At 31.2% G+C, this 109,815-nt stretch overlaps 9 protein-coding genes across 15 annotated transcripts; 4 read left to right on the forward strand and 5 right to left on the reverse strand.

The window, feature by feature from the left end:
• Positions 1–32,685: 32,685 nt before the first annotated feature.
• Positions 32,686–34,766, reverse strand: LOC105800347 (9-cis-epoxycarotenoid dioxygenase NCED6, chloroplastic). Its single transcript, XM_012631419.2, has one exon. It carries the CDS (start codon positions 34,700–34,702, stop codon positions 32,894–32,896), a length of 1,809 nt encoding a protein of 602 aa, XP_012486873.1. The 5' UTR covers positions 34,703–34,766; the 3' UTR covers positions 32,686–32,893.
• Positions 34,767–37,352: 2,586 nt separating this feature from the next.
• On the reverse strand, positions 37,353–46,221 carry LOC105800348 (uncharacterized). 3 transcript variants are annotated; one of them, XM_052620955.1, is made up of 11 exons: positions 45,996–46,221; positions 43,898–44,892; positions 42,949–43,609; positions 42,766–42,852; positions 40,793–40,864; positions 40,509–40,706; positions 40,334–40,428; positions 39,076–39,175; positions 38,640–38,738; positions 38,452–38,516; positions 37,353–37,958 (listed from the first exon to the last, which is right to left on the reverse strand). In XM_052620955.1, exons 2-10 carry the CDS (start codon positions 44,887–44,889, stop codon positions 38,454–38,456), a joined length of 2,367 nt encoding a protein of 788 aa, XP_052476915.1. In that variant the 5' UTR covers positions 44,890–44,892; positions 45,996–46,221; the 3' UTR covers positions 37,353–37,958; positions 38,452–38,453. The 3 variants fall into 3 exon arrangements, with proteins under 3 accessions (XP_052476915.1, XP_052476914.1, XP_012486878.2); XM_052620954.1 differs by having other exon boundaries at positions 37,353–37,961; XM_012631424.2 differs by lacking the exon at positions 37,353–37,958 and having other exon boundaries at positions 38,199–38,516; positions 45,996–46,220.
• A 3,026-nt stretch (positions 46,222–49,247) lies between these two features.
• Positions 49,248–53,790, forward strand: LOC105800349 (uncharacterized). Of its 2 annotated transcripts, none has more exons than XM_012631426.2 (3): positions 49,248–49,741; positions 49,963–51,687; positions 53,202–53,790. In XM_012631426.2, the coding sequence occupies exons 2-3, from the start codon at positions 50,077–50,079 to the stop codon at positions 53,541–53,543; spliced, it is 1,953 nt and encodes a 650-aa protein (XP_012486880.1). In that variant the 5' UTR covers positions 49,248–49,741; positions 49,963–50,076; the 3' UTR covers positions 53,544–53,790. The 2 variants fall into 2 exon arrangements, with proteins under 2 accessions (XP_012486880.1, XP_012486881.1); XM_012631427.2 differs by having other exon boundaries at positions 49,249–49,415.
• Positions 53,791–55,408: 1,618 nt separating this feature from the next.
• On the reverse strand, positions 55,409–56,706 carry LOC105800351 (uncharacterized). Of its 2 annotated transcripts, none has more exons than XM_012631429.2 (2): positions 55,952–56,706; positions 55,409–55,805 (listed from the first exon to the last, which is right to left on the reverse strand). In XM_012631429.2, exons 1-2 carry the CDS (start codon positions 56,206–56,208, stop codon positions 55,802–55,804), a joined length of 261 nt encoding a protein of 86 aa, XP_012486883.1. In that variant the 5' UTR covers positions 56,209–56,706; the 3' UTR covers positions 55,409–55,801. The 2 variants fall into 2 exon arrangements, with proteins under 2 accessions (XP_012486883.1, XP_012486882.1); XM_012631428.2 differs by having other exon boundaries at positions 55,409–55,813; positions 55,952–56,693.
• A 2,898-nt stretch (positions 56,707–59,604) lies between these two features.
• LOC105800352 (uncharacterized) lies at positions 59,605–63,321 on the forward strand. Of its 2 annotated transcripts, none has more exons than XM_012631430.2 (11): positions 59,605–59,731; positions 59,930–60,005; positions 60,082–60,217; positions 60,421–60,496; positions 60,735–60,878; positions 61,263–61,321; positions 61,503–61,570; positions 61,656–61,707; positions 61,954–62,127; positions 62,258–62,857; positions 62,941–63,321. In XM_012631430.2, exons 2-11 carry the CDS (start codon positions 59,998–60,000, stop codon positions 63,154–63,156), a joined length of 1,533 nt encoding a protein of 510 aa, XP_012486884.1. In that variant the 5' UTR covers positions 59,605–59,731; positions 59,930–59,997; the 3' UTR covers positions 63,157–63,321. The 2 variants fall into 2 exon arrangements, with proteins under 2 accessions (XP_012486884.1, XP_012486886.1); XM_012631432.2 differs by having other exon boundaries at positions 59,635–59,731; positions 60,103–60,217.
• A 729-nt stretch (positions 63,322–64,050) lies between these two features.
• Positions 64,051–70,553, reverse strand: LOC105800353 (uncharacterized). Its single transcript, XM_012631433.2, has 13 exons — positions 70,207–70,553; positions 69,384–69,533; positions 68,922–69,092; positions 68,579–68,722; positions 67,897–68,002; positions 67,609–67,757; positions 67,354–67,479; positions 67,026–67,169; positions 66,206–66,293; positions 65,592–65,965; positions 64,867–65,190; positions 64,415–64,645; positions 64,051–64,289 (listed from the first exon to the last, which is right to left on the reverse strand). The coding sequence occupies exons 1-13, from the start codon at positions 70,438–70,440 to the stop codon at positions 64,155–64,157; spliced, it is 2,376 nt and encodes a 791-aa protein (XP_012486887.1). The 5' UTR covers positions 70,441–70,553; the 3' UTR covers positions 64,051–64,154.
• A 5,752-nt stretch (positions 70,554–76,305) lies between these two features.
• Positions 76,306–79,212, reverse strand: LOC105800354 (vesicle-associated membrane protein 721). The gene is made up of 5 exons (XM_012631435.2): positions 78,885–79,212; positions 77,391–77,532; positions 77,188–77,308; positions 76,938–77,000; positions 76,306–76,737 (listed from the first exon to the last, which is right to left on the reverse strand). Exons 1-5 carry the CDS (start codon positions 79,072–79,074, stop codon positions 76,594–76,596), a joined length of 660 nt encoding a protein of 219 aa, XP_012486889.1. The 5' UTR covers positions 79,075–79,212; the 3' UTR covers positions 76,306–76,593.
• A 1,299-nt stretch (positions 79,213–80,511) lies between these two features.
• On the forward strand, positions 80,512–83,894 carry LOC105800355 (cellulose synthase-like protein D1). The gene is made up of 3 exons (XM_012631436.2): positions 80,512–81,833; positions 81,917–82,292; positions 82,435–83,894. The coding sequence occupies exons 1-3, from the start codon at positions 80,541–80,543 to the stop codon at positions 83,784–83,786; spliced, it is 3,021 nt and encodes a 1,006-aa protein (XP_012486890.1). The 5' UTR covers positions 80,512–80,540; the 3' UTR covers positions 83,787–83,894.
• Positions 83,895–105,623: 21,729 nt separating this feature from the next.
• LOC128031842 (putative F-box protein PP2-B12) lies at positions 105,624–107,058 on the forward strand. 2 transcript variants are annotated; one of them, XM_052621391.1, is made up of 3 exons: positions 105,624–106,101; positions 106,206–106,324; positions 106,399–107,058. In XM_052621391.1, exons 1-3 carry the CDS (start codon positions 105,838–105,840, stop codon positions 106,904–106,906), a joined length of 891 nt encoding a protein of 296 aa, XP_052477351.1. In that variant the 5' UTR covers positions 105,624–105,837; the 3' UTR covers positions 106,907–107,058. The 2 variants fall into 2 exon arrangements, with proteins under 2 accessions (XP_052477351.1, XP_012486896.1); XM_012631442.2 differs by having other exon boundaries at positions 105,632–106,101; positions 106,498–107,058.
• Positions 107,059–109,815: the final 2,757 nt, after the last annotated feature.

Below are 109,815 nucleotides of genomic sequence, written 5' to 3' on the forward strand. Positions count from 1 at the left end.
TATAGTATTATGATTATATTTCAATTACAATTCTGCTCGTAAAAACATTCACATTTAGGTATAACAATAAAAGTGGAGTGAGGTTGGGTATTGCAAATATTTCGTGTCGAGCCCTCACCCCTTCTGTTTTCATGGACATAGGTACATTCATGGCATGTATGTGTGAGTACTAATACAGCCATTTATCCTTATTGGTAAAAAAAGTAATTAAATTCTTCTTCAGTCATAGAATTGAGGCCAAACAGATTACGGATCGGAATAGGAATGTCTAGCTATAATTATATTAATATGTGATTACATTTTAAGTTGCCATGCAAAATGGGGAAATAAAAAGCTTTATCGATGATGCCAGGAACTTGCATCATTCCAGGAAGGGAAATTACTCGCAGCAGCGAAACTGCTAAAAGAATATTATTTATATAAAACACATAAAATTTAATTAACATTAAATTTGATGCCATGAATCGAAATAAATAATAAAAATCAAAACATGAAATAAATAACATTATTTTAAATTTAACTCAATCTTTGGGGTTCTTTTTTCTACATATCTCTCTTATTTCTAATTATTTCACTTTATTATATATATAAATAATTGGTCAAATTTTGCTATTAATCCCTTAAGTGGTGGGTTTAGTCATATTTTAATTTGGATGAATTTTAGTCTTGTATTTTTTCAAAATTTAAAATTTCAATCTTGACTTGCACGGTTGTCGTTAAACCTGTTTGGTTAAATTCTGTTATTAATATCGTATTATGCGTAAAGTTTTAGATCTAGTTTATATTCTTCAATTTGGTCATTCTCAGCCCCAGTACTCTATTTTTTAAAAAAAAATTTCAGTCTTGATGCAAATGACAACCGTTACAACCATTATTCAACTTTTTTGGAGTAGTGTGTGATAGTCTGTTAGCCGCATAAAATCTTGAAAATGACAGAACTAGATGAATTTAACTGTTGGAACTTAAATTTCAAAATTCGAAAAGTGCATGAATTAAATCTACAACTTACGCATAATAATATAAGAGCTAATAAAAAAGTTTAACTTGAATAATATATTATTTATTAAATTCATTGACATAAATTTAGGGGTGAGCATTCGATCGAATCGAATCGAATCGAATCGAAAATTTTCGAGTTAATCGAGTTTTCGAATCTCATTTTATCATCCTAACTTTATTTGAAGTTTTCTCGAATCGAGTCGAGTGAGATGGAATTTGAATCGAATCGAATCGAATATATTTGTTCGAGTTAAATTTAAAAAAATAATTTTGGGTCCTTGTAACCATTGTCACCCATCGTAATAAAATTTGTCCACATTAATCAAATTTTTTATTAACTTTCATCACTTCATAATTTATTTATTAATTTTTTATATATTGGTTAGCTTCTTTGCTTGCTTAGTTGTTTCAATTATCTTCAGATTCTTGTCACTATGTATTTTAGAATTAAAAAATATATTAAATGTAAAAATATGATTTTTTAATAAAAGTTATTTTAAAAATAAAATGTGAAATTAATACCAATATAAAATTTTAACACGAATATTTTATGGCATAATTAATAATTCAATTTTAATATAAATATTCAATATGACTAAACAATTCAATAATATAAATAATATAAAATGTGAAATTTAATTTAATAATATAAATAGTAGATATAAATAAAATTATTACTATTTACGTTTAGTGATTTTTTGGATAATTTTGATTTTTATTTGAGAGTAAAGGGTGAGAAGTAAAAGTTTAGGGAAAAATAAAAGTTTTGGGGAATAAAAGTTTGAGGGAAAGTAAATAGGGGGAGTAAAATTTTGGAGGGAAAATATTAAAAAAAAATTGGAGGGGGGAGGGTTTGGGATAAATGGGAGGTGGGATGAGAAGGGAATAAAAGTTTTAGGGAAAAAGTGGGAGGGAGTAAAAATTTTGGGGGAAAATAAAAAGTTTTGAGGGTTTTTGGGAGTAAAATTTTGAGAAAAAATAAATGGGAGAGTAAAATTTTGGTGGGAAATGGATTTTGGGTAGATTGAGGGGTTAGGAGGGGAGGGGAGTAAAAGTTTTGGGGGGAAATGGGAAGGAGTAAAAGTTTTGAGGGAAAAGTAAAAAGGTTTGGGAGTTTGGGGTAAAAATGTAAAATATTATAGTTTGATATTCGAATTATTCGAGTTATTCGAATTCGAAAACTCAACTCGATTCGAACTCGAAGTTCGAAAAAAAATTCGAGTTGATTCGAATAACTCGAATAACTCGATTCGTTTAACTCGAAATTCGAATTTTTTTCGATTTTTTCGAGTCGAATCGAATTTTGCTCACCCCTAGACATAATAATGTATATGAAAAAAAAAAGCATTTCACTATTTTTCTTATTTCTAATGATTTTACTATTTATTTTGAAGGTAATTAGAGGAAAATTAGTTTATTTCAGCAATATTCTAATGGGAGTGTGATTTCTTTACGTGAATTTCTGCTACAACTGAAATATCTGAAATTCCACCATATATATGTATATGCGCAATAATTCGCAAATATTAATTACGAATTAATTATTATTTTCAAGTAGCAAATCTAGGTTTAGTTTTGGTCAGACTTAAACAATAGTCAAGTGGATTGGACCAACTGATTTTGATTATATGTTATTTAATCGGTGTTTAGGGATACAGATTAATATAATTAATTATAAACAATCAAAATAAAACGACTTAATAAGTACAAATTTCATTAAATTAAACAATTTTAATGTATGTTATGCAAATGAGTACATTATATTAAGGATCCCAAACCAAAATTAATTAAATGAAAACCAAAGCTTGCAAACATTCCGTGAACATTATTATATTTTCTAAATAAATAAAAAATCATGTCATATTTTCAATTACAATAATAAATCTCTATCCACCAAAATAACAATAATAAAGTTCTATATTTTAATAAAAATCAACTAATTTATTTTTAACAGTGTGTAACTTTAGTGGCGGAGTTAGATTTTTTTTGAAGGACCGAAACTAAATTGTATATTTTTATGATAGTAAAAATACAATTTCACCATTTTAATAGTCTATATCTTTATAATTTTTTAATGATTAAATTTAATTTTAATCATTTTTAGGGGGCCAAAGTGTAATTTTACCATTACTAATTTAAAATTTTGTAAACGATAAAGAGTCTAAATGGAAAATTTTTAATTTTAGGGGGACCTAAGGCCCCTGCCAGCCTCTCTAGCTTCAACATTGTGCATATTATTCCATAGACCATCTGATAGTCATATTGATACTCAAGATCAATCATTGACAGGTAACTTTTTTTTTATCTACATACTAATGGGGCAATGAATGTGAGTACGGGGTTGGCCTCTGTTGGCGGTGTGGTGCGAGACTAGTCCGCAGAGTGGATTGTTGGATTTAACCATGATTTAGGTGATTGCTCAATTTTTGACGTGGAGTTATGGGGCATATGGGACGGTTTACTTTTGTTACAAAAAGGGTGCCTGATAGGGCTTTGACTCAAACAGATTGCTTAGAGGTGGTTAAAGCTATTCAAGAAAGTTATTCCGTGTCCTCAAATTCGGCTTTGCTTCGGCGAATTCAGCAAATGCTACAAATCAGAAATCATTGTGTGATGAGGCATGTTATAGCCAAAATATCTTTTATTGGGAAAGAGGGTATGCATATGGTCTAATATGTGCTTAGGGAGTTAATTGACACTTTTAGGTAAGACGAGGCTTTAGGTGTTTCTGTTCACTTTAATTTGATATAATATTATCATGTTATTATCAAAAAAAAAAAAATATCTTTCACAATAAAAAATAAGTTATAATTTATAATCGTATAATACATTCAACAATCCAAAATTTGAGTCAAATAGGTAATCCAATCTCGTGAATGTTCCAAAATCCAGCCAAATTAGTCATTCTGGTCAAAATGAAAAAATATTTTCGTAAGATTGAATTCTGGGTATGTGTTATTTGTAGCAAAATCTTATTTCAAAATTCATAGTATTAATAATTCTGCTACCAAATTTATAATAAATGGGAAAAAAAGAGTCATAAAGAAATAGCAACTTATATGGACTTATCCAACACAATCAATTTATTAAATTATCAGTGAGAATCATTTCAATTTTGAGAAAATGAATAAAGAAAATTTGCATAATAATTTATTTAGCCCTCTAATTTTATAAAAAATTCATTTTAGTCATTCATTTAAATTTTAGTGTCTTTTAATCCTTAAACTTATCCTATTTCTCAAATCACCCCAAAATGGATAAAAAAAGTTAGTGTTTGTTCATTTTACTGACGTGGCATACATGTGGATTGCCACATGGATGCCGCATCAACAATTATTTTTCTTAAATTTAAGAATTCAAAAAATTATTAGAATTATTAAAAATGTATAAAAATTAAAAGAATTACAAATTAATTAATTGCTAATATAGCATATATGTGGACTGCCACGTTTCTATCTATTTTAGGACTAAAGGAGTTAAAAAATAAATAAAGAATTAAAACAAATTTTTATGAAAATAGAGGACTAAATAAATCATTAAAAATTCTTTAGGGCTTAATCCAGTTAAGTCATACAATTACTAAAGGTCGCATTTAATAAATTTTATATTCGAATTTTAGCATTGTATTTTTTAAACAATAGACTCTAAGATTGTTTCATATTTTATATAATTTTAAACTAATTTGATATTAAAATTTGTCACAATAATAAAATTCTAAATATTAAATACTGTATAGTATATGGTTATGTATCATCATTGCATTATTTTACATACAGATAAACATAACAAATACAGGAATATATTACAATTATATATTGTGACACCAATTCAGTTGGAAAAATATTAAATTTACCCTTATATTTATACTTGTAAATGTATTTTTATATTTTTACATTTTAATTAAAATCAATATAAATTTATATATATTGAGATATGAGCTCATGCCACCAACATTTATAAAATCTTTTCATTATCACTCTAATCAAAGTTTTATTTTAATGTTTTATATATTTCAATGTTGTTATACATATTGTTTTACCCACATTAGTTCTATATATTATATGTTATTTTTAAACCATATGTTCTAAATACGTGATTTTCACATCATACATTTGTAATAAAATTTCTAAAATTTTAATTTAATTTATGTTGAGTCATTTCAAGTTAATAATTCAAGTCATCTCGAGTTTGAGTGATGTTCAAATTCAAGATAATAACTTTTTTCATCGAATGTAAGTAGACAAAACCTATATATAACAATTATGTATGTAGAACTCGAACTTAATTATTTTTTATATCATCTCAAATTTAAATCATTCTCGAATTCAAAATATTAGATTTTTGATAAATCAAACTAGTTAATCTTTGAATTTAAATCCATGCTTTTTTTTTTCTCTTATTTTGTGGGGTGTGCCTCGCATTTATCAAAAAAATTTGCAGGGACAATCAACGAACAACCGAAAAAGGACAAAAAATAGGCTTGGCGTTGTGACTAGCAGGTAGGGCTCTTCGGGACGACACGATGTAAACCCCAGGCAAATGCGGCATCGATGTCAATGTCATGACGAGGAGAGCCGGCACGCCATGATGTGTTCTCCTATTTACCAGCCGCATTTTAGACTTCAAGCAGTACATTTTGGTTTATTTCTCCATATTGTACCATCGTTTGTTTACTTATTTAGTGAAAAATTAATACCTTATTTACCCGTAATTTTTTTCTCTTTGAAAGTTTCTCACGTAAAATATTTGTACATTTGATCTTCTCCACTTTTATTATCTTGTTGTTTACACGAATCTATCCCAATTAATTTTGAAGTTTCAACAAATGGGTCAAAACATTTCCTTTACCTTTACGTCTTTAAATCTTAAACCAAAGAAGATAAAAGTGCTATAGTAAAGTAAGTATTTAAGGTTGGCGGGAAGCGGGTTTAAATTAGATATGTTTAAAATATATTAATATATATTAGAACAAATTAAATAAATTTAAATTACCCCCAAAAATATTGTGTATCGAATCTACGAGCTTCTCTAATTTTATATTTAACAACGAAGTAAAAATAGGAATTTAAATATTAAAAATAAAAATATTATTATCTTAAAATTTCGAGCCACGGCTATAATGTAATTTAGGGCACGATTATGTTTGAATGCAACAACAGAAGTGGCTCCCATGATGACAACCTCCCCACGCTTTGTGGACACACCCCTCACCCTTATTCTATTCACCATTTTACCTTTTATTTTTTGCACAAAAAGGTTAAAACACTTCATCAATCATCATGATTAAATTGATATAATTTGGACCATTGATGGTGTGGACCAATACAACCAATCTCTCATGCGTTAGTTATTTTTGGTTTGACTTTTTTGAGTTTGGAAGTTAAAATTATTATTATTATTGGTTATAGTTTTTTTAAAGAAAAAGAATTCTTATTGGTTAGAGGTAGTAATGAAATCCATGATTTTATAAAATGAGAAATTATCTTTTAATTTTATAAATGAGGATATAAATTTTAAAAATTACGCTATAAAATTTTTTTATATACTTACAATTAAGGGTGTTCAAACAATTGATTCGGTTATTAACCGAATCAATTATTATTAATCGAATTATCCGAAAGGTAAAAATCTTTAACCGTTAACCGAATCAAATTTTTTCCAAATACATTAACCGAAATTTATATGTTTTTGTATTTTAGTTAAAACATATACTAATATTCATATTTTAAAATAGTTCATAAAAAATAGATTATATATAATATATATTATTTATTCCGGTTAATTACTCGATTTCAAAAATCGGCAACCGAAAATTTAAAAAATCATTAATTGACCTCTAATTAAACTAAATTCGGCCACTCATTGATTAACCAAATGAGATCAGTTTAGTCGGTTAATTCGATTTAACAGAATTATGAACACCCAACATTGAAACTTTTGATCTATATAATTAAAATTCCTTAATTTTAAGAGATTGAGTTGGAGGTTAGTAATTTTATTTTATTTTTCAAAATGAGAATGATATTATTCTATTGTACCCTCTCAGTACAAATGTTCAAGTAATTGTTTGGTTGAATTTGGTGCATGAATTTTTTTGTTTGTTGAAGGAAGTACATGAGTTGAGTGAAACAACGAAGTCAATCAAAATTTAAAATAAAATAAAGTTAAAAAATACTGATTTAAATCACTACTGTTATTTAACTTCTCAACAATAAAAAAAAAAAAACATTTTTTTTCCACCGAAAAAATTAATCCAAAAACGTTCCTCATTTATCATCCCATCCATACCATCCTTTCTACAAGTGACTAGGGGAAAGTAGGAGTCTAAAGTTAGTTAACCAAATATCTACCCTACCCTGCCTTTGGGCCTAACTCCCTTACCTTTATTTTTCTTTTTTCTTTTTTAACATTAACCAAAGTGATGCAAAGCAATTTGACTGGCCTCCCTCAAACTGCTGCACCATGACAGGAATTTGACTGCCCATAAAAATAAAAAATAAAAATCAATATAAATGTGTTTATTTATAAGTCGTTATTAAATTATGATTTAAATTTTAAAATATTTGTGTTGCATTAATTAATTCCTTTTTTAAGTTTATCTAAATTAAATATTTGTTTAAGTATAGTGTTAATATATTTATAATACGTGAATTAAATTGTAAACATGCGTGTATTTATTATATAAATGTATCGATTTTAAAGTGATCTTAAAAGATAATTTTAAAAGAAATATATGGTAAGCTAATTTCAAGATTAATTTTGTTAATATCCTAATTGTTGAGAAATGGTGTGGTTGGTGTAATTAATTATAAATGTAACTTACTTTGATGTCAAGTTTTTTAATATATATAAATAAGTTGGTAGGAGATTATAATTTGATGTCAGACTAATAATATTAGGGTGGAGTATAGTTTAAGTCTTTTCCATTCTTTATTACAAAACAATGCCATTATTATTATTATTTTATATTTTAAAAAGTAATAAAATTGAAATTACTTTCTTCATTATTTCAGTTCTTCAACTTTATATTTTATTTGTATTTATATAACTTTTAATATATTTAATCTTTACTTACATTAATTGATTTCATTGAAAAATTAATTAGTAATGATGTTAGATACTTAATATTGTTTCGATTGATTGTTTATGGAATATAAATTTAAATGTGCTGAAATATATTAATTTTTTTGTTTAAAATTGGAAAAAGTTGTAAATAATTTTAAAAGCAAATGAGAAGTGGTACAAGAGACTTAACCTAATATATTTTGCACCCATAATTAAATAGGTCATGCAATTTATGCGTTTTTGTTTTCTTATATATTATAATGGTGTTTAAGATAATACATGTTTATAGAAATTTTGATATAAGACGCCACCAACGCTTGGTTTTTATAGCTAAATTAGATTTATTGGTTATATCGGTTGGATTAAGAATCAATTGAAGTATCAATATAAAAAAGGGCATTCAATCGATTGATTTAAGAATTGGTATGAACCAATTGAACTGGGCAACAAACTCAATTGAATTGGGTTGTTAAACCAAATTTTTATTTTTTAATGATGTATCTAATTTAGTTGGACAAATCGGTTGGACCAAAGAATTGATGGCCAGATTAGTTCGACCATTGATTCGATTCTGAAAACCTTGTTTATAAGTACCATGCTTTAGTTAAAATTTTCATATCACACTAGATTATTACATGCCCACGATATGGGTGAAAAAAGAATTATATAATGATATACGTTTAAAAAAATTAGTGTAATAAATTTGTAAAATTGAGATATTAAAGAATATGATATTTTAAGCTTAAAATCACATAAATTGTACTTTTATAGATTTTATATAAAATATAAAATAACATAAATACCCTATAGTATATTGTTTGCCATTTTATAAAAAAATAATTTTTTATAATTTTTTAACTGAATTAAAATCCGATTAATGAATAACACTAATTCAATCAATTCTTTCATAACAATAACATAATATTTATTTTCCAACTATCAAATTAGAACCCAAAATAAAGTTGAAGAAGTGAGGACTTTAGGAATCTTAGCCACAATTGATGGGATATTACAAGCCAATGTATCCAAAAATTAAGATTCTCACAACTGTCTAGGGAAAGAGTTTATCCTCCATCCCAATTGATTAAGGCTTTTTTGGGTTCCATTCACCTTATCATCAACAACAACTATATAAAGCATAATACAGCAAATGGATTGAACACCCACAAACAACCATTTGTGATATGTATCAATTCAAATAGGTATATGCTATATACATTATGAACATGGGAAACTGTGACTTGACCCCTAATGTTCCCAACCATATGCATTTGTTTAGTGAACATGTAACTTTTCCCTACTCCAAATTTCCTCAATATAAGTCCCAAATTTATGTGTGCTTCATTGGTTGATTGATGTGCATTACGATATTAGATAATGCCGTCCTCTAATTATCAGCAAACGAGTCTATTTTGGTTGCAATTTGGATAGTGACCTAGACCAAGCATGTGTGGTTCCATGTGCTTGGTGGAACCATGGGGTACCCACTTAATACATCATCTCTCACTTTACAAGTTCCATATTATTTATAAATTTCAAGTTTAAACTCTGTCATATCCATGTGTATGTGTAAGCTAACTACAATTTTTCTTTAATATATTTTATAATTATAGGGTAAATTTTACTACAAGTCCTTGCACCATACTAGAAAGTTTATTTTATTTATTTCTTACTATTAAAAGGAACATTTTAAAGGTACCGGAAAAAAAGAACATTAACCTCATTTTTTTTGTTCCTATCATATATGCTCTTTTGATACAATACATCAACTACTATTAAGTAAAGTTATTCCATTAGTAACACATTTAACATACAGGGACTAAAATATCAACTATTCAAATCTTTTTAATAATATAAGGATTAAAATGAAGTTTATGATATAACCATAAATATGACCAACTTTAAATTACTCGTGTATATATATATATATAAACCCATTGAATGTTTAGGAGATGAGAATGACGTTAGACACATTAAAATCAATATCCGAATAATATCCTCCTGTTGTCCTATATTTTAACCTCTACTCATATAATGCGATTGCAGCCCGAATAACTATTTACAAAATAAAAAATATTTCTTTTTTAAATTTTAGGTTAAAATATATTATTGGTCTTTGTATTTAGACAAAATTTGAAATTTAGTCCCTGAACTTAAAAGGTTAAAAATTAAGTCATGTTATTTTTTTGATTTAAAATCTCAATCCAATAATTAACGTTTTAGTATTTTCATCGCAATTTGCTAACTTGGCATGTTGATTAGACTACCTTCATATAACGTTACAGATGATTGATAAAAATAATTATGTTAAGTTTACAAACTTTGATAGTAATTACAAACAATAATAATAATTAAGCTAGAATTTTTAAGTTGAAAAATAAGATAATTAAAATTTTAACTTTAAAGTACAAAAGTTAATTATCAAATTCTAGATAATAAGTACTAAGGACTAATAACATATTTTAACCTAAATACATGTAAATAATAGGACTAATAAAATATATTACAATTAACTTTGCATGTATTTAGGTTAAAATATGTTACATTGTAAGGTTGCCCTGAGTCCAATCTTAGTCAAATAAATTCTCTTCTTCATCGAATTTAATCCGAATCGACTCAATTCGTAAATAATAAATAACAATTTAGGTGTATATTATTCTGGTAGTGACTCGAATCTTTTACAATTAAAAATTAGAGTCAAATATCAACGTCGCAGTGTTTTTGTAAACAAAAACATTGGATAGTATTTTGGTGTGTATGGTTTGAAATGTACCACAAATTGATAGTACTTTGTTGAATTAATCCACGTAAAGGCATTCTATTAATAGCTACTGTGATAGTCAAATAGAATTCTCTTCATAGTCTGAAGGGAAAAAAGGGGACATAATCAACATTTGTGAAAAAAATGTGGAAGTATAACACAAAGGCAAATATGTATCGTAAATTTTTTCAATAATAATTCCGTTTATCTGTTAAGATTTTATTTGTTAATATGTTTATGTCTTAAGAGTATTTTAGAATGAAAAATGATTTTTGGACCCATGTTATCTTAAGTTTTATATAGTTTTTTTTGTTTATTTGCCATTGTTTAATAAATCTTCACTTTTAGAAGTTTTGTCTGCTCTTGTAGCACGTTTTTTAGTCTTACTTATGCATGTGATTTTAGGGATAGTTTTTGTTGTCATCCTCTCTAGTTTGGTGAAGCTCTATTCTCTTGCCGATTTTTGCTCACCATTTTGAATCATCCGATGTTGATTTTCTTATCGTATTAAGTGCTTACAATCACTCTAGATATGTCACTCTTGAGTTGTGACCAAACCAATTGTCAATATACGATAATGTTCTATGAATGCTGAGGTTGAAGTTTTTGTTGTGTTGATTGAGCTTGTCCTTCACCGCTTAGGACGGATGTCTGTTATTTCCCCCCGAATTGTATGGTCCCATTTATGGAATGAATTAATGAATTTCCTTTTGAAAAAAAAGAGAGGAAGAAAGTGAAAATTATATGGAAGAAAAAAGTGAAAATTAAATCAATAAGATTAAAAGACGCAAAGTAGGTGCATTATTATTATTATTATTATTATTATTATTATTATTATTATGCATATTTTATTTTACATTCTTTCACATGATTAATAATGAAGTTCATCAATCTAACAAGTTCAATTAATCAAGTATGAATTATAAAATTAAATTAATTAATTTATCATGAGTTATTAAATTCAAGTAATCAATTTATAAATTTATGATGTTCCAAATTCATAGTAGAATATTTAATTAGAGAACTTAATAGTTTATTGAATTAATATCTTTAATTCTACTCTTTAGAACTTATTTTCATTTAATAAAATATGATTAATAGATTTTTAATTTGAAATTTAAACATTTTATTAAAATGATATTTTAATTAAGATCATTTTATCTAATAAATTATAAGTAATAAACTTGCTTAAATGTAATAGCAATAATTTTACTTAAAATTTTAGGCAATATGCTATTATAGAAAACTAATTTAATAAAAAATGTACTTCATAACTATGGTAATTAAAATAAAACATAAAGAATCAGTTTTATTGGAAACTTTGCTGTTATAACGAATTGTTATAGAGTGGGCTGACTGCATTAGAATTAACCCTTGCAAACTTCTGTAATTGGTTTGTTGGCATTGTTCATCTATAGAACCCACTTAAGTTTGAACCTCCGAAAGAGCAAGTTGTAGGCCTTTATTTAGACAATTTCCCTTGGATGTAGTGTGTGTACGTGTGGGGTGGGTATGTCTCTATGGGGTGTGTGTGTGAGGACTAACCTTCTAATTGTACATTACAAAAAAAAAAAAAAAGGTATATCCCTACTGTAGGTGTGTGAGTATTAACACTCTAATTGTACTTTACTAAAAAAATAACCTATTTTCATACAGGTTTAAAGTTTTTTTATAAAACTTTTAATTAATAATAAAATTAATGAAAATATTATTGAAAATAGAATCTTATTTATATTTTATATTCAAGTTTTAATAATATGGATAATTTATATTTCATTAGTTATTAAAATTAAATTTTAAAAAAATATTATTGAATAATAGAGTTTTATTTGAATTTTGTATTCAAATTGTAATAATATTGATAATTGATATTTCGTTAATTATTAAAATTAAATTCATATTAATTATTTAAGGTCGAAGGAAATCTTAAGTAATACAAGTGAAAATCCAAATAAATCCTTTGAATATATTATTTAAAAAAACCTTGACTTTTAATTATGAAAATGCTAAATCGATCTGTTAACAAATGTACTAACCTAATAATCTAATTTAAAGCAAAATTATTGAATATATATATAATATCTACATGCATATTACAATGCTTTCAAATAAATCATTTAAAAGTAAATTAAAAATTAATAAAATAAATTTACTTATTTTTTTGATGCCACCTGAATACGAATTTTAAATTGACTTATACTAACTAGAGCTGCTCATGGGCCGGGCGGCCCGGCCCGGCCCGACGGCCCGCCCGAAATATGGGAGAGTTTGGGTAAAAATATAGGCCCGAAATATGGGCTTGGGCAAAAAAACGAGGCCCGATTAAAAAACGGGCCGGGCCTCGGGCACCACTTTTTTGGCCTGGGCCCGGCCCGGCCCGAATTTAATAATAAATATTTTATTTTTTTTATTTTTTTAATTTTAAAATACTTTTAAAATACTTTTTTAAATTTTTTAATTTTAAAATATTTTTAAAATACTTTGTAAAATTTTTTTAAAATAAATTTTTTTAATTTTTAAAATAATTTTTGGTATTTATTTAAAAAAACGGGTCGGGCCGGGCCGGGCCCGGGCTTATGAATTTTTCCCGGGCCGGGCCGAATTTTTTTATGGGCCCGGCCCGAACCCGGCCCGGCCCATGAGCACCTCTAATACTAACATGTGGAGTGTGGATTAGAGTTGTTTGTGTCGTGGCTTGATTCTAAAAGATTTTCAAGCCCAATCTCATTTTTCGAGCCAACCCAACCCATCCTACTTGAGACACAATTATTTGTTCAAACTCGACCTATGGACAAATCTAATATGGATCAACTACTCTAATTACATCATTTAATTTTTTTCCTAAATTGGTCACTATGATAATTTATTCAAATGTTTTCTTTTTATATTTTGGTATGTTAAGTAAATGAGATTAGAGTTAAAATGAAATTATATATGATGAAAACCATCTATACCAAGCGATGAAAAAGATTCGAACAAAAAGATAATCAAAGTTTTTTACCATTATCATTGAAGTTTATACAAGCTCCAGGAGTTATAGAAATGTATAGTTGATAAAATTGTAAGGTGCATAATTAAATATTTTAATTATAATAGATATATAATATATAATTGATTTATATTGCACAAGTTAATTTAAATAATATTGTATCATTATGTAAATTATTATTTCAACTTCTTTGATTTATAAAATGTTATTCATTTTGAATATTATTTGCATGAAACATATACACAATATTCCAAAATATACATATAATTAATCTTAAATGTGTGAAAACTAAATATATTTTAAAAAACATGGACATGAGTTACATGTCAAAGTTATACTAAATGTGGGATGAATTGAGATATAACATACACTATTGACTCTTGTGCTCGGTTGGTGAAATGTTTTTCAGGTTTCCAACAGTTTCTTCTCAATCCCTGCCTAGCTCAGGCGCTTTCTATATGGGAGGTTGTAACCATGGCCTATGAATAATATTATTGTCGAATCGGATTTTTTAGTAGTGGTGAATGCTTTTCTTGATTCCTGTGTTGATGACTCTGGGTTTGGTATGTTGAGGTGCTAATGAGGTGGCTCATTTTCTTGTTAGAGTCGCCTTATTATATGCAAACCACACGGAGTGAGTTGTTACTCCCATTCCTTCATTGTTAGATTTGTTTCTTTGTAATTCTGTGAGTTCTTCCAATGAGTTTGGGTACTAGAACTCAAGTGTATGGGGTGAACTTGTTGGCTCGACTTGTAGCGGTCCTCCTCTCATTGGTTATTTCGTGTTTGTTGTTCTTTACTATTTCCTTTCAAATAAAAATAAAATAAGTTATCTTAGCAAAATTAATACAAACTCTCTTTGCATTTTGTTTCTTTTTCTTAATCATCTTGAAATACCTTCATTGCCGCTCTTGAAATCTGTAATGACATTGTTAATTTGGCTAAAAATTAGCCCTTTTCATTGTTGAATTAAGCTATCCCATGCATTAATTGGGATAATTTTTATATATAGTTAGATATATTACTAGTTTGTATTCTCATGTACAATTTGGTTGTGTATATAAAATTTATTATACTTTTTATAAATTAGTTTTATTTAAAATTTTATTAAATTTCTTCAAAAGTTAAAAATAGTTAATAAATTTAAAAGTAATGTAATTAAAAGTATTTTTAAAATGTTTAATTAATTTGGAATCAATTATATTATTTTATTTAATTTTAAAATTATTTAATATTAAAATAATATAAAACCATCATGATTTAATATATTATAATATTATTGATAATTTCTTACAGGTTATTTATTTTATATTGTTAAATTAAATTTTTTAATGTCAAAATTGTTAATATTTGATTTTATATTTATCTTTGCTCTACTTTAGTCAATGATTAATGTAATTAACTCTTATTTTATTTTAAGCTTAACAATTTAATATTCATTAATTTTAATATGATAACATTAAAAGTTAATTCAATTAAGCAAAATATTAAAATAAAGAGATAATTTATTTAAAATTAATTTTATATTTAATGTATAAAAATTATAAAAAATTAAACAAAAGGCATGAAATACTTCAAAAATTAAAAGGCAAAGAATAAAAGAGTAATTAACTCAATTTGTAAATAAGTGCTTCAAATGGAGAGTAACATATGTCCAAAATTATAATATCAACATGACTTTTTTAAAACCTTATATTATTATAGTGTATGTATATAGATAATATGATTTTAGGTTTATACAATTTCTTAATATTTCCAAGTTGTAAAATCAAATTCATCTGTTGGACTAACACAATTGTAAGTCCCAAGTATAAATCATAATAATATATTTATAATCTATTATTAATTTAATATAAAGCCCCATGGATTAATTTAAATTTGAATATATAAAGTTCAAATATGCTGCGATTTTTAGGAAAAAATTCACACACGACATTTGCATATAATAATACTTAAATTTAAACACTCAAAACCCCAAGAAAATTAACTTTTGCCAATACTATCAAAACTTTGTTGGTTGAATGAACACGAAACTTAATTTAATTAGTTCATAAAAGACAATATTTAACTTGGTTCAACTCTTCTAGTTTACTGTCACAATCCTAAAACGACAAAATATCACTACACCGAACTTGTAACTTAACTTTCACAAAAAAAAAAAAGAAGAAAAAGCTTGCTTCTTTTTGTTTTTGTCTAGCGGTGATGTTAGCCTCTTGTTAGCTACTGTTCGCCTTTTTCTCCTTCCCATCAACCCTCTTTTTTTTCTTCTTCTCATTCACTTAATGTATATTCGCTCTTTTCAGTTTACAGATCTATTTTGTGGGTATCTTTGTTGTCTTCACAAGTTGTGATGGACAGATGACGGTGCCTGTCATCGTTGAAACACCACCGACCACCGACAGTTTCTTAATCTGTTTCTGTTTTGAGAGTTTCAGAATAATAAATAATTTTATGAGTCGATTTAGACTAGTGTTATCTTAAGTTTTCTATGTTTTTTTATTTGTTTTTCCACTGTTTAATAAGTCTTCACTTTTAGAAGTTTTTGTCTACTCTTGTAGTATGCTTTTTAGTCTTACTTATGCATGTAGTCTTGCTTTTGCAAGTAAATTTAGGGTTAGTTTTGTCGCCGTCCTCTCTAGTTTAGTGGATGCTTAGTTCTTTTGCCGATTTATGCTCGCCGCTTTGGACCATCTGTGGTTGATTTTATTATTATATTAAATGCTTGCAACCACTCTTGATATGTTGTGATAGAGCCGATTGTCAACGTGCCATAATGTTCTATTGATGCTGAAGCTAAAGCTTTTGTTGTGATGATGAAGCTTGTTCTTTAACGCGTACAATGAGTGTTTGTTATTTTTTCTGCGAATTGCATGGCCTTATTCATTGAATGAATTAATGAATTTTTCTTAAAAAAAAACTTTTTAAAAAAAAAAATACAAACCACCTTACATGAAAATTCCTAGGAAACATCCCTTTTTTAACTTATTAATGCTTCGATTTATTGATTACCAAGAAATCTTATTTACTAATATTTCCAACCTATTAAGAACATTAACTACATTAAATAAACTTACCTTTAAGTACTTTTAGCGAATAAAATTACATTAAGAATTAGGATCCCAATTTAATGATACCAATTAGAATTTGGTGTTAAAAAAAAGCTTGTGAAGTATTTCAATTATGAAGAAAGTACATCAACGATTAATTTTATAATAAGTAGCAAGTGCTAATTAAGAATTAGGTACATGGGAAGAACTACAGAGTTAAGAAAAAGAATGAAGGATTGGTAAACTAATTCAATTAAACAACCCCATAGAATGGGGATGCATTGACAATTTACTTAATTTGGATAGAAATGAAGGTAGATAGTAGTTAAACTGATCACCTAATTGATTGAAAAGGTTTTTCTTTTTAGGCCAAAGCCCTGATAGCAATGTGATTAACGCGACTCAAACTCAAATCACACTTGAGACGGTAAAGACTCTACTATTAGACCAGCACACGGGGTTGCATATTATGTAAATGAAGTATTATTTGAGTTGAACCCAAATTTGAGATGAGAGTAATAGTTTCATTTGTTGAGATATGATTTGTCATCTTTATTAAGTAAATGCTTACTTAAGTTTAGGGTTGCATGCCTATTATTAGTTAAAGGATTAAATCATTCACATCTTTGTACTTGGGTGTTTTTCATGTTAACTTTGTGAGGGTCATCAATATAAATTATAAAATTTTGAAAATTAATTAATTCTATTTTTTAAAAAGCTTAAATTAAATAATTAGTTTTAAAAAGAGAGACCAACAATAACTTTTTATTGATGAAAAACACTAAAAGATTAGAATTGGATTATTAATATTTGAATGGACCAAAATGAAATTACTCATTTAATTAAGAGAGAGCTGAGGCCCCAAACCATCTACCTATTCTTTATTTACATCCTCACATCCTTAAATTGAAGGATAATACACAGATGAGTAGGGGCAAAGTCAGCAAAGTTTTGAGGAAGGGTTGGAATGAAATTGTATTTTTTTATGAGAGTTTATATCTTTCTAATTTTTAAAATAATTATATTAAAATTTTATCATTTTTTAGACAAAGTACAACATATCAACACACTTAAACTCATATCTTCTTAATTATCGTGAAACAGTACCAAATATTTACATTCTTACCAAACACGTTTATATGTTTTTCTCACTTGTGTTTTTCAACGCACCAAACATGTTAAAGACTTAAAAAGTTATACATATTCAAAGTCCATAGTTGACTCACCTGTTGCTAATAATTTCATTATTGAATTTGAAAGCGATTCCTTCAATGCGGTGATTTGGATCGCAAAAAAGCTACATCAACAATCAATCTATCTACAAATATTAAATATTCCTTTAATTACACATCACCTTTATTTTCAGGAGAATTATTTTCTATATCGATAATGAAAATAAAAACAATAATTTACAATATCATCATGCGTAGCGTTAAACGTTTCACAAAAATTAATTTTTTTAGAGTTTATAGTTGCTTTTTTGTATAAGTCTCCATTGTTTATAAGTATAACGTATCTTCTCATTACATCTAATATGTATTAGTCTTTTTTTCTCTTTTTTTTTTTTGTTTCTAAAGGTATCCACTTGAGCAGGCTCAATAACTCTTTTGCGTTCTATATGTCCATTAAGAGGGTAAACACTAGATATAAGTTTTAAAGTTGTTTCATATCAGACTCTCGACAATTGGTTAAGATAAGAAAAACCATTACCATTCACCTATCCCCCGTGTTCTTTTTTATTCTAGTATTAGTGTAGAATAAAATCCTTAATTAAATGTAATTATATACACAATATATTTAATTTCCACACAACACTAACACAATTACAATATTACATTAGTTTGTATTTACTCTAGAACAAAGAAAAACAATTATGTAGAATGAAACTAAAATAAATTTGAAGCTGAATTACATCAAATTAAATTATTGTATAAATCAAAATCCGGGTTTAGCTGGCTATTTTATTCTGTGAGCAACAGTGGCAATAATATATCTATAGGGTATGAAAAGTAATGGAATTAATTGAGGAGGCAGAAAATAAATGAAGGCAGCTGAAACATACATATATAAATCGCCAACCACAACCACCCACCACTCTTCTCTGCTTCCTTGCGCTCATCAAGGATTTCAACTCCCACATATACGACATCTATTCAATTCCCATCCTTCTCTCTCAATCATTAAAACAAAATTCAATTTAAATTTGATTGAAATTCAATAATTCCATTAGATTTTACCTTACTTAAAAAACATCAAATTTCTTATCATTTAATCATTGCCACATTTTCGATTCCATCGCCTTACAACCTTTCTAATGCTAAGATTCTTCTATTTTCTCAATAGTTTTCCACTTTATTATTTTTATTTTATTTTATGTTTATAATCTTTGCTTGCGGAGTGATTGGTGGCGGCACAACCCTTATTTTTTAACACTTTGTTTATTGTTTAAGCATTCAATGTTATAGTAAAAATATTCATTAGTTTAAAAATGTTGGATAAAGGGATAGCGGCATGTGGACATTGTAATTGCATGCTTAAAGTAGCTGTACGGCCAGCTTGCTGCAGCAAGGAATCTTGTTTCTCTAGAACAAATGTCATGTCATGTCATGTCATCAACTATAAAAAAATGGGCTCTTTTTCTTTTACATTAATGGCTATGATGAAGGAGGTAACTGGAGAATCACAATCTTTTGTGTGATTTACGGTGTTAAGACATTACGCATTATGCTAATCATTTTGTCATTTAACACCAAACATCATATTAAAATACGTATTCCGAACAGTAACCCAAATCAGCGAACCTCAAGATTTAAGGTTGAAGTTGTGGTGTCAAAAAATATGTATTCCAACTAATTCATGGGCTTGTCAAAAAATGTTGATGATGAACAATAAGAGTGATGTATGTTTGGATCCAGACGGTACAGCTTCACTAATAGGATAACCCTTTGATGAGGTTTCACGAAAAGAATAAAACTGAGTATATATTTATTATATAATTAACAATTAAAAGTGAACGATTAATTTTCAGTTTGTGATAATTATATTAAGTTTCAAACAACTCGTTTTTCCTATGTACAATATTTGAAATTAAATATTAATCTTTAAATCACCCAACTCAATGTTAAATAAAATCTAAAAACACCTCTGAATTTCCTTTATATATAAAGACATAATACAGGAAGACAAATTTAGAGGTGAACAATCAATCAGTGAAAACAACAGAAAGAAAAAGGAAGGAGTGATTCAACCCTATACGATTGATCATAATTACAGGATAAATATATTGTTTTGACATTTTAATTAATTTTGAGCAGTATCCAGCAATTAACAATGATTATTGCCAAATATCATTAATTCTGCTTTTCACTTTTCTGTAATTTAAAGGTTATACATGAATTTTAATTTAATGTAGGATTGTATATATGAATGCAAAACTCTAATTGTGGTTTAAATCTATTCCTGAAACTTTAATTTTAATTTAATCATACACATTTAAAGAAATAAATACATCGATTTATTTTTATATTGGATAAATATAATTGTTTATGTATAAAATATATAAACATAAAATGATATTATATGAATAATTATGTTAATAATTTACAAGAATTTGGATCAAATTAGAATTTCATGTATAAAATTACACAAAATTAATATTTATATATACAATTGCACATTAAATCATAGTTCATGTATAGTTTTGGTATTTATCCTATTTAAAAAATATGTTACTGATTGGCATAGGCATTGTTCTCAATGCAAAAAGGACGTAGATTCGAGTATGCTGAAACACATTATCCTTCTATTTAAAGATTAGAAAAGAATTATGGATAATTTTAAATATTCTACGAGATTATAAGAAAAAATGTTTATCAAAAAAGTTCAAAAGAAAAAAAAAAGTAGCCAATTGGGATTTACTTTTTACACTGTTGACCCTGACAATTATTAACTTTTAACGTAAACAAAGCCTCAAATATCTTTTTTTTTTTTGACAAAGCCTCAAATAGCCCTTTTAACTTTAATGTGGGACAATCTTTTGTACTTGTATTTCAATTGTTAGTCCAGATACTGATAAAATTTGAAATATAGTTATTGTATTTTATAAGTTTAAAATTTAATCCTTCTTTTTTTTTAATTTAAGAATTTGAGTCTAATCATTATTGTCGTTAGTAATTGTAGGTAAAATTTGCTAACATAATATGTTTACTTCGTGTCAATCATATGCCACATCACATAAGGACAGTATAATCAACATCCAAATTGACAAATTGTGATGTAAAAGACTTACAATTTTAATTATTGGACTGTGATTTTAAATCAAGAAAATAGGGACTTAAATTTTAATTTTTAAGTACAATGATTAAATCTCAAATTTTGTCAAAGTATAGAGATTAACATCAAATTTTGACCATATATATTTTTGAATGGAAATTTTAAGCATATTTTAAATTGCAAAAACCAATGTAATTGCTTTATTACACATAACAATAATTTTTTAGTCCCTCTAATATCCGATATTGGCATTGAACTATGATTAAATTTAGAGTTGAATCAGCTCTTCCATCGTTGTTTTCTCCATTCATAAAACTCAAATTCAAGACTTTATTTAAAAGAACATTAAGCTTCTTATAATTCAAATTAAGAGTAACAACCATTTATTTATGTGTTACTATGCATTTTAGTATCTGAGTTTGGTTTTAACGTTCAATTTGGTATTTGAGTTTGGCTTCAATGTTTTTTTTTTGAACAAACTCATTCGTAGTCCCCCCAACCCATAAATAGGAGGATAATGCGCTTCAACGCATTCGAACCCATGTCTTTCTGCATTGGCAACAACGCCTATGCCAATCGAGCTACGACTCAATCGACGAGTTTGGCTTCAATATTTAGTTTGATTCTTGAGTTTTTTTTTTCACTATTAAATCCCTATGTTTTCTTACTAGAGTACGCGTCAAATATTCATTGAGTCACATGATGTCATTTGGCTGTGGATCAAATTAAATATTGAAACCAAATTCAAGCACCAAATGAGGACAAAAAAGAATTCAAATACTAAATTGAACATTAGAACCAAATTTAGGTCCCAAATAATATATTGACCCTTTGTTTATTGGTCGTGAACATTGTGAATTTGAGCTGTGGCATTCATCCAATAATTTAATTAGCTTCAACAAAATTTATTTATACATAATCTAAGTTAAAGAATCAGAACGTCAGACCAAAAAAAATGAAGAAACAGATATGAGATATGGATATTTTGATAGGGAAATATGGTCAAATTATCAGATTTTCTGCCACTCTGACATCCCATGTTATGGTGCCATTTGCATTGGAATGGATAACTAGGATAACCTTAATTTCTATTATGGATAAACCCAAAAACAATATAAAATTATAAAATTATATAAAGAATTTTTGGATTTAATAATCAGTACCAAACAGGTGTTGGAAGCAGTTTTGTACATCTTTTCTTACATTGCTTACAACTAGAGGTGCTCATGGGCCGGGCCGGGCCGGGCCCAGAAAAAATTTTGGCCCGAGTCCTAGGCTCGGGCCCGGCCCGGCCCAAAATATGGGCCTAGAATTTTGCCCAGGCCCGGCTCGGGAAAAAATTCATAAGCCCGGGCCCGTCCCGGCCCGGCCCGTTTTTTTAAATAAATAATAAAAATTTATTTTAAAAATTAAAATAAAATTTAAAAAAAGTATTTTAAAAATATTTTAAAATTAAAAAAAATTTAAAAAGTATTTTTAAAAAAATTTAAAATTTAAAAAATTTAATAAAAGTATTTTAAAAGTATTTTAAAATTAAAAAAATAAAAAATAATAAAAATATTTATTATATTCGGGCCGGGCCGGGCCCGGGCCAAAAAAGTTGTGCCCGGGGCCCGGCCCGTTTTTTTAATCGGGCCTCATTTTTTTGCCCAAGCCCATATTTCGGGCCTATATTTTTACCCAAACCCTCCCATATTTCGGGCGGGCCGTCGGGCAGGGCCGGGCCGCCCGGCCCATGAGTACCTCTACTTACAACCCTCTGTGAAATTGCGGTGAAACAGTACAAAATTTCAGATTCGGTTCAGGGATGTTAAAAAAAGTTAATAAAATAAAATGAAGGATTATACTAAATCGCACATGAAATTAAAATATATATCTTCTAAAATACACATTGAGTTTTAGAATGATTGACATCGTTACTGTTGTAGCGGGGATATGAGTTTGAATGCATTTGATCAAGTAATATCTTCTATTTTAAGGATTAAGGAGGGTTATGAGTAGTTTAAGAATGGTAGATGTTAAGGTAACCAAGTTATAATTTATATTTAATTTTAAATTTTTTATAATATAAACTACATATTTTACATTTAAATTAGCTAAAGAAACTTTAAAATTTTATAAAGATTTTCAATTTTTTAAAAAAAATTGAAAAATGGAATCGTTAGAAATTTGATTCGATTTGATTAGTTTGATATTCAGTTTGACTCTTGAGCAACCATAACATTTCAAGATAATTATTTTTTTTTTAAATTGATCAAAACCGAACCATTATCGCTTCTAGAGACATCAGGGCAAACAAAGGCTTTAGTTTCCTCCAACATGGTAAAAATGAAAGTTAGTTTACTTCAAAAAATATAAAATTACAAATTAAAATAATGATTGAAATTATATTTTGAAAAGGAAAATTAAAATTTCCCCTTTCTAGCTTCAAACAGTACACGAAATTATGGAGATTGATTAGGTTGTCCAAACAAAACCAGTCCTTGTCTTAATTTATGTCGTTCACTCGAAATCTTGTCCTCGAAGTAAGGTTCTCTAAATGCCAAACCTACATGGTTTTTGTCCTTCAAAGAACATGCCTCATCAACCAAATTTGTTAGCTTAAAATGTTGAGACCATAAAATAAGGGATAACGCACCAACAACTAATTATATTAAAGAATATTTGATTTACCCGATTGAAAATTTTTGGCATTCAATAACTACATCGAATTTTGATTAAATTTGAAGTCGAAATCAATGAATCGAATACTATCTTTTTATTTACAAAACCCAAATCCAAAATCTGCATGAAATGAACTGGAATTGAGCGAAAAGTCTGACAAAATTAACTTTTCTAATATTCTACACAGATAGATAAGCACATGGTTGAGGATCCCTTTATTTAAGGGTTTTTGACATTTATAAATCATGCATGCGACATTTTGCTGAAACTTTCAGCAACCCAATATTTTGGATAACTTTATCATTAATACAATAACATACAACATCAATTATATCATACAAACCCCCATTTGTTTAATCATATCCTTCATCACTTCAATGATTATTATTTCTCCCAAAGAAAAAAACAACAAAAGAAGCTGATTTACATATAAGCTTGCTTCTCCATGTACGCATGCAAGCATGGAATCAATTATTGCCAAAGAGAATAATGTCCATCTCTGCATGTGCATGTATTATCTAAACTTTTATGTTTATTTATTAATAAAACAACACTACGTGATTCATTAATATATAAAATATATATATTGGTTTCGTATTGGATATTGGTTGTTAATATAAGGTCCATAAGTTTGTACCTGTACATAAAAAATACACATACATGGTATGTATAAAAGAGTTGGATTTATAGGGCAGAGGTCCACAAAGGAAGTGGTCACATGGGAGCATGTGCACTCAAAAAAGTTGATAAAAACAAAGCAAAGCTCCCATTGCCATCAGTTGTTTGGCTGACCATTAACATCTATTCTTTGTTTCCTTCTTAACCACTGATTTCTTTTCTTCTTTTTTTTTCAACTGAGAACTATTGCATATAGTTTGGTGCGCAACAATATTGAATTTGGTGGGCTGCATATATATGTATATATATATATATATATATTATAACTAGTTCTAAGTACACCTGTGGGTAAAATAAAAACAAAATAAAATATTGTTTAAATAATAATTTTTTAAAAAATTATTATTGATAATGTAATAAAATGTAAATAATATTGTCAAATTAAGGTGAATTTTGAATCAATTTTGTAAGTATTGGAATGAAGGTTGAACCGGTTGATTTTCAATTTTCAATTCAATCGATTGAATTGTTTGGTTCGATCACTTAAAAATTAAAAGAATAACTTCATAATAATTAAAAATAAAAATTAATTAAAGAATATTAAATTTAAAAGATTGCATTAGCAAAAAATGAAATAAAAGATAAAAATAAACCAACAAATGAAAAAAATCCAAAACAAAATTGTGTTAGAAAAGAAAAATAACAAAGAAAATAAAAGCCCTATGATTAAAAAAATATTGTTAGAATCCAAAATAAGATTATTATTATTGTTTTTGTTATTTTATGTAAAATATTACAACCAAAAGAAAAATAAAGCCCTAACAACTTCAGTACATTGGAAATAAAGCTTAAAAAATACATATAAAAAAAATCTGAATGGCCGATTGAATCTTAATTTGATTGGTATCGACATTGTTACTAGGGCAAAAGGACGTGGGTTTGAGTGTGCTGAAATGTATTATTTTACTATTTAAGGATAATTCTAGATATTGTATAAAAAAACAGATATGATAAGAACGTATATATATCTCTTTTCTTTAAAAAAAAATGGTCCGAAAATGGATGCCAATCAAAATTCTATTTAAATGAAAGGCGTTTGTTGTTGTACCATCGAATCGGTTGACCAAAATGAAGTTGCTTTGAAAAGAAAATCAAAAGTGGAGAAACGTGAGTGAAAAATACGCAATTAGGATGGAGTCTAAGGGCCTGAAACCAGAGGTATATGGCCCATGCTTTAATTTGTGGGAATTAAGAACCCAATTCTTAATGGTTTGGGCTCAAGGGACCCAATCATAAAAGTTTTCTTTTGCAAATATCCAATTAAAACTATTAACTTTTTAATCGTCTCTATCGCGTGGTTTGCTTAGCATCCAATTGCACATATGAAGTTCCTTTTGATCCTCATCATGTCCCCATCAAAAACTAGTAACAACTTCGTCTATTTTATCAGTGATCGATCCAAGTGCTTTAACGCATGACAAGACATCATAAGGGAATGGATGCTCAAGCCCATCTATTAAACAGTAGCTTTTAGTACGTTTTTATTCGCATATAACTCTCCACAAACAATCACTCCTGTGGGGTGATCCGCGGGTGATCTTCCATAAATTTTGTCGGAGTCATTTTAAAGACCACCTGCTACACACTCTCTCATACAACCTTAAGTAATTCCAATAATGAGAATGTCATAGTAGGATTACACAATACATCATGACAACAATTGAACTGTAACAGTTTAGTCATCTGACCAGCACACACAACCTTATAGGACACTATATTGACGGCTATGTGGCACTACAGGACAAGACGTGACCCCCTATATAAGCCTGAGTGCACGAGGGACCAAGAATCGACTCCTACTTTGAAAACCCTACATAGCAACCCGAGCATTCTCCCCTTCTCTTACTCTTCCGCCTCTTCTCTCTCTATACTCTGACTCTTCACCAGTCACAAGTAACCAACACTCCTTTCCATTATTCTCTTCTCTTTATTGATTACTAGCAACAATATTAATAATTTAAAAAATAACTTACTTTATTAATAATGAAATGTCATAATCATAAACCTTCAAAGTTAAATATAAATCCTATAAAAAAAAGTACTCCATTCCATAGGCTACCGCCCTTCAACATCGATCCATCCATGTGTTCACCAAGGTGCTTTTTCACAATAATACAATAGAAATAATAGGCTAAGTTATTGGAATTATTAGCCTAATCTTATCCATAATTAGTAAACCTTCCATTATTAAATTATAGTCCAATTTATATATAATCTATACAAATTTTTTAAGCCCTTTTAAAAAGTACTAATTAAAAATAATTAAAATACTTTCTTTTTTTCAATTGTTATCTTCTTTATCATCATTGCAAGGCATTTACCAATATTTTCTTTCAACACACTAAAAACTAAAATTATATTTTCCAAAGATATGAATATACGGATATGTTAAAGTTTTTATAATTTAAATTATTAAAACTAATTCAATCAAAACATTATACAATAAAATATATAAACATGGCATGAATACATAAATTTTCATTCTATTTAAAAAAACAAAAAAAAAAAGAATTATATTATGCGCAAGAGTTAGAACCGAGTTGACATTTTTTGGGTACATGTTTCACAATTTTAAGCAAACAAAGGGTGAGGTGTTACGGCTAGCTAAACGAGATGCCCATGACAATAGCCTTCTTTGCCCACTCTTTAGCCTCTTTTTACACTTACCTATCCACTACTTCTAATCTCACCACTTAGAAGTGTCTTGATATCAATTAAATGCTAGATTCCTTAAAAAATGTTGGTCCACTTTTTTTTCCTCTTTATTTAACAAATTGCCAAAGTGGTGGATCCCTCATGACCAATTTCTAATATAGTCCAAGCCTTTCTAGTAATGGTGCACTTAGAAATGCATTGAAACTCATGGGAGTTTACTTCACAGAAAATTGTATTAAGGACCTTGAAGTTTGCACTCGTTAATCTTTTTTCATCATTGGTCCAAGTCACTTTAGGTTCAGGAGTTCTCACACCAACTACATTAGTTGTTGGTGGTTCTCGACCAGTCAAAATTTAGCACCAAGCTTTTTCATCTATGAACTAGATAATAGCCATCATCCTTGTATTTTAGTAGGCATAATTCAAGTCATCCAACACAGAGGTCTTGAGATTAATGTTCCACCCACCTTAACAATAAATCAATGATAGGATCTCCAATTATTGAGTTTAGAATTGATACCAATTGTGAATTCGTTAAATTTTCCTTTTAGATTCGTGTTCAGTTGCTACTGGACTAACTTACTAACAATTATAAAATAAAAGATGGATACAAAAGTTTAGGTACGCAATTTGGAAACATTTTACGCTTATTGGACTTTGCCTAAAGGGTAATCCATCATAAATCTCGTTGCACAAGACATGATTACCAAGTTGCAACTTCACTTCTATACTCAATCTAGACCAGTCTCTTACTAAGATTTCCCCCTTAAAAACTTAATTGTAAACTGAACAACAAGAAAAAAATTACTTACAATAGTTTTGCACTGAAATAAGTTCCTCACACAAACAAGATAAATGATCTCCCCTAATCTCTTACGTAAACTATTACAAGTTTTCACTTGAATAGACATTTAATGACTTACAAAAATATAATCAATATGGATCTCTGTCTTCTCAAAAAATAACCTTCAATTATGTCTTCAATATGGAATGAAATCACCTAAATATTCTCATGATAATCTTCCTTGCAAATCAAGCCTCTTTAATTTCGTTGAAATTCTTCATAATGTCTTGACTTGATTTACCCACCTCATATGTTATTACAAGGTCCATTAGTTTTGATTAAAACATTGACGTACCAAATGCATTTTAAATTTATAACTAGAGTTACACGTGGTCTGTAATAACTAGCACTAATATAACCATCAGAAAATAACTAGGAGTACGGGAAGGATTGTTTCCATGTAACAGAACTTCAAATTTCAAGTTGTAATCATGGAAATGGATATTTAGACCTATTTGCCAGGAATTAGTGGGAATTAGTTGACTTTGAAAAAGGGGGGAAAAAAGAAGAAGCATATGCTGTTATTAGAGTGAAATGTTAGTCGGCTCCTAGTGGACGAATTAGGACGATATTAAAAAATATATAAGTTCAATGATTTTTTTGAAATCAGTAAAAGTAAGGTATAAAATGTAAATTAAAAAAAAATTAAAGGGTGTGAGTTATCTAAAACACCTACAACTATATAATTTTTTTTTTGTGAAAAGAAACAAAATAGTTAAATTACATTATATTAAATTGACTAAAAACATCATTTGCTTTATTAGAGTAAAGGGTTACTAGAATCTTCTCAGGAAGATCATCGAACACTTGAGACCGTCTTTCTAGTCCGAAGTCATTTTAACTATACAGTCAGTAGCTTAATTATCCTCCCTTGAGACGTGTCATAAATGTCAGTGCTCAACATGTGTCAAAAGTTGCTGGATACACCTGATCAAAGCCAAACTCGATGCTACCGATGGAGTGTCTTGGAGAACCTTGGTCACCTCCAAGCAATCACTTTGAATCGTCACTCTTTGGTACCCGCAACCTTGAAAAAGAACCAGATCATCTAAAATACTTCATAATTCGACATCAAAAACTGAAAACTAATATTTAATCTATTAATGATGAGAGTTTAGTTTGAGGTATAATGTATACATGGTGATGATTTGTTGCTTTAAAAAGAAATTCATTATTTATAAAAAAAAAGTCTGACGTATTAAGTGTATTAAAAGTTCCGCCGCCGCCATTGTCAATCCATCCATCCACTTGTCTGTTCTTTTGAAATCATCAAAATGTAGTCTCTAGCAAATGCTTGGAAGTTATGCAATATATACATATATATAAAATAAATTCTATCCTCACTCCTCGGTGTCCAACTACTTAATGTCTGCCCATTACATTAACAAAATGCTACATCAAAACCCTAATTTGCATTTGTGCTTATCATGTCTCTATCCTATCTTGTCCCCCAAAATCAATGTGTCATTCGAGTACATGAAAACTTTTAAAATAACCCTTTTACTTTTATAAATACAAATTATATTTATATTTTTGTTGACTTCATATGAATTGAATACAGGATGTATTTTAATTTTAAAAAAAATTTATGATCATATTATCCAAAAACATTTAGTAATAAATAAAGTTGATGCATAATGGGGGTGCAACTCTGTGTGAAAGAAGCAATCCTCTCCAATGGGTAAGGACAAAAAGCTTCAAAGGTATGATACATGTCAAATTGGTGGTCGTCGTTGGTTGTTTCGGTTGCAATTTAAAAGCAAAAACAATGGCATTAGTCAACTCTGCCTTTCTATTAGTCAACCATGCTTTAAAGCCATAACCAAAATTGGTGTCCAAAGTGTCACCTCCACTACCCTTTTTTTGTCCTATGACATGATTAATCTTATTCTTATTAGATAATTACTAACTAAATTTAGTATTAAAGAATCACTTAAGTAGGGGTGGAGGTGTGCATAAATATATAAAATCGGATGGAATCGAAATTTTAAAAAATAATTTATTCGGTGAAGTTTAACATTAATTAAAATATTTAAAAATATTTTTACAAATTACATAAATTTAGTGATACTACTTAAAATATTTCTATTAATTTTTATACTATCTAAAACACCTTAAAGACTCCATTAGGAGTTGATTTTATATAATATATAGATATATTAAAATTAACTACGAAACAATATTATATTCAAATAATAGATTAAATAGTTAACAAAATAAATCAATAAGTAGTTGGGTGCAATGGTAAGACATATTGTACTCTCAAGGGGAGAGCGTAAGTTTGAACCTTGAAAATAACATTATTGAGAGAGATAATTTCCGTAGAACGGACATCCATAATATCAAAATAATAATAATAAAGAAAAGTTGTTAGTATGCCTTGGGACTAAATATAAATTCGATACAATTAATTGAACTTGAAAGTTTTGCTAATTTTATTCATCATTTTTAACGTATTGAATAAGTTTATTAAATTATTTGAAATTAAGGATGAGAGTGAAGAAGAATTCATCCAATACAAGTGCCTCCATCAAGGTAGTTCATTTTCTTTACATGTAGATAAATGTCAAAGTATATTCAACTCGATAATAAATTTGTTAATCACATTCATACGCATGTGTGAGAAATTCATTATGACTTAGTTAATTGCTTCTCACCAACGAGATACTTGTGCTTTGAAATTCATTTCAAGACATATGAATCTTTTATGTACGTATGGCCAAATAAAGACAAAAGACCATTCATATTAATTAGAGGTTTCACCAAAATTAAGTAAGAACTCTTACTCTTTTTCGAGATACGTTGAAATCATATTTTATAACTTTTGACACTATCATATGAACCATCACCAATTTTCATAAATACTTAGCGTATTTATAACTTTACTAATCTAAATGCTACTTTGTTGATCTATAAATTCTCTATATGTTCGAGGGTAGAGGTTAGAGGTTCAAAGCATGCCATGAACACACTATATCTATATAAAACTCCATCATTTCACTCTAGAGTTGCTTCAATAGATACTCATATGCTTTCTTCAAAACTTGAAGATATATTGATTGTTCAACAATATTTAAAAGAAAAATACACTATTTATATGATGTTTCACATCAACAAGATATAAATCTATGTTTGGCACCACGAAAAGTTTTAACTTGATCCCTTATAAAATTGTAGCTTGATATACTAAATATAATAACATTTTTTACTTGAATATTATTCATTATTATCAACTAAAGTTTTATTTATTTATTTATCTTTTCAATAAATTAAAATGAATATATTAATTTTAATTTTTAAATTTGCAATAATTTCAATAAAATCAAATTAGTATAAGCACAAAATTAAATAGTTAACTCACTCTATTTTAATAATTAGTATTTTTTATACAATATATTCATAATTCTTTTTTAATCCTTAAATAGGAGGATAAACGCACTTCAGCACGCTCGAACTGATGCCAACTGAACTAAAACCTAATCAAAATAAATTTGATAAAAAACCCACACATTTACATATGATGAATATAGAAACCCAAAATTCCTAAAAATTCTCAAAACAGTTACCATATTTAACATAAAGTTATAAACATTTAAGTTTGAATTACACTGCATAATTTTATTCTTTTTGGTGATAAGCATAATTTTATTTTCAGTTATACACTATATAAGTGATTAATAGTATCAGAGGGCCCTAAAATCACGTAGTTCATACCGTTTCTATCTTAATATTTTAGTCAAAATTCCGGTGTGTCTCAATCAATACTGTCACATATCAATTAGTACAAAATTTTAATATTTTAAATTAATTTTAATTTTTATATTAAAAACTTTTTATAATTACACCCTAAAACAAAATATAATTATGTAATAAAGTTATTAGATTTAATTAATAATTTTAAAATTTTTATTTAAATGTAAATACACTTATATATATATTCACATATGAAATATTTAAAGAAATGATAGTTTGAAGAAATGTATTTAAATTATTTTTTTCCAGATATTTAAGCCGAATTTAAATTGTCAATAACATTATTAAATATTATTTTAATCCGAACAAAACTAAAATCAGAGAGTAAAAAGAGAGGAGACGAATGGTCAGTCCACAGGAGGAGTATCAAACAAAAAACAAATGGTGCATTCATATGGTACCGACTGTAGTATTTAGCCTAAAACACAAGTTCCGATGTCGCATAAAGCCTCTTGCTCAACCGAAGTTCATCGGTGGACATGTGTTAACACACTTCAACACTAACCTTCACCGCCAACCGCTAACCGACTCCTAAGAATCTTTGTCATTTTGTCTCGCTTTCTCTCTCCTCTAAACCCAAAATTAATAACAAAACCTTTATCAACAATGATTTATGCACACCAAAACTATATTTTCATTTCTTAGTATGTATAAATTGTTGGTAATGCAAAGGGTGGTTGTTAGTGGATTCGTCTCTTGCCTATTCTAGTTCGTGTTTTGACACATACCATGTGTATATCGTCTTCGATAAAAATTTTATTAATTTTTCAGAAAATAGTATTTTTAAACAATTTTATTATTCGGTTTTAGTGTTATGAAATAGTGGAACTGTCCCTGCGTTTTTTACTCTTTTTCTCTTTTTATTTACTCTTTTGCCCACTTTCATTTCAATTTCCTCGCACAGGAACATTCTCTAATCAAATTTCATATTTTTTATTCAGATCGATGTACGAATTCATTTCTAAAACAATAAATTTCCTTTTATTTCTTAATTTCTTATTTATTTTCCAGTGATGCTAACAAATTTGTTTTGGAGTAACTTATTTTCCAACATATATTATATATTAATAGAGACTAAGAAGAAAACCCTACGAGCTTCTATATTTTGACTATGCAATACGCATAATACAGAAATAGAACCAGCCAAAGGCAAGGTATATATATCTTCAGATGACTTGACGACGTAGCTCTTCTTGACTAATAAAGGTGCCATGGAATCCATAAGGAACCCTACTAGGCAACCTTATAGCAGCCACTTGTTCCATGTTCGAACCTTTCACTATCACCATCTCCGACATTTCCTTCTTCTCATCTCTCACCAATCCCATTATATATCCTTCATCTTCATTACCGTTTCTGTTACACGTTTGTTTTTTGTCGGGCACAAAAAATGGTTCACCCCCATAACGCCATGTTCCGTACATGAACTTGGTGACTTTACCTGTCTGCAAATCTACTTTTGCCATGCCCGAACACTTTGGCCATGGATCCGCTATTGCCAAATACACGAACCGGGTCTTTTGACCCAGGTATTGTCCGTTCACTTGACCCGCTTCGAGGTTCATCCCTGATACAATTACCCTTTGTGTTGACTGTCTTGTTCTTAAGTTCATTCGGATTTCGGATAGTTCACTTCGGAACGTGTCTTTCGATTCGTTGAAAATGGAATCGGGCGGGTTCATGCAGGACCCGATTACTACTATGATTTTATCACCGGCGTCGGATATTTCTTCCCATGCATTCCATAAATGGAAACAGAAGCAATTCGGTACGTTGATCCACTGGATCCCCGACCCGACAACATCGTTTTGTTGCAATACACCGAATCGGGATGTCTTGTTTTTGTTGTATACAACGGGTGATCCGCCCCGAATCATTTCGGATAACTTGAATACCATTTGGTGATCCGGGATTACTACGAAATTCTCGGTTATGGCAAAGTCGTGAATCATTGTTGCCTGGTCGATGTCCACGTGCAAGTCACCTGACTTCCTTCCGAATTTATCGAACCTGAAGTATTTCAAGTAAGGTTTCTTTAGAACGTTGTAATTCAGGGTGTGCAAATCACCTGTGACTGGGTCTAGTTTTGGGTGAGCGATCAACGGGCAATCGATTTGATCACTGAAGTTGAACCGTCCAATCGTCTCAAGATCACCCTCGCCGGTGATTTTAACGTGATAAGGAAGATCATCTTCGGACATGGCTAACAGTCTACCATTGAAATAAACAAGCCCTGCATTTGCTACACCCGTGCCGTGTGAACCGTCAACTAAGCCTAAACCGGCTCGAGCCATGTACAGACCGAGTCTAGCTAAACCCAAGTGTCCATGCAGCTCACCAATTGGTTTGGGGAACATGCACCGACCGAACCGGGCTTCTTGAACCAATCGGCTGGTTCGAGTATACCTGCAACTATAACTAGCTTTATTTCCAAGCCCCAAGCTAATGGCATGGATCATCCCATCACCGTCAAACAAATGGTGCCCACCTGAGGGTGCAAACATAGGGTTTGCACCGTTTCGGACGTATACGCCGCGTAAGCAAGCTGGAATCCGACCGACCACTTCCAACCCGTGATGGACCGGACACTCTTCAACCGGTGCAAAGTTCCCTGAAATTTGAACCTCCGGGTCAACCATTTTAGGCAACACATGATTTTTTTCAAGTCGCATGATCACGGAGGTCTCAATTTTGTCCAAAGCCACCGCCGCTAGCTTTTGAAACCGGTTTAAATGAACCGGATAGTTCGGGTGTTGTGGAACCAAGACATTACTACGTTCTCGTTGGACCATAGGTTCAACAACCTCGGGATGAGGAGGTGATCGTGACGGCGCCGGCGGTGATAGCAATGGTAACGGATTTCGAGGAACGGTTTTCTTGGCGGGATTGACGATAAACTTGCATGTAAATAATGGGGATTGGGTTTGAGGGAGAGATTGATGTTTGGGGGTAAAGAAGTGAAGTGAGGGTTGCATGGTGGAACGTGGAAGAGAAGATCATGGAAAAGAAATAGAGTAGTGAGGTTAGTTTAGGTTATATGGGGTGGAGTGGACGGGTAGGGTTTATATAAAGCGAAAAAAGTATAGTGTTTTGACATTAATTTTTCAGCTAAATCTGGGTGATAGTGGGTAGAGGAATAAACACGTCAAAGATGAGTTTTAACTTTGAGGAGAGTGTATTTTTATTTAATTACAAGAGGAGTACATAGTTCTAATAGCAGCACGTTTATTGCGATTTGAGCTCTGGTCATATTTGGGGTGGTGAGCACCTTAATCATCAAGTTAATATACGAGATTTTTATTTTATTTTTTTGCATACTATTCTTATACCATACTATTAATATCTCAATCAACTTTCCAAGCAAAATACATGAATTTAGATTCAATGCCTAATTTGATATATGAATTTTGATTTAGTGTAATTATGTACCTAAAATATGATTTGTGATCCATATATATATATATATAACTTTTATTTTAAATTAATGTACACATTTAAATAAATATATATTTATTTTATATTAAATTTAATATAATAATTTGTGTATATACTATACCAACGTAAAATTGTACTAATTTGATAATGTTATTAATGATTTGTAAAATTGAATAAAATCAATATTTCATATATGAAATCACATAAAATCAAGTTTTTATATAACATTGCATATTGAATTAAATTTCATGTATAATTTTAATATTTATCCCAAGATTATTTTTCATAAAATAAAAGAGTAATATATATTTTGACACTTGAATTCGTTTTCTTATTTTCAATTAGTACTTATAGATTTTCCTTTTACCAATTAACTACTTCAACTTTAATTCTCATATACAAGCTACCTCAAAGTGTCAATTCGTTTTAAATTTTATGATTAGACCACAAGTTGCTGAAAATTTTAAAAAGTTACATTTTGGGTAATTTATATAATAGAGTTAAAGTTGAGTTACTTAAGATGGGTTTGGATGGGTGATTGGGTGTAGTGCGGTGCAATGCGTTTAGTTTACTTTTTGTCTCACACTACAGTATCTAATCTCACCGCCACCGCTGTTTTTACACTAACCGTAGGTAAACACACTGCCCATCCAAACTCACCCTAAATTGGACCAAGAAAATCAAAAGTATTAATTTGAATTAAGAAGTAAAATTGTATTCACCTTAATAAAAAATTATGGTTCATCAATGTGGTTTCGGTAGTATTTGCCAAAAAAAAAAAGAGGTTCTAGGATATTGTTAGAATTACAATGAAAGTATTTATATAAATATAGTTCGTAGCTTGTGAGGTTAAAAGCTATTTTTTATGGTAAAAGTTGATGGGTAAAATACTTTGAATTCTGCTGTTAAAATTATAGTCAAAATTTTGAAAAATAAAAACAATAAAATAATGCTTTTGGCTTTAAAAATGACTTTGGGAGATGTTATATTATCTTTTTATCTCTAAGCTCTTGTTGTTTAAGATTTAGTTTTTCTAATGGGTTATTAAGGTATTCTTAATGCTGATTTTATTAATTATTAAAATTAATTTTGAGATATGTAATTATTCTTTTAATAATATTCAAGACGTACTTTATTATTATACCTAAATTTTAACTATGACTTATAATTTTCACCGCAAGACTAAACTTTTATAAGGTATACTTTAACATAACTTTTATTTGTTCTAAGATATATGATTTAAGTTAATTAATTCACCCATGATTTAAACGAAAACTTGATTAATACAATCAAGGAAGAAGTAAAAGAAAATCAAAGCAAGCTTACAAAAAATGATAATTAGAGACGATAGAAGTGATGGGTTCTTGTATGAATCCTCCCAAATATTGTATTTAGGTCATATTTATTAAACCTCACGTGGATGAATGCACAGAAATGTGAACAAAATGGTGGTGCAATTAAAGCAGTGAAGTGGGTTGGTGGGCCACCTCCAATAAGTTGCCAACACCTACTACCTCCAACATGGCTAACCCACGTGGCCCTTCTTCCTTATTAAACCCAAAAAGAAAAAGAATTCATCACTATTAAACCATTTATTTGTTTTCACTACCAAAAAAAAAAAAAAAGAGAGAGAGAGAGAGAAAGAAATGAATTACTTTGAGTGGTAGAGCTTGTGACATCCCACGTATAAGTAAAAGAAGACACGTGTCTAAATTGAGGTTTGGGTACCCACGTGGATGACAGACCATTGATTTGCCCTGTGTTTGGGTTTCTCCTGTTATAGAGAACATTGGATTTGTTGCCTAATTTCAGGGACATTGGATTTAGACCCCTCATCCCTTCAACTTCCGTTATTACAGTTTTTAGATGGCTTTTGATAATAATATTAAATCCAAAGAGAATTTCTGCTTTAAGTATGAATGATATATTGGGCTTGAGTTTCAACCTTGAAATATTTATACTATAATTTATAAATATCAATGCAAAACGAATTCTAACGATATCAATCCTCCAAACTATTAACCATGTGAATATGTAATCATTATTGATGTGATTAACCTACTTTGATTTTATCATCATATTAAACAAACAATAATATTACTTATATTTAAATACGTCTTCTTAATATTTTAGGTAATTTTATGTGCAATTACTCCAACACACATTTATAATCATTTAGTTAACCCTATATTCATATCCAACATCGAATAACTTATTTATTTAATATAAAATATTTCAACTTTTAAATACATAAAAGGACATCCTCATTAATTCAAACAAAATACCATATTTACTCATAAATAGTTATGTAAACCCTTAAGCTCTCAACATCATTTGTATGAATCACCAACCAACAAAGGGTGTCTCTATGCCCTCCTCAAGACTAATGAAAAATCAACATCCCGAGAATACAATACTCAACCTGTTGAGGATTTGAACCCCTCAACAAGTTTTAATACGTAAAACTAACCGATTCCATAAATATATTCTTTCGGAAATTGGAGGCAAGGGAGCAACATGAATGATTCTAATGCAAATCGCAGTGAACAGACCTCTAAATGAAGCATAGATAAGGGCTTTGACAGGTGAAAAATGTTTTTGATGGGGAGTTCATCATTTTCCAACTAAATAAAATTTAAAAACGTTTCAACAAAAACAACAACGAGCTGCGTGCCAATGCCATGGCCCTATAGCTTTACGCTAAAGATTTCAAAGCCTGTCTGCTGCTCACTTCATTCTCTGTTGCTTAACCGTTCATCAATATCATCTCTTTGCGGACACCAGAACCCGAGGTAACTTCTTCAGCATTCAAATGAAGTTGAGGAATTAACATTAAGGTTTAAATACGAAAAACCTATGTTTGCAAGCTACTTAGATTCGGCTCAAGAAAAAAAAATACATCTAATGTCTCAATCATTGTCGAGTTGAACTTGAACTATTGAACAAGCTTAATCCAAGTACCTTAATGCTTGACTGGAGAAATACATAAAACCTAAACAAAATTTTCTTCTTCTAATTAATATTGAAAAATCTCAATAAGAACTTGAACTTAAGTTTTGAGATTACGCAGAAATAATGAAGTTTAGAGTTGAGCATGAAAATCAAGCTCATTTTTTATCAGATAAACAGACCTAAGTGAACGAGCCTGAGCTTTAAAACTTGACTAAACTAACTAGGCATGATAATGTCCAAGAAGTCTATTAAAAAGATGTTTACCTATCACAGATATATATTTGCTTAAGATTTTTTTTAGTGTCATACAAAACAACTGATCTGCTGGTATGCTCACATTCAATTTATAGATGACTTGCAAACCGGGCATGATGTTTTCCGACTCAGCCATGGATCGATACACTGAAACATGAGAACAAAGAGAAAAAAACATTAAACTCATCAACATTCTCGTGTAAGCAACGTCAATGGAATCAATTGCAGAAAGGAAAAGCGAAGTGGCATCGCCAAGATAAAATGGCTTACATCCTTGTGAAATTTATGTAGACAAGGAAGATGGCGAATGGTTTCTCCATTTGCGGGCGTTTCAAGGCATATGGCACAAACTTCCTCAAAGTTATCAATCTGCATTGACAAAAAAATTCAAAACAATAATTCACAATTAAGATCAGGAGAGTGAAGCAAAAGCAATGGATAGTATATTTGCACTGATGAAGAAACAACTGAACGTCAAACCAGTATAATCTTTGTCATCGGTTTTATACTGGTCAAACTGGTCTTCTGTTTCATTCAATCCTTGTTTCTTGGGATATGCCAGACCAAATGGGTTCATCGTTTCCGATTGAACCAGTCTGACCGACCAGTCCGGCCTGGTTTTTTCAAGACTAATTTGCAAGCATGTATATAAGGGTATAAAAAAAATCTATATGGTGTCTTTTTTTCACATGACCAAGAAATTTACCTGCACTTTGGAGAGTGGTAAACTGTTAATTTGGTGAAGAAATGCACCAGTATGTTGATGATTATTATTATCAAGGGTCAGAAACCTTTCATAATCCCCACTGCAAGAATATCAAAAGGAGACAAGATATAATAACTTCAAGTACCACTTGTAATCCAAAGATAGGAAATTGTAAATAGAACATGAAGACACATAGAAATATGATAAAGCAGAAATAAAAAGGAAAAATTACAGATGGTAAACATTAAATATTTAAGTTAAAAGCTACAGAGATTATTAGTCATTCTCAACCTATACTAGATACTCCTACCAGCACAAATAACATGCCATTCCACAAATTTTCATCATCTTAATTTTTCTTCAATTAAAAACTTTAATATGATAAATATGTGCTAGTTGTGAAATTAGGTGGTCTATCTATGACAATAAAGAAGCTTGGATGAAAAATATAAACAGTAGACTTTGATGTGTTGAAAAACTGATTGAAAAGGATAAATTGGGCATGTTAAAATCACCTTATAGAGAGGTTTGTGAACCATTTTAGGACGCTATAACCTAATTAATTTGTAAAATATACTAGGTTTGCTAATTACCACAAGTTTAGATAATATCAACCCATGATGCATGATAAATAGTTGGGTCTCTCTCAAAAAAAAATATATAAATTAGCCAGGCTGTGACATTATCCAGAGCTGATCTTACCATAGTTGGCACCAATTCTGTTGTTGTGGACGCTGCAGTATTTTTAGTTGTTTCTAGTGGAGGTAGTTTTTGGTATGTGGTAGGATTCTTGGAATAAAAGTTCTCTGTAGGATTTTATTTAGAAAAAATATTTTGGTAGGACTATATTTAGTTTGATATGACTTTCCTTAATGAGTGTACAAACCCTACAAGAGATATGGGACTCTCTCTAACGAATCCTAAGGTTTCATGCTTCCTTTGATGAGTATGAATTATTAACCAAAATAGGTTGTTACAGAAATCGAAAAATAAAGGGAAGAAATTGATCATGAATTCCCTTTAATGAGTCTATAACGTGACTCTATTTGTGTATTAACATCTGTGTATAGTAACTGAACATTTTTGCATAAAGTGCAAACCCTCAAGATTGAAATTGCTTTTCACAGCCCAAGGGCCAAGACACTTGTAATTGCAACCAAAACATGGCCTCATTGTAACCTCTAAATAAATTGTCTATCAAATTGAAAGATGCAATCATATGGCAACACAGATCCAGTTAATAGAAGAAAAATCTTACTCGTTAAAATCATTGTGAACACGGAAGATGTGACCAGCAATGTCATCATCATCATCTCCAATAGCAGCCTCCATGGCTTCCAATATATCAAGTCGCTGTATCAGAAAGCCCTAAATCAGTTTTTGTTGAAAGTAAAGAAATAATGGATAGGACAAAGGGGGGGGGGGAATTTTACCATATCCAAATCCATGTCCAAAGGAAAGTGAAAATTCCTTGTCCTAGATGGCACTGCTCGACGTTGATTCAAAACCTGATTCCTCAACCGTGGCACTCTAGCAGAACTAGAAAAACGAGCCCGTACTCCTCTCCTATTTGAAGAATTCTGAGAAGTCCGCAATGGAGACCGAGTACGAGACTGCCTTGTTGACCCTCTCTGCATAAGCAAAGAATAATGTTACAGGAGGAACTTAAATTCTAAAGGAAAGGGACTCCAGCAGAAGTAGGAGAACAAGCCCATACTCCTCTCCTATTTGAAGAATTCTGAGAAGTCCGCACTGAAGACTGAGTACGGGATTGCCGTGTTGGGCCTCTCTGCATTAGAAGCAAAGAATAATACATGAGGAACTTATACAAATTCAAAAGAAAAGCATCAAATTCATATGGTTAAAGAGAGAATAAATACAATCAAGTACCAAAAAGAAAATTGATCCAAATAGGATTAGCCAATACATTTCTTTTATGTTAGAAAAATTAAAACCTTGATTGGATATAATACTATGTATCATGATAGTACTGTCTGATAAATACAAATATACATCCTACAATTAAAGTCCTTTCCACTGAATCAAATAGCATGAATGAAATATAGTTTCTCCTGTCTTCAGTGAGCAAGATTAGCACCAACCAAACAGTATACTTAAGGTCATTTGACCCAGCAACAACAGGAAAGAGAGTACTCATAAAGTTGGACCTCTACCTTCTTTGATAACAACCAAAACAGTTAAAGCATCTAAATACCAATTCAGTGAGGATGGTTCCTAAAGTTTTATGCAAGCTCTTTCATACTCTTTCAAATGAAATTATTTATTTCACATTAAATAGAGTTTCCATAGAGATATAATAGTCAAAGAAGGGATATTGGCGTCAAAGTAAGTTAAAAACTTCTTGAAATTAAACCAACAACGAACACAGCATCAATATCATTCTGAGATCAGAAAAATATAATTTTCCATATTAAACTTGAAAAAGAAGAGCCTATCAATTGAAAGAAAAAAGAGAAAAAAGATAGAGAGGGATGATGATAAAAACATCCTGTTAGAAATGTCAGGAAACAATAACTTTCAACATTAAACAAGAAACAAAGGGACAAACAACTAAGCAGGAACCAACCAAAATGATTGGCATACACAAGAATAATGTGTTTATACTAAAATAGAAAAGATAGCAAGATTAATTATCGATGTCAAAGAAAGAAATTTAATAATGCCAACAAGTGCTTGAGTCTCCACATGCAAACAATTATTTGTGACACGTAAAAATGAAATTATTTATTTTAAGATAACCCACGGATTATGCATGAAGATTAGGCAGTAAAGGGAGACCAAGTGCAAACCAAATAATAGCATACATGTATCCTGCACATGCCCAAAGCTGAAAAGTATTGGTCACTCTTATAGGTTTACAATATTTGGTACTTGAATGGCCATATAAATAGAGACCTACTTCCTCTAAAGTTTGTCTCACTAATTCCTTCAATTAGTAGTATCTCATCAAAGAGTCTTGATAAAGCTTATTACATAGTCCCTTTTTTTGGGATATGGTAGCATGACACAGCTGTATAAAAGCTAGCTCGTCTAGATTTGCAGGTTGTGGGTTCTCATACCCCTTTTACAAAAACATTAAGGTATTTTTATCAGAGGTGCCAAGACTAAAAGCAAATATAGCACTCAGCTTCGAAACCTTTTTAGGTTCAATGACCAGGCTAGACCAGGCGGGTAGCCCTCCACACTTCCCATTGATGCTCTCTATCCCTCACAATCTCAGGATTTGGTTCCGAGTCTTCAGGTACAACCAAATTTACCGCCTTAGCTAGCCGTACTAGATTTTTGAGACAACTAAAATACATGTGTTCACAAGCTAAAAAAAATTTCAAATCAAGCTCAGATCAGTTACCAATCAAATTCTGAATATACTCTCAATCAAATATGAAAAAAAAAATTAAATAATGAGGAACTACAAAACCCTTTACTTACCTCAAGGTTGTTGTATAACCCTGCTCATTTACCATGTGGAGGGGCAAAATCACTAAAACCAAGTCTCTTCTACTTTTAAGATCAGAGATCCGTGCCCCTTGTATGGCATGTTTCCAGTAGTTTAAACACAAATTTAGCAGCTATCTTATACCATTGTTCATAAAATATCTAATGATGCAGTCATTCATGACACTCTGAGGTAATCATCAACTCAAGAAAAAAAACTTCAAGTTTACTCACCTGCTGAGGCTCATGAATGCTACAATTAGAAGTACTTGGGAATGTATCCTCCTCCTGCTGAAGAGCCCTTGCGATGTTTTCATCAATCTGTAAAAAGATTCGTAAACATTTAAAAGTAGCTAATAGAAATAAACAAGTTATCATTAATTAGGGAGAAAGGTGTTAAATAAAAACAGAGCCAACCTCATTGTTGCCATATATTGAGACCTCATGATATAATTGTTCTTGGAGTTCACGGGCCAATACTTCATCTGCCTCAACTTGTCTTGCCCTAGCCTCTGATTCCTCGTCATTCACACAGTCTCCATGATTGGCATCCACATTTGTCCCTCTCATTTCAGATAACTCATCAAGATCCAAAACATTCAGATGGTGCCCAGTATTAATTCTAGATGACCCTAAACTAGATGATCCCCAAGATGAGCCAAGAAACATAATGTCTGTGTCATTGGGAATGACCCTAGAGCTTTCACCACTATTTCCCGAGGATAACACATGTTTCGTTTGCCTTTTAGACAGCAGATTTTCCGCATGAGAAGGCTCACTTTTTTGGTTGAATTTTGAGAAGATCACAGGAGCTGTTTCAGTTGCATCACAATTTTCCAGACAACCAGATGGAATCCTGTTGCTTCCTCTACTAGCATTGTTTCTTTTTACAACTTTATTTTCATTTTGTTGACTTACGTGGCGTCCAACATTTTTAAATCTGCTGAAACGATGTGAAGCTGCATGCTCTGCATTCTTTGAACGGTTGTGTGCGCTTCTCCAACCACCTTTTTCCTCAAAGCATTCATCTCTAATCGAATCACCATTAGTACCACTAGCTTCTCCATTGTTCACAGCACTGCAGCAGGTAAACCGCATGTTTTATTCATAAAGACCCTTCTAGTTTAGAATTAAGGAATAAACAGAAGTTAGTCTTCCACAATTATCTTGACATAAACATGAAGCTTTAAAAGATGCCATATTGTCCTTTTATCACAGCCTATTCAAAGCTTATGGCAGGAATTGCAGCCATCTCTTTGGCAAACATTTAATACAGGAAATGAAACCAATAAACATAAAAAGAAAGCATCGTACAGACAATAGGCAAAGAAATCTAATTAGTGAAGAACACAACTTAAAATTTTACCTGCCAGATAAACTAATACAATTAATATCCTGATCCATAGATACGAGAGGTTGGGCAACACCTTTTCCTTTCCCATAATTATTATCTCCAGCAATTATCTCACTAATGTCTACAGAAGGATTATTGCTAACCGCATTCCCAGAATTTTGTTCAGATTTAAAGCTGTTTTGGGATTTTTCATTGAATTGTTTAGCCCTGATAGCTATATTCTGGGGAGAGATGCAGCCATTTCGAACCAATCTTCTTTTCACAGTTGCTCTTGGTGAGACAACATTTTGATATCCAGGCAATTGCTTGTCCAATCTAAGAGGGGAACCACAAGAGAGATCCACCCCTTTTGCATGATCAGTAACTGAACCAACACCTTCAAATCCAATGTCATTTATTTTTTCTTTTCCCTTGCAGTTATTTCTGGATGTTGCAGAATTGCTTGAAGAATTATATATGTAAGAACCACCATTTCTTGGTACGTTGCCTTCATTTTTTCCTCCTGCTGAGCAATTTTCTGATCCACCTTGCGGAAATTCCATTTCAGGTTTATGCATATTCCGCCCAGTTAAATTTACCATAGCATGATCTTTTCCAAATCCAGATGATTTAGATGGCAACTTAGAGAAAGGAGCTTTTCCTTTATCCATGTATTGCTCTCTAATGGAATTCCTGCTTCTCTCCATTGTTGTTTTTCGGGATAGAGGAGCATTTTCTCGAGCTTTCTCCAGTGGGGATAAAACAATTGTGTTTTTTCGATGTTCAGTTTCATCAACCCCACCTGAAAGTTTTTGAGGGTGTCTATAACGTTTTCTGTTCTGCCCATTTTCAGCAACCACTCTATCTCTGCCCCTTAGCCTATCCAAAGATGCACTATTAGAACCTCCCACATGATCAGCTGCATATAAATTGCCAACACGATGACCTCCATGCATTCTCCGTGAAGATAGCCTATCAGGAGTGTCGGGTATGTCCACTAATGAATCAATGTCCATGTCCTCCATTTTCTGCGAGAAATTAAACATAGAAATCAGGCCCTTACTTCACATGAAGCTTCAATTACAAAAGTATGATTTTCATGCAAAAAATTTCCTATCCAAAGGTGTTTAGCAACATTATACTCCAAATTAAATTATCAGCACCGGAAAACTCACCCTTTTATGACAATAATTTAAGGCAATGTAACCCCCAACCAAGCAAATTAACACCTTACTTCCCTAAATTTCTCTTTAGACCTTCCTTAGAATATTATTTATCCCCTAAGGAACTGTGTTACTCAAACTCAAATGTCAGTATCCTGTATGAGTATGAGTCCAACACAAGAGTTCTCAATTTTTTCCAAGTTTTTCAATGTAATTGAAGGGTCCTTAGAGAGTCATATCCTCATATCCATATCAAGATATGCACCAGACACAAGTATTGAAAATAAGTAACTAAACGGAAAGGATGATCCCAAACAACATAGAGAGAAAGTAGGACATTAAAATTGTTTCTGTTGACAAATAATGCAACAACAATAAATAAGTAAAGAGTAAATGCTCATAAAATATATTACTAATAGAAGGAAAACTCAACCATTTCCAATACAACTTTGAACACTCTAAACATCCACATACCAAGCAAAACTCACCCATGTGACGTTTATTATAGACGTTTATTATAAACTGAATAAAAAAAAGAGCAAAAAAAAAAAAAAAGAATATCAAACTTGCTGGGTAAAAGATCGCAATGCCTAAAGCAACAACGAATTTCGACCTAGCAAAACGCAAATTCTCAATTATTATATCCAGGCAAAATGTGTCAAATAGTGGCTTTATTATTAGAAAATAAAAAATAAAAAACCTATATCAAATTCTAATCCCAATAATATACACTACTAATTCTCTAGAATTACCAGATACTAATAAAACAAAAAAAAAAATCTATGTACAAACAGATAAAGTAATCATACCAAAAATCAAAATAAAATATGATATATTTGTAGAATTGAGAGTAATAGCTTTTAAGTTTCCATATTCAGCAAATGAATATAATAATAGATGATCAAAACGGCAAAAAGTGAATAAATAAATTAACATTAAAAATACAAAAAATTAAGAAAAATCGTTACCAGATTTTATTTCCGCTTTTGGTGATGATAGGGATCGCGGAAAAGGAACGAAAATTCCAGGAAAAGAAGAAACAACTTTGAATATTTCAAATCCCTAAGGAGGCAATGCCATCAACTCATCTCAGACTCACCTTAAGATTTTACGAATTTGGTTTTGTTTGTCTCTTTCAATTTCTTCAGGGTCGGCAATTCGGATAGCCTGTTCCGGGTCGGATCTAGGTTTTCTCTCAAAAGTTGGGTTTCAAATGGACCGGGTTTAGTTATCAAACTGACCTCACAAACACCATTTATTAAACGAATTTTAATTTATGTATATATTTTTTTGAATAATTAATTGATGTATATTTATTTATATTGCAATAACGATAATTTACTCTTCCATTTTTATATTTTTTTATCAACTTGATTTTTATTTTTGGTTAAATTTCATTATTAAACTTTCAAAAATATTTAAATTGTTTTTAGAGAGGGTTTGGTTCACTGAATCTTATATTAGCTTCCGTAATAATATGATAGGAATGTAGCATTACGGATGGAATGTGAGATTGTTTTATTTGATTTATTTAGCTAGAATGTAAGATTCAGGTGTTTGGTTGGCAGGATATAAGATCACCAAAAAATACATTTTACTCAATTGTTTTAGATTTTTTTTTTCCACAAATTTAGTTCATTTAATATTTTTAGTCTCAAAATTTAAAAATTATGATAAAATTATTACAAATTTTAGTTTTTATTACAATTTGTATATTGATAAATAAATATATAGGGTTGAAATAAATTTATAAATCATAACTATAATAATTTATAAAAAGTAATCGTAACACCAACCATAATTATATTTATAGCTATAATTGATATATTAATAAATAATTTATTAAATAAAATATAATGATTATAATTGTAATGCATGATATCTACTTGTTCACTATTAAGAAATATAATTATTTTTAATAAATCTTAAATTTTATTCAAGAAAAAAAATCTAAATAAAATAGAATAATAAAAACAAATGGTAAATTGTCTAATTTTTAAGATTACGCCCATAATCTAAGATTATTTAAGGAATGGTTCGTGATGAGATTACACTCTATATTACGGGATGACCACAACATGAATTTATAGGATGAACAGAATGTTTAATCCAAGCATCGTAATCTCATTCCAGAATGTAACATTACGGGTCGTAATGTTACATTTGCCGAATCAAACGCCCCTTAAATTTGTAATGATTTTAGCATGGTAATCCACGTATATTTCATACAAACATGAAATTATTTTATCTCATATGTCATGTCAATAAATAATTTTAAAATTATAAAAAAAAAATCCAACTTGAGAAAAGTTATAGCAAATTGATAAAAATTCAAAAAACTAATATGAAGTATAGTAAGACCTTAACTACAACTTCCTTATGCAATTAACTATGTGTACAATTATTTTATTTATAAAATATCATTATTTGTGTTATTTCAACGACTAAATTAATGATATTTTACTGATGAGTCACTTTATAATAGAGATGTTCATGGGTTGGGTCAGGTTCTAACAAAATTTTAGGACTGTTTGATAGGCTCAGGCTTGGCCTGACCTGACCTGAAAAATGTGCTTAAAATTTTGCTCAAGTTTGGACTAGATAAAAATTCTAAAATCTGGGCTCGGCTAGGTCTGCCTCACCTGTATTAAATTTTTATATTATTTTTTATATACTTTTTTTAAAAAATATAATACATCAAAAACACTAAAAACATCAAAATAAATGTTTCTCAATAAATTGAAAATAAATTTAAAAAAATCTTTATACTTAAATAACACAAAGATAAGTGCAACTTAACAAATAAATGCCTCTAAAATAGTAGCAAAATTAACAATGACATAAGAGTTATACAATATCCAAACAATAACAACAAAATAATAGTAACATAATAGTGAAAATGTAGCAAAACAGTGGCAAAACAACCTTTTTAGTTTTGTAAATCCGAACCGAGCTAAGCTTGAGCAAAATATTTATTACCTGAGGCCCGACTCACTTTCTGAATAAGCTTTATTTTTGCCGAAACCCATTTTCGAGCTTATATTTTTACTCAAATCCTCTAATTTTTCAAGTGGCATTCGGGTTGAGTAACCCAACTGATAGATAAATTTACTCTATAATAGTAAGAATTTAATTTTTTTTGCTGGAGAGAAGGACAAATTTATGATATGTGTAAATTATTGGGTGAATTCCTCATCAATTAAATAGATCTCTTTCTATTGATTATTATGTTTGACATTTTCCCTACTATAATTATAAAAGAAAAGAAAATGGAGTTCTTATTTTTGAAAATATATAATTTGGGTTAAATTATAAATTTAAAATCGAAAATGTTTTTGAATGAATTTACTCTAAATGTGAGTTTGGATGGACAGTGTGTTTAACTGCGGTTAGTGTAAAAATAACGGTGACAGTGAGATTAGATACTGTAGAGTGAGACAAAAAGTAGCTAAACGCATCGCACCACATCCAATCGCCTATCCAAACCCACCCTAAATATTTCTATTTTTAATGTTAAATTCAAATATTTTGATTAAAATATCATTTTAATATTTTGATGACTCAATTAATTTTTTTTAAAATTTAAAAACACAAGTAATAATTTATAAATGTCTGATACATAACCTTATATAATAAAAAATTAAGTGAAAATTATAAGTGTTTACGTAATATTAATAAAATCTATATTTATTTAAATTTAACTTGATTTAAAATTTAAAATTTTAATTAATTTTATTCATATTCGTATTAAAATTAAAATTTCGAATCTTAAATCAAAATTTAAACTTGAAGAGAGAGCGTGGAATTGATTGATGTAGTATAAATGAAGATAGGCCGAAAGCGGTGGTACCCTACGCTTGGGGCCGTTGGCACTTGGCAGCAAGGGCCCTCCAATGCAGTTGGGAGGTGGAGGCAATTTGGAAGTATTTGAAAGGCTGTACTTAAAATCATTATTATTTAACCTCCCCTAATTTGGCACTTTCTGAATCAATTAACCCTTTTTAAACAAATAAAATTAATTATTTTCCTGCTAACCAATCATTTAATTCCATCCTTAATTTTATTTATTATAATTTTCGAAACAAGAAATAATAACATACAAATATGGTAACAAGAAAGCAAAGTTCTCCTCATTTCCTGGTTCACATGCAATTTTCCTTTGACTCTTCTTGTTCTTATCCTCCTTAAAAAGGTAAATGTTAATAAAATAAATTTAAAAGACAAACCCTTTAAGAAGCCTAAAATTCCAATCTCTTCCACAAAAATGAAAAATCCCAATTTCAAAACAGCACCTTTTCTTTAACTTCGGGTACTTCTCCTTTTCAGTTATTTTGACTCTTTTGGTTTTTTGGAAAAGCTTCATTTTTGTTGTTGGGTTTTCTTGATAGGTGGGGTTTTGTTTACTTTCTTTTGTAGTTATTCTTTACTTTGATTCTTTGCCCATCATTTTTTTTCCTTTTACCAGATTCACCACCTGTTTTTTTTTAATTATTATTATTTTTTGTTTGAAACACCCGCGTGCATGTTCTTCAGTTTGTCTGATCTGGATTGGATCACAAGGTTCTTTCCTTTTTTTTTTTACTTTGAAGAGTAGTAAGAGAGAAAGAGAAATGGAGGTGTTTTTGATAGGGTTGAGTGCTTGAAAATATCTTCCTTCTTTTTTGGGGAGCATTGTTTGGTTGCTCAGAAAAAAAAGGAAGGAAGAAAGAAGCAGGTGAGAATTTTTTGGATCTCTATTACGTGCCCCCCCCCCCAAATGATTCTTTTTGTTTATCGTAGTTATGATAACTGTCTAACACTGCATTTACGATGGAATTTGATTTGGGTTTGATTGGTTTTTGGCTGAAATTACGATTTACTGCTCGTTCTAGTGAAAAAAAGTTGTGAATTGTTTTTTTACTCTTTTAATTTTTGTGTGAATCTGTTGGTTTGTAGGGTGGATTAGTGTACTTATGTGCTTCCATTGTTAGGGGACTTTGAGTTGAAATTGAGTGTTCTAATGTTGAATGATTGAAATTGGGTATTAATTGGAAGCTTAATCTTGGGGATATGGCGGGTATTGATGTTTCTAAGTATGCACATAGTGCTGTGCACAAGGCTGTTGCTACAAAGGATTATGCTGGTCTTAAGAGGATACTCGCGGCGCTCCCACGTCTTGGGAACCCGACTGAGATTCAAACTGAAGCAGCCTCATTGGCCGAGGAAGAGAAGGCTGATGCAATCTCTGCCGTGATTGATCGGCGCGATGCTCCTAACAGGGATACTCCTCTTCACTTAGCTGTTAAGCTTGGTGATGAAACTGCAACCGAAATGCTTATGGGTGCTGGTGCTGATTGGAGTTTGCAAAATGAACAAGGATGGAGTGCACTCCAAGAAGCGATTTGTAATCGGGAAGAAGCTATTGCTATGATTATTGTTCGGCATTACCCGCCATTGGCATGGGCAAAATGGTGTAGGAGGTTGCCTCGCTTGGTGGGAACTATGCGAAGGATGAGAGACTTTTACATGGAAATCACATTCCATTTCGAGAGTTCCGTGATACCTTTCATTTCCAGGATTGCTCCTTCGGATACATACAAGATTTGGAAGAGGGGTGCAAATCTGAGAGCTGATATGACTTTGGCTGGATTTGACGGATTCAGAATTCAACGTTCAGATCAGAGTATTCTTTTCCTTGGTGATGGTTCCGAGGACGGGAAGGTTCCTCCTGGATCACTATGTATGATCTCTCATAAGGATAGAGAGGTGATAAATGCTTTCGATGGTGCTGGTTCTCTAGCAACTGATGAAGAGGTTCGACAAGAAGTGGCTGCAATGTCTCAAACTAATATATTCAGGCCTGGTATAGATGTGACACAGGCAGTTCTTTTGCCGCAAGTAACATGGAGGCGACAAGAGAAAACTGAAATGGTTGGTGCTTGGAAGGCTAAGGTGTACGATATGCACAATGTTGTTGTTAGCATCAAATCTAGGAGGGTGCCTGGTGCCATGACCGATGATGAGTTCTTTGCAGCTTCCAATGGAAATGAAACAGAAAGTGAGGAGTTTGATGAGATCTTGACAGAAGATGAAAGGAGACAACTTGAAGTTGCTCTTAAGTTGGATTCTTCAGAAATATCCAATGAGAACGGGGATGGCATTATTGGGCATCGCCATAGTTGTTATGAGTCCAGGGAAATCCCTATCGAGGAGACCAATGGTTATAAAAATGTAGAGACTAAGCAGGAGAAGAAAGGATGGTTTGGTGGATGGAGGAAACGGGAGCCGAAGCATGAAGCGCAGAGGAAGATTGTGCCACCTAGAAGTTCTCTTTCTATAGATGAGAAGGTGAGCGACTTGCTTGGAGACTCTCCATCTGGGAATCAGATAAAACCTGGTAGGCATTCTGTGGAGATTGTGGCAAGGGATGATCATCGGAGGACTAGAGATTCACGAACAACTTCCACTAGTTTGGAAAGTGGTAATCGGCGCAAGGATAGTGGTCGGGAGAATGAGTATAAGAAAGGGTTGAGGCCTGTTCTTTGGCTTTCTCCAAACTTCCCGCTGCAAACTGAAGAACTCCTGCCATTGCTAGACATTCTTGCAAATAAAGTCAAGGCAATTCGTCGGTTAAGGGAACTGCTCACTACAAAGCTTCCAGCTGGAACCTTCCCTGTCAAGGTATGTTCCTTTTATGAAACTTTATGTGCCTTTTGCTTTAACATTATTTGCCTTTATTGTTCGGATTTGTGTTCATTGTAATAATGCGCATTTCTTAATGACCGTATATATTTATATGTATTGTTTTCTCTAATGATCGGCTGGTCTCGCTCCTAGATAATCATGGGAAGGCATTTCCATACAGAGAGATGTGGTTTTCAAAATATAGGTTTTTTTTTTAATGTCAGAGTGGTCACCTAGACAATTGTATATGGTTTTCTGCTTGATACTTTGAGGCTTGCTGATTACTCCATTAGATAGAGCTGTTAGTGAGTTGAGATGTTATAAACCATTTAATCTTACACAATTAGAATCAACATTGGGCTTATACTTGATTTTAGTAGAGTTTAAGACTAGGATTTTGGCATCTTTGTGTCTGGTATAAGATCCAGTTCTTCCCTTCATCTATTGATGGAGATATGGATACATTCTTTCGTGTCAATGGTGCCAATGTACCGAACTCATTCCTCGGTTTTGGGGCTCTCTGCAAAAGATAAAAGAGAAAAAATAGGAATGGTGGCTAAGCAAAAAGAATGCTACTCATCGCCATCATTATCCAGTAATGATTTGGAAGTCCAAGAAAATAACCTGTATCAAACAAAAAGGACATGTAGTTGGTTTTGTTTACCTAGCAACATCTCTTAAGGATTTTGAAGCTCCTATTTTTATGTTTTCTTCCAACTAAAAGTTGCATATTATTGAAAGCTTTGACATGTTTTGCAATCTGTTCCAAGTTTGGCATCTAGTGATTGAGGTATAGGAGGGACTCGTCCATATAGGTTTACTGAAATGGAAATCATATGTTCATGGGATTGCCCTTTGCTGTAGGCTCGACATTTGCAGTCCGTTTTTGTCTATGCTGTTATTTTCTATTCCTATACATTTTTCTAGCATTTAAAAGCGGCAGTCTCTTATTTGGTGTTAATTCCAGAAACTTTGTTTTGTCTAGATTTCCTAGTTGTTTCGATTTCAAGTCAAATACTCTTGTCTGATTGATGGTGTGCTTGGTTTCTAACATGATTGTAGCTCATATATATGTGTATGTATTTATATGAATTAGGACACTACAAAGTACTCTTAGAGTAGGAGTTAGACTAGTTTTATGGATAAGTTTTTGATGATTAATTCTGTTTGTGATGTGTAAGGAGTTCTATCTTGTTGCTTGTGGTAGAAAATATTTAATTTGGAATTTGAAAGTTATTTATTGGTATTTTGAAAAGATCATTTGAATTATAAGAGTGGAGTATCCTCAAAACATGTAATCACCTACATTACTCGAACGTGAGGGGTGCGTTTTGAATTTATTCCATATATTTAGAGGGTTATATTCTTGTTCTCATGTTTGAATGTGTGCTGGTGATAGGTGTCAACGTAGTTGCTCAGCCGCCAAACCAAATGCATGAACATGGTTTATGTTGTCTCATCAATTACATTATTTTAGCTTTGTACTAAGAAATGCTCATTGTTGCACTTAGGTTGCAATCCCAGTGGTTCCAACAATCAGGGTATTGGTTTCTTTCACCAAGTTTGAAGAACTACAGCCAGTGGACGAGTTCTCTACACCCCCTTCAAGCCCCGGTGTTGGGCGAGAAAGCCCTGCGGTGACACATGTGACAGGTTCGTCCTGGTTTCAGTGGATAAAGGCACCGTATCATCGGCCGAGCTCATCCAATTATAGCCACAACAAGATAGAAAATCTTCAAGATCCATTTGCAATACCCCAAGATTATACATGGATCACAGCTGAAGCAAAGAAAAAGAAGATGCAAGAGAGGAGCAAATCAAAGAAAGGTAAGAGTCAGAACCATTTGAAGTGAGACTGAGAAGAGCAGATAATTGAATAGGAATTAGTTTTTCATTAAACTTTAAAAAAAAAAAAAGTGTTTCAATTAATGAATGAAAAAGAACAAAAAAAAAAAAAGAGAATGTGATTCTTACATTTTACACACAGCATTTGGTTGGCATTTTGGTGGTGGTCTTTGGATTTACTGATTTACATCATTACTTGTGAAGCGACTTACCTTTTGAATACTGACAGAAATGGCAGCAGAAGTTTATTATATATATTCTGGATATCAGGATTTTATTGATCCTGTAAGTCGTTTTTATTCTTGAAAATCGGGTTTTAGGTTGGGTTTAGTTTTATAAAAGTCAATATAATATTAAAAGATTATAGTAAATTTTGGATTATTTTATAATATATTTATATGAAAATGTAAAATGTAAAAATAATATCATAGGGTTGTGAACATAGAGCATTGGAGATTAAGAAGTACTAAACTATTATTGTTGTAAGTTCAATATTTTTATCAGCGTTATTGTGGGCTTGTTTGTGTTTTTCAATTTTCTTCCTATTAGTCTCTGCGATGGAGCTTGCCAAGATCATCTTAGTATAATTTAAACTTAAGCAAAATAATTTAATTTAATGATAATATATTCTTTAATATAATTTTGAAAAATAAATAAAAATATTCAAAATTAATTTAAAAATAAAAAAAACTTGAACTAACCAAAATGCACCTATATTATCAGTAATAAAATTGAAGAATACATTTTTGATATTATTTTTAATTTAAAATCAATATGTATCACCAGTACAATAACATGGACGAACATGGTTAAATGTCCCTATTTGACTTATATTCTTTTGAGAACTGAGTGGAATCTAAGGCAAAGCAAGGTTCTTTCAAGTCCTAATTATGATGAAAAGCATGGGAATTTTATTATATGCTGTCTTGTGGATAATTTAGCCATCCAAGTGTGTTGTGTGAAAGACATGTTAATTAGTTTAATATTAATTTTCTTTACAAAAAGTAAAGTGAGATAACAAACAATTCAAATCAATTTTAAAGCATCTTAGCCATGATGCTTTTTTCCTTTTGTTGCTGTAGAGGCGTGTGCATTTATGCCATGATTCTGGTAATGACCAAAGTTTTCAATAACTTTGCCTTTTCGGGGTCCTACACGCTTAAAGATCTGCAAACTCCATGATAATGTCAAGTTACCCATTACCACCTTTCTTGGAGTGTCAACAACTTCGAGGTTTTTTTAATTAAAGTTTTGGATTTAAATTTTGTAGATGCAAAATAAGGAGAGCTTATAACTTCCCGTCTAGGAGATTGACTTGGTTTGACTTTAGATTTAGTTAAAGCCCAACATGACTAATAGACATAGGAAAATTTTGAGAAAATTTTAATTTCACATGCATTTGGTCAAGGTCATAAAGAAATTTAATGGTTGGTTGAAAGGATTTATCATTTTTTTTGGTAGGTAGCGATTCTCTCGTTTAATTTTGAACACACTTCATCATTCTGTTCATTACGAAAGCGCATAAAAATTATTTAGTAACACATGTTTTAGAATTAAAAAAATAAATATCGAAAATGAATATAGCATTTCTTTAGAGAATAATATCTCTTACTGAATCCGCATATATGTTAAATAAACTTAAATACAAAAATTTTTAAAAATGAAACATTAAAATGACACAACGTGCACCTAAAAGGAAAAGGAAGAAACATATTCACCAGTTGTGCAACAATTATGACCAATATTTGGTTTTGTTGTGCTTTGAGGGTAGGGCATAAGGGAACACTCAAAATTTAACAACCCCCACAACTAGAGAAGGGGGTGGGGGGACCCTCTTCCTCTTCTCCCCATGCTTCAGATTTATAGACATTGATTGCACAATGAAGACACTTTGTTAATGTGGGCACTAATTAAGCATCAAACATCATTTCTTTCATGCATTCCTTCCTTAATTAACAATTAACAAATCACTTTGGGTCATTGTTAACTCCAATGCATCCTACATACATCTATTATATGAACTAATTGAATTATACATTGAGATGTGGAGAAATTGGACTTCGACTCATTTGGCTAACAATGAATAGGCACTAAACAGTGCAAGATTCATGCATGTAAATCATGTATACAATTTTCTCATCCAACATTATATCAGAAAGATCATTACTAAGATCATGTTGAAGGAGGACTTTTTTTACCTACAAGGGGAATGTTGCTTCATTGAATGACACAAACGCAAGACCTCCTAACCCCTTCCAGCTCCCCATCATCTGACACACTTTCACAATAGAAAACCATGTCAGAAATATATTGAAATTGGTTGATTTACTCATCATATTACAAGCAAAGTGAAATTTATAGTAAACTAGCTTGGGATTCATCAAACACAAGTATCTTAACTAACAAGGCCTTTTACCTTGGCTCGAACTCTCGAACATGAGCAATATCTTTTCCATGAGCATCTGGCCAACTTACTTTCCTCCTTTCAGTCTTCATTAACTCACCCTCTCCATCATTATCATCTGCTGCTGCTGTAGTTGTTTTCTTCAGATTACTCTTCAGAGTTGGGTTTGGTTCAATGTGGGAGCCATTAGTCCCACTGCCATTGCTGATCTTGTCGATGCTTAACTGTAATTCATCATTATTGTTATTATTACCTGCTGCTTCTTCCATGACCCCATCTTTAATGTTCTTTTCCAAACTAGTCCTCTTCTTGATGTTGCTACTGCTGCTGCTTCTATTGCTAATAATCTCTTCTTCTTTGCTACTCGAATTCCTCGACGGCACATAGCAAGAGCAGACTAAAGCAGTGCACCGGTTCTGCGCCGACGCCGCCAGGAGTGCAAGCCCTAATCCCAACAAAGCTTGTGTATATATTTGCTTCTTACTTGTTGGTCACCATGAAAACCCTAAACCCTAAATGTTATCCGGCCCGAGCGAGCTTATACATATACATATGTATTTGCTTCTTTCTTATTGATCATACCATGAGATCATGAAAACCGTGGTTGGTTTCTTATGTCTCTTTGATCTAAGAATACCAAATAAGAATGGTGAAGGAACAACTTAAGCTATAAATATAGAAGGCATACATATGATGTATTAGTGTAACTTTGCTTTACATAGAAGATAGTGGGATAGGAATAACAAGATGTGGCCGATTTTTTTTCTATTTTTAATTTAAGATTTTTTTCTTTGGTAGGTGTAGAGAATGTGATTGTGGAGATTTAAACTCTAGACCTTAATCCGTTAATATAGAGCCTAAACTACTTTGAATTTTGAATGATTATAGAGTTACTGAGTTTTCTTATAAAATATTTTTCACAAAATTATTCATTACTCATTTTTCTTTTACCTTTGAATTTATAAGTAAATTCATTAATCATTCATTCATTTTACACATTCAAAATATATTGATAGTTAAACATAATAATTAAATAATTTTCTATCCATTTAAGTTTTTGATAGGGTTAAATTATAGGGTTTAAATTTAACAATTATTTTCATATTGAGGTCTGAATTTTTTTTTTGTTGAAGTTAACTCTTGCACTTGGAAATTGTTCCCTCACATTGGATTTCAATTTTTTTTGTCCAAGTTGGTTCTTAAACTTGACAATTGTTCCTGCATTAGGGTTTTTTTTTTTCAAGTTGGTCTCTGATATTTCATTGAAAACGTTAAAGCTCCTGCCCCAGTATAGAAACAATTAACAAGTTCAGAACGCAATATAAGAACAATTGCTAAATTAAAAGATAGACCAAAAAATTAAACCCAATGTAATATTTATTACCAAATTTAGATCCTTTAATCCTTTTTGAAATAATCGATTGCACAATTTTATTGAAAGAAAAACAGGTGCAATTATGTTATGATATAACAGCTCTCCCCACTTGTTTTCTTTTGCTTTTTGCCATCAGCACTCATTAGTGAGGCGAAAATGGGGAGAAGAGAAAAAAAGAAGAAAGAAAGACAGGAGTGGTCATCACCCCCACACCCAACCTTTTGACTGTTTGTGTGGGGTGGAATATGTAGTCATTGTTTCGTTGTAGTTTAAGTTTGAGATAGGCATCTAATCTTTCATTCTATATATATATATATATATATATTTGCTTTCTCGTTTTGTTTTTTTGCTTTATTCATGGCACGAGAGCCTGCAATCAATAAGTAGTAAAGAGATAAAATAATTAATAGTTTTAAGAACATTATTATAGGAAGAAAAAAAAAAAAAAAAGAAGCAGCAAGGGCATGGTAATATTAATGGGTTTGTTTACAATCACTCTATTCGTTTCTTCTATAGAGTTTAGGCCTAGGAAATTGCAACACCAAAGCATCGCCCACGGGAAGCAATAGTTTAGTGAGAGATGGTAGGATTAGGAGGTTTGATTGATGTGTTTATAAACTCTTTATCTTTTTAATTAATTTATTTTTATATAAAAAGGTTTGTTTGAATAAATCCACGATGTATAAATTTATGCATTTTTAATAAATCATATTATTAATAAATAATAGTAAGGTGAAATTGATTAGATAATTAGAGTTTTTTTTATTAAAATAAAGTTATATAAATTTTTTATATTTTTCTTAATTTATTTATTATACATAAAAATTTCATCTCCTATACAATTTTCTTAGGTAGGGGTATTCAAGTAAATTTCACCTCTTTCTCCTCAACAAAAGGATTCTTTGGCTAAAGATAGGCAAGATTAGATTATAGAAAACTTTCTTTCCTAAGCCTCCCTCTCTACTCTTCATGCTTCCGACCAACCAATGCCTCTCAGTTCACCAAATGAACCACTTATAACCACTATTTTTCACTTTGTGTATTAATAATTGATGCGGTGAATGTGAATTAAACATGCAATTCTTTAAAATTTGATGACCCTCAAGGATAAATTTCACATAATTTAAAGCATCATGTGATGAACTTTGTTGATAAACGTAATAATAATTAACTTTTCTAAGCATATTATAAACAATTATTAACGTTTTCTCAAGTTCTTCATGAATAAGTTTCGCACGACTTAAAGTATTGTATAATAAACCTTGCCAACAAGTGCTCATGGTAACCACAAACTTTTTCAAACATACCTTGACAAAAGGTATGATTATATTATTAAAAAAATTTGATGTTTCTCCCCGTAGGGATAAACATTGCTTAGCATACTTTGTTGGGAACAACTCACAATTAGTCTTGCTAGTAGTAGTTTACGGTCGGACTTGGTCTTTTTAAGCACACCCTAGCAAAATGTATAATCAATATATTAAAAATTTATCAACATTTTTCTCAAGTTTCATAAGGATAAATATTACACAAATTAATAGCTCTCTAAGTATTGAGCATACACCTTCTCAAGTGTAGCTAAATATTGAGCTTACACCTTCTTAAGTTAACTTTCTAAATTTTGAGTTTACACATCCTCAAGTATAAAAATTTAGGTTTACACCTTATATACAACTTTTACGTTTCAAACTTATACCTTCTCAAGTACAACTCACTAAATTATAAGCTTTCACTATATTTAGTACAAACTACCTTTCCAGACACTTGATGTTTTGAGCTCGCATTTCTTCAAGTACAACTTCCTTATCAAACACTTAGCGCAAAACTCCTCAATCATGCATTGCCTTTTCAGGAACATTGAACCTTCACGAACATAAAACCTCTCTACACCCAAATTTTCATATAAAAACGTTTTAGCTTTTATAAGCAACAAACCTTTTTAGACACATATCACATTCTCATATATTTAGCCACTTTTATGAAATTAAACATCGAAATGTAATGTTAAGTGAAACTCCCTAGCCACCGTACAACTCTCAATCCAATCGAGTGAATCATCTTAAAACATATCTTTATTGGTAGTCAAAAACTCCGAACATCTTTTACAACATAAAAGTTAAATAAATAAATAAATAAAACATTTCACACACAACTCAAGTTCTTAATAAGGTAAAAAGATCACAACTAAAGCTCCTAGACCCGGCCCAGGAAAATCGGAACGGTCGGCCCGTTAGACAGTAACGAATTGTTGGGTCTAGAGGGCTGGCTTTTTAACACTTTCCACATCGTACTTGGGAGAGGGAGATTTGAGCTAAGCAGCGAGTCGGGAGGGAGACAGAGTCGAGTCGACTCGAGTGAAGCTACTCGCTGTTTCAATCAAACTTTCAAATCTTTTGAAGCCAAACCTAATCCATCAGGTCGGTTCTTGAATCATCATTTTCAACTCCGTGTTGATGATTGTGTTTACTTTTTGTTTGATTGCTTAGAAAAGTAAGGAAAATAAATGGAAGAGAAAGGATAAATGAATGACTAATTTTGGTCTTGACTTTGAAAAAAAATACAAAATCTGCAATTTAATTCAGTATAAACACTTTCTTTTCTTGCATGTCCTAAAGGAGAGAGATTTTTGTATCATTTAAGAAAAGAAAAAAGATCTCAACAAGTTCACAGCAGCATTTCAACAATGAACAGGTGCGAATTCCTTTCTGGTACCTTTTCTTTTCGTGAATTAAGATATTTTTCGGTGCTTATTTAGCTTTTAATGAAGGATTATCTGCTGTAATAATAGGATTTTTGCAACAAAAGCTGGCTCAAATGTTTATAGATTGAGAATTCCTTGGAGGCCACTTTCTAATGATGCTGCCCCACTATTATCTAGCCAAAATGCTGGAAACCCTGAAAAAGTATTTTTTTTTTTGTTTAATTATATTTGCTTCCTGTAGTTTCTGGTTTTATTTCATGTTTTACTGTTGTTTTTAATTTAAATATAGCTAATTGTTCTTTTGATGGTTCTTATAGGTTTTTTCCCCTTTTAATTTGTTTTATAATTAGTTATATAAATTGGTGTAAAATATTGGATTAAGTTTTTTTTTTTTTAACATTTTAGGAGAGTGAAGCTAAACAATATGACATTGCAATTGTTGGAGGTGGCATGGTTGGCCTGGCCCTCGCTTGTTCCTTAGGTAGCTAAATTATTTGTATTTGCCCGTCTTCTTATTTTATGCAATTTATATTGTCCTATAGATATGGTTCATCAATTTTGCAAATGTGTAAGCATTCATCCATAGGCATCACGATTGTGATAACACATAGATGCTAGTGACACTTATAAACATGTATAATTAGAACTTGTAATCTTACAGAGCATGTTATTGAGATGATGAAATGTTTTAGTTTTTGTACTATCATGTTAATTTGCAGCTAGTAGACCGCTAACAAGACACTTGAATGTTGCCATCATTGATAGCAATCCGGCTTTGGGGAGAAAACACTTCATTAAGAAAGAAGACCTCCCTGACCCAAGGGTCAGTACAATTACACCTGCGACTATATCTTTCTTTAAAGGTAACTAACAGACTGTATTAGACAACTTTAATCCTTATGTTGTTGTGACCATTTTGGGAAAATCAAGAAATAGTTGTATGCTAGTATCTTCAAAATATTGAAAAATGTAATTTAAAGTGGAAAGTTAGATATTGGTTGTGTTTTAGTAAAAAACTATAAGATTATGATGTTAGCCATGGTTTTTCAAATGAAAGCTGATTGTTTTAGGACTATCACTAGTATCTTTAGACCCTCCATCTGTAAGGTAAGCATGCTAGAAAGGGAAAATGTTTGCCTAATTGATTACTAAGCATTGCTTTGACTAGTTGATATTTTCCCTTGATTTCCCATGCTTGTTTGTCATGTTTATTCTGCTCTCAGTAACAGTGGTAGCATATATTGCAGATATTGGTGCTTGGCAATTTGTTGAGCAGCATCGACATGCCTACTTTGATAAGATGCAGGTGCTGGCTGTTATATTTGCTCTTTTGCAGATGATGTCTTTTTTGTTATGGCCATCTTATTCATTGTCTTTGTTGAAATAAGAACTGTGTCCTAGTTCCTTGGACATTGTTGATTTCAAATGGCACCTAGAATGTATTCAATTAAAAAAAAATGCTAACAGATTCATTATACCTATTATAGGTTTGGGACTATACTGGTTTAAGTTATGCAAAATACAATGCTAGGGATGCAGACAAAGAAGTACTCGGGTAAGTGCCTGCTATAAACCAAAGAGGTAGTTATTATCATCTTTACATGCTAATGCCTATGTGCTGGTTATTGATACAACATTAGGTGCGTTGTGGAAAATAAGGTGCTACTTAGTTCTCTGCTGTCGCGTGTGCAGGTATTGATTTGTCATAAAACCTTTAGCTTAATTATTCTCACTTGAAGTCTTTTTTCTTATCATTTATCCTTTGAACAGTTATTTGGTCCTCATATTTCTGCTTCGAAGACAAAAAATTGTCCACTTTATATTGAATTTTTTTGTAGGACATTCCCACTAGTAATATTGTAAAAATGTGCAGTTTATTTTCTTCTATGGTCATGTTTTACGTTCACAATTGAACCTAGGTAAATTAAATATTTTCAGGAAACAGATTTGCCGAAGAAAATATACCCATCAAGATTGAATTCAATGTCTATACTACCAAATTCTTCATCCTCGGAAGTTGACAGCACATTATCGATGACAGCATTGTTTACTCATGGGCGTTTAGCAAAGTTAGAACTGGAGGATGGCAATAGCCTATACGCGAAGTTGGTGGTAATTGAATTTGCACCTGGATGAGTTATATTGCTCGTTTTGAATATAATAGGCTGTCTTGAAATATTTCAGATGGCATTTTTCATTCATAAATTTTTTATTGGTGCAAGTTACATGAGATTTATCTCAGGTAGGAGCAGATGGGGGCAAATCACGAGTTAGAGAGTTAGCAGGATTCAGAACAACGGGATGGAACTACTCACAGAATGCCATCATATGTACAGTTGAACATGATGTAGAAAACCATTGTGCATGGCAGAGGTTTCTACCTTCTGGTCCGCTTGCTCTTCTGCCTATAGGTGATAAGTTTAGCAATATCGTTTGGACTATGAGCCCGAAAGAGTCATCAGAGTTTAAATCAATAACCGAAGATAACTTTCTGAAAGCTGTAAATCGTGCTCTGGATTATGGTTATGGTCCTCATCCTACACCAAGCATATTGGGTAGTTCAGACTTATTTTCTTGGCTCAAAGGAGGTATCTCCAAGTCTGCTAATGATTGCTTTGAAATCCCACCAAAAGTAATCAAATTGGCCTCTGAAAGAATGGCTTTCCCATTATCCTTGAGGCATGCCAACGACTATGCGTCAAAGCGCGTTGCTCTAATTGGCGATGCAGCTCACACTGTACATCCTTTGGCAGGCCAAGGAGTTAATTTGGGTTTTGGAGATGCATCTACTCTTTCCAGTGTCATTTCTGAGGGCATTGCAGTAGGAGCGGACATCGGGGAGGTACGTATAAAACAAACCATTGCCCTCTTTCTTTCAAGAAAGAATCGTGGATCCTTAAATTGTGGTGTTTTAAACTGTTTCAGGTATCACTACTGAAGAAATACGAAGCAGATCGAAAACCAGCGAATGTGATGATGATGGCAGTACTGGATGGTTTTCAAAAGGCATACTCAGTTGATTTTGGTCCATTAAACATTTTAAGAGCTGCTGCATTTCATGGGGCTCACCATATTTCACCACTTAAAAAGAGCATCATCTCGTATGCGTCGGGGGAGACGAGATTGCCACTATTTGCCTAAAGAAGACCGTCATCAAAATAATCACTGATAAATTAGGTTTAGAGTGTTTTTTTCCTTGTACAGGAGTAAATTGTTTTCAGCAAAGCTTTTACGAATAATATGAGACGAATTGCATTAAACAGCTCGGTTATTGAACAAGTAGAATTCAAATATATTTTGATTTAAGTAGTTTTTGCAAAAATATAAAATTTCATTTGTATTAAAGAATTATAAGATGAACTTGATTTTGTTTGTTAGATAAAAAAAGAATTTAATGGGCCGCTTTCCGTGGTGTTTACCTACTTTATTCTTTGATTATGCTGGTGGTGATTCGATCTATCCCTCCTTGTTCACACATTTGAACAAAATTTTATGACTAGCTATTTACCGGAAAATCAATTATTATTTGATTTGGTCGAGGTAAATTCTTTTGTTTATCTTTAAACATTTTGATCTTCCCTAAAATTAATGGTAAATCTATAATTTACCTCCCGTAAATTAATAAAATTTTAATAAATTAATATAGAATCCTTGAAAATTTTAAAACCATGTGTATTCGTATTCCTTGGTTTAAATAAAATAAACATGTTATCGATTAACAATAACTTGAAACAAAGAAAGATGAATAATTATAGCATAAATAAATGGGATAAAATATAGTCAAATCGCATTTTAAACATTGTATTATAGCTTGCTGGACATTTAAAATATGAAAATAAAAACCTTTTGACAAACAGAAATTATACTGTTCATGAACCATGTCTCATTAGCAGTCTATTGATTAGGATGAAACCAAAAACCCTATAACATGAAACTTGAAGTAGGATTCGTATTTGACATTTAAGGTGAACCAGGGTCTCATACACATATCCATACAACAAAATTTTGGGTATTTATGTTGCTGTATTCCATATCTAAATCTCAAAGACATATAAATTATTATATTCCATTTTATATAATATCAAGATCTGCTATACAAGCATATACACAATTGAAGAGAGCAGTTACGTTAAAAATACTTACAAAAATGTATCCCGGATTAAACGTGCTAACACACGAGACGATAACCGGCTAATCAACTCGGGAAGAACCCTGGCAGATATGCCTGGCAACACTGGAAGCAACTCCTGGATAACCTGAGCAACATTTACACCCTGTCGATGTTTAACAAAATGACAAGCAATTAATGTGACATGAAGAATGTATAATAATCGCTAAAAGAGAGATAAGTTTGTTCGTAAATGGTTTCGATTTGTTAAAACTGCAAACTTTGGAGTACCTGACTTGACGTCGTTGATATTGAACTTCCCGCTGTTAAGAATTCGAGAATTTTTTGGACATTATTCAGTATAACTCTGTCTTCCTCGGTTATTGAAGGCAAAAGTCCTGCTGGTTTGAAGGGTCCAACTGTTGGAACCAAGCTAAACACTGGGGCAGCATTTCTTACTCCCAACACTGACATTATTTGAACCAACTGTTCCCTGCTAAGTGCATCAATGCCCTTCACAATCTGCTTAGTAAACCCAGAAACATTAGTTCAATATTTAAGCCACCTCACACCAAAATGTCATAAAGAATCGATGCTCAAAAGGTAAAGCAATTACATATCCGCAGACCAAAAGAGAAACAAGAAGGAACTAGGTAAAGTAACACAAGCGTGCAACTTTCTCAAAGAAAATGATTATAACCAAACATTTTTTTTTCCCTTCTGAATATAAGATCAGAAATTACCTCATCAAGAAGAAATTCTCGGAAAAAATTTCCCTTCTCAGACAGTAGAAATCCTAAGGCTGCTCTTGTTTGAACAGGTTGCTTTGATTGAGATTCACTTGGTAGAAATCTAGGGAAGGAAATATCTGCTTGCCTTTGTAGAAGACCTAGTTCAGCCATATCCCCATTCAAATTCTCCCCACCTCCACTTTTTGCTGCAGTTATGAAATTCTCAAAGGCTTGCATCACATCAATGAATCTTTCAGCATCAAAAACACCTGATTTCCCGTATATTGTATAACGCAAAGCATTCCTTAGCCGCGGGGATTCATCAGTGAGCAGTCTCTGACAATAGAAAATAATACAAGGAAATGGTAAACGTTATGGTCAGAAAAACATTGACCACTTAGGAAGACAAAGCACAACAGCAATGATACAAATGTTTGTGCACTCTTTCATCTTGATCCTATACTTTGGTGATTGGTAGGCCACATGGATCCTTAGACAACCTTAAGAATTGTACTTAAGACAATAACATTGATTTGTTACATCAAAAGAAACATGGTATCCTAGAAGCACTCTTCGGCTATCATAATTTAATAAAATAAAACTAATGAATCAAGCAGTTGACTATTTAGTCATCAGAAATTCAAAATAACAATAGTCAGTGCATATTTCACATCATCCTTACACTTATAAATCAATTTATTTTCAAAATAGAATTAGCAAAAACAGAATATTCATACCTGTGCAATATAAGGATAGGCCTCATCCACGATAGCAAAATCAGGATTCCCCACTAAAGCTATTCCTTCCAACACCCCAATTGCCCTAATTATAAGAGCAAAATAAGGAGGTATCCTAAATGGATAATCAAATGTTATCTGCGCCAAATCTGATGCCAGGTCCTGAAAGTTGATGTTTTTTGCACCCCCACCCTCAAGTGCTTGATCAAAAACCTTTGCCAGAACGGGCAAGATTGGCTCTAAATTAACCCCCTCAGGAATGAAATCAAGTTTAACAAAATCCTTAACTATTTCTGGATAGTCCCGGTGGATAAGATGAGCAATTGCTTCAATCATTCCATACTTCTGGTCATCAGTTAATTTTGTCACTAAACCTGTTACAACATAAGTAAACTTTAAACTCTATAAAAATAAAGCCTAGATCAACAAGGTATTATCATAGTAAAAATTTAGCATTTGTAACCAAAATCAACATGATATCAATAGTTTGTAAAGAGAAATACTAGATGATTATTGGAGGACAACCACATATCAATCTCTCAACAAAGAAGTAACTCAATCTATGTGATGCCATTAAACATGTTGACAAAAAATCTTTAAGCATAAATTCTTACCAAAGTCGAGTATGGCTAGCTTTCCATCAGGAGTACGGATCAAATTCCCAGGATGTGGGTCAGCATGGAAAAACCCGGTATCAAGCAACTGAAATCAAAATGGGTAAGCCACACAGATTAGATAATAAACTTAGGAGTTTGTCTGATGTAGAACACTGAAATTTATACCACTGTTTAGTAGCAACTATAAGTACACAAACAACTGATAAGTGCAGAAAGGAAGATGAAGACATATTTGAGTAATGGTTATTGATGCTAATGCAGAAACATCGCCAATATTAACATTTATGAAACACAGACAACTACCCTTGCCATTTGATATTCAGCTTCAGGACATTCAAACAGAGAAGGAAAGTTAAAACCAGCCTTCTTTTTCATATATATATATATACACACACACACACACACATGAGAGGTTCCTTCTCTTATCTCAATATAACTTGCTAAACGAAAGTGAATATTAGAACTACAATTAGAGTGCAACAAGTTCCTAAATGCACAGGATAGGATTAAACGTCTAAGGAATTGGCTAGTGTTTTTGAAATTAAAGCAGGAATAAACAACAATACTACCACTCTGAGAAAATGAAACTGTTGCCATCATCTCTCACATTTATCCTCCTTATCATCAATAAGTTGAAGCATCAATGTTTGACTGGCTAAGGCAACAAATACAATTTTAAAGCTAATTAACCAAGAAAAGTGACAAATAAGTAACATAGATGCACCCAGGAAAGACTGACAAGAAAACCAAGTTTCTTACTTGACCCATGTGTCCCCTAGACATAAACTAGGATGACAAGAATAACGTAGTATATTACCTGCTTTAGGTAGCATATCACTCCAACATTGACCAATTCACCAACATCACTTTCTGTACTTTGTGATAGCTTCTCTCCTTCGATCCACTCTGTAGTAAGAACCTTCCTTGATGTGTATTTCTGATAAGTCCTTGGTATAACAACCTGAAAACAAAAATAGTCAGTCTATTGATTTCACTAAATATTCTTAAGAAACTAACTAAAAAGAACAACTTGAAGAAATAACTTCTTTTAGTCAGAATTACATAATCAGACTAGTATCTCCAAAATCAGGACCCACTTCAGCAGACATTAGAAAGTAATGTGTTCAAAAAAATACCATACTAACCTGTGGAAGGTCCTTACGCATCATTTCAGAAAAGAGTTGTCCATTTTCACCCTCATTAACATAATCTAGCTCCTCAAAGAATCGTGCAGCCCATTCATCAACCAATCCAACCACATCTATGGAGATCTGGAATGGTAAGGGAAAGCAAGCAATGCATGGAAAAGTATCAATATTACAGCTACAGAATATAGAGGCCTCTTTATAAGAAGGAAAAAGTTTAGTAAAAAGCTAAACGTAAACAGATACATTATATACCTGAGGAAACTTTCGGAGCACCAAACCCAAGTTTCTTATGATGAACAAATCAACAGTCACTGTCTCAAGAACAAAAGGCCTCTGCACTTTGACAGCAACCAGATCTCCATTCTCTTTCAAGCGTCCTTTATACACTTGTCCAAGAGATGCTGTCCATAGGTATCCACACATTGTTTCAAGTATTTATAGTTGGAATAGCACATAAAAACTAGTAAAATTATCTCTATAAAATAAATAAAGAAGTACGTATATATGTACACATGCAACATATATTCAAGCTGAGATTACCAGCAGCTATTGGCGAAGAGGAAAGTTCAGAGTAGATTTCTTGCCATGGCTGACCAAGTTCCTCTTCAATAAGAGCCATTGCTATGTCATCTGGAAATGAAGGAACCTTTGCATATGAGCAAAGAAAAGTCAGTTATAATAATACTTACCATACCCCCCTTAAAGAAGTAATATACTAATGCTAACTAGCAATATCCAAGTTACGGAAGGTTGTCAGCATTTTTGGAGGAAAAAATAACCTTTCAAATTAAAATCCCTATCATGTGATAATTGAGATACATTTCAATTTCCTAAAATCCATTGGTCTGCAAACTGATATGGTATTGGAACCAAAAACAAACAAACAAACAAACAAATAAATAAATAAATTGCATCTCACATTTGAATTCTATCAAAAAGGGTAGACAATATGGGAACAACAAGTCTGCCATCTAGTAGAGGTATTTCTGAGATTGAAGACTAGAGAGGAGTTCATCCCAAGACAACAATATCTAAAAACAGTCATCAAAACTAAGTGGTGGACTTGTATCACATTATCCATCTCACCTATAATGGTTCTAAATGTAACAACTAAAACTCTCTACTCCTAATAATTTATTTTTTTGGAAAACGTTTGAGCCATAGAAGAAGAAGAAGATAAGAACTGATTCAATATGAAGAAATGCCAAAGTGATAATTCTACCTTATCACAAAGCTTTTGCAGCTCCATCATTGCAACAGGAGAAAGTATATCTGGTCGAATGCTCAATGCTTGCCCAAGCTTTATATATGCAGGGCCCAAAGAGGTAACAATTTCCCTTAATTCAATAGCTCTAGCCACTTCATTCTGTTAATAAAACAGAAACAAATTTGAACATGAAAATTTATGCGTGCATTTAGGCGCTAACAAAGACACACAAACAGCAAGGGAGGCTCAAAAACTTTAACAAAAGGTAGAATCATTTATAAAAATAATGTCACTTAGTAGGATATTTAGAAATTAGAAGCTAACAGGAAAAGAAGGTGATAGAGAATTGTGTGTTCACCTCTTTGACCTTCTTGTTTACCACATCCATAGCCAAGCGTGAGAGGAAACCCCCAGCAACAGATAGTAACTGTATAATACGAGTTGCAACAGCACGAGGTCGTTTCCCCCAGTACGCAGAGATGCTGGCCGGATCATATGCCAAAGGTAAGAACTCACTGCTTTCATCAACCTATGTAACGAGAAAATGATTTATGCTTGACCAGCCAAAAATTTAGGCATAGCAAAATAAAGAAATGGCAGACTAGCTAGAAATTGCAAACCCAGTAAATGGTGTCAGCTATAGCATCAGTACACCAGCCCTAATGGCATTAAACTTTTCAAAAGCTTTCAAAACATTTCACTTTCCGAAAATGAAATGAGTTGTCCCCTGTACTAAAACATCAAGCTGAGAGAATAAAAGTAGATTAGAAGTCTAGAATTCAAACATGACAGATATATGCTACAATAACTGCATTTTTACCTCAACCAACCGAAGCTGAATATTGTCATCAGCAAACTGTGAATCCCGTAAATTTTGGCCACGAAGTCCTCTCATTAGTATAGCCAAATCTTCATTTTCTTCCATTTGTGCTCTCACTCTTTTTATTTCCTGTGAAACGTCTCCCATCCTCTGGTAGCTCAATTATCACCAAAGCAAATAAGTAAAAGAACACCAAAACATTGACCAAAAGCAAAATCAGCAATTCAAGAAATTAAAATTTTTATACTCATTAGTAATTAATATATAACATAAACTCTTCCGTGTGCATAATTCAGTAAAAAACCAAACGAACCGACCGACCAAATTAATTTGAGCTAAATTAATTAATATGGATTATGGTATAAACTTTTAAAAATTTTGGTTATCACTTAATTTGAATAGAAATTTAAGAAAATAACAAAATTGTCCAAAATATATATACAAAACGTTATATTTATAATCTTTATTAGATTTATTAAGTTTTATATGTAGAAGTTTTAACTTATTATGAATGTGCTTTTGTAGAGTTGGATTAATTATCAAAATAATTGTGGTTGACTACCGCTAAACTTTTTATAATTCGGGCGGATTATTCGTAATAGAAAGTAACAATTCAATTAATTCGATTAACTGTGTTTTCCACTGAACCGACCGACCAATAGTTACACAATGGTATTCACAATAAATAAATAATACTTAATTTTTCTTTTCATTTTTCATTGACTGTCTCAGCAACCAGACTAAAGTTGACCACGTCAAATCAAATCTCACCAAAAGAAAACTATTTCCAACAAAAATAAGAATTGATTTTTTTATTTTTTACCGTAGAAACTCCGTTCACGGACTTTTTAGATGAGGAGGACTTGGAGGAGCCGTTGACGTTGTTGTTTGAAGGAGAGGACTGAGACGGAGTCTTACGAGTGGGTTTAGGGTCGGTTGCTACAGCGAGAACCGGTCTGGTTCGAGTACGAATAGACACTCTGTTAGAGCGCGGGGAAGAGAAACGGACGGGATCGATACCGCAGTAGACGAGCCGCGGCGGCGCTGCTGCGTCCATGGCGGAATCGACGATGGAAACTTGTTACTAGAGAGAGAAACACAACGAATTTTAGAGAGAGAGAGGAAGATAGTTCTGATTTCTGAAACTGAGGAATTTCGAGTGGCAACAAGAAAAAGGAGTGCATTTTAACGCTTTTCTTTTTTTTTTTTTGTTTTTGGTGTTTAGGTGGAACGAATGAGGGCCTGGCCGTCGGAGGAACACGTGGCAAAAGCTGGAGCAAGGAAAGGCCATTATTTAATATTTTTTAAAATATTATTATCTCTAAAATATTAACCGTTGGTTTCCCGCGGGCGAGTGTCTAGTGGTAGTGGGGTGGAATGTGTAAATCGTTTTCTCTTTTTATTATTATTTAATGGCATAATAATTTTTTTTTTTGGCCCTCTAACTTTATAAAAAAGTCATTTTAACCTTCTAATTAATTTTTTTTGCCTCTTTTAACCTTTGAATTTGCATTTTTGTCAAATTTACCCAAAATGGATAGAAAAGTTAATATTTGTTAGCTTTGTTGATGTGGCATACATGTGAATTATTGCATGGATGAAATGTCAACATTTAATTATTTTTAAAATTTAAAAATATTAAAATATATATTGTTAATAGTTTTAAAATAATTTTATAATTTTTAAAAAAATTAAGTTTTAAAAATTAATTAAATACTAACTTGTTATCCACATGGCAATGCACGTATACGTTACATCAAGAAAGTAAAAATGTTAACTTTTCCATTCATTTTATGTAATTTAACAAAAAATATAAGTTTAAAACTATAAAAATAAAAAAAATAAATAGAAAACTAAAATTACTATTTTAAAGTTAGAAGCGAAGAAAGGTATTATGTCTTAATTAGCAACATTTATATGCACTTAAATATTTGTACTATTACTAAAAGGGTTAATTGATATATTAATAGAGAGTAATGGTACGCACGTTGTACTATTAATAATAAGAGAATTTGAGTTTAATTTTTGGAGATAATATAATTGGAAGGGTAAATACGAATTTTAAAATAAATAAATTTTAGGACAATACAATAGAAATGGAAGAATTTTATTTTACATCAATTTTATATAAATATAAATATTTTTTGAGGATATGTTATAATTTAATTAATTATTTTTGGATTAAATTTTTAAAGGAAATTGATTAATATTTTAACTAAAATCATTTAATTAAGCGGGTATCCGTAATAAATAAAAATTATTTTGAGAATTTTTTATATTTTAATAAATCTAGAAAATATATTCACACGATAAGAATATTGAAATCTAAAAATTTAAAAAATATTGATCTCTATTATCTAACTGTTGTCATTTTAATCAAAACTGTAATTAATTTTTATCTTAAATTTTAAAAAAATTGTCACACGACATCGTAAGCGTGTCCTAGTGTCATGGGTTGCGCATGGGAGCATGCAACCATGATACACTTGTGCGATCCATCGTATTTGAGGGAGGTCATTTGGCCCAATCAAACTAGTCCGTTGCTTGGAGAGATTAAAAGCCCATCTCCAGAGCTCAATAAATATGGAAGATAATCTTCAAAGATATATGATTCGAGAAGATAAGATTATGTAGTCTTAGAGTTTTGATTGTATACAACTTTTAATTGTAGCCATTGATGTACTTTAATTTACACCGTTGATTTTAGGGAGGCTCAACTATAAATAGAGACCTCTTTACTCATTGTAATTCATTCAGTTATCAATAAGAATTTTGAGAGTATTCACTCAAACCTTTCTCTCAAGTGTTATTGCTTTTCTGTGGCTTTTGTTCATCTTTCAAAGTTCATTCTTACTTTGTTCTTCTGTTGTTCTTCTTGGGTGCCTTGAGGAAATTCTGTTGAATCCTTTATCGTTGCGAGTTAGGCTGACTTAAGCGTTTTTAAAGAAAGAAACTGCCTAACGCCGCACGAATTGCATGGGAAAACTCTAAGTTTGTGAACACTAGTCTACTATAAAAAAATTAGGACAATAGATTAATAACTCTTAAAAAAATAGTAAATTAGCAATGAGGTAAAACCGGTAAATTTAAATTAGTTTTACGTATTTCTTTAATTTCTATATGATTATTAAAAAAAAAAATCATTCATCATTCATACTTTATTTACTTTTTACATGTTAAATGTTGGGAATATTTAAAATGTTTAATTATTTACTTAATGAATAAAACTTTTAATCGTTATATTTAATTATTTAAAATTTTAAAATTTTCAATTTCTTATAAAAAGCCAAGATTAATCAACTTGAATTAAAAAAAATTTAAACTGATGCATTTATCTATTTAAATTTATTTTTATTTGTAATTTTAACTAATTTTTATTTTAATTCCATACCTATTGTATATGTATTGTTATATTATTAATTTCAAACATTACATTTCATTATTATCGTATGTTATTTTTAAATACACACTTGTATTATAAGTACTTGATTTCCACACTCATGCGAGTATGATAGAATTTTTACTAATATTTAAACACTTCATTAAATTAGTGTCACCCTTAACCCGATCACCAACTCAATTATGAAAATTACAAACCCAAAAATTAAACACGTGTTATTTTAGTAAACCCAAAACTACAAAATTTAATATTTATAAACTCAATTTCTTTACATCTTACTTTAATAAAAGAAATAACTAATCTCGAGAGAAGGGTTTACATCATCCCGTCCATGGGAATTAAAAAAAAATTTAAAATAAAAATCATACGTTTTATATGTATTTTTAAATTTATTTATTTTTAATTATTAATCACATTTTCTTTTCAAAATATTATTTAACTTGTTTTTTATAAACACTTTTGAAATTGATGTATGTACATTTTGAGTTAATATTTGATACACTAATAATATGTTATTTTTAATTTTACAGGTAATTTTAGAAAATTGTCATGTTTATTTTTTAAATATTTATTTTTAATATTTTATTTTACCCTTATAAAATAGTACAACACTCATCAATCTATTGATAGTGCACCAAATATTATTCTCTACTTTTTTTTTTTTTAAATTTCCTTTAAGCAATGAAAGTGCTACGTTTGGTATTATTATTGGCTGAAAGGAAATTTGCATAGTTTTATCTCGACCACATATAAAGAAGAGATTTTGTCTTTGTCCTCCCACTGTTTTGGAGTTTAACAATGTCATTAACTTCATCTATTAATTGAATGGTTTCAAAATGAATAATATTTGATTTGAGGTATAAATCTCATACATCATCAATAAACAATAATATATCATTATCAAATTAAACAAAAAATCGGAGGATTTGTAAATAAATATTAATAATTTTATTTAAACATAATTAAATATTAATAGTGACTATTACAAATAAATATTAATAACTTTTAGGGTTTAAAATCTTAGGTTTAAGGATTTAGGGTCTAAGGTTTGGATTTTGATTTCAAAGTTTTAGCATTTACCTGTAATATATTTAATTTTTTAAACATAAATAGTGACTATTATAAATAAACGTTAATAACTTTCGGTTTTAATATTTTAATGTTTAAGGATTTAGGGTTTAAAGTTTAGAGTTTTAGCAGTGATTTATAATAGTCACTATTAATGTTTAATCATGTTTAAATAAAGTTATTAGTATTTATTTATAAACCCTCCACTATTTATTGTTTAATTAATAATGATATATCATGTTATTATTCACTAACAGTACATAATACTTATAAAAGTTGTGCATCAATTTTATAAGACTTATAACTTAGTATTAGTATCTTTTCAAAAAATATAATAATAAATTTGCATGTAAATTGATGTTTTTGTTTTCGAGTACATAAAAGAAGGTAAAAGTTTTTAAGTCTGTTTAAAACTTTAAATGCACAATCGAATAAAAAAAACAACACTTCGTAGATAATTATAGACATTTATATTATTTGTGAACTTCGCTTTTATTTTTATTTTTAATTAAATTTAATTCTTGATTTTTAAGAAAAGTTAAATTTAATCATTAATTTTTAAAAGGTTGAATTGTCATTTTTAATATAAATACTAACTAAAACGTTAAATTAAATTTAAACAAGTAGTTCGCATGGTAATCATATGCACTTTATGCTATGTTTTGAATTTTATGAACTTTTAATTTTTTTGAATTTTTATTTTAATTTTTAAAATATTTTTATAAATTGTAAAATATTTATTTACATAACATATAAGACAAATAGTGATATATCAATATAAATTATTGGACTGCCACGTCAACATTATTAAAAAATTAACGTTTTAATTATTATTTTAATTAAGAAAAGTGGTTTGATTCTTTTGAGATATTAATCATCCAAATTACCACAACTAAATTAATCATTATACAAAAAAAGAAAAAACAACATTATTAGAATTTGTAACATGTTTTAGTCTATGAAGCTGATAAAAGATATTTAATCATTATATTTAAGCTTCCATATTGGTTGTTAGTAGAGATATAATTAAAGTTTTAATTAAGTTTATCATCCGTCTTCCATAGTGCTAATGCTTCCCTAGAATAATGTTCTACCACCCAAATAAAGGTCAATCACAGCTCCCTTGAAGGTTCATAGTGCTAATGCTTCTTTAGAATAATGTTCTAATCACCCAAATAAAAGCCTATCACAGTTCCCCGGAAGGTTTGGATTCAGGTGAGTTTTGTAAGTGAAAAATCTTTAGCCACTAGACCAATTAAGGGAGTTCATCCTTCCATAATGATGCACCCTTGTTTTCATGATCCCTTTATATCCTTATTCTATCCGAAAATATTTTTTAAACTTAAAATTAGACATAGTATAGTTTTACTTTGAATTTAATTGAAAAGAAAATGTATAGTAGATGTCAAGCACGTTTATAAACCAAATTTCATTTGGTACGTTAGGTCTTACTTCTACTTTTTTTTTTCCAAGTATTTATATTTGACATTTGCATCATAGCCATACTTAGATATGAACACAAGGCATATAAAATCTTTAATTACATGAACAAATTTCAAAAACAGAGAGTCAAACCTGGCTAAATTTAGTTGTTGATAAAATGAGCTAAGTGGTCCTGTCAAGCAAAGAGCTAACCAAAAACACTCCAGTTGGGATGATTAAATTTTCTGCTTAATTTTATTTATATATGACCATGCCTCTTTTTTAAGAAGTAATCATATCTTGGACAGAAACTAAGACATTATAAAACCCCTCGCTTGTTTTTCACAAAACTAAATCATATTATTCAAGAGTTTTAGTTGATCACTTCTGGAAATTTCCAAGTATTTGTGATTGAATATGTGTAATACTATATGTATCAAACCACCAAATAGTTGAGAAGGTTCATTCATTGTTCATATGAACAAGTCAAATCTGTTGATTCTTCTGGAAGTTGAATTTCCTTTGTTATTTTATAGCATTAAACTAATTAGTATGGGAATACATACATAAGAGGGCTTGTGCCACATTTTTCCTTTGCTTCTCATCAAATCCTAGTCTAGACAGAAAAACACGGAATTTGACAATGTTTGATTTGAAAAACTAAGAAGAATCTAAATGCTTTCTCATTAGGTTAAACGACCCAACCACCAAATAGAATTCTTCATTTTTATAGTAGAAAAAAAAAAGAAAAAGCTTCTCACCAAACCATACCAATCGTTTCAAAGTGCCTTAAAATCCTTTCCATATCATAATCAGCAATTTAAGTGACCTACTTGTTCCCTAATAAATGATCCTCAAATATGTGACCTATATTTCTTCAACTCCTTCAAGATGATGGATCAAATATAACAAGAACTAAAGAAAGATAGATCAATAACCGGTATAATGTATTTGGAAGATATTTGAAAGATCATATCCTGAATATGCATTGAACATGAATGTCGAACATGGTAAGATCCATAAGAAAAAAAATAACAAGTCAAAACAACCAAGTCAATAACATTTCAAAAGAAAGAGGGGGGGGGGGAACGGATATGCAGGCATCCAAGTATTTCTCCATTACAACATGAGAGAAGAAATCCTTCAATGGAACTATAACCTATACAATCAACCAAGATACAAAGTCTCCCTCTATCCTACTATATGGCAAGCGAAGGGAGAAATATGCGACCTAAAACAACAAAGTAAAACAAACCAATCTATCGAGACTCCAGTCAGCAAGGCAGCAAAAAGCAGAACAAGGGAAATCCAAGACAGATTTTAACAATTGAAGCCATGGCAGACAGACAGCACAATGATAAGAATCAAGGCAATCAGGATACCCAGAACGATCAATTTTATCTTCATATTCTGAAGCCACATCTTTCTTCTCATATTTGTTCCCTGCTGCCTAAAATCTTGGGCCTGTAATTCAATTTTAAATTAAATGCACCTATACATCAGCATATGAGGTATAAAGAAACCATTCCATACAAAATATTTACAATAGAAACTTAGATTGAGAAAAATTATAATAATTTCTAGACTTGATGAGGAAACAACTTCACCAAAGCACAAAGCAGTTGTTTCAGTTACCCAAAAAATGTAGACTGAATAGGACTAACCTGTGAGCGAAGGTTCTCAGTTTTATCCACCAGCAACTCAATCTTCTCACCACGGTCAAGGACCTGGTCAAAGAAAAGCGTTACTAACAAAAAAGAACAACACACCACATGCAATATATCTAAAGTTTCATTCTGTTTTGTATGCCATGCCAGGCAAGTTGCAAGTACGAAAAGCTGGATACACATCTTGCCATGTATTAACCCTCAAAACTACATGTGAACAGTGATAGAGTTAGCAGCAGCCTATTACCTTCTCGATGTTTTCCATCATAACACCCTTGACTTCAGAAACCTGAGCCTTCACTTTAGCAAGTTTGCTGATTTCTTCAGGATGGTCCACACAGTACTGCATATGCTCTTTCAATTTGGACCTATTATGTATAAAGTGCTAAGCATGTTTCCAGAAAATAAAAATAAATAAATCTATGAGAAGATACATAGAGAGCTAGATACCCAAATTCTCTATTCAGACTTTTGGCCGTAGCAGTTGCAGCCTTTCCTCCACCATATCTCTTGTTGAAGTCTTCCTTAACTCTTTCCAGAAATGCAATTGGAACTTGCCTGCCAGCAGATTCAACAGCAACTACACAGTAGGCTGCAGCACCAAAAGCATTTCATAAACTGAGTATATGAAATATGAAATTACAAGTTATTAAAAATTCATCGATGATTCTTTTCCTACTGAAGCCAAGTTCAACAAAATCATACCAGAAGTCGGCATGTAGAACTATAATTAAAACCATTTAGGAAAGGAAAGAATCCCTCCCTTCCTCTGAAATAAGGAAATTGATTATGCATGTAATCAACGGCTTCAAAATTAATATACACACTCTTGTTAGTACATTACCCAAGTAGCAGCTAAAAGAAAGCAGCCAGCTGTAATGTATAAATGAGCACAACATGGATATGCCCCATCGACGGGTATGATTCTTTGATTGAAAAGATGATTATGCCAGCGGACACTAATTTTAAATGTCTTAAAAGGAGTTCCATTTTTTTTCCTTGTTTGTTACCGGTTATCTCTTCGCAAGATCCCTTTGCTTCCCAGCATTTTTCTTTACTTTCTATATATTAAGCATTCATTTAGTACTACCAGCTTAGCACCCAGATGCAGAGCACATGCACATGCATTCATATAGATAAAATTAAACCTACGTCAGACCAGAACGCTTCTTGCAATTTGCAAATTATGCGAACCTATAAATGAGGTTACAATAACCAGATGATGTTTTAGACTCATCTAATTAATGCACCCAGACCACATATTACATTAATTTGCCTATCCCAAAAAAGGAAAATGGAAGACATCACCCTCTAAAGAAGAATATTACAACATCCGTCATTAACATAACAGTTCAGATTCTTAATTATGTTTCATACATCCAAACAAAACATCATTGCGTACCTAAACATTTATATAAGAACACATTATTATCCCCGAGTCACACCAAGAAAACCTTCTCTGTAAGGGTGAATAATGAATACATTTAATGGCTTCAAGTACTCTATCTTTGCTTCGTTTTATTTATTCACACTAGTTACACGAGTATATGCACATGTCAAAATGAGATAAAATCAAGGAAATCAACGTAAGAAGAAGTCGCAAAAATGAATCCATATGTCTTTTTCCATACAATCAACAGCTCAAATTAAGTCCCTTCCCCACTCTCTTCCCCTTGGTAAAGCCAAACAGAACATAGTACAAAACTAAGAAATGAATGCAAAAAGACCTTGCAAGCTAGATCCAACATACGGCAATACCAATCAACACATAGAGAAAAGCCAAATCAAAACTAAACAACAAAACAGATCGCACGCTGATTATCATATTTGAAATCATTAACCAAACAATCCGATTTTTAAAGAACAAAAAAAGTCAACTAACTTCAAAAAAAAAAAAGATCAAGATCGCAAATCGTAACCAAACAAAAAAAATAAGTTTCTTACTGAATCCATCTTCAACGAGGTAATTGAAGGTATGGCCATCGCAGGTATAGGTGAACTTGTTGTTAGAAGCAGGGAGTTTCTGGAGACATTGAGCGGCGATACCGGTGAAATTACCGGTGAACTCGGTGTACTCGGCGAGTATCACAGTTCCACGCGCCACGAAGCTGTAGATCAAAGACTGTTGCCCCATCTCTCAAAACCCTAACCCTCAAGCAAAGATTCAAATCCGCAAAGGTTGAAAAATCAGTGAGAGATGACTTCGGAGGGTCGATGGGATCCGAGAAGATATAGAAAAATGAAGAAATGCTGGATTTTATGCATACATATATATACACACACACACGTAGGAAATTTGTTTGTACGTATTAAATCTAGGAATTTTGAATTTGATTACTGTCACGCGGTTTTTATTTTTTATTTTAATTTTAAAATGGTTAATATACTATTTTGGTACCTATATTTGGCTATAATGTCCAATTTGGTACTTGAATTTTGTGTCTCAATTTGGTACCTGAGTTTGGATTCATTGGTCAATTTGGTACCTGAGTTTTTTCTAATTGATACTTGAGTTGAGTTATTCTTTGTCCCATACAAACAACTTAGTTTGACTTTAATGTTCAATTTGATACTTGAATTATTTTTTATCCTAATTAATTACCTATGTTTAGAGCACACGTGTTAGTCAAATTGAACATTGAAGTCAAACTTAGATACTAAATTAGGACAAAAATTCAAATACCAAATTAAACATTAAAACCAAATATAAGTACCAAATGATATATTAGACTTTTAAATTTCTTCCTCTTCGTTATTTGTTCAAGCAAACAATTGTATAAGGATAATTTACATTTTATGAATAAAATAAAATAAATAGAAATATTTATAAATTTATATAAAATATGATATTAAAAGATTTATATGTCAAAAAAAGCCTTTAAAAATGTAAAAAATCAATTAGGTCTCTATAGCCCTCTGTTGATTAAAATAATCAATTAAATTGGTTTATTAACGAATTTGTGATGCCATGTTTATTGTTAAAATAAATTGACATACCAATCAGATGATGACATGTGACAACTTATGGTTTAATCTAATATTTTCTCATAAAAATATTAAAAATTAGAAAAATTATTATTAAAATCATTAAAATTAAATTTTTTATAAAATTACTATATATTAAAAATATTAAAATTATATGAACTTATAAAATAATTATGAAAATAATAAATACTAATTTATATTATAAAAAATATAAAATTTTAACATCAAAATTATTTTTTCTTTTTAAATGTCTTTTAATTGGTGGTCAATAAATGAAGAATAATTTTGAATTTAAGTAGAAATAAAAAAATAGAAGGCCAAGCTTAAACAAAGGGAGTGAAAATCTCTACACCATTCACTAAATAAAAGGAAATTAACACAAAAACAAAAACCATAGTTTTAAACCATTCAACAAGTCAACGCAGGTTCAACCCATTAATTTCTTCGACCAAGAACTACAAATAAACATGGTTTAAAACGTTAATCCCAATTTTGAATCCAACATTAATAAACTTTTTTATTTAAAAAAAGTGCATTTTGCACATTAGAACACAATAAAAAAATTGCTTTGTTTAGCTGGTTAAAAGCTAACCAAAGCAACTATCAACATCAACAATGGCGACATCCAAACCAAAGAAAACGAATACAGCCCAATCATCATCTCAGGGAGTAAAATTTGCTCGTAGGACAGCGAGTGGCCGGATTGTGAACTTATCCAGGGATGATGATATGGATGTCACCGGCAATCAATCGGGCCAAAATGATTACATCAATTACACTGTGATGATGCCACCTACGCCTGATAACCAACCCTCTACGGACTCTCATGGTGGGGTTGGGTCGAAAGAAGATAAAAGGATGTCGGTAATGAAGTCTGCAAATAATAAGTCAATGTTGTTAAGGAGCCAAACAGGGGATTTTGATCATAGTCGTTGGTTGTATGAGTCCAAAGCCAAGTATGGGATTGGGAATGCGTATTGGCAAGAGGATGATCAATTTGGAGTAGATGGTGGTGTATCAATGTCGGATTTTATGGATAAGCCATGGAAGCCATTGACGAGGAAGGTTCCGGTTAAGTCTGGCATTCTTAGTCCTTACAGGTTCTTGATATTGATACGTTTGGTGGTTCTTTTCTTTTTCCTTGCCTGGCGTTGGAGGAATCCCAACCCGGATGCAATGTGGCTATGGGGTATGTCATGTGTGTGCGAGTCATGGTTTGCGTTTTCTTGGCTATTAGACAGTCTTCCTAAGCTCAACCCTATTAATCGAGCCACTGACCTTGCTGTCCTCAATGAAAAGTTCGAACAGGTTTCTCCGTCAAACCCGACTGGTCGGTCGGACTTGCCGGGTGTAGATGTCTTTGTCTCTACGGCTGACCCTGAAAAGGAACCTCCCCTTGTCACTGCCAACACCATTTTATCCATCATGGCTGCTAATTATCCTGTGGAAAAACTCTCTGCCTATATTTCAGACGATGGTGGTGCCATTCTCACGTTTGAGGCCATGGCTGAGGCAATTCGTTTTGCCGAGGTGTGGGTGCCATTTTGTCGAAAACATGACATTGAGCCTAGGAATCCAGACAGCTATTTCAACTTGAAAACCGATCCAACCAAGAACAAGAAACGGCCTGATTTTGTTAAGGACAGGCGTTGGATCAAAAGGGAGTATGATGAGTTCAAGGTAAGGATCAATGGTCTCCCTGAGACGATACGTAAAAGATGTGATATGTACAACTCTAGGGAGGCAATAAAGGAGAAAAGTCTTGCCAAAGAGAAGAACGGTGGGACACTGCCACCGGATTTCCAAGTGGAGAAGGCCACTTGGATGGCCGACGGCACCCACTGGCCTGGGACATGGCTCAATCCAATTGCTGACCATTCCAAGGGAGACCATGCTGGAATCTTGCAGGTATTTTTCTTTTCGAATTTTTCAATCAAACTAATGGAACCCATTTTGTTTTAAAGATGATTGAATTATGGAATGTGTGGTAGGTGATGAGTAAATTCCCAGAACCTGATCCAGTGATGGGTCAGCCAGATGAGAAAAGGTTAGACTTCACAGGGATTGACATAAGGATACCAATGTTCTCTTATGTTTCAAGGGAGAAACGTCCAGGTTTTGACCATAACAAGAAGGCTGGCGCCATGAATGGAATGGTTAGAGCTTCAGCAATATTGTCCAATGGACCTTTTATACTCAATTTGGATTGTGACCATTACATCTATAATTCTATGGCCATCAAAGAAGGGATGTGCTTCATGATGGACCGTGGCGGTGATCGTATTTGCTATATTCAGTTCCCACAACGGTTTGAAGGGATTGACCCTTCAGATCGATACGCTAATCATAACACTGTCTTCTTTGATGGTATTATTTCAAATATTCAAACATACCGACTCTTACTCCAACTTGAAAACTGAATTCAGTTCACCCCTACTCCTACTAACCCCAATTTATAATTGTAATTAAACCAAGTTCTGACATTGACCATATTTTTGGGTGACAACAGGAAGTATGAGAGCACTTGATGGACTTCAAGGGCCAGTGTATGTAGGAACGGGGTGTATGTTCCGACGTTACGCACTGTATGGGTTCCACCCACCAAGGGCAAACGAGTATACAGGTGTGTTTGGGCAGAATAAGTCACCAGCTGATACTATTCCAGGAAAGCCAGCACTATCAGGAGAAGATGATGCACAGCCCCTAAATGTGCACCCTGACTTGGATCTTCCAAGGAAATTTGGTAATTCAACCATGTTCAATGAAAGCATAGCCGTGGCTGAGTACCAAGGACGTCCCCTTGCAGATCACATGTCGGTGAAGAACGGTCGACCTCCAGGTGCATTACTGATTCCACGCCAACCACTGGATGCACAAATGGTGGCTGAGGCAGTGGCTGTCATTTCCTGTTGGTATGAGGATAACACGGATTGGGGTGACAAAGTAGGTTGGATTTACGGATCCGTGACGGAGGATGTGGTGACGGGATATAGGATGCACAACCGTGGGTGGCGATCGGTGTATTGTGTGACCAAGCGTGATGCATTTAGAGGAACTGCACCAATCAACTTGACGGACAGGCTTCACCAAGTGCTGAGATGGGCCACTGGTTCAGTCGAAATCTTTTACTCTAAAAACAACCCCTTGTTCGCAACTCGACGACTCAAGTTCCTACAACGCATTGCCTATCTCAACGTTGGATTCTACCCATTTACCTCCATTTTCTTGGTGGTTTATTGCTTCCTCCCAGCTCTTTCACTGTTTTCAGGACAGTTCATTGTGCAAGGCCTCAACGTTGCCTTCCTTCTTTATCTCTTTGTCATCACTATAACCCTTTGCTGTATGTCCCTCCTAGAAGTGAAATGGTCCGGGATCGGCCTCGAGGAATGGTGGCGAAATGAACAATTTTGGGTCATTGGTGGCACAAGTGCTCACTTAGTGGCTGTCATCCAAGGTCTCCTAAAAGTAGTAGCCGGAATTGAGATCTCATTCACATTGACCACCAAATCGGCTAGCGAAGATGAAAACGACATATATGCGGATCTTTACCTTGTGAAATGGACCAGTCTGTTCATAATGCCATTAACCATCATAATCGTTACACTATTGGCAGTGGTGATAGGGATATCGAGACAAATCTACAGTGTGATACCACAGTGGACACAGCTGTTCGGAGGAATGTTCTTTGCATTTTGGGTATTGTGTCATATGTACCCATTCGCCAAAGGATTGATGGGAAGACGAGGAAGGGTACCCACCATCATCTATGTTTGGGCTGGGCTTTTGGCAATTTGCATATCTTTGCTTTGGGTCACACTCAATCCACCTGGTGATCAACCTGGTGATGCAGTTGTATTGTAAAAATACCATCAGAAACCAACCTTATGCATTTCTCACTTCTTCATCCCCTTCCAATTTTTTTATTTTTTTTATTATATTCATTATTTGTATTTGTTAATAATGTAACAATAAGGCTCCGATTGAAAATTATTTTCTTTTATTTTGAGAAAGTTCTTTAATTTCCATTTTAAAAACCAAATTTTAATTTTTCAACCCTACATTTTTTAGTATTTTAATTTTGTAAAATGAAAATATTTTTTTAAAACCAATCACACATTTAGTACTTTTCCATGTTATGATTTTAATAAATGTGGTTGTTAGGAAAGCTACTTCACAATCTTTGGTTCACTAATAATAACTTACGAATTTACCTAATAAAATAAAATAAAATATTCATATATTTAAATTTTATCATAAAATTTATTCTTAAAAATATTTAGATTAAATATTTAATATAAAGTTTTAAATTGATATTTTTACATTATTTTTCAAAGCCGTTATGTAACATAATTTACTATGGATATTAAAAAAACATAATTCGCTAATATAATATTTAATTGCTTTGAAATTTGATTGATCATTGTCTCATGTATTCTACTTCTAATTTGATTATTCTTAAAAACCATTCCATTAGAATTCTCAATCATATATAACAAATCATAATTCAAAGGTAAACCATATAAAAGGTTATGATCAAATCAATCTTAGATCTAATCCTAAACTTTAATTTTTTTCTTTCTTTTGCTCATAAAGATTCATAATACTATAATGAAATTGAATTTTAAATTAATATATCGAAAAGAAAAGAAAAAACAATAGAAAATAAATATAATATCAAAGAAAAACTTACTTTCGAAAAATATGTTTAGTAGTAGAGAAAATCAAGTAGGAAGGAGGCAATGCCTTCTTCTTCTTTTTACATTTATTAATAGACTAATATCCTAAACTAATATAAAATAAGGTTAATTTAGTCTTGATATTTTTTAAACTTTTCAATTTACATGTGAAAATAACTTTCTCACATTTTATCATGGAATCACATTGTCATGTTGATGGAAAATAATGGTACATGTTGGGAGCAAAAGCACTTTCGATTATACAGAGAAGTCTTGGATATCTCTACAACAGTCTACGTCTGCTATATATGTATGAAATCATACATATGATTTAAAATGCTTTCCAGCCAAGAATTTAGTTTAAAAAAATGAGTTTGAAATGTGAAAAAGTTATATTTTTAAAATAATAAAAGTTTGATATGTGAATTTAATAAATTCATTTCATCCAAATGTAAATGTTTAAATGTCAAAACAGCGAAAAAGCATGACAAAGTTATTTAGGATATTAATGTTATTGACCAAAACTTTATCTTCCGACTCAAACAATGCAGTATAGACGGAGAACCGTAGGTTTTCATGTTAATGTCGCTTTAAGGAAAGTAGAGATGGTGTCGTTAGATCTTTCAAGAGGTTGAAATGGGCGAGTTTTCGAATCAATGCGGGAGTTTAGTCTTAGGGAGGTTCACTCAAACAAAGCCTTATTATTGAAGGAATTGAGCTTGGGCCTAAACATATTTGTAGGTAGGCTTTTGATTATTGTAGATTGTATTGATATTGGATAAAGTTATTTACACAATTTAACTTAGTGTGCTTTTAGATGAACAGTATAATCTTTTACTTCATAATTAATTTCTGATTATTATTGTTGTTTTTAATCACACCAAAACACACCTTAACTCAAATGAAGTTGAAAAAAATATTGTAAAATTTAACTTACTTTAAACATCATTCCCCTATTTTGGTTTAGAATATACTAGTCAAAGAGATCTTGTCTCTTGTCGGCTAGTTGACAGGCTTAAAATATGGCTTTCTTTTAGCCAATGATGTATTTCATTTCTACAAGCAAATAAGAAAAAAGGCAGATTGAGGCAATATACATAGAGCCTTTAAAAATGGTGTAGATTAATTATGTAATGGCCTAAATTTTCAGTGGTGTCGGAATGGTGATTCGAGATCACTAAATCTGACAAATGAGTAGAAAATATTATTAATTTAGTGAGTATAAATTAAATGTGAAGTTAGGAAAATTTTTGAAATAGTGAATAATGTACTAGGAATAAATATTAAAATAATTAGAATCGAAAATGAGGTATCGAAACCTCAAACTCATAAATCGAGCCATAAATATTTTTAGAAACATTTATAGAGTGTCATTGAGTTGGTATTAAAGTTTCGTTCGAAAATTCTAACGTTTGGGTGGTCAATTAATTAAAAAGAACTAAACTGAAAATAATGTAAAATTTTTTAAAAGTGATTAAATAACTTAAGTGGTAAATAAGGAGGGACTTAAGGCACAAATAAGGTCAAAATTGGAAATTTTGTAAAAATTAACAAATAAAAATCTTAATTAAAAGAGTTTCTAGGCAATTCTTCATATTTCTCAGCAAAAAAATGCCATTGAAGGTCCCTCCAAGCTGGTTTTTCATATATTTGAATCATGTAAGTTTAATTCTTGATTATTTCTTCTAATTTTGTGATTTTAATACTTTTAGAATTAGGTCCAACTAATGATTTCATTAGTTTTTGATTTCATGGCTGATTTTTAGAGTTACCATTGATGAGTGATGAATTTTATGATGAATGAATATGGAATTAAAGCTTTAATTTTATTATATGATGATTTGATTAAGTAATTTTGATAGAAACTGATTTTAGGGACCTAATTGTGAAAAAGTTTGGAATTAGGGTTTGATGTTGCGGTTTTGAATATCAAAGGCTATATAGTAGTCTAAAATAGTTGGAAAAGGTGTTAATTGAGAAAAATTATATCAATTGAGAGGTTAATTGAGTAGGGACCAAATTGTAAAAATTGTAAAATTTGGGGTAAAAGTGTAATTTCAAAAATTAAAGGGGTATAAATTGTGAAATGAACTAGAATTGAACTAGATGCTGATGAATGAATAAATTTGTATTTTAGATCAAGAACCTGAAGATAAACGAGGAAAGGAGAAAATTACTGATTATTCACTAAACTTCCGCAACGTTTCCAAAGTAGTCAGGTAAGTTCATATGGCTGAAATTTAACGATTAAATGTTAATTTCATGAATTATATAGTGTATGATGATATATATTTGTTGATGGATTGAAAATAAAATAACAATGTGAAAACCGAATAAATGATCAAATTGAGCGGAACGTCAGATTTGAGTACTTCTGATCAGTGACAAGTGATAAGTGGTAGTTTTAGTTGCACTTATCTGATCAGTGACAAGTGACAAGTGATAAGTGATAAGTGGTAGCTTTAGCTACACTTATTTGATCAGTGACAAGTGGCAAGTGACAAGTGATAAGTGATAAGTGGTAGCTTAGCTACACTTATATGATCAGTGACAAGAGATAAATGATAAGTGATTCCATGTAAGACCATAGCTGGGCTATGGCATCGGTATGTGTTATGTAATTATGTGTAAGACTATAGTTGGACTATGACATTGAGGAAATGAAGTACTCAATTCCGTAAGACGTTCACTAATTTGATAAAGTCGGTAAGTGTTATATAGACTCATATTCAAGTGGTAGATTTATCGTAGTTGTTGAAATTGAGCTCAATTAAATGATTTCATCTATTGGATATTGTGTATGGCAGGAAGTGTAGTGAATAATAAGCTGTGAATTATTATGATTAGTTCGGTAAGATTTATCTTAAATGCCTATGAACTTACTAAGCTTTCTATAAGCTTACTTGTGTGTGTTTATTGTTTCTTGTAGATTGACATATAAATACGTTCGAAGAATCGGATCTACATCAAGAATCACACTATCCAGATTTACTCCAGTAGATTTTGTTAAACAACTTTTTGATTTATATGGCATGTATAGGGAATTGAAGTAAAAAGTAATAGTATGAATGATTAAGAATGCAAAGTAAATCTGAATGTGATGGTTGTGTTAGACAATGAAATATACATGTTTTTAGCTTGGAATGGTTGATTGGTTGAACTTTATTAGTATTTAAATGAATTAGTTGAAATACTGAAATTGGTTGTAATTTGAAATTTGCAGGGAAGATTAAATAATTATAAAGGGTTATATTGAATTTTTTTTAAAATAATAATAATAATAAAATTTCAATGAAACAGTTTCTAGACAGCAGCATTGTCGTAACTTTGAAAAATCACCAAAAATGGTGGAAATTGAATTAGAAGCTGAGTGAGATATGAAATTAAATTTGAATGAGTCTACTTTCACATGAAAGAAATAGAGTAAGCAGAAGAGTTATATATTTTTAGATATTTGAATTTTAGTGAGACAGGGTAAGAAAGTTTTTTGAAGTCCCCTGTTCTGACTTTAGAAATTCATTAAAAATTTTACAGAATGAATTATGAGTTATAATTTATATTTTTAGATTTCTTAATGAATTTATTTTAAGTAGAAATACGTGGAAGCACCATATGAAGTCTGTACAATGAGATAATTGAATTTTAGTGACGAGAGGTCAAGATAGTCGATCAGTGAAACAGGGGATAATTTAAGTAATAAACTGTACTAATTGGCTGAACCAAAAATTCTGAAAAATTTATGGTAAAAATATATATGAGTCTAGTTTCAGGAAAAGTTGACGGATCTAAATTTCAAGTTTCGTAGCTTGAGTGACTGCTGCGCAGATGGACAGCCTTATTATGAACAGTGAAATAACTTTTAAAAGTAAATTTTTATGCCCCGAACTTTTAAGTTAAGTCAAGTAACGCCTCATGCTCGACTCCGGAAACGGTCTCGGGTAAGGGGTGTTACAAATTAGGTCTCATTTTAAATATTAGAAAAAATAATATTTTCATAATAATAGAAAAATCATTCAAATCTTTCATTTTGACTGAAAAAAAATAAGTTGTGATCTATCAATGGAGTAATTATTTCTTTTAAGAATTTATCTAGGTTGAATTAATTATTGTATCAAAAGAATAATTTATGTTATTCATTTTATAATTGAAGGCGTGTGATGGGTTATTTGGGATTAAATTCATGTTCGATGACATAATAGTTTTGCCTCTTAAGCCAAGAGATAATTCTCAATAATAATATTAGTTGTTGCTTTTAAGTGGATGATATAAACGATTAATCAATACTTGACAATGAATAATAAGATGACAGTTAAAATCGTTATAAATCTTTATACTTTTTACATTTAAAATTTAATTCTACTTTTATTTGAGAATTAAAATTAAAAAAATCCAAAATATTTTACTCTAACAACTTTATGGATTTGAGGTGTTATCATAAATGTTAAATTTTAATAGTTCACTACTTAATTTATACTATTAATTTTAAAATGTTACATCAATAAATTTAACAAAAGAACTTTAATAGTGTTAACAATTAAACCCGAAAATTAAAAAATTGAATTTCATAAAAGAATTCACAGCACAACATATATTAATGTTATTGAGAATTAATTGAGGGTTTAACAATGACTATAAAACCATATTTTGGACCTTGATGACGAAAAATTCAAACTTAATAAGGAAAGATTGAAGCTAATAATATATTTTATTAATGCAGACTAAGACTAAGCTAATAATATATTGTTTCAACATGCTAATAATAGTTATTTAATGTTTTTTATAATAATATATAAGAGCCAATAACATTTATAATTTATTTTTTTCAAAATTTGCAACTGATATAAAATTAAATTAGTAGTAATGTTGACTCAAATATATAAAATTTGAAAATTAATTGAATATGATCGTTTTAGTGTTACAATTGATAAATATTGAACTCATCTAGAATTGAATGTTATTAAATTTATTTGAAATTTTATTTATTTATTTATTTATTTGTTCATTTTATTTTTATGTTAATTTGACTAAAGAAAATCACGTGAAACCAAGCCATGATTTATTACCCTTAAGGTAAACTCGCTTTCTAGTCCCTCTAATTATATTATTATTATTATTATTATTATTATTATTATGTTAATTCTTTTGCCGACTTCTCATGTTGGGATTCGTATTATAATAGGCATAATCACGATTTTCAAAATATTCATATCTATAAAACATTCTTAATTAATTTTTAAAATTACAAGACAATATCTTTAAATTAACTTGGTTAATGATTCTTTTGTCAATTAATCCTGAATTATTTATAAAAGTAATTTTTACTTTTATAATTAATAGGATTGTTTTAAATGGAAGCATAAGATTATTCACATTTAATTTTTACCCATAAGAAATGTAAATTTTTACTTGAAAATTTTGCTTTTATGTATTTATATATTTGATTACTTGAAATGTTTATTATAAGATTTTTATTCTTTGTGGCTGCTGTTGAAGTTGATTATGTTACGGTGACGACAACCATATCTCGTATCATATTTTACAAGATATCCAATCAATTCCCACTCGTGGAAATATTTTGATATGCCATTTTGATCTTGTTTTGAAAAGATAATCTAGAGAGAAATACTTTCAATTATGGCTGATAAAATACTATCACGACCTTCTACTTCTTCAACTTCTTTGTCAATGTCTAGTATTCCCTTAAAGTCACATTCTACAAAGAAAATCTCTTCTTTGTACGAAATAGACTAACTTAAGGAAGATGATAAGGTTCAACCTACAGATCTTCCCACTGTAAATCCTTATTCCACTTATAAAAAGGCTTCTTTTTCTCCTATTAGGTTTATAAAAACTCTGATTCATAGTACTTCTAAACAAGTAAAAGAGTATATTCAAGCCTCTAGATTTGATAGTTATCCTATTTCTGTCTCCGCCTCTGAACAGTTTGTTACTCTTGAAATTCCATCAGAATTTCCTAGAGAATGGATGCAAGCAGGATACTCTCATATCCATTTTGGGGCAATCCGTCTCACACTAAACTACCACGGTTGAGAAGGCAAGCCTGTTGTAGCAAGAATTGCTCTACTAGATTCCAGATATTTGGAATACCAGCATGCCTGCATTGCTACTATTGAAGCCACCTCAAACTTTGGTCTTGTCATGGTTACTCTTTTTCCAAATTTTACTATGGTACTAGCAGATCCAAAACTGCTCACAGCTCTTAAAATTCAAATTCAGATTGTTGGAGCACCTCAAGTGCCATCTGCAATAGTGGCTACATTGCACTATCAAATTGTCTACAGAGTTCAAGACCATGCTTTCAATCTTTCAAGACATAGTACAGAGGACTCTCTTTTAATCACTGTCAACACCAATGATTAACCTCATTGTGTTCATGTTCCTAGACAAATTCCCAAGAATGAATCATTAAACTTCTCCCAAAAAAATGAGTCACTAGTTATGAACAACTTCATGAACATAGTCAACCCATCCAGTCTATTAAAAGTCAGATTATATCCAAGGGAGATGGAACCACGAAAATAAAATTTGACCATAGCCATCTTCACAGCCCCAAAGGCCCTTATATTTTTCCCACACAATTGATGATGCAACCCACAGGAAACCCAACGATGGGTCATGATAATGAAGATCCAGAATGTTACTGTGATCTTTGTGAACTTGGTCCAGAAAGAAATCTAGTACAAAACTTTTCTGCTGATGCAAAACCTTTGTATATCTTTAAAGATGAAAATACTAGACACTGTCCTTGGGCTTTGAATTGTTCATGTGAATTATGTGCTAATGATAGGTTCAGTGCATGGATTGATAATATGGATTATTCAGCTTCAAAACTAGGGAAAAAAATAAGAAAAAATCCACCCACTCAGAATTTCACAGAAGATGGATAGAAGGAGACCCAAATATTAGACCACTTGGTGAAGATAATGGTAAATTTATTTACCTTGTAAATTATTCTGCTAAATTACCATCACCAGTCCAAAAAACTTCGCCTAAGTCTTATAATCCTCCTACTCCACAAAATTTTGCATCTCAAAGGAAACCAAAACCTTTTCCTCGACCATGTTACAAAAAGATCAACAAATGGGTTTAAAAAAACCCTTTACTTGAACCAAAACCAATCCCTGTTGTATGTATGTTACAATCTTCTTCAAAAACATCATATGACAAAAAATTCCCACCTCTTGAGGAATTCACTGAAAAGAATTACACTCATGCACCTAAGATCCCTTCCAAGATCAAAACTGACATCTCCGGTGCACCTGAAAAATAAGCACTGCAGAAGCCACTCTTAACTGACAGACTGAAAATGCTTTGGCCCAGAATAACACCTTGAAAATAATTGATTCAAAGATCTCAGCTGTTGAAGCCAAAGTTGATGATAATAAAAAAATGGTAAAAGACATTATCAGTCTTTTACAAAAAAGATTAGATGCTGTAGCTAAAGAACCAGCTGCCCCAGGACAAGATTTCTTTTCTCATTTAGCGCAAAGAGAAAAAGAAATCCAAAATCTCAAAGAACAGATCAGTGTACTACAAAAAAAAAGGCAAAACTTCAGTATCACCTCCACAATTAGACACAGTGCAGTTGTTTCCCTTGATTTGTCAGAAAAATACTCTTCCAGCTGAAGGGGTGCGTATCACCTTTCCAAAATTTCCAGAACGGACTAAACCCAACACTTATGAAATATTTTTGGAAATCAAAAAACAAGAAGCTGATAAGAAAAGAAGAAAAAAGCTACTGAAGAAACTGAAGTAGTTGAAAAAGAAGAAGCTCATTAAGAAGAAATTAGACTTGGCAAAAGGCTAGTAATAGACAAACCTCCTCCAAAATCACCTCCACCAAAACAAGCTTCTAAGTCCCTGATGATCCAACAGAACCAGAATCAAAATTCTTTGACAAATTTCTTAAAAGATTGTAAAGAATCAATGATCCCAAAGATTTCAGCATTACAGCTCCAGGAGCAACAATCAGACACTGACACTAATTGGTCTAATTCAAGTTAATCATTAGACCCATCATTAGAAAGTCAATCAAATGAAGAAAGCTTTTCAAAAGTTTTACAAACCCAACCAAAGGTAGAACAATCAGATAATGAAGAAATGGCAGAAGCATCAGAATCATCTTCATCACTATATCGTTATACACAGAAAACTTCTATTGATAGAACCACCTCTACTCTTGATGATATTCCACAAGAAAAATGGCCAGAAAGAATTCAAGAATTCCATTCCTGTCTTGAGACTCGCGAGCTTACTGAAGAAAGAAATTACAACATCCTTATGGAGTTTGTATCCAGGTTTACTGGAATGTTTCGAGATTGGTGGAATTCAATTAGCCTACTGTAAACTGAAAAATATATAGGATTTTTCCTATATAATTCATCACCTTTTTACTTAAATTTGTTGTTAAAACCAAGTAATTATTTAATAAATTCATAAAATATGCAAAAATATGAAATTAGGACATAGAAATTATTAAATGTGATTTTATACTTTATTATATAGTTTTCATGCATAAAATGGCTTATTTTATATTAATTTGAGCATATTATATTTTTAAGTTATAAAGTAGGCAATGCATGATTAAATTAAATAATAAAATATAAATTTATATTTAATAATTCATTTTTAATAATTCATTAATTTAATTAAGTAAATTGATTAATTAAAGTGGTTAAATTATATTATGTGGTCCTCTAAACTATCTACTATTTTTGGACAGGTCTGAGAGTTTTCTTCTAATTTCAAAATTGTCCAAATTGGGGACTAGGTCAACCCAATTTTCGGCTGCACATGGATGTCATAAACCATTTTTTGGTTTAATTATACAAAGTCCTTGAAGAGTTAAAGAAATCAGAGATTTTCCCGAAGATTTGCTGATAACCGAGTCTTAGTCCTGAGTTGTTGTGGCACTCAGATTGACCAAAAATCAAGGAAAAATCAGCCACCTTTCCTCAATTCATGGCCGGCCACTCTTGGAGGAAGTTTCAAAGGATGGACACTCCTATTTTTAGCAAACTAGCTTCCTTGCCTTACCTATAAATAAGAGCTCGTTTCTCACTTTTTCAATCATCCCTTATCCCATCATCTCTCACTCATTCATCATTCTCTCAACTCTTTTAGCTATTTTTCCCCCTCATCATCATTGCATAAGGATTTTAGCAATTAAGCCTCTTAAAGAACCCTTGGTCGGCCACCTTGGAGAGCCATCAGCAAAGGAGCAACGCAAAGAAGCGAAGGAGCCTCGTCAGTCAGCGTCTTGGGTGACAACCAATCTGAATTGGGTTTAATCTTTCTTTTCTTTAAATTTAATTTAAAGATGTTTGCTATGTGTTCTTTGTACTTGTTTACAACAATGATAGCTTAATTTTATTTAAGCTAGGATGATTATTTTGATTAAATAATATTTATTTGATTCATGCTTATAATGTTTGTGCCTCAATCGATCATGTTTTTAATTAAAATCAAGTCTGTATTTCGTTCATACGTGATTGAAATGCACCTGAATTAGCTGAGCGATCCTAACCAGAAGATGGCTAATGGACGCATAATTGAACTGTGCATGCTCAATTTAGATCCTAACACGATTAAATTGTAGGTTGCATAACAACTCTAACCAAGCTCTGTTATCTGCATAGTTTTTAGATTTTTGTGATTAAATTGTTTCAAACCTAACACGTCCCTGTTACCTCACACGAATGCTAAGAAACCCTTAGTAAATAAGGATCAGTAAAATGCGTATTTACTAAGTAAAGGATTTCGAAAGGACCTAATATGGTTTCCAAACTCATAAAAGATCGAGTTGTCATGGAATGTTTTTTCGAATGTTATTAAGCATGTTGATAATAAATTGAGTTTAATTAAAATAATTGTCCTAGTTTATTTATGTTATAATTGTTGCAAATTGTGTTTAATTTTACTAAAATCTATTTCAATCATATAGTTTGCATACTTAGGATAATTGGCATTAGGGATCATTGCATTTAGTTTAATATATTTTAATCACCACTTCTCAACTATATTGTGTTTTTATTTACCAAATTGTTAATATAATTTTACAAATTAAGTGACTTAGCACAAGTACAATCCCTGTGGAGACGATAACTCGATACTTACTTATTACTTGATAACGACTGTGTACACTTGCACAAACCTAAGCGTTACACCTATAGAATCAAATGAAATTTTTGGTCCTTCAATACCTTGCCCAGCCAATACGAATCATTCACCATCATTTTATGGGCAATCCAGATGATCTTTTAACTCTCAAAAGACGGGAGTTTTACAAAAAAAAATGTTGCTTATATGGAAAAAGAGATCTAGAAAAGCATTTTAAAATAATGACCAAATTATTTTGTGCTTTAGGTCTCAATTCAAATTTGAAGCCAGTAATTCTTTCATCTCTTTCAGATCATCTTCAAGTTGCAGTCAATCAAGCTCTCTAAAGGCAAAATAGAGATATTCTTCAATTGACTGTTGGAGAAATCCAACAAGAAGTTTTTATTGCCTTAGGAGACATTTGCAATAGGAGAAAAGTATTCAAAGATTATCTCCATAGTGACAAAAGAATTGATCGTGCATGTGATGAATCCTATCTAAAATACAAGTATCCTAAAGACAAGTCTTGTATCTGTCATTCTAAAAAAAATAAACATTTTAGAAAATATTCTTTTTCAAAGAACACAACTTCTTCAAAATGGAAAAGGAAGAAGAAGCCACAATAGAGGTATCTTAGGAGGAAGCGAGAATCAACAAAGTCTGATCGCTATGACATTTACAAGCAAAAGGGGCATTATTCAAAAGACTATCCAAAAAATAAGAAGAGGGAAAAAGAGATTGTACAACTGATTCAACAATCAGGAATAAAGATAAAAAAGAAGATGATATAGAGTCTATTTGTTCCATTGAAGATGAACCCTCAGAAAGGATTATTTGTGCTATTCCTGCATATCCTGATGAAACTCTAGATTCAGAATCAGAATATTCAGATGTTCATATGCTACAAGCTCAAGCTCAAAAGGACCATGGCAACATGATACCAGTTCCCGATATTCCTGTTAAAATCTATTTAGACAAATATAGTAAGCCCATTACTATAATTGCATTTATAGATACTGAAGCAGCTGAAACCATTATGAACCCAGATGTTTTACCTATAGATTGGTGGAAGCCACATGTCAAGTATTTTAATTCTATTGTAGATCATCCTTTTGCTACCCACTTGATTAGTAAGCCCATTACTATTCAGTTCTTTCCAGGTTGTTGTGTTAGACTACAGTATTGGGTTCACAACTCCCAGGAAAAGATATTGTAGTAGGTTTTGACCTCTACACAAAAGCCCAACACTTAAGAATCCTTCCTGATTGAGTATGTTTCAAAAATCTATTTCAACCTTTTGTCTCCATACCCAAACTTTTTCTATCCAGTCAGAAAAAATCCTCCAAATTGTCTGAGAACTAAAAGAAAAATCTTATGCAGACTCTCATTCAGAATTCCTGCTCAAATGTCCAAATCCTTTATGGAAATATTTTGAATTCTTTATTACCCTTCCATTTAAAAAAATGAAGACATAAACCCGACAAAAGCTAGTCACATGGGTATGAATCCAAATAATTTATTATTAGCAGAACAAGAATGCAAAGAGCTTCAACAACAAGATCTGATTGAGCCATCCAATTCTCAATGGGCATGCGAAGCTTTCTATGTAAATAAAATATCTAAGCAAATCAGAGGAAAGTTAAGATTGGTTATTAATTACCAACCTCTTAACCATTTCCTCCAATATGACAAATTTCCATTGCCCAACAAAAATTCTCTTTTTTCCAGTCTGGCTAAAGCAAGAGTATTCTCAAAATTTGACCTTAACGCAGGATATTGGCAATTAGGAATCCACCCGGATGATAGAACTAAAACAGGATTTTGTATTCCAAACAAGCACTTCCAGTGGAAAATCATGCCATTTGGATTAAAAACTGCTTCTTCATTATTTCAAAAGGCGATGATAAAGATTTTCCAACCTCTCATGGAAAATACCTTAGTCTATATTGATGACATCCTACTTTACAGTCTAAGTAAAGAATCTCATTTTTGGCTTCTAGAAAGGTTTAAATTTCTCATTTTCAAACATGGGATAATGCTCTCAGAAAAGAAGATGCAAATCAATAAACCAGAAATTGAATTTCTAGGAATAACGCTGAAAGACGGACAATACTCTCCAGGACCACATATTGCACAAGAACTTCTTAAGTTCCCAGATGAAAACCTGTCTAAAAAACAGGTCCAACAAATCTTAGGGATTGTTAATTATCTTAGAGACTTTATTCTTAAGGTTTCTAAGTATATTAACCCCTTAAGAAAAATGCTTAACATGGAACCTCCAACATGGTCATCCCCTCAAACAAGAGTTGTACAACGCCTGAAAGAGATGTTGTAGAATTTGCCTCCACTCCAAATTCCATCTGATGGAAAACGAATTCTACAGACAGGTGTAAGTGACAAATATTGGAGTGCAATATTATTTGAAGAAAAACAAGGAAAAAGACACCTTTGTAGATTCAAAAGTGGAAGATTTTTTGAAGCTGGAATCTATTACCATTCCACTTTCAAGAAAATTTTGGCAGTTAAAAAAGGTATCTCAAAGTTTGAATTTCATCTTGCAGGGTATCATTTCCTTGTTGAAATGGACATGTATTTTTTCCCTCAAATGCTCAAGTTTAAACAAAATACAGTCGCACACCCTCAGCTCATTAGGTGGATTGAATGGTTTTCCAAATTCTATTTTGATACTAAACATATCAAAGGAAAATACAACATTCTTGCTGATTTCCTTTCCAGGCCAAAGACTGAAATTTTTGCTTTAAAAAAGAACCTTATCTAGTTAGCCCAAGCCTATAATGATGTATAGGCCATTTTTATCATCTTTAACTTTACATACTTCTTACCCAATCACCCCTAACCTCAACCCAGAATTTCCACCAGAAGTCATGAACTTTGTTTATCAAAAAAACCTTCAATCAAAAGGCCAAAGAGATGATGTTTGAATATCAATTTCAAGTCTTTAAGAATTTTGGAGGTCTTATTCTCAAACTTTGGGGTGTACATCCAAAATATCCATTTATACACCCAATAAGGTTTGAATTTGTTGAACAACCAGAAGAACTAAAATGATTTTTATGGTATATCACTCATCTCTACCATATTGCCATTCAGTTCTTTGTTCCTGATCTTCTTTACTATTTGACAAAAGCTGTCCGAGGAAACATTGAATCTGAACATCAGAATTTCTTTACTTTTCTAAGTTGGTTCCATCCTTTACCATAATGGTTGAACATGATAAATCAGCCTTACTATGAAAAATTAAGGTTTTATATGATAATTATCTTTTACAAACCTTAATATTTTATGCAATGTGGAAGATCAACTGAACTGGGGTCTTTTCCTACTGCTTGGATTCACAGAGTTTTCCCTGATGATATCCGAAATTCTGACAGCCATTATTGAAATATTCAGAAACTCCTTTGCCAGCTTAACAAGGTCATTCCGTTTGAAATATGGCCTCCTCCAAATGTCACTGCTCTATGGGATAGGTGGCCAGTTCAGCATAAACCTTATCATGAAGAAATTTTAAAGGCCATCCAAGAATATCATGAGAATATTCCAGATCCAACAAAATGGTCTCAAGATTATCCTTGGTATTGCAGCCAAATCAATCTTGATAAGATAATGATTCAAGATTCTCAGCCACAACATGAAGATAAGGATGAATATTTTGATCCTTATGCACGTTATGATGCTATCCAACTGGAAATCTACCAGAAAAAGCAAGAAAAGTAGGACCGTATCATTGATCTTAATCTCACATCAGATGAGTCCACCGACTATGATTAAAGAAGGAAATCTTACTTTTACTGTTTGCTTTCAATAAAGATGTCTTGTACTATTTGCTTTATGTAAAATATCTATATTATAATCTTGTCTAGAGGTGCTCATGGGCAGGGATGCCCGGCCAGGCCCGACGGCCCGCCCGAAATATGGGAGGGTTTGGGTAAAAATATAGGCCCGAAATATGGGCTTGGGCAAAAAAATGAGGCCCGATTAAAAAATGGGCCGGGCCTCGGGCACCACTTTTTGGCCCGGCCCGGCTCGAATATAATAAATATTTTTTATTTTTTTATTTTTTAAATTTTAAAATACTTTTAAAATACTTTTTTTAAATTTTTTTAATTTTAAAATATTTTTAAAATACTTTTTTAATTTTAAAATACTTTTTTTTAATTTTTGTTTTAATTTTTAAAATAAATTTTTGGTATTTATTTAAAAGCAGGCAGGGCCGGGCTTATGATTTTTCTGGCGGGCACTGGGCAAAATTCTAGGCCCATATTTCAGCAGTAGGGCCAGGCCTAGGACCCGGCCGAATTTTTTCCGGGCCCTACCTACCATGAGCACCTCTAATCTTGTCTGTTTGTATGACTATGAGAGGTCTCTCCATCTATATAAGGAGAGTTATATCCTCTTATGAGGGCAGATCAAGTTAGATCAATAAAATATTAGTGTGTTTTCTATCTATGGCTTTCTAAATTCCCTATTTTCTCCCTATATTTCCTTCTATACAAGATTGAGCTTATGAGTTAACTATGAGTTCATATAGAGCATGCTTTGTGCTTACCATATACATGAATCTTGCACATCAGAAATATTAAACTCTGATCAAAGGTATCAATACTGTTGAGGACCAAGGAAGTTTCTTGATTTAAAGGGTTGTAGCTAAAATGCAGTGCCAGTTTAAATGAACAAGAAGATAATGGTCTATGATTTTGGCATAACATACCTGCTACAATTCTTAAGTCTTGAATCTCGTACATTTTTTAAAATATGATTAAATATTTTAAATATTTTGTTTAAATATTTGTGGACACTATCCTCGTACCGATCACTACCTAGCACATTTTGATTTTTTAAGGATATATATACATATACATATACATATACATATACATAGGTTGATGGTGATGATATTAGTTTTAATGAGATAATGGAGAAATATATGTTTGATAGTGATAAACATAAAAAAAGCATTAAAGATATTAAAATAAAATATGATGAAAATATTAAACTTTTATTATATGATTTATGAAACAAATTATTGAGAAATTAATATATCATGTAAACATAAAGGAAATATAATTAAAAAAAATACACAAAATGAAAAGGATAAATTTTATATGTGTATAATAAGGAGGAGAGTAAGGGTAAGTTGTGGTGTTGAGGAGGTCAATTTGCCTAAAGAGGTAGAAAGCTGAAAAATAAACATAAGGACAGACTGATTGCTGGTAACAAGGATGATTGTGCAGAGTAACTTTATAGTCTCAAAAGTTTATCTCTTCTTCAATGTTGAGAAGGTATTTATAGGAAAGGTCTTTTGATCCGCTAATGTGACGTGGTAGGTTGTTATTAAGAAGGTTGTCATCATGCAATACGTGAAAGACGTGCACCATAGGACCCATTTTGCCAAACCTTCAATTAATGTGTGGTTGTTATGTTCAGGTGGATTTCAATTGCCTTATGAGTGTGTTTACACTTGAGAAGTGTTTGCACCTAAAAGCGAGTGTTTGTTTCATCTTAGAAGGGTAGAGGGGCTTACCAAGACAATGACATGTACAATGTTTCAATCATATAATCTCCTTTTATATATTATAATAGATTTTTTTTTGTTCATTTGATTATTATGTTAAATCGACTAAAGAAAAATGTTGAGGGGATTTTATATTTTCGATTAAGTTTTAATTTGATTGTCATTGATATTATTGTCAGTACAAGAGAATGTGAATTTGTACCTGATGAAATGTGTTTATCCTCCTATTTAAAAATTGGGAGGGATTATGAATAGCTATAAATAGTGTGTAAAAAAAAGTGAAACCAAGCCACAATTTTAGTGTTAAAGTAAATTTACTTTCTAGTCCTGTAGTATTGTTGGCATAATTATTTATAATCACTATTTTCAAACATATATTTATATCTATACAAGGTAAATATTAAAATTATATATGAATTTTGATCCAATGTGTATTACCATACATGAATTTTGATTTTGTGCGCTTTTATACATGAAATTTTAATTGATTAATTTTTCACAAATCACTAATAACATCATCGAATTAGCATATTTTAATTATCTGAGTCCATTAATTCAACTTTTCATAACCATTTGACCCATTTAATTAATAGAAATAAATTTTTGTAGCTTTTACAATTTAGTCCTTTTAATTAATTAACTATCTACACATAAAAAATTTTAACGAAACTTTAATACAACTTTAATAACACTCTATAAATAGTTAATAAAATATTTATGACTCGATTTATAAAAACGAGGTCTCGATACCTCATTTTCTAAAACTACTTGATTTTAGGGTCATACCACTTACACCTAATTATTCATTGAAATAACATAATTTGCCAATTCAAAATTTATTTTAATACTATAATTGACTAGTAAATATTAAATAATAATATTTACATGCTCGCTTGTCGGACTTGTGGCCCTAAAACTACTATTTCCGACACCACTGGAAAACGAGCTGTTACATAAATCTAATTGCAACGATCTCAAAAACGTAAAATTCATGAAAAACAGATGATAAACTCACTTACATGCAAGGGAAAATTAGCAAACCAAAGCTTCTTCTTCTCCCAACAATGGCATTCTGTTCTCCAGCCAAAAATATAACCAAAATTATGTCCAATTTCTTTTATTTCCTTTTGTTTTGATTTCAACTTGTCATTCCTTATATTTTTAATCCATTTTCAATTATCTACCGTCCACTAACTATTGAAATAGCTTATTTGTCATATTAACCCAACCTATTTTACTTAATCACCCAATTAGCACTAAAACTCTAATAGCAATTGACTATTGCATTTTTTTATGATTTAGTCATTTTTATTTAATTGACTATTCAAACGTCAAAATTTCTAAATTAAAATTTAATACAATACTAATGACCTCGTAAATATTAAAAAATTAATATTTTTGGACTCACACGTTAGAATTGTGGTCCTAAAATCACTATTTTCAATACCACTAAAAACGGGCTGTTACACTCTTCTTGTCATGACGTCACCACTGCTCCTGTCTCAAAATATTGTCGCCTTGTCCTGACATCGTCCCTTGCTTGTCGCACGTCTATCTCCAATAAGTACCTGCAAAACGTCCGATAAATGTGAGACACACTCCACATATGAAAATCATATATATATAAATGTTTAATAAATAAATATTAATTAATAATAAAATTTTATTCCATGTATATATTTTACCGAAATTTTTTTAAAAAAAATTGAAAGTGAAACTAATATAAAAATTGGTAATAACGTTTGCTCAAATATAAAGAGTTTGAAAATTAATTGACTTAATTAGGGAAATACTTTCAGCAAGTTATTGGTCATACTTGATAAATATTGAATTCATCTAGAATTAAATGTTACCAAATTTACTTGAAATTTTTGCAATATATATATGTGTGATTAGATTACATCAGTAGAATTGTTTATTATAAGTCTTTGTGGCTGCTGTTAAAGTTTATCATGTTAAGGAGACAACGGCCATATCTCATCCAATCAATTTCCACTTGTGGACACTTGCCATGTATATATATATATATGTCCTCATACCATCACAAGCTACCACATTTTGACTTTTTTAAGGATATATTGGTTGTCGGTGATGACATTAGTTTTAGGGACATAATGGAGAAATATAGGCTTTTTACAAAATTAATTAAAAAAATAAATATTTATAACAATGACTCAATTTCAAAAATAATGATAATAATGATCTAAAATGAACAGGGGAGGGCGGTGTTAGCACCCAATGGCTTGCACCCAAGTCAATCATTCTCCCATCGTTGGCTGCTGATTGCTAAGGGATTAAAAAAAGGTAAATTACACCAACAGTCACTCAACTTTAGGATAGCTGACAAAACAGTCCCATTGGTTTCATTTCAGTCACTCAACTTTAAAAAAATGACAAAACAGTCACTAACGTCATAAAAAATGACAAAACAGTCACTGATTAACAGCTTTCGTTAAGACACTAGCAAGATTGCTGATGTGGCAAGTTAACTAGCTGATGTTGCCAGTTAACTTGCCACATTGATGAAGCAGCTGATGGGTCAAGGTTTGGGGTGGGTTTAGGGAAAAATCTGAAAGGTTAGGTTGGTTTAGGGCAAACAACAGAAATTGGTTGTGATTAAGGGGAGGAGAAAAAGAAAATCTGAAGAGCTTGATTCTCAGCACTGAAGCACTGAAGCACATGACTTAGTCGTCTACATTCTCCTTCTAAATACCTACTCTTCATCTCAAAATCCTTGACATACATCTTCTTCCTCTCCCTTGATCTCACAACGGCATCTCTGTTTCTCAACTGCCTGAAAAAGAAACCATTCAGATCCATCAATTGCAGTAATACCATTTATTATCTTCAATTTTGTGTATTTGCAAAATACTTGGGTTTGTATGAAAATTGGGAAGATCAATCAAGCTTTAAAAGTAAAACTAGATTGAGATTGAGTTCCTCAGGTAAGCCATTACACCTCTACCTCAAATTAGACATGCAACTAACAAAATTGAAACAAAATGAAGTCTCAAAGAACAATGAACAAAGGCTGATAAATTGGGAATATCAATTTATACCTTTTCTGTTTCTTAGCAATGGGATCGTCTTTATCGACGTCAGTGTGGGTTTAGCTCTGTTTGTGCAAATCACCACCCTCGACGCTAACCATATCGCCGCTGCTACAAGGAGGTGACCAATAAATTGGCCAAGAAATCATCATCGGGGACAAGTTGAGTCTCAACCATATGATCAAAATTATTATCCTCCATCAAAACCTTCTCGATCTCCCCGATCCACGAAGACACTGCCATTTCTTCATCAGGATTCTGGGTCAAACAAGGTTAATGAGGAGGTTTCGTTACGTGTTCCAGTTCATTATCTAAGATATCCCTGAAATCGGGTAAGTCAGTCTCGAGCAAAAGGGTCTCCTAATTGATATTTCCTCCATAAAAACCCAAAGATTTATGAAAGGGGAAATTGAAATTGATTTCCTCCATGAAAACCCAAAGATTTATGAAAAGGGAAATTGAAGTTTAATAGGATTTACAGAGGAGGGAACATGTTTTTCATCTGTTTTATCTCCAAGCATCTCCACTTTTCTCTTCTCCTTCTTCTTCTTCTTCTCTTATTATTCTACTGTATAAACCCTAAATTACTACTGATATGGCTGTTTAAATTGATGCTAACCGACCAGCTAGACGGTTAATGACACCAAGCAAGCCGTCATCTGCCACATCACTTTACTGTTACGTCTGTAATGGAAAATGGCAAAAAGGAATGTTTTGCCACTTTTTAAAAGTTAAGTGACTGAAATGAAACCAATGTTACTGTTTTGTCAGCTACCTCAAAGTTGAGTGACTATTGGTGTTATTTACCCTAAAAAAAATTTTGGGTACCGATATTGCAATGTCACTCGTATGTATTTTTTTGAAATATCTTTAAAAAATATGGATATTCCATAATTTAAAAAATATATCATTTTAATAGGTGTCATATTGAAGTGGTCAGCACCAGTTTAATTTTTTTAAAATTAATTTTTTATTTTTTTGTACCAACTTTGAAGTAATCAACACTAGTTCAAAATTAAGAAAAAGAAATTCGACCTAGGAGAAAAATAGCTGCACTTTGATAATATCAGTTGACACGAGAGAGGTGAACGATGGCTAACTTAAAGTGAAAGCGACGGCTAGGACAATGAAATCTTTCCTTCCCTTTCCCTTCGCTCTCCCATCCGTTTCCACACCCAACATTTTAAGATTTATATATATAAACAAAGCCGCACGTCAATATAAGAGCCAATAACATCCACAATGTTTCAACGTAATCTTCTTTTATTATATATTGTAATAGATTTTATTTTTGCTCATTTTATTATCATGTTAATTTGACTAAAGAAAAACGTTAGAGGAAATTTTATCTTTTCTATCGAGTTTTAGTTTGATTAGTATCAATATTATTATCAGTATAAAAGAATATAAATTGAACGTGATGAAACGATTTATCCTCTTATTTAAGAATTGATGAGGGGTTATGAGTAGTTATAGATAGTGTATAAAAAACATGTGAAACCAAGCCATGATTTTTATAGTTAAGGTAAATTTGCTTTCTAGTCCTGTAGTATTGTTTGCATAGTTATCTTATAATCACGATTTTCAAACATATATTCATATCTATAGAGGTAAACATCAAAATTATATATGAATTTTGATCCAATGTGTATTACCATACATGAATTTTAATTCAATTCATTTTCCACCAATTAATAACAACATCATTGAATTAACATCATTTTTAACATGCGTGTTTTAATTTTTTTATATTATGATGATGTGACATATTTATATTGCATTGAAGCTAATTGATCGTATCAAATAAGATTTGTATTTGATACACAATTAATAAATCATATTAAGACACATGATCCATAAATTAATTAAAATAAATATGATTATTATAGGATTAACATAATTTTTAGCTTCGAACTTAACAATTAAGTCTACTTTGGTACTTTGGTATCGAACTTGACAACTAAATCCATTTTAGTCTTTGAACTTAGATTTCATTAAAATTTAACGATATGATCAATTTGTTCTTGAAACATGAATGTATTGACCAATCAAACTGATTAATTAGAATAATATATATTTAAAGTAATCAACCACTGGTTCTATTATTAGAACACTGAATGTTTTCAATCTCGAATGTCATGCCATCAAATTTTATAATTTTTAAGTTTAAATACCAAAATGGATAAAAGAAATTGTATAAATACGAAAGCAAACCTAATTATGAAGCTAAAAGATCTCATTGTTATATTTTAAAATATTGTTTTTAAACCGGATAAAATGACCGCAACTAAGTTCTGGCCAAGAGGGCGAAAGATTGAAGCATCGCTGTATATCATTAAGATTAACTTCTTCCAAATCTTATAATTTATTTTGACGAAGACAACATGTATTAATAAAAAGAAAAAAGAGACCATAAACCACTGGTATAGATGGAAACTACGAAGAGAACAATGGGCATTACCACGATTGACAGGCGTTTTAGCTTCTAATTATTAAAGTTTGGAAAGTGGGTATGAATAATTCCAGACAAAAGAATGGAAATTACAAGCATATTACCAGAAGAGTGCCTGTGTCTGATCATATCCTTGACTTCGCCGGAAGATGCATGTCGATCGGCCATGATTTCTCACGCTTTCAGATCGGTAGCAAACCGTTATGAAGTGTGGGAAAAGTTTCTGCCGTCTGATTATAGATCAATCATTTCAGGATCATCATCATCATCATTGCTTTCGCTGGGAAAGAAGGATGTATATTTCCATCTCTGTTTTCATCCCATTCTCATTCAAAATGGTACCAAGGTAAAACCCAAAGCTCATTCCTTAATCTCCATCGGTTTTTATTCGATTTAAAGAGGTGTGTTTTACTTCATCTGCGAAACTAATGTTGCTTGTTAAAACAACAGAGCTTTCAGTTGGAGAAAAAGAGTGGGAAAAAATGCTATATGATGGGGGCAAGAGCACTTTCAATTATACCGGAAGGTACACCTGCTCACTGGATTTGGACATCTCTACAAGAGTCTAGGTTTGTATATTTTCTTTTTAATAACTGTGTTTTAACAGCAAAAGCTAAAATGTTTTACTCATTTAACATTACAGTGACGGTGAAAAACCTACTTTTGACTTCAAAAGGATGACAAAGAGAATGGCGTTGTTGATATTCCCTTTGTTTACTTCTTGTTTTGAATTCTTTAATAGGTTCCCTGAAACTGCTGAGCTCAAACAAGTATGGTGGCTCAATATGAGGGGAGAGATTGAGACCAAAATTTTATCTTCCGACACAAACTATGCAGTATACTTTGTGTTTAAGCTTAGAAAAGAGCATACAACCGGGTTTACGCAGAGAACTGTAGGTTTGCATGTCCATGTGGACAAAATCGGTTTAAGAGAAGTGCGGATGGTGTCGTTAGACCCTTTAAGAGATGAGCCTCGATATATTCGAGAGAGAGGAGATGGGTGGATGGAGATTGAAATGGGTGCTTTTTTTAATAATTGTGGGGACGATGGAAGCGTGGAGTTCAGTGTTTGGGAGGCTCACACAAATTACGTTAAGCGAGGTCTCATTATTGAAGGAATTGAGTTGAGGCCTAAAGATAGTGCTAGTTAGGTGTACATTGATTTACTCAAACTAGGAAAATCCTATTGTAGTTGAAAATGATCAGCAACGAGTTACGGCCTTTAAAATTTGTATAAATTAATTATGTGTGCAGCTTGAATGATTTTCATTTCGAGTGTTATAAAGTATTTTCTATGGCCATATATTCCTTTTCATTGTTAATATATATATTATTTGATTTTTTTAATAATTAAAAGTGTTTGATTAAATTGTTTGGGGAAGACAAAAGTTCATGTTTGTTGTTGATATAAATGATAAATCTGGATGATCTGTTCCCCACATGTTAAAAATTTATGCTAAAATATACTTTTACTTTTATTTTAAAATTTAGAATGCATTTTATTGAAAAATGAAAATTAGTGAACAAAATATGTTTAATTTATAATTTTGAACACAAAATTAAAAATATGCAAATATTAGAATAAAAACTTGTTTCCATTATTTTCAACGAGAAATTTGGAAAAAGTTGACAATAATGAGGATTTTTAAGTTTCATTTATGCATTAAATTTACCCTGATTCCAATCCTTTTAGAAACAAATTTTTTATTTTTTATAGCTTTTAAAAATTATATTTAATTACATTTTATTTTTCTATTGTTATACATTTTAATAAATTTTGCTTTACTTTAATTATTTTTCATTTCATTGTGAAAAATACATACTAAACGTGTTTTCACTAAAGGTGATCATGGTTGGGCCGTAATAAAATTTTAGGTCCGTTTTATAGGCTTGGGCCCTGTTTGGCCAAAAAAATGGGCCTAAAATTTTTCTCAAGTCTAGCCTGGATAAAAAAATAAAATTCGAGTCTGGCCCAACCGTATTAATTTTTTATATAAAAATAAATTTTAAAAATAAAATACATCAAATACACTAAAAACATTAAAATAAATGTTTACCAACAAATTGAAAATAAATTTTAAAAAAAGTCTTTATACTTAAATAACAAGCAAATTAACAATAACAATGACAAAATGCCTCTAAAATAGTAGCAAAATTAACAATAAAATAAGAGTTATACAGTACTTAAACAATAACAATAAAATAGTAACAATATAATAGTGAAATGGTGGCAAAATAGTGGAAAAATAACAACAGTTTTTTTTTATTTTGCAAATTCAGGTCGGGTCGGGTCAAAAAATGCTTACCCAAGGCTTGGCCCATTTTAGAAGGCGGGCCTTATTTTATTGCCCAAGCCCATTTTTCAGGCCTGTATTTTTTACCTAAACCCTCCCACTTTTCAAGCGAGCCTTCGAGTCGAGTCGAGTGGTCTGACCCATGATTAGGTCTAGTTTTCATTACTTTCATTATTGAAAACAAATTCCTATTTTTATCTAGCAAACATATCTTCCAATTCTTAAAAATAGAAAATATTTTTTTTCTGAAAATTAAAAATGAAAATAGAGAATGTTATCTGAAACCAAACTCTTTTTTACTTTTGTATTTAAAAATACAAGTCCAAATGTTAACATTATTAATTTTTTGTTAAATTTAATTTTATTACATTGTCATTTCTTTTGTTAAACGACTACCAAATGAGTAGTTTTTTATTTCAAAATGTCATACCATTAAATTTAACAAAAACGTGTTAATGGTGTTAACAATTGGATATGAAAAGTAGTGGGATTAAATTTTGAAAATAAATGTAGAGTAATTAAATTTCAAATATATGAACTTAAAGCACATTTAACCAAAAATTAATAATGTCTTATCCTTGACTTAATAATTTTCATTTTGATTATTGAAAGGTTAAAATATACTATATGTTTACTTTTCATATTTCAAAAGTTAGGTCCAATTGTTAAATTTAATGGGGTCACATTTTGAAATAATAAAAAAAACTTGGTAGCTATGTAACTAAAAAATGATGTTATTCTAAACCTAAATTTGATAAAAGAATTTTAACTGTGTTAATAATGAGACTTACATTTTAAATATGAAAAATAAAGGAGCTAAATTATTGAAATAAAAATAAGAAGGCTAAATTTCAAATAAACAAAGAGTATAAGTACTATATTGAAAAATAATGACAATGACTATATAACAATAATTTATACATTGATGATTCAGATTTGAAACTTAATAAGGAAGGATTAAAGAAGACTAAGACAGGTTGAATATTTTTCTCAAACGAAATTACAAGGATATTATGAGAAGTCGTATCATTGCCTTCGCCTGCAGATGTATGTGAATTAGCTTTGGCTAAATGCTAGTATCTTTCAATTTGAATTTTAAAAAATAGTGGTGAATTATTAAAATGTAATATTGATGATAATTTTTTAAATTTATCGACTTGTTTGAATTTAAAACTCTTAAAACATTTTTAAATTACAACCATATTTTCATTAAAATATTAGAAATATTGGTAAATCGTAAATTTTTTGAATAAAAAAATTTGAAGGTTTTTTCTAGAAGCTCATACCAAAAATTTTCTCGAAGAGTGCCTGTATCTAATCATATGTCGATCAGCCTTGGCTTCTCACGCTCTGAGATCAATTTCAGACTTTGATGCGGCGTGGGAAAAGTTTCTTTCATCTAATTTTACATCAGTCATTTTAGGTTTAAAGGGTGAATTTAGAAAATATCTTAATCGAAATTGAATTATAAATTTTGAGAAAGTCAAAATATAATTTCATCATGTATTAGTTTATAATTTTTTTTAAATTAAATAAAATTTCTTTTCATTTTAAGAATCAAAATATAATTTTACTATAAAATAAATTTATAATTTAATAATTTTTAAAAGAGCTAAAATGTAATTTCTATTTTTATTTTTTAGGGTCAAGCCCTGCCTGTTCCTTTTACATTTACTTCCGAGAGAGTACTTAAATTGAGAAGATTAATCACTACCACTTGATTTCAACTAAAATATATATCTTATATGAATTTTAATATGCTAATA

Source organism: Gossypium raimondii, chromosome 9 (assembly GCF_025698545.1).
Source record: "Gossypium raimondii isolate GPD5lz chromosome 9, ASM2569854v1, whole genome shotgun sequence".
In the NCBI taxonomy this organism is placed as follows: domain Eukaryota; kingdom Viridiplantae; phylum Streptophyta; class Magnoliopsida; order Malvales; family Malvaceae; genus Gossypium; species Gossypium raimondii.

What these genes read in the sequence shown, in the direction of transcription:
- LOC105800349 (XM_012631426.2), top strand. Translation starts at nt 50,077, where the DNA reads ATGGCGGGTATTGATGTTTCTAAGTATGCACATAGTGCTGTGCACAAG. An exon ending in CTGGAACCTTCCCTGTCAAG is followed by an intron (nt 51,688 to 53,201) that starts GTATGTTCCTTT and finishes TGTTGCACTTAG; the next exon opens with GTTGCAATCCCAGTGGTTCC.
- LOC105800347 (XM_012631419.2), bottom strand. Translation starts at nt 34,702, where the DNA reads ATGCAACCCTCACTTCACTTCTTTACCCCCAAACATCAATCTCTCCCT.
- LOC105800353 (XM_012631433.2), bottom strand. Translation starts at nt 70,440, where the DNA reads ATGGACGCAGCAGCGCCGCCGCGGCTCGTCTACTGCGGTATCGATCCC. An exon ending in TGCAAAAGCTTTGTGATAAG is followed by an intron (nt 68,003 to 68,578) that starts GTAGAATTATCA and finishes TCATATGCAAAG; the next exon opens with GTTCCTTCATTTCCAGATGA. An exon ending in GCTAGCCATACTCGACTTTG is followed by an intron (nt 65,966 to 66,205) that starts GTAAGAATTTAT and finishes ATGTTGTAACAG; the next exon opens with GTTTAGTGACAAAATTAACT.
- LOC128031842 (XM_052621391.1), top strand. Translation starts at nt 105,838, where the DNA reads ATGGAAATTACAAGCATATTACCAGAAGAGTGCCTGTGTCTGATCATA. An exon ending in TCATTCAAAATGGTACCAAG is followed by an intron (nt 106,102 to 106,205) that starts GTAAAACCCAAA and finishes TTAAAACAACAG; the next exon opens with AGCTTTCAGTTGGAGAAAAA. An exon ending in ACATCTCTACAAGAGTCTAG is followed by an intron (nt 106,325 to 106,398) that starts GTTTGTATATTT and finishes TTAACATTACAG; the next exon opens with TGACGGTGAAAAACCTACTT.
- LOC105800352 (XM_012631430.2), top strand. An exon ending in GCAGACAAAGAAGTACTCGG is followed by an intron (nt 61,571 to 61,655) that starts GTAAGTGCCTGC and finishes ATACAACATTAG; the next exon opens with GTGCGTTGTGGAAAATAAGG. An exon ending in CTCTGCTGTCGCGTGTGCAG is followed by an intron (nt 61,708 to 61,953) that starts GTATTGATTTGT and finishes AAATATTTTCAG; the next exon opens with GAAACAGATTTGCCGAAGAA.
- LOC105800348 (XM_052620955.1), bottom strand. Translation starts at nt 44,889, where the DNA reads ATGGAGGACATGGACATTGATTCATTAGTGGACATACCCGACACTCCT. An exon ending in GTTCACAATGATTTTAACGA is followed by an intron (nt 39,176 to 40,333) that starts GTAAGATTTTTC and finishes ATATTCTTGCAG; the next exon opens with TGGGGATTATGAAAGGTTTC. An exon ending in TACATAAATTTCACAAGGAT is followed by an intron (nt 38,517 to 38,639) that starts GTAAGCCATTTT and finishes CTCATGTTTCAG; the next exon opens with TGTATCGATCCATGGCTGAG.
- LOC105800351 (XM_012631428.2), bottom strand. Translation starts at nt 56,208, where the DNA reads ATGGAAGAAGCAGCAGGTAATAATAACAATAATGATGAATTACAGTTA. An exon ending in GTTCGAGAGTTCGAGCCAAG is followed by an intron (nt 55,814 to 55,951) that starts GTAAAAGGCCTT and finishes CTATTGTGAAAG; the next exon opens with TGTGTCAGATGATGGGGAGC.
- LOC105800355 (XM_012631436.2), top strand. Translation starts at nt 80,541, where the DNA reads ATGGCGACATCCAAACCAAAGAAAACGAATACAGCCCAATCATCATCT. An exon ending in ACCATGCTGGAATCTTGCAG is followed by an intron (nt 81,834 to 81,916) that starts GTATTTTTCTTT and finishes AATGTGTGGTAG; the next exon opens with GTGATGAGTAAATTCCCAGA. An exon ending in TAACACTGTCTTCTTTGATG is followed by an intron (nt 82,293 to 82,434) that starts GTATTATTTCAA and finishes GGGTGACAACAG; the next exon opens with GAAGTATGAGAGCACTTGAT.
- LOC105800354 (XM_012631435.2), bottom strand. Translation starts at nt 79,074, where the DNA reads ATGGGGCAACAGTCTTTGATCTACAGCTTCGTGGCGCGTGGAACTGTG. An exon ending in CCTCGTTGAAGATGGATTCA is followed by an intron (nt 77,533 to 78,884) that starts GTAAGAAACTTA and finishes TTGGTGCTGCAG; the next exon opens with CCTACTGTGTAGTTGCTGTT. An exon ending in AGTCTGAATAGAGAATTTGG is followed by an intron (nt 77,309 to 77,390) that starts GTATCTAGCTCT and finishes TATACATAATAG; the next exon opens with GTCCAAATTGAAAGAGCATA.